Source organism: Myotis nattereri (genome assembly GCF_964212035.1).
Source record: "Myotis nattereri genome assembly, chromosome: 7".
NCBI lineage: Eukaryota > Metazoa > Chordata > Mammalia > Chiroptera > Vespertilionidae > Myotis > Myotis nattereri.
The window spans coordinates 23,415,610-23,559,788 of record NC_138082.1 but is presented as its reverse complement, the minus strand read 5'-3'; positions in this window follow the sequence as shown (position 1 = coordinate 23,559,788).

Sequence of the window (144,179 nt, the reverse complement as noted above, 5' to 3'; positions counted from 1 at the left end):
GCCAACTCTCTTGGGAGAAGCACTGTCCCATCATCTGAGTGCAAAGGTGCATCATAGGACTTAATTCTACTTCCAGTGGGAGATCTGGATCTGATCACAGTAAACTGCTCTCATCCTATTCCACTGTCACCTAGGAATTTAGAATCAGAGCAAAGCACTGCCGACAAGGCAGAGAAAGGCCAACCTCCTAACATTCAGGGAAACTAGCTTCTAAAATAACTGACCAAGGTTCATAAATTATTGAATGCTTTCAAGACAAAAAAAATTAAATTAGTAATTTCTTTTTCCATTCAATGCATTTCAAAACTGACTCTAAAGATATTGACTTGGCTTATATATGTGTTTTCTTCTCAAGGGAAGGATTGAAACTGTAAGATGCAGAGGCATAAATTTGATTCTAACTCAAAATGCAGTTGTCTGACTCAAAGATGTAGACAAAATAGGATTTCTCCTCTTCCTTTTTAAGGTAGAGAGGTTTTAGATCAAAGATCAAGTAGCTTTATAGTAAACATTCATCTATTCCTGGCCCTCCCCAAACTTCAGAAAAAATCTGACATAAATCAAATTTGAAAACCAACAGCAATCAAATCCAAAAATACAAAGAGAATAGGACAGAAGACAACAGTGGATGAGAGACTGCAGTAAAAGTTTGGAAGAACAAAAGCAGGTATGGCAGAGGTAACTTTTGTTTTAAGGTAAAACACTTAAAACAGTGTTTTAAGAAAACACTGAAGAAAAGCAGACCATTCAGCCTGCTCAAGAGGTGGGGTTTCAGACAGGGTCTCACAACACAGAGAACAGATGAAAATCTACAGTTGAGTTTGGACATCAGGGATGCTCTTTTGTTCCACCAAGCCAGGTCCCCATCAGAACCGAACAATCTAATTATTGCAGGAAAAAAAACCCTGAGAACCTGGGGATTCAGGTGCACCAAGCACAGAGAGGTGGGACAGAGTGGAGGGTGGGATACTGGCCAAACAGAAGACAAAAAATGAAATTCTATGCTTATGTTGGGAAGCCAGCCAGTGTTGCTGGGGCAGCATTTTTCTCTGGAGAAATGGAAGCACCCCTGGACAAACATCTCCAAGAACTGGCAAATGTGGAATAGGGGATGTGCCTTCATGCCTGATGACCCTGCAGAGGTGGACAAGCTCCACTCAGGCACAGAGAGTTCTCTATACCCATACTTCAAAATGAACAGAAAACCAGGGGGCATCAGACATTGTGACAAGCCTCCGACCTGACATACAGAGACTATATCAAATAGACCTATATATGCAACAAAGCACAGGACATTTCTCAAAGAAGCCAAAATGGTTAGGGAAGCCGAGAAAAACTGCCAAAATAAATGAATATCCCAAGAGAGATAAATATGAACAAACTGATAAGAAAAGAGGCCAATCAGAGAAGAAGTAACAGTTCTTAAAAGTTAAAAATAGACAGAGGAAACTGGTTGATAGAAGAGTTAGAAGTTAAGAAATACTACAAAAATTACAGCAAAAGATATAACATAAACTCAACTCAAGAAATCCAATAATATGTGTTCCAGAGAAAGGAAAAAAAGAAAAAGAACAAATTCTGAGGAAGAAATTATCAAAGAAGTACTTCAATACTTCCCAGAACTGAATGACATGAGTCTTCAAATTGTGGAGACACAGCAAATGACTAAAATGCCTGGCACCAAGGACCATCTCATGAAATTTTAGAAAGCAGGGGACAAGACATTAAAAGAAAAAAAAAAACAAAACAGGTTACATACCAAGTAGTAATGATGAAAATGACTTCTGAGCAGCAACACTGGAATCTGGGATCTGAAAGGAAGTGGGAAAATATATTTGAAATTCACAGAAAAGTACATTTTTTTCAATGTAAGTTTCTACAGCCAGTTTTCTCCTCTATAAAACTTCTCCTCTATCAAACTGTTAGGATGATAAAGTGAGTTAACATTTATAACCTCCCTAGAACAGAGCCTGACACCTAAAGGTGCTCATTGTATTGGTTAAGTGCTTTAAAAAATGGGGTACCCTGTGAGTGAAATCTCTAATGGAAGATAGAAGCCATGTGTTTAAATATGTATGTATTCTAAACCTATTTTGATGGGCACATGATAGATGTTGAAGGATCTGAAGGTCTGTACATAGCACAGACTGCCCCTAAACCCCACACTCTCCTCTCTCCTAGAGAATCCCTCTCAAATGTCTAACTGCAAGGTGACCATGTATCACCAAACAGGGGTGCCTTTAGAGTGAAAGGAAGCTGTTGATAATTATGTCAGGATGACAGAATAAACAATGACTGTCCAAGGAAACCAACATGTGTAAACTGAACTTTTGCTCTTCTCTCTTAAATTTGCTTTTTCTAAAATCTCACCCCATTTTGCTTGTGGAAATCCCATTGTTCCAGTTAGCTAAAGCACAAATGTCATCCCTGACTCACCTCTGTCTAAAGTACCCTACATCTAATCTGTCAGCTAATCTTACCAACTCTACCTTCAAAATATGCCCCAAGTTTCACCATTTCTTACCCTGGAGGTCATATTTCTACAGTAGCATCTTAGCACTTTCTACCAGCCCTGCCCTTTTCCATCTGTTCTCATTCCAGCAGCCAGTGGCTTCTCAGAAATCTAGGCCTGATGTCTTATCTTGTTACTCCATTGTTCATTAACCTCCAAAGGCCCCCATCTCTCAGAGTGAGAATTAAGGCCTTGATGGGCACATGGCCTGCGGGAACCCTAATCAGAGTTTGAATTTGCTGGAAGATCAAGGCCAGTTTTCCATATGCATGCATGCAGACGAGGATGTAACCTGTTTATGTTAATGTAGCACAAGCATCACGAAATGGCACAAGGCCTCTTTTATTTGAGCATGTATATAAGTTGCCACTGACCAGCCAAGTGGGCTGGGCCGCTTTGTGCAGCTGCTTCTGTGGGGCTACTACGAAGACCTACTTTGTCTGATGGCTCCTGCAGTAGCAATGGCTACTAGTTCTACAATAAGGTCTCTCCTGTATGTGCCTACGATGTCTCATGTTTTCTTCGTCTAATACTCAGTGTCCATGTTCTTGGCAGGAGACCTGTGCTCCAACAGTTGGCATAGTCGAGCAGGATCAAGGACCTGTGTTTACACACAGCCCTAAACCATTTGTCCTCATGCACACCCCTATCCTCTCTAGCCACATGGCACTCTGTTTCCTCTCTATGCTTCTTTCTATAACACATCATAGCTCCCCTCCCTAAGGAGCTTTGCATTTTGTGTTTTCTCGACCTGGAATCTTCACCCTCAGATATCTTCATGAGTCACTCTCTTGCCTACAGTCAATTTTTTGTGTATTTTTAAATTCAAGCAGCACATTCTTATTTTGATCATTCTTCCTATTGAAAATTGCATCCCTCATTTCAACGCTTCCTATCCCTCTGACCTGCTTTATTTTTCACCTAAGTATTATCACATCTTCTACAATTTAATATGTATTTTGTTCATTGTTTCTTTCCCCAACAAAATATCAGTTCTATAGGGGCAGTGAAATTTTACTATCTTGTTCACTGCTGGGTACCTATAACTAGAACTGCACCTCATTAAATATTTATTGAATGAATAAAATAAGAATATAAAAATGTTATTTAAAATATGAAGTTAATAGTTAGAGAACCCAGTTAGAAGAGTTGAAGGTGATTGCTGTGGGGCAGGGGAGAGGACTAAGGTTGGGCAATGGATGGCGATTTTTCTCACATGCATTCCAGTATTAGCTAATTAAAAACTGATTGTTAGTTTGCTTTTTTAAAAGTAAATTAACCTCATGAGTAAAGGTGGATTAATTCTTGGCAGCATAAACTTCTGGACTTGTGTCAGCAATGCCAAGATGCTCTTCAATTTCTCCTACTGCTCTGAACGCACTGAGGTGCACAGCCCCACGCACTCACATCAGTAGAGGCAACATAACATATATCTTTTCTGACTTGCCCATCACTGTAGTGTTTCCACCATCCATGAAGCTCTCTGCACCGAAACTTTCAGTATAGCTGCCCAGGGTGTGTAGGTTTGTTGGGGCTGCCATAACAAAGTACCACAGTCACTGTGGCTTAAAGAACAGAAATTATTTTCTCCATAGTCCAAGATAAAAATTTTATCAGGGTTGGTTTCTCCTGAGGCCTCCCGCCTAGGCTTACAGATGACCATATTCTTCCTATGTCTTCACATGGTCTTCCCTCTGTGTTTGTGTCCTAATCTATTCTTGAAAACATACCAGCTGTATTGGATTATGGTCCAGCTATATAGGCCCATATTTTACCACAATGATCTCTTTAAAGGCTCTATCTCCAAATATAGCCACAATCTGATATATTGAGGGGTTAGAACTTCAACATATGAATTTTTGCACCATTACACACAGCAACCCATGGAATGCCTTTCAGGTTCCTACTGAAGAAACATGAAGAGGAGAAAGAGGGGGGCATCATGATTTTGTAGGGATTTTTCTACAGAAAGCCCTTAACCCATCAGAACCCCTTAAAGAAACAGATAATGAATTTGTTGTATTATTCAGGAAATTCTCCCCCAGTGACTTGGAAACACCCTTTTGTTGAGAAATGGTTTAGGAAATAAAGGAAATGTTATTGCTGCAGGAATTTCAACAATATAAGAAAGTTAAATTGAATGTTAAAATGATCAACTCTCCTGGTAATCAGGCAAGCAGTGCACTGAAGAGAAGGCATATCTGAATTGATGGGAACTGTCTGGGAACAACCTTTTTTTTTCTTTCTTTTTTCTCTTTCTTTTTGCAAAGAACCACTGGCAAAACTAACAGTAGGTCTTCAAAATAAAATTTCACAGGGGCCTAGGCATTTAATTCCCCGCCCCTCTCAACACACACACACACACACACACACACACACACACACACACACACACATTTTTAACTCTTTATTTACCCTCAGACCATGCGGTTAGGTGTAGAGTTAGGGAAAACCAGTGAGGAGACAGCCCCTTGCAGAAAACATTGACAGGGATGGGGAATAATGAAAATCAAACATGGCCCAAAAAAATGGTTTTCCAGTATATTGAAAGGGGGATTGAATCCACCAGGGACCAAGAAATCCCCTCATCAAAATCCAATCTTGATTTTTACCTAGGAACTGATTAAAGTCCCACCTGTCACTCAGCCATTTTATCTCCCAGGTTCAGTGGATGAGCAATTTTGCAGCGGTTTGTCAATATGGTGTCAGTCCGCTGAGACCAGAATGTTGTTCATGATGGTAAGAATAAAATAGAGAGCCACTTACCAATGCATTTCATATTGCTATTAGAAGATATTTAAATCATGTGTTAAAAGCCAACAATTTTGAAGAAATTTCAGATTATAACAGCGATGCAGAGATAATTATGACATCTCAGCACGGGCACTTAACAAAACAATCTTATTTTCATAGACCTTAAACAAGGTAAAGCTTGATTTGAAAATCTAAGTAACTTCAAGAGTCCAGAGACAAAATATTAATACATCTTTGTATGCTGAAGTATCATGAGAGCGAAACCAATTTGGAAAGATTCTGTGTGAGCATAGAAATCACTCTGGAAAAAAAACAATGTTTTTTTGTTTTTCATTAGTATTGTACCTTTGAAAATGTTTTTTCATATCTCACTTATTTTATCATAATATTTATATTTTGTTTGTTCTGCTGATACTGATGATCTTGATTTATAAACACAGTGAGAAAAGCTAGACAAGCCAAATACCTGTCCATATTAAAGACATTAAATATGTAAAACCACTGAGTGAAGAAAATAGACACCCTCCAAAAAATGTTGATTAGAGTGTTGGATTCATAAAACAGTGAGGAATATAATGACTTCCCGGTTATCCTCTGTTGATAAGATGTAATCAACTTTTTTTTCTTTTGTCCCCAGTAGGGCATTTATAAATGGTCACCCTATTTTTTAAAAGCTATTATAAAATGAGAAATATTTATAGAACATTCCATTAGGAAAGACATTTATACCCATAACATTAACATTTGTTTTCTTTACATTGCAGAGGGCTCTCGCAAGCCCAATCTCTTCCGTCTGTTCTCAGGATATGGTAGGTACTTCCCAGATGGACCTCTAGGTAATGCTCACTAATTCTATTTGTCAATGCAATAGAGAGGAGTCGTCCAAAAATTGTATCACTTGGCATTCACTAACTTAACTAAATAGCCAGGCTTGAATGTAGAAAAACATATTCTATTTATATGAATTCTCCTCCTTGGGATTTTTATTTTAGAAGAATAAATATAGCTTACTTTTAACTTGAGGACTAGGAAAATAATTCAATATTAATCACAAATATTTAAGTGGCCACTACATGCCAAGTACATTCTAACCTGCACTCTAGACCTATTTTACAGATGAGAAATTGAGTGTAAATACTAGGGATGTTTTGGCTAGACTTAAGAGAAAGCTCAACTACTATGGCTGAAACAAATATATTTTATTTTTCTTCATATAAAAAGCAAGGAAAATGTAATATAGTCTAGAACTGCTGCAATGGTTCAGTAATGTCATCAAGAACCTGTTATCTTTCCATCTCAGCATCCTCAGCTTGTTGGAATATTGCTTCAGGGTTGTTGACTGAATGGTGTTTGCAGGGTCTGGCATCATATTTTTTGTTTGTATCAGAAAAGGCTGTTTGGGAAAACAAACCTTCATGGGTGTTTTAAACAGAAAAGATATTTTACTACAGGGAATTTAGTGCTTATGGAATTGTTGGGAGGGTGTCTGGGGGAATAGAGGTCTGCATAAGTCCTTGCTGATTCTGGGTTTGCAGCTAGCTTTGGGGTTAGGAAGCTCTAGGAACCATAGAAAACACTGACCATGATGCACTGCTCAGCCTCAGTGCAGGCACTTCTTAAAAAAAACAACTGACTGGAACCATTGTAAAATTCTCTTCTCTGCTGAAGTTCATGTATCTGTTCACTGTTGTCAAAGGACCAATAAAATGCCTTCTGTTTCTCATCTACTTTCCAAATTTCATGAGACTACAGACCCTAAACTGAAACCCTTGTGGCAGGGATTCTGAGAAAGGCAACTCCCAGGCTGACAGAGCCTACAGTACAAGAAAGGTATGGAAGGGAGAAAATAGAATTGAGTTAACAATAGACAATCCAACACAAGGATCCAAGGAACAAGAAGGGCAAGCAAGAACCAGCAATGACCTTCATCTCCTTTACCAGGAAAACAAATGTGTTGGTTATATTTCATTGTCTAGAATCAGGTTCCCTTGTGCACTTGGTTGCAAGGGAAGAGGGAGAACATGCATTTAGCTGTTCTTGCTATTCGGTGGATGCAAGGGAGGATCTCATGAGCAAACTCAAAAGATAGATGGAAATTTGAGATGATACAGATATGATTTTTCAAATTAACAAAGAACTTTTACAAATGTAAACAAAAAAGCAAAAATTAGGAGTAAATATAGGAAAATGGGCAAATATAAATGTCCAATTATAGAAAAGAATGTCCACAAAGAGCACAAAAGTACGTGCAAGAAACTCTCAATATTACCCTGGCTGTGGTGCTCAGTGGTTAGAGCATCATTCTGTGCACTGGAGGGTAGTGGGCTCCATTCCTGGTCAAGGGTATGTACCTGGATTTGAGGTTAGATCCCCAGTCCTGGTGAGGTAAGGGCATGTGTGGGAGGCAACCAATAGATACCTCTCTCACATCAGTTCCTCTTTCTCTCTCTCTCTCTCTCTTTCTCTCTCTCTCTCTCTCTCCCTCCCTCCCTCCCTCCCTCCCTCCATCCCTCCCTCCTTCCATTCCACTCTCTCTAAAGATCAACAGAAAAAAATATCCTCAACTGGGGATTAACAAAAAATAAATTAAAAAGCATCAATATCAAATAATTGGAGAGAATTATACATTTAAACTAAGATAAATTATATTGTCATGGGAGTATAGACTTGTGTAGCTATTCTAGGTGGCAACCTGATGGTACTTGGTATAGATTTACACTCTGACTCAGAAAATCTGCTCCCAAGTGGACATTTCCAGGAAAGTATCAAGCATGTCTACAAATGAACAGGTATGAATACGGTTATGACAGCTGTTAATGGTGGTGGAAACTGGAGGCAATGGATAGGTGAAATGTGGTGCATGGACACCATGGTGGATGAGGAAACAGAAGTAACATGGATGAATCCAACCAACATAGTATAAAGTAGACAATAAGTAGAAAACAGAATGACATCTCCAAGGCCACTTGTAAAATCAAAAAATGCATGCAACCAAAATACAATGCATACTTAATGATCACAAGTTAGAACAAGTGTTCATGGTGAGGAAAGTAGAAAAGGGAATGGAGATAAAGAATAAATAAACAAACAGGAAAAGAGTCTTATTTAGACCAATGATAATGTGTCCTAAACTGAGGATGATAGGATTGATTTAACCCTGGGAAACCTAGGTTAATGAAAAGGAGCTAATAGTCAATTGATTTAAAATATACATTGTGTGTGTGTGTTTGTGTGTATTACAAACACTAATACCGCTCCATGCCCTCAGAGAAATGTGATTCTAACGCATAGGTTCTGAGAGTTATCTGTACACAAACCTATCTTGGTTACTATGAATGCTTTCTTAATGAGCCCCCTCCACAAGGGTGTGCCTCCTCTGGAGACCCCTCCAAGGGTTTGGGGGAGACAGAGCAGTACAACGAAAGATCAATGGACCAGGAGCCAGACAACACACACTTTGTGGGTAACATCCTCCTTTTTGTTGGAAATAATTAAGTGGTTCTTCTTATCAGGTCGCGAGTGAAGTATTCAAAACTCCAAGGGCAGCCATCAGTCACAAGGATTTTTCTACAAAGTCTTTTTTAATTTTCCAAGAGTGTGTTAAGAAAGAAATAGTCAGATATTATCTACTTAGGTTTCTCAGCCCTCTGTTTGTGAGGTTTCTTTCTTTTCCTTTCAAAAGCCTAGACAGGGAAGCTTTCCCTAGCCCTCAATTAGGAGGAGCAGAAAGAGAAATCTGTCAAGTCTGTGGACCGGCCTGTTCTCCACTTCTCCGGGGGTCCATGGAAACGAACTCCCTCTTTTATTCCAGGGGTGATTGGCAGTGATGACTTCCAAGGACAACTATTCCCTTCTCAGTTTGGATGCCCAGAGGTGGGTGTCCTCTCTTCTCAAATGGAAATATTCAAGGCAACCAGCATGCATAATTTATCATGACACAGGACAAGATAGAAATGTTTTGCTGAACATGTCCTGCCATTATACCCTCCCCTTCCTGACACCTATGGGGAATCCCTGGAGAATCAGAGACCAATCCTGGTGGCAGTCACTCTCCTGGTAGCAATTTATCAAGCACATCTCTTTCACAACTGAAGGAATGATTGGCGCCTAGAGTAAAGACAACTGGAACAAGATTTTCCAAGGATGTCCTAGCAAATCCCTGCAACTTAGTGCCTGTGTGACTTTGGACAAGCTATTTAACCATTTTTAATGTCTATTTACTCTATGGATCTAAAATATTTCTAAGCACAAATAGCTGTTGTGAGAGTAAACCAAGGCACTTAGGAGGTAAAATCAAGCGACTACAGTATTTTAATCTCCCAAAGCCCTTACTTCTGAGCCACAGGTTACACAGTTAATTGGACTAGTGGGGAAGTGTGTTTCCTTGGTAAAAAAAAAAAAAAAAGGGTGTAAATCCACCCAAATACAAGGATGATAGCCTATTTATAATGTAGCCTCCTTTCAAACAGAGAAACCCACAGCCATTATCATCATTTTCATAGTCAGCTGAAGTCATGTTACATACCAGCATTATATATGCAAATGTACCTAAGTATGTTTGTCATGTTTTGGTACTTTAAAAATTAATCTAAAATTGCATCTTGTTATTGTGTTCTTTAAGTTATTAAATATCTACATAAATATTATTAGGAAGTTGTATGGACACACTCAGAAATTGAAAAGTATGCTCTATTTCATGATCAATTTAATAGCCCTTGGGAGTACTTTTGACCACTAATGCTGTTTTTCCCTATGTGCTACTTTCATAACCTAATTTCTATTTAAGATAAGCCCTCACTGAACTATTTATAGTCATGAGAATGGGCTCTGAGTCCAATGGCCTGGGTTAGAATCATAATTCCAGGCCACACTGTATACTACTAGGCAAGCTGTTCCACCTCTTTGAGCCTCAGGTCCATCGTGTATACAAGTGATTAACACAATGCCTGGCAACTTGTAAGCACTCAATAAATATTAGCTGCTGCTGCTGTCACTACTGCTCCTATTATCATTATCATCACTGTTACTTTGCTATTACTCACTTAATCTCCAGCAATAGTTATAATACTTACATCGCTTAAAACATCTTGGAATCCCTAATCATGTTTCTACATAAGCATGCTGCTTTCCTCTTCCAATTCATTGTCACTAGCTGCTTTTTCCAAGTTCTGTAACTAGGAGACATATTAAAAATCAAAAGAATTGTTTAAGTACTCGGGCCTGGGCACTGAATTGGAAGGTATTGCTGTCACTTAAGAAGAGAATAACAAAGAGCAAAACCCTCCTTGTGTCCTCATTTTCACTTTGATGTGCCACAAATAAAAAATGAGCTGACAGTCCTAAAATATGAAGACACCATATTGTTGTCACTCTGCATCCTGGCACATCTAATCCTCCTCATGCTGCTCGAGCTGTTGAAGGCTTTGAAGTTAGAAAATACCACTGCCTGATCTTCCAGCACTGATAATTAAGACACAGTGTGGCAAATCTAAAGAGACAGGCCATCTAGTATCTACATTCCCTTCCCAAGTAGCAAAGGGAGGGGAGAAGAAGGAGAAGGAGGAGGGGAGCAAGCTTTGAGTTGTAACTCATAAATCAATTGGTTCTACCTTTCGGTAGGAAAAGACCAGCAACTTCTATATTACGACTCAATCTCATCTTGCAGCCCCCAAGCAATTTTTCTTTCTTTTTATGGTTTATGATCTTTGAGTTTCTTTTTCTTAAGACTAATTTTTCTTCTAAGGAAGAGACATGCCCTCTCTTTTTTTAAAATCTTATTATTTGTCTTCCTGTGGGGGGGAAATGGATGTACTTCTATGGCATTCTTCTTTGTCATAAGCAATTGCTGTTGTGTCATAAATTTAAAACAGGTTGTGCTTCTGAAGCTCCATTCAAATCTGAGCAGGGGACATGTGGGATATAAAGGTTTATTAGTATAAATGGATAAATAATGAATGTTGAGTCTCGGGAACCTTGTGTTCCAGCTAGTTGGCTCCAATAACATGTCATAATATATTTTTTAAATTCCACTAGGCAATATCTCCACAAAGATAAATTGATCTGAACTCTAATTGGAAAGGCATAGAAAGCATATTGCCATGTTCATTTCTTTACAATAAATAATTGGGGTCTATGAATTCAACTGTGATTTATTTGTAAGTATATCATAATCATCAAAATGGGTGACAGACTTAAAAAAAAAAAACTCGCTGCTGAATAGATTCAGAATTAAAGCCTGTTAACTCCAAGAAGATCTGTCTGAACATTATCTCAAGTGATATTTGCCTGTTGTTCTCCTTCTGGTCTCTGACCTTTCTCTTCCTACTGCAATATCATTTAAATGAAAAGATTCAGCACAAATTGCATAGTGCTGCAAAAAAGACTCAGAGTGATCTTTTGAGTCAAAGGAAAATCTAACTTGATAAATAAACTTAAATCCCATCTTCCATTTTCAAAGAAGAATTTTTAAGAATGTCAAAATAACAGTTTTCACATTTCAGATTAATCAGATTATGAAACTATCAACCAACAGTTAAAATCATAAGTACATTTAAAAATAAGCATTAAGCATGAATTGGGTAAGTTTAAAAATGACCTAATTGTTTTCATAATTTCTTTGTAGAAGATATAGGATTAGCAAAAGGTAAAGGAGAACTCCTCGGATATAAAATGTGGAATCATTTAGAGTCCTGAGATGCTAGTTGAGCAAAGAGGAAGGATGGGTAGGTATGGGTGGGACAGAAGGGAGAAAAGGAAGCAATGTAGGAATTAACATATTCCCGGGAGTTAATATATATTCAGACAAAAGCCGTGATTTAACATGTGGTCTTACTAGTTTGTGTGTCATGTAATACTTGAATGTGTTTAATCATGACAGGGAGATGATTGAAGAATTCCAGACCTTAAATGGATTCCAGACATTCATTGTCTATATTTCTTCATATTTGGTAAAGGAGAAAATGTCATATATGGCTCTAGGGACACCCCCAAATGAATCAGACAGTGATGGTGGACATGGCCCTCCTATGGAGGTTACTAGAGTGGGTAGGAGATTGGGCCAGGTATAGAAGCTACTTTTCATTTGCTATTACTGCAATCACTATTGTTCACTTAACATGGCTATAACCTTGTATAGCTTTTAACTTATATGTATTTACGTGTGTAGATGTAATTTCATTAGACCTTTAAAGAAATCTCCAAAAATAGTAAATTATAATCAACCCCATTATGAGTGATTTGGGGAAAAAGCACTCATGAGAGAAGCTGTGAAAAAAGAAAAGACTTAGTTTGGTGAAAGGAAAGTATAAAAGAAAGATGAAGAAATTAAGGAGAAATTGTAAAATTTCTTTAACAATCATTTGCATAGCTTTTGGTATGTCCAAGGCAGTCTTAGGCACATTATAAATATTGACTTATTGATGTACATAAGAATCATGTAAGGTAAGTGCTACTAATTACCGCATTTTAAAGATGCAAACCCTGAGACCCAAAGAGGTTAAATAACCTGCTCCAGGGTCTGGCAACCTGGCTAGAGTCCACGGTTCTAACCAGAGATATTTGCTGCCTCTGCAGGTAATGGCTTGGACATTAGAAGGATTAAATGAGGCGATATGAGTCAAGTGTTTAGTACAGCCTTTGGAAAATTGTGTTTAGAAGGACTTAAGTACACAGTAAACCACATGGAGAAGACAGGTGGCAGGCTTTTCTGGTAAAGAACACAAACTATGATATTACACAATAGGAGGGAAGTTACACAAAGTATGATAAGAGACTTTAAAGACCATCCTTCACACAGGAGGTTTCCTGAACGCATTAGCCTCAGTCTGTGTTATTTCTACCCAGACTTTGGCTTTCTGCTGAGCTTGGAACACTTCATACCAATATCAGATTACCTGGGAATTCTTTTTCCTCTTAGTCCCCACTTCATCCTTACTTCAGTCCTCATCTAGAACTAGTTTGCCCAATATCTTAAAATAATTCCACAGCTCAAACTTTAGGAAGTTGCCAGTTGCAAAAATGCAAAGATGAAAAATCTACAGCTTCACCACTCAAGCAATGGACTTCCTAGAAAGTGATGACAGACATATAAATTAGTAATAATAACCATGTCATATATAAGGGCAAAAAAATCAAAGTTTGTCCAAAGAACAGAGAGAACACATAAGAGTAATGTTGCTTTTGTCTTGAGGCAGATTTTCTTTAGAAGAAAAACTTAACCAAGCTTGGAAGGGAAAGAAAATGGGTGTGGAAAGGAGTCTAGATGAAAGACAGTCCAAGCAAATTGCATGAGCTTGCAGAAATGGGGTGTGCTGGAGGACACAGGCATGATTTGTTATTGCTCAAAATTAAGTAGGAGGAGGAGGCTGAGGAAACAGGAAGAGCTAGGAGGCATGAGGAGGTTAGGCAGGTGTCCTGTCACGGAGGCTGTGTGTACCATGGGAAGTCTCATGGGAGAGAGAATAGAAAGGGGTAAGCAGAGCAGATCTGTATTTTCGATCATAACTCTCCCGAAAGCATCGTTGAAAAATTTGAGGCGGAATAAATCAGATGTAGAAGTCTATTTCCAGGTGAGAAATGTTGAGAGCTTGACCTAAGACAGTATTATTAGAAGATGAGGAAAACAGAAGATAAGTTTGCAAGTCAAACAGGAAGACGAATTGAAAGGAATATTGTAGCTGGGACTGACTCAGATTCCTCGCTTAATGGCTCTGTTAGTGGGGTCACTGAAGCAGATAGCAAATGCAGGAGGAAGAAGAGGTTTGGGAAAGGGGGAGGTGATCATAGACTTTTGAACAGGTTAAGTTTAAAGTGCCTTAGAGGCATCCAACTAGAGATGTCTAGTAGGCAGTGAGAGGAAGGAAGATATGAGCATATACTAAGCATTCAAAATTAGTTTCCCTTGATATATGTATGTCTCCTACAGCACCAGTTGTTTTGGATATATTCATCCTATTGAAATACGCAGGACCCCAGTGATTCTTTTCTGTGTTTACCACTGCTCACCCCACAGGCTCCTCCTGATTGGCTTCTGGATCAATCTGTCCAATGGCAGAACATTGAAAGATGGAAGAAATTAGAAGTTGGATTATCAATGTCTTAATTACTCCTTCCAGTGCTGCTATGGACTGGTATCCTTCAACACAGTGTCACAATTTTGGTTAGGTAACTCTTCAACTCTTCAGCAGTTCTCTCTCTCTCTCTCTCTCTTCTCTCTCTCTCTTCCCTTCCCTTCCCTTCCCTTCCCTTCCCTTCCCTTCCCTTCCCTTCCCTTTCTCTCTCTCTCTCTCTCTCTCTCTCTCTCTCTCTCTCTCTCTCTCTCTCGTTCTCTCTTTCTCTTCTTGTCTTTTCAGGCCCAGCTGTGGTAACCCCATTTGCACCCCTTAGGTACCTCAACTATTTCCTTAGTCCTTCTCTATGTTGTGATCACACCGTAATAAAAATTCCCTTTATTAAGCTCTCTTCAAATACTCTACTTGAGTGCATCACCTTTTTCTTGCCAAAACAGACAGCTAAACTTGGTTTTAAGATGTTGCATTCTCCCAGTTTTCCTCCTACATCATCATCCATCCATCCTAATATCCTTTGCTGGCTTCTCCTCATCTTTCCAATATCTAAATTCTAGAGTGCCCTGGGATTCACCTCTCATATTTTTTTTCTTTTCCCTGTGTGCCCTCAGTGTCTGGATGATCTCATCCAGATGACTTTAAATACCATCTATGTGGTAACCACCAAATCCATGTCTCCAGCTCCAACCTTTCCCAACGAGTTCCAAACTTAGCAATTAACTTGAAAGGTTAATGGACAAATCAAAGTTAATTTGTCCAAATCATGAGCCCTCAAAATCCCTTCTACCTGACCATTCCCATCTCATCAGTAGCACTGCCATTCATATAGTTGCTCAGGCTGAAATCTAGGAGTCACCTTCTCCTCTTTGTGCCTACCCTGCAAATAATCCAGTAGCAAGTATTGTTAACTCTACCATCACAATACACCCTGAAACCAACAACTTCTCACTCCTGCACCATGGTTATCTAGGGTACACCGCTTTCATCCCTTTCCTAACTACCTAATGATCTCCTACCAGATCTCCAGGCTTTCATTCTCTTTCCTACTGAAGAGATCTCTTTAAAGCACACATCAGAACATGTCACTCACCCATTCATATTCTTTCAAAGACTTTCTATCTCAAGCTGAATGAAATTCAAACATTTTCCCATAACTTTAAGCTCTCTGTCTCTGGCCTGTGGCCAGCTCTCCAATTAATTTGTTCTTTTATAGCCACTCAGCTTCTCACTATCCAATACAACAGCCACTGGCTATATGGGCCTATTGAACACTTGAACTATGGTTACTGAGATTGAGGAACTAAATTTCTCATTTTATTTAATTTTCATTAATTTAAATTTAAATTGTACAACATGTACTAATTTAATTACCAGAAAACCCTTAGGTATGTTTGAACAACACAAATATATTAATCTTCCTTATCAACTATAAATTTTATAAAGTCAAAACACAAATCAATTATTTCCAATTAAAATTTCTGAATTGAGACATGCTTTAAGTATAAAACATGTACCAGATTTTGAAAAAAAAATTGAGTGAAAAGAATGTAAAATATTGATTACATGTTTAAATGATGAAACAAATAATTAAAATCAGCCCTGCTGGTGTGGCTCAGTGGTTGAGCATCAACCTATAAACCAGGTTGATTCCCAGTGAGGACACATGCCTGGGTAGTGGGCTTTATCCCCAGGAGGGGGGCATGCAGGAGGCAGCCAATCAATGATTCTCCCTCATCATTGATGTTTCTATCTCTCTACCCCCACCCTTCCTCTCCTAAATCAATAAAAAAATATTTTTAAAAAATCAATTTTATTTTCCCTGACCACACTACCTAAAATAACCTCCAGCCTCTCTCTTTTATCCTGCTTTAAAGTTTCTATATAGCTCTCATCACCATCTATTTGCTTATTCTCTGACTCTCATACCAGAAAGTAAAACTCATAGAAGCAGGGAATTCTTTTTTCCCTGTAGAATGCTGTATTCTCAGGGCCTAGAAAGAAAATAATATATACAAGCACCTACTCAATAGTTTTTGATGAATGAATGAAATAAGTCACCTATACTCCACTATGGCATATGGCATAACATGGACAATTATATTTGCATAATCCTTAATTCAGCATTTAAACCTCTCTGCAATATTGGAACATAAATGAGCATGAAACATTTCACTAACAGGAACACAGGACCCTGATATTTCAAAGGTGTATGGAAATCTTCAAAAGAGAACATAATATAGCAAGATAAAACTTTAAGCCTTCTAAAATGTTTTTTTGGCCAAAACCGGTTTGGCTCAGTGGATAGAGCATCGGCCTGAGGTCTGAAAGGTCCCAGGTTCGATTCCGGTCAAGGGCATGTACCTGGGTTGCGGCCACATCCCCAGTAGGAGATGTGCAGGAGGCAGCTGATCGATGTTTCTCTCTCATCGACGTTTCTAACTCTCTATCTCTCTCCCTTCCTCTCTGTAAAAAATCAATAAAAATATATTAAAAAAATAAAAATAAAATGTTTTCTGTGTAGAATGCCTTTAAATTATACCCGGGCTGTTTTTGCAATGCAGGTACAATTAAACACACATGATTTCTTCAATTTTCAAAAGTCAGTAGCAGGTAATTCCAAGAAATAAAATTAGACTACCATAAAAATATTCTAGGCTCTCTCTCCAATGTGAAATATATAGAAGTCATGAGTTGTACGCTTCTGGGAATCACTGTGAATTTTTACTTAGATTTCAAACAGAAATATCACTTCAGGTACTAAGACAATACTCTTTTTTCTAATGTGAACTTGTATATATATTTAGCATAAACACCAGGGAGTTTTCAATTTTTCTCTCAAATAGCATAAATTTGTACTTCCTACACAATAAAGACTGAGCTAACAATAGCACCACTGCAAATGTCAAAGAACATGCTTTCACTCACAGCTTAGGAATTTCAAAACTGAAGGAAAGGTAAACTCATCAATATAGCAAAGTGGAAATAAGATACATCTTTATCTTGCTTTCCAAAAGTTGCATAACTTTCTGTAATTGTAAGGTTATCATCATGGATAAGTTCGGAGGATGTTAGCAGGCTCCAGCAATAAATCTTCAGTGCTGGGAAGTAAGGATGGGGGAGGAGAATTCTCTCTCCAGAAGGTCATAGCAGTGAGGATGTGTGAGGACAGCTGCCAGCCAGCTGATGGCCGGAGTCTCAAATCATCTCTGGATGACTTTACTTTCTTTTTTGTGGATACGGAGTAATGAGTCCAAGTTGGCGGGGGGGGGGGGGGGGGGGCGGGTAGGTGTGGATGGTCACATCAACCATCATTTCCTGCCCCCATTTTGCAGGCATGGTGTTGCTGGGTTGCTTACTTTGCTCATCTGTTTCCTAATTGGCTATGAATTAGTGAAGTGGGTTAAACTTGTGTGAGTAAGAAGAACTATATTTTATGCCAGGTTTGGGGGGAGGGCTATCTTTTCTGCACATTTCTAATCATTAGAGCCTTATACTTGTGAGCTTTGTCTGAAGGCCTGAGTCACATTCAGGCTCTCCACAAAATTAGAGATAGGACTGGTGATAAAGATTAGGTCTTGGTGAATATTAGGTGGGAGTGGTTATCATTGGACCTCTTACCCTAATTTTCAGGCCTGTGGAGTTAAAAAAATCACAGAATATGAGCCTCTGGAAATGGCTTTGCTGAGACTTGCCACAGTGTTCAGCATCGGTAATACTGATTCTGGGTTCAAGCCATGTTGGGCAGAGGCTTCCTGTCTATACAGTAACCTGGATTGTCTCATATCCTCTTTTTTTTTTGTTAGTATTACAAAGGGTATTACATATGTGTCCATTTTATCCCCCCGCCCTAGACAGTCCCCTAGCCTCCCCTATCCCCCAATGTCTTATGTCCACTGGTTATGCTTATATGCATGCATACAAGTCCTTTAGTTGATGCACATTCCAGGGTCTACTCTCAGATGGTGGAAGCATTCAGGAACATGAAGCACATTTAATGTCAAATGCATGCATACACTGAGCTATGCATCAATTTGTAGGATTCTGGCATGCCTCAAATTACAATCCCTTCTTGATAGTCTTTCAAATCAAAAGGTTGTTTATGTGGAAATGAAAAATAGGGAAAAAATAAAAAATATTCAAAAGTGTTTTTGATCCCTCAAGGTTCATTTTCATTTGCTTCTTTCTTTTCTACCTGAAAATTGCTTTATAACCCATTTTTCACAATTACTCTACTTTTGTCCTGTGAAATCCTAAGCTTGGATGTGCACCTTATACATAAACTGATATGATAGTGGTTAAATCTGACAACACTTTCTCTCCCCCAGAAAATATTCATAACTGTTTCCTATGCCAGTGATTCATTTCAATGCTGATATCAAATATCTTTTGCTTTACACCTCCGGCTGTCAAATGCATGTGCTGGTCTTCCTCTAAATTTAAAATCCAGTCAGGGGAATGAAGGAGATAACACCTCTTTTATTACAGTTTGGGAAAACAATAAAAATCATTTTGGATATTGAAATGCCCCACAAAGCACTTGGGTATATTTCACTCTGTGCTAGGAAAATTGCAGACAATATATTCTAAGAAACAGATGTCAACTAAATACATTTAAAACTATGATGCCTCTGTAGTCACAAACAAGTTGGCAAATACTACTAAATTGAATCAGCAAACTACAAATAAATAAGCACAGAGAAAACTAATTGCCTAGAAAAGGATGTTCCACTTGCTTTGTCATTAACTACTTAAAATTCTCTACAAGCGCAGCTTATCTGAAACCAAATTCCAGAATAGCGATCAGGCAAACACAGATACAGAAACCAAGGCTGAGGCTTGTGTTGCTCACGTACTTCAATCAGGGCAGCCAGGACTCAGAGAAATCTCACAGATGCAAAGTAAACTTACCAACGCTATGCCGTTTGTTTGAGAGCTGTCCTTCAATAGTGAGAGGTCTAGTTCAAAGCTGCTCAAACTTTAATGTGTCTATACATCACCTTGAATCTGGATAAAATGTGGATGCTTTCTGTGGGTCTGGGGCAGAGCCTGAGAATCTGCACTTCTAACCAGTTCCCAAACAAGGCCACTGCTGCTGTGGATCTAGGGGCCATATATTAATAGTGGGAGTTCACTTGAATCATATTTTCTCTTGGAAATCAGAAGACCTGAATTATAATTCTCACTCTTCTAGTAATCCACTGTATGGTCATAGGGAAATTATCAGACCTATCAATGCCTCACTAACTAAGAAGAAACCTCACAGAGAGCTAAACATGTTCTATGAACACATTTGGCTGAGCAAGCATGTTGCAGGGCATGGAAGACATCAGAAGAGTAAAGAAATGAGTCTTGCCAAAACCGGTTTGGCTCAGTGGATAGAGCGTCGGCCTGCAGACTGAAAGGTCCCAGGTTCGATTCCGGTCAAGGACATGTACCTGGGTTGCGGGCACATCCCCAGTAGGAGATGTGCAGGAGGCAGCTGATCGATGTTCCTCTCTCATCGATGTTTCTAACTCTCTATCTCTTTCCCTCCCTCTCTGTAAAAAATCAATAAAATATATTAAAAAAAAAAGAAATGAGTCTTAAAGGCTGAGAATCTAAAGTACAACAAACAAACAAACAAACAGGCCCTGTTGGAAGAAGACCCACTAGCAAAAGAATAAGAAACTATGAGTGAAAGAAAAACAGAAATAAAAGAGTCACAAAAAGAGTCATTTGAAGGAAACTCAGACTTTGGAACAGTTTGGAAACTGTTTGAGCTACACTAAGCATTGGAACAGAGAAATAGAGGATGGTGTGAAGGTACTATATTCTTTAATATCTGAAGAATTATGGCCACAGAGATTTCCAAAGAACAGATCTTTGGAGAGAGGTGAACAAAAAGATAATGTAGCATATATTTTAAAAAAATAAGAAAATTTTGGATGAAGTACAACAAAGTATTTAAAGTAGACAATAAAAGAAATAAACCACCTTTCCCCAAAATGCTGGATCAATTTTTAATGAAACTTATTTGTTGTCTTTTTGGCACTTTTTTAAGTACCTGGGACACACAAAAGTAGTACACCTTTCAGTCATTGTTCAGCCATATATTGCCACCAACATGAGATGAATCAAGTTGCCAAGAAGTTCCAAATGCTCTAGGTTAACACTGAAACTCTTGGTATTGGGCTCTCCTAAGAAAGGCCGTCTGCCTTCTTATCCTCAACCCCTCCTTGTGACAGGCACTATCCAGCAGGACTCAGGAGCAGAAAGAATGGAAAACAAACATTTTTAATTTATTTTCTTTATAAGTCACTAATTAATTACACTACCATATCAGCAAAGCTGGAAAATCCCCCCTATGAGGATTAACCATCATTTATTCTGGTAGCAAGCTTGAACTTTTCCAAGGTTGAAACTACTGATGATTAACTTCTGGGAATACCTTTGGTAACTATTTTAGACCTGTGAACTATCACACCTTCTCAATGTCAACCGACACCCGCATCAAGCACAATACCTTTTGAAAAGGCTGTACGATTGCATTGCATTTCAGTTTTGGAAGTGACTATTGTAGCCACCAAATGGTAATACTCTCTCTGAGCCTGCCAAGGGCCATGGTTGACTTTCTTCCAGATAAAGGCACTATCTGCCCAAGAATAACATTCCCTATAAATCATCTGTTGCTGCACAGAGACTGAATCTGAAAGCTAACTGGCAATTCTGACACATCTACAGATAGAAACAAAAGGCATATTTTTAAAAAGTGCCAGTTAGAGCCACAGGATCATTTGCCATAGGATCAGTTGTTGAACAGGGCAGGGGAGATGGAGTATTCCTCACAGATAAAGATTGCAGTCCAGGAATAGTAACAAGGCCATCTAAATTTACCAAGATTCTACTTCCATACTTACAGGCTTTTATCTCTCTGACAACCAAACCCAAGAGGTTTGCCAAAATAGAATTCTAGTGTAGGGGGAAAGAAGCTAAAGAATTATGCATTAATAACACCTTTACCCACAGGCGGAACATATTTTCATCTGCACACATCAGGAACTGGAGATCTTAGGTTATTAAAGGTGAGGGAAGCTAATAGTCTTTGGGATGGCTCTCTTGGGACACCTATTTGCATAATGAAGCTAATACATGGCATCCCAACTCAGCAGTTCTTTGGAATCAGCTACTTGTAGTCGCACATGATATTTTTAATTCACTAACTAAATTACTTTGTGGAAGAATTGTTTGTGGCTAATCTCAAAACTATGTCTACAAATAATTAATGAGTATATTTACCAATGAAGAAGAAGCCTAATTGGTAAAGATGTATGGTTTCATTAATCTGTCTTTTGAAAACTCCCAAATTAATGCATAAAGATTAAAACTCTGCCCTGGCTGGTGTGGCTCAATTGGTTGAGCATTGTTTCATGTACTAAAAGGTCAGAGATTCAATTCTTACTCAGGGCGCATGCCTGGGTTTCTGGCTCTGTACCCAGTAGGGGGTGTGGAGGAGGCAGACGATCAATGTTTCTCACATCTATGTTTTTCTCTCTCCCTATCCCTTCCTCTCTCTCTAAAATCAATAAAAACATGTTTTTAAAAAATGACTTAAACCCCGCTGAAGTCATCTGCATAATTTAAATGCAAGAGGCATTTGTATGCCTTGCTTTGTCTGTCTTGCTTTGGATGCCCAAAGCCAGGACACCTAGATCGGGAGCCACTTCTGCCCAGAGTTCTCCAACATCAAGGGAGAGAAAGACGACATGTTTGTCCATGGTCTTATTTTTATATTTAGTTGTTAGCTATTTGTTAATCTTTATAATGACGGCTACATGTCAGTAAATATTTGTCCAAACCCATAGAATGTACACCACCAGGAGTGAACCCTAAAGTAAACTATGAACTTTTGGGTAATTATGATGTGTCAATGTAGGTTCATCAATGATAGCAGATAGTCACCATTAATAGTAACTGAATTATCAGATCTGCTTGGAGGTCTTGATGCAAAAGCAGTGCTTTGGTTTTCCTAGTGCTTTGCTTTTTCTATGTGTGTTTTTATATAGAAATCAGTGTGTATGTATATCTACATTGACATGTCTCTATAAAGAACACAAATGCATTAGGTATGTATTTGGTATCATTCAATATGTTAGGAGATAAATGTTAAGAAGATCAATAATGACAGCCTCCTTCTCCAAAGATCTCTGCATCTCCCTGACACTCCTTGAAATCCTTATAACACCACTGATTGGTTATTCCATCAGTTGTTAACTAGTGATCAGTTATTTTAACACTACCTGTTACACCTAAATTTAGCTTCTTTTGCTTTCTTGAGTAGCTTTCTAACCCAGCACAACTTATCTTTCAACTCAAAATTATGGAAAGTAGCCATCATATGCCATGTTGAGTTTCAAATGAAGACAATGAAAATCAGTTCAGTCCTGCAAAAAAAGAGAAAAATAATATAGGAACATTAGGAAGTTTTAGGGAGCTGGTCCCAAGACAAGAAAAGGAGAAGAGTGTTTAGAAAAGGGTTAGGAATCTGTTAGAATAAATGTGGTCCATTTAGTGGTGGAGCCTCTTAGAACCCAAAATGAAGAAACTAGATAAGCAGAGATGAAATAGTTGAAAGATCATAATTTTCCTTCCCTTTGAATGTAGGATGAACTTTGTGACTTTCTTCCAATAAATAGAGCAAGGAAAGAGGAAAGTAATAAATTTACAGTGGAAAAGTCATCAGAATTATTTGGCATGTATAGATCAGCTATGATAAGGACAATTCATTCCATATATGAATGTAAAATCTATGTTAAAACACACAGACATGTGTTTTACCACATATATGTGGCAACAGTGTTAAAAACAACAAATTGGGTAATTAGAAGTATGTCTATAATATTAAGAATGAGGAAGGCTTAAATCTAAAAATTGAGATAAATAATATTATTAACAAATAATGCAAAAGTCCTGGACTCTTATTTAAGATCATCTTCTATGTCAAGTTAAATAACTTTCAAATTGAGAAGTGTGGGTAACAACATAGTTTTCAGGGAAATTTAGTTAAAGATTCTAAGAGATAGTAAAAAATATAGCTTGAAATGACTAGAAATTATAAAACTCAAATGTTATCCACTGGGCCAGTTAAAAAAAGAAAACACTTAATTTACCATAAAAGCAAGGTGTTTCAGTAGATAACATAGGGGCAGATAGTCCAACATTTCAAAATAGAAAAATAAAGTTATAAACTAGAAGCTCCATCAAGTTGACCTGTATATTGACCATGGCTATATTCTGGAGTGAAGTTGAAACCAAGGAACCAACATGCACAATAAACTTGTCATGCCACACTAATTTTCATTAAAAGAAAAGAAAAAAGGAATCATAGGCAGGAAGGTCAAGAAAATACCATACAAAGAATACATGGTGATTTAAGTAAGTTTAAAATATGTCAAATGTGGTTTATTTTACCAAGTTTCCCTCTACATCTTTTATAGGAGCACACACACACAAACACACACACACACACACACACACACACGATCAACTGCAGTTAGCATAGCTACACTAAGCATTGTACCTAACGTGTGTTGATTAATGGGTCAGTAACAGAATAGGGTGTGGCAGGACTCTACAACAGTCATCATCTGGTCTGTTGCTTAATTACTACAAGCCCAAAGACATCCTTATCAAGTTTATATAAGATATACATCTAGTGATGAAAACAGTTTCAAAAAAACTTGATAAGCTAAAATTGTGCTGATTTCTGTTCAAGTCCTACACTTGGGCCTCAAGAAAACAACTGCACCAGTGAAGTGCAGAAGAGGTCAGACGTGCCCATGAGATTGTTTTTAAAACTGCTCTGGAATTTTGTTTGAAATTTATTTATGAGCCAATGGAGTGGCATAATTTCCAAGAAAAGCTAATGCCTGTTTATTGTGCAGCAGTTAGAAGTATTCTGTCTAAAACAAAGAAGGCACTGTTCTCTCAGGCACACTCCTTAATTTAATCCTTGCCACAACAGTAAGAGAAAGACTTTGATTGACTGAAGCTTATCTAGAACAGTGAGACCAGAATTGTGGAGACACTAGGAAGTGGGTTATAGGAGTAATTATTGGAGAAAAGAAAGACAACTGGGGACAGCATAATAATTATTTTCAAATATTTGAAATTATATTTTAATGAAGGGGGATTGAACCTACTCCACAAAGCCCCAGAAGACAAAAGTCAGATCAATAGGTTGAAAATTTGAATAGGTGAAATTGAGCTCAGTGCAAGAGAGAACTTTCTAGTAATTATAGATTTTTAATAAAAAAAATGAAATATCAGTATCACCAAGGGTATGAAAACATGAATATTTTTATACAATTGAAATGGGAATGAAAATTGGATCATTCTTTCTGGAGAGGCAATTTGTCAATGGATTTAAAAAGTCTTAAAAGCCTATATATTTTAATTCAGAAATTCCACTTATAGACATTTACCTACATAATTAGAAATGTTGGGAAAAGTTTATAAAAAATTAGCTGCACCATTTTTGTGGTATACATTTTGAGATAATCTAAATACCCTTTACATTTTTGACACATAGAATGGAATACTAAGCTGTTTTTTAAAAAAACACAGAGTAGAAAATTAGTTGAAAGGAGATCCCAACCTTTCCTTTTTAAACATACAAGAATAGACAGAGAGAGAAAATGAAATTAAGTAGGCCAAAATATTAGCATTGCTACCTGTTAGAGCAAGTATTTTCCTTACTGTTGTTTATTAATCTGTCTAAAATGAAACTATACACATTTTTCAATCAGAAATTGAAGGAAGGCACAGAACATGTATTCTTATATCCCTAGTACCTAACTCATAGGAGGAAGGCTACACAGGTTTTTTTTTTTAATAAATTAATTAAGTCATATTTTATTGAATAAACTCTCTAAAAGAGTTAATAGCTCCCTGTGTGAGCAGAGGCTGAATGGTATTCAGCATAGATAGAGGGCATTCTTATTTTTATTTAGATTAGTGGTTCCCAAAAAGAGGAGTGTGGGAAACCTAAAATGCTCCCCCATTTCATGAAATACAAATTTCCAATTTCTACTCAGATTTACTAGGTAAAAACCTACAGGAGTTGTTAGAATGTGGAGATTATTTTCATGCATCTGGAAAACCAGCCTATGGTCCTGCATCCTGTAGAGGTTACTCAGGGCCTTCTCACTGACTACTCATTGGCCTGCCATACTCAGCTGGTTTCTGAGGAAAGCTTGGTGGTGTGGAGTGAGGAGGAAAACCCACACATAGGAATTAGAATACAGAATTGTTAGCCAGCCTCACAACGTCTCTGCTGGTGACTGAGTGGATGAGTGAAGAGAAGCCTGAGGTACAGACTCAGGTCCCAAAATATAGAGAGCAAGCCAAAAGTGAGTGGGTTCCCCTTGCCTAGCATTCTTTGCGTGAAGACCCCTCTGTCCAGAACCGTAAAGAAGAAGAGAGCTCCCTAACGTTCACCTTAATAATTACGTCAAATAAATGAAAGTTTTACTTGCCTGAATCCCTACCTCTCGTTTTCCAACTGTTATTTACAACAAAATACTGCACAGACTTTGAGCAGACAGGGTATAATTGCTGACTATCAAGTCAACACAATTAAATCTGTTTTCTGTCTTATGTGTGTCCTTTCACTTGTTCTTATAATGAATCATTAATTAATTCATGTCAGGATAGATATTAATTTGTCAGGGACTACATATATCCATATGCTTACTTGTCCCCTGAGATTGTTGCATGAAAATCTTAGATTAGTTTCAAAAGATAGTATACATATTTCTGTGGTGATAAATTAGAATACATTCATCCAATTTATTTTCCATCCTTTTTTTCTTCAGGTAAAACTGATACATAAAAACAGAGTATTTTATTTCTATTAGTTAGCAGAAGTTTATATCCATTTATTTTTAGATGAAGTAAAAATATCTCCAAATACACACACACACACACACACACACACACACACACACACTCACACTGTAGCCTCTCATGATGAAATACATATGAATGCTACTGCTGACACTAAAAACTCCAATTACCCCAGGAATTGAGTGCTGACTGGGTCCTGATTTATTTTAGGCAAATTGGGCACATAATGAGTAAAACAAATACTTTGAGATCAGATTTAAATGAACAAATGTAAAGGCATTCAGGTATAAGTCTGATTTCCATGGTTATTTCTTCAATTGTGGTAAAGTCTTGGCAGCTGCAAACATCAATGAATGAGCTGGCGTGCCAACAATAACAGAGTCCTGCTCAGAATAGATTTATAGAAAATATGGGCAATCTGATCCAAAGCTACCAAATTGGCAAATTTACTAGAAGTAGATGGATAAAATTATACTGTACAAGACAATGATGACAAAAAAATTCTGCCATACAGAAAATGATTGTCTTCGGGGGTATAGGAAAGAAAAATCACTTTATTGCCCATTACGTTTCCAACTGGATATACTGACACATATGTGTTGGGGAAGGTCATCAAGAGATGACTGCAGGTTTGACCTGAGAGCTGAAGGCTCCTCACTCCCTCCCCTGTGCTTGAAATGTGTCTTCTGCTTGCCTTCCCCATGTCCAAAGGTGCCCAAAGCCCCAGCCCTGAGATAGCAATGTGGTGATCAGACCATCTGGGCTGGGTTCATGACTAACTCCAGGTGAGGCCTCTATATAAACTTTTAAGATTTGGTGGGTGGGCCTAGCAAACTACTCATCTGTGGCCTCCAATACAAGCCTCATGAATAAATATCTTTGCTCCTTAGACCTACCACCTTCTAATCTTGAGGGGTCTACCTCTTTCTTCTGTCTCTCCCCGCCCTGTTAACAAAGATCAGTTTTAGATTTCACCTAGAAAGCTTCTGCAGAGGCTGCAAACCAACATGGCCATTGTGTTTAACAACATTTTAACAGTTTAAAATGTTTCCACAAACATCGTCTCATAAAATGCTCACAACAACCCCGTGAAGCTGATGTGCTTACTTTAACAGATGAAGGAATGGGAGCTCTGAGCAACTAAATAACTTCCCTAAAGTCTCACAAGAAAAAATGGTCCAAACAAATGACGGTTCAAACTGCTGAATCTATAGAATAAATATATAAAAATGACCACTCATTAAAAAGGCCAGACTGTACCACAGCCTCTTTCTTTGTGACCAAAATAGACAACTTTCTTCACTGGCAGTGTTTTCCTAATCAGCAATGACCAATTGGTGGCCTGAGGGACGTGGCAAACCACTAGGTGATGGAGGGCACTCCAAGGACCAGACACTCCTGGATAACAAATGCTGACACATACTTCCTCATAGCCCCCTGGTCCTGAATTCATCCACAGCCGGTTCTGAAACACATATAATACTTTCCTTCTCAGGTTTCCAGGAACTCAAGGATGTGCTTTCAACAAAACAAAACAACCTTACACATAAATTATTGGTAGTGTTAAATTCTGCATCTTGCCCCCTTTCTCACCTCTCTCCGTTTCTAGACACATGTGTCTAGGCATAGAAACCAGATTAATTGCAAAAAAATACTTGAAGAATATTTTGCAGTTAAAAAATGCAATTTTGAATTTGAATAGAAGGACCCATTGTATCAGTGGTCCTCAAAATATCAAATAGCTCAAAGACCTAATTGGCGCTTTCCTACTAGTCACAGCACTTCAAAGGTGGACTTTTGGAACCACTGATGTTCAAGTTGTAATATAGTTAAAATATTGACCCTCTCATCGAAACCTCTTATTTTCCCAAGGAAGAATGCCCAGCAACAAGAAGTGACTTTTTATAGGTCATGCAATGAATTAATGTCTGAGCCAAACCTAAAAACAAAAGTCTCCTGACCTGTCTAGGTCTTTGCAGCTATGACTGCATAAGAAGAGGCCTGCTCTTGAAAGCAACAATTCTTAGGATCGGTCAGCTCTAAGCTGCACAGATGTTTCTTCCTTCCTGTGAACAGAGAACAAGAAATATTTTTTCACTTCTTACTTCTGAACTTTCTCAGGGGAAAATAAACTGGTATTATCTTGAGGCCAAAACAAAAAAATCTTCAAGAATTTGAGATAAAACCATATGAACTGCCTAAGTAGCCCCTATGAGATATTGGGGACCAAATTAAAAATAGTAAATGCAAGACTTTGGTCTAAGCATGGAGTGACCTTGAGGTGTGGAAGGGTGTCTCATTTTTAAAGTTTGTATAATAGCACATGACTTCAATAGATGCCATTTATTCCTGAGCAACATCATCCTACCTAACAGGGGGAAGATCTGAGACAGCACAGAATTTTTCCATTTCTTTTATAACCCACCAACCTGAGATCTAGAGTAGATGCTCAATAAATTCTTCTTGCATAAAGGCATAAAATAATATATTCCTCTTTTAGTTTTTAGCCCTCTTTGATGGGCAAAACACTCAAGAAATATGAATTGCCTAAACTTGCTGAAAATATAAACACAAATTTTCATAGAATAATAGCTATATACAATCTCCAGGATTATTTAATTTAATCTCCTTGTATTATATGCAAGGAATAGAAGTCTAGTGCTACAATTGTACACACCCAAGACAGAGCTAGATTAAGTCCTAGTTCACATGCGCTTTCAACACTGCAAGCAGTCTCAGAGTGTCCCAGTTCCGTAAGCCACTATATCACAGAGAGAAGCATTTGAGACCTTACTCATTAGTCCAGTTTTCCAGGCACAAAGCAGAGACCATCAAAACCAACACACTATGCCAGACACCATCATTCTTTTAACTACCATTCAAAATCCACCCACTCACCCAACGCCATCTGCATCTTGCTCTGTGCACTTAGTTTGACCCACTCCCTCTTTATTCCCCTCCCTCTGAAATCCTTCCCCTGTCCCTTGGTCAATTTCAGACTCCTCTCGAGTCTCCACCCTTTCTCAGATTGTTCTTCCCACCTCTTGTCTTAACTAAAACTCAGTTGTCCTCTGACTACTTCTTTGAAGATTTCTCACAATGAAGGAGGCTTTTACATTTCTCATTCATGTGTCAGAGCATCCTTTATAATTCTCATTGCTTCTTCTAGTCTAAGACTACCCCCCTTTCTGCCAAAACCCCTGAACTCTTGAGGCTTACCTGGTGCAAATATATCACCTTGCTCTGTAATTGTTATGATAATCTACCAACCTCCTGGTTACTCTCCTCCTCATTCATAGAAGACTTCAGCCCCTAGCTCCAGTCTTCCTCTATACCTCACTACTTTTCATAGCTTACAAGCATGATGGAATTACCAAATATCATGAGCCTAGATTTACTCCTACCCACGTATGTGTTTTCAGATGTCAAAGAACACAAGTTTTAGCACAGGAAACAATAAACTTGTCCACCTCACTAGTGATGATATGGTAAGTTCTGCAATATAAGAAGTATAAAGCTCTCAAGAAACAAAGCTAGAATTTTTTTTTAATTCTCTCTCATGGAATTGAGAAAGTATATCTGAAAGTGGTTAGACATTTGTGATAGACCTTGAAAGATGAGTATCAGTGACAAGAGGGGCAATGGCAGAAGAGCACGCCAAGCAGAGGAAACAGCACAAGCAAAGTCATGCTATGACGCCGAGGTCGGAAGCAGCAAATAATGAGATATGGCTAAGAAATCAAGTGTGCTGGGGAAAGTGAGAAGAGATGGTAAAGGTGCAGGAGTAGGCCAGATTAGAAAATGTATTTAAATAAGCCAAGAAATATTGAAAGAAATGTCTGAAATAACAAGCCAAGAAATATTGAATGAAGTATATTAAATGCTAAGCCAAGAAATATTGAAGGTTTGAAGAAGAATTATATGGTCAGATCAGCGTTTCTAAACTAATGAGCAGTTTAAAAGTGGTAGAAACCAAGTACATTTAGGTTATAGGCAAGGGAGAGTTTAATGTCACTGCAGCAGCAAATTCTTGGCAGAAGCCGAAGATACAATTTTAAAGAAATGTGTGTTTTTTAAATTGATGGTAATAACATTCTAATTTGGTCAACTTTCAATGCTAGAAATAGAGGGCAAGTTTCTTAGGTTCTTATTAGTGAAAATCAAAAGTTGTGTCTTTTCTGGGGTAATTCCCAGTAGCATTGGGCTGTAGGTTCCCATAACTTACCCCCAATCACCAGAACTCCCTTAGACACTTCAAGGCTCAAATGTAGAATAGACTGGGGATTCCTTAAGCACCAAAGAATTCCTTTGAATTCATCAAGAAAACCTGAATCTGAATAACTTCGTTTATTTTCCACTGAAATGGGAGGTCTGCCTTCTCTCTCAAGACCCAAGTAGACCTCCAGGGTCAATATCAAAGCTCCAAATAATCTTGGAATTTCGTGGTTTGGTTTGAGTATTTGCTTCTCTAAATTACTAATGTGGGATGAAACCAGTTTATTTACAAAATTCTCAATTTTGTGTCAGAGGGGGATTTGTATGGTTTATTGATATTAAAATCAAAGACTTAATTTGATCTAATTTTGTTCTTACTTTTTGTGCCTGAATCCTTACATACAAAAAATACTGACATTTTTATGGTTTGTGCATGAAAATATATGCCCATGAGATCAATAATTCTGATTGAATTGAAATTCTGTCCAAATATTTAATGCTATTTTTTATTTAAATGAAGTGTTCAGTTTGACTAAAAAACAAAATAAACATTTTTTTTAAATATATTTTATTGATTTTTTACAGAGAGGAAGGGAGAGAGATAGAGTTAGAAACATCGATGAGAGAGAAACATCGATCAGCTGCCTCCTGCACATCCCCCACTGGGGATGTGCCCACAACCCAGGTACATGCCCTTGACCGGAATCGAACCTGGGACCCCTCAGTCCTCAGGCCGATGCTCTATCCACTGAGCCAAACTGGCTTTGGCCAAAATAAACATTTTAATTGAACAGGATCCACCTTCATCTTTAATGTTTAGAATTGTTAATCCAGTTTTCTCACATAGATATCCTTCAATGAGTGGAAAATAATAGAGTGTGATTTTGTTGCAACTCATTTTTTAATAGGATTGAAATTTCCTCTCAATTTTTTTTTTAAATATAGACTTCCCTGTTCTCATGGCTTCAGATGTTAATAGTTATTTCCCTGTTAAGAAGTGTATTATGATGCCCCTAAGGGATCTTTGGCATTTGCTGAACTGACCTCATGAATTATTGAGAACTAATTTGTAACTATACAATATAAACATGTAGTTTAGAATTCTAAAAAAACACTTATTTTGTCTTATAAGGCCAAACATGAACTGGAATTTTATTTTTTTAAAATATATTTTATTGATTTTTTACAGAGAGGAAGGGAGAGGGACAGAGAGCCAGAAACATCAATGAGAGAGAAACATCGATCAGCTGCCTCCCGCACACCTCCCACTGGGGACGTGCCCGCAGCCAAGGCACATGCCCTTGACCAGAATTGATCCTGGGATCCCTCAGTCCGCAGGCCAACGCTCCATCCACTGAGCCAAAGTAGCTAGGGCATGAACTGGAATTTTATAAAGAAATTACAAAATGGCTACTAAAGTGATATTTCTACTTTTAGTTAATGACATCACTAATGAGATTAATATTAATTTGAGAAGCATGTTAATATGTATACTACTACAGACATCAATAGTACATATGCAGTATATATGTATGTGGATTTATTTAAGGCAACTTGGATTCAATTAAACCTGGTAAGAAATATGCACATTTCCTCATTTTGGAGCTCTTGAAAAATAATATCTTCAGGATGAGATGCAATTATGTACATCTTGAATTACATTGAATTGAACTTGACATTAGATTATAGAGAAAGCTAATACACAAGTGTATTAAAGTTTCCATAAGGACTTCCCTGCATGCTTACAGATTTCGGGTCTGTCCGTTTGAAAATTTGAACAATTCAGATTTAAAGGCCTTTGGACCTTTATGGTATTTGTCTATGGACAAAATTTAATACATTCCCATGCATACCTGTCTGTGGAAAATACAGAAGTGTGTTCTCCGATCAGGCCATGGGGCAGTTCTCTAGCTGTCACAGTGTGGCATGTCTGACAATCATTGTCTGCCTGAAGTGCCAACTCACGTCTGCTTTATCTCCAATCCATCTGAGTATAAATGGATGTTTGTAAGGCCTTGAGACTCTACAAGTCACCTCAGGCGGAATAATAATTGTTCTTGTAGCAGTAGCTAGGCTATTTCATGGACATATTGGGTTGGCAGGAAAGTGAATCAATTTTAGAAAGAGTGTGCAGCATTAGATAAAGCCCAAGTCCCCATGGTCTTATCTGATACTTTACTTTGTTTTTCAAAAGTGAGGTGCCCAGAGGTATTGGTGCTCTATTTTAAGCAGACCGAGAGTTTAATAGGAAGGTGCTGACAAGCAGCTGGAAGGTCACCAGTAGACACTACTGTGCATCTAACTGAGTTGGAAGTTTACACCTTGCAATTGCATCAAGTGTAAATAGGCTTATTGTTACAGAGAACTCCAGAACAGAATGCCAACCCTGTTATGCATCTATATATAATCAAGAGGTTGGTGGATAGTTATCTAAATCTCTCTTATTATTTTTTTTCTCTCTACTGAGTATAAATACAGTAGATCCTCCAAATAACATCACTCATTCAATATCATTCTGTTATGATGTTGATGAGATGCTGTAGGAACTTGACTCTTGTTTATATCAATTAGTCCGTGGTAAAATTGGTATTTTTATACATTTTGCTTAAAGACATTAAGTGAAGTTTTACTGTATAGTACCCACCCCTGGAATTGAGCACTAAACTGAGAAAATATAGCACAAACTAGAAGTAAAGAGAGATAGTGATTCTCTGAAGCTATATTACAGTAGTGGTCAGCAGCTATGGGAGTTAAGGCTTATGAATAAAACATAAAATGTATGAACTATTTTGTTTCTGAATACATTCCAGGAGGGTCAGGTGAACCAAACAGACCTAGTGAGATAGAGAAAAATGTAAAAGGCCAAGGAGAGACTTATCAAGGATTACCAATGAAAGTTGCATGTAAAACTTATTCCTATTATGTACAAAGAAACTGAATGAGAGGAAATAGAAGCAAAAAAAATGAATAGCAAAACTTAATCTCTCAGTTGGTCTCTATGATTTGATTACCTCTGCTCAATTCTTCCTCCTTATTGTTCTCAAAGTTTGCTTGTGAAACACAGAGCTGAACGTATCACTATTTTGTTTAACATATTCAATGGCTCCCCGTTGCCTCTAAAATTTCATAATTTGGGATTCAAAACCCTCTATTACCTGTGTCCAATCTATTATGCCAACTACATCTCTCATCCTGCCCCTGGGAGAATCAGTCATTCCAACTCTCCTTTATAGATCTGCAATTCCTGGTCAAATCCATCCTCCTTCCAAAAGCCCCCTTTGCTTCTGCTTCAGAGGGAGAAATTCAGGAAAGCAGAGAATGTGTCTTCATTCTGGACAATGTCAATGAGCCTTACTGGATGCAAAACACTGTGTAAAAGATATACCTTTATTGTGTTATTTGTTTATTTTTTTTAATACTTTTTATTGATTTCAGAGAGAGAGGAATGGAGAGATAGAAGATCAGTGATGTGAGAGAATCATTGATCTGCTGCCTCCTGCACACCTCCTGCACACAACTTGGAAATATGCCCAGAGCTGGCATATGTATCGAACTGTGACCTTCTGGTTCATAGGTCAATGCTCAACCACTGAGCCACACCAGCCAGGCTTATTGTCTTATTTAATATTGACAATAAGCAGCTGAGGTAGCCCATTTTATACCTGGGAAACTGCAGCAGTAAAAGTTTGATTAACTTACCCCAGGTCACACAGCTAGTAAAGGATGGGGCTAAGCCAGGTTATCTTAATGCAAGAGCCTGTGCTCCGAAGCTCTTAAGTGAACTAACTATATTACATCTCATCACTTAACCAGCTTTCCACCAACAGGTACAATTTGTATAATGGTCAATAAAATATGGTTAAACCAAAGCCTCACTAGGTAATATAAAGAAAAGAATAAAATGGTATAAAGAGAGAGAAAAGTACATGACCAAGAAATAAAATGAAATATTGACTTCAGAAAGAAGCAATGCAATAAAAGGGAAACACAGTTTTGTCAGTAAATCCATGTTGTTGTGTAGTAGATACTGTCTTATAGGTTAGGAAAGACATCAGAAGGAAGGATAACTTACCACAATGGACTAAAAACTAACAACACTGACTCTGGAAGGTTCTGGGAGGGTGATGAGTGAGGCTTTACACTCACCTGCAGGGAAAATCAAGTTTCAATTTAAGGCTTCAACTGATTACTGAACCTACATCTATTAGGTCTTGAGGGAGCACAGTAGCTCTAAGGATAGTCAATGAAGGGTTGCCAAGCTAAAGACTTACTATGTAAAGTAAAATCAAAGAAGATAGTTAAGTGTGGCAAAAAATACATCAAAACAGTGACAACACCAAGACAAAAAAATTCAAGTGACATGGGCCAAATGAATTGAGAGAAAGAACTCGAAACCTGGCTGGGGACATCGGGTTGGCTCTTGGAGAAGGGACTGGAGTTGAGCAGAACAGGATACATAGAGTTTGAGTAAGTAGAGACCTTTGAGAGAAATTTCTCAATCAATTGTTAAAGAATATGAGCCAGGATCTCTTGGGGATATGTCTGTCACAATATTTTCTGAGCAGTATGCCAAAAAACATGAATCCAGCCAGATGTTCTATGGAAAAAAAGAGTTAGTGGTTAAGTCAGTCTTGGACAGGCTGAACTATTCAAGCCCCTGCTGCAAACTCAGAGCACTCATGAGCATACTGAAGGATCTGAGAAGCCCCACAGTAGTAGCAGTACTACAACTAATAGCGATATAGCAGCAGCAACTTACATTCATTGTGTTCTTACTATGTGCCAGCCATTGTGCTAAGACTTTACATGGACCCATTACATGTAACATTCCTTATGTGATACTAGAGGCCCAATGCACGAAATTCGTGCAAGAGTAGGCCTTCCTTCCCCCCGCTGCCAGCACCGGCTTCCCTCTGGCACCCGGGACCTGGGTTTCCCTCGCAGCCCCGACTTAGTCCAGAAGGTTGTCCTGAAGGACATCAGGTCTAATTAGCATATTATGCTTTTATTATTATAGATGTGTATCACTGCCTCATTTGATAAGTAAAGAAACTGATGCTTAGATAACAAACTAATCATCAATATCATGCAGCTGGATAGTGATAGAATTTAGATTTTAAATCAACGACTCTGACCTCAGAGTATGTACCCATACATACCACACTATTACTGCATCCTACTAAACATTCATACTTAACATTTTTTTATACAAACCTTTTGAACCATAGCCTATCTACCTTGTTCATCAGTGTTTCCTATACTGGTACATTCCCTTTGACCTAATAAAACCTCCTGTTGAAGTCAGCTTTCTGATGAATGCCCTGTAGTGAGAGGTGTCCTGTCTGGCTGCTGTGTTTGACTATGACTTTGGTTTAGTTCTCTTCTTTGATGAAAAGCCTGCCGTCCTGATTTATTTACTAAACAATATCCTGAAAATTAGAAAACTATCATGCTTGAGAAGGACCTGATTTTCACTCACAGAGCAGATCAACGGTCAAAATTATATCATCTTCTGACCCCTTTCCACCAACTTCCTTCTTCATTGACTAAAACAAAATACAAAGTAGCCCTTGGTTGGTGAATTTATTATGACTATCTTTCAACTTCCTGCCAGAAAGCTTCCTGAATTAACTAAAAAAATATCTGTGACATTGTGTTACCACTTTTGGGTAGACATGTTATATTTCATAATTAAGCCATTTTTAAAATATATCTGTTATAACAATACACCTGACCAAGGGAGGTATGCTTTCAAAATGCCTTCCAGAGAATGCTGACTCTTCAGCAATCTAACACCAAGCTGATAATATCGGGCGCTTACAGAGCAAGTGCCTTGTGAATTTCTAGGCATGATAAGTCTGGTTAGAAACATTATCAGCACCCTCCTATGGAGTATGCATTTGGCATTGCCATTGCACGCCTGAAGTTAGCAGTATTTCAGAAAAGGTATTTTTCCAGGACAGGCTGAAGTTCCAGGGCAAGGCAAAGGAAAAGAGGGAATTTCTGTAATAGTTTTGCTTGTGACCCTGCCAGGTAACCTCTGAGGAGAAAACTCAGTGGCAGCCACCCGTAGATGAATGTCTTCAGGGAGGCTGGTCAGGAGGGGACACTGCTCACCAGACAGCAGAGGGGATACCCCAGGTTTCCCCAGCCCTCCACATCTGCTCCAAACTTCTCTTTCCTTTGTTCCTACTCTGTGGGCTCCTTTGATGAGGACTTTAAGGTTTCTGCTGTCCCTGAATCTTGATCTGTTTGGGTAATTTACAAAAACAAATACCCCAATCAAGCTTCGTAATTGATTCCCAATTGATGGAAGGTGCTGCCTTTCTGCATTTGCCCAACAATGTCACTGAAAATAAATAAATCAAGCAGTGAATTTCTCAGGGCCTGCCAAGGAATCATTAACTCAGTGAGCCCTAGGAGTATCTCTCTCCTGTTGACAGCTGGTTTTCTTAAACAAGTTAGTACCTGCCGAGGTGGGTTGGATTTTATCTGATCCACCAGAGCTGATGACTTTAAAAACACCCCAAACAGCTCCACACTTTGATAATTTGTGAACCGCCACCATGTAGTTAAATAGGCGCCCCATGAATAAATAGAAGAATTGCAGCTCTGTACTGGGAGACTGAAATACAACTTGCTAAGCTGCACTCGATTTTTCCCAGGCAGGACACGTGATGTAATTTTTTCCTTTTGATTACATGATGTCAGCGCACACTCCATCGCCTCCTGTATAAACTGACACTTGACAGGCCTATTTCAATGTATTCTGAGTCTGCATCAGCACAGTTACTGTTTCCAAGCTTCTAAGAGCAGCAGAGGAATGGGGGTGAGTTTGGTTTGATTACCAGGCTGAAAGGTTTGAGGGAGCCACAGCGGCTCCCTTTCCATAAGCCCTCCCATCAAAAGTCTCCACTTAATTGCCTTTAGAAATGTCCCACCTTTGGGGAAAGTAACATTGGTTTCAAAAAAAGAAATATGTATTTAACCACTGTGGATCCAAAGCATAACAGATACATACTGATCTCTATAGAGCACATGTCTAAACGTGAAATTGGGAGGGATAAATCTCTGAGAAAGAGAATTCGCTTCTTGTCCAAAGGTTTGAAGGGGCTGTTAAGAAACATAAGCATCCAAATACTATTGGATCCTCATTAGCATTTTTATTCTCGTCTATGGGGAGTGTGTGTGTGTGTGTGTGTGTGTGTGTGTGTGTGTGTGTGTGATAGTGGAAAAGGGGAAAATGGGTTAGGGTAGAAGAGAAGGTACAGTGACTGTGGAAAAGGGGATTTCTTTGCAAAAGAGTCCTATTCTGAGTTAGAATGTTTTGTGACTCTTCTTGGCAATACTTCTTCTCTCCACACAATACCCATGTGCGGTGAGGCCAAGAATTTATAATTATTTCTCAGAGAATATGGCCTGTTTGAAAATCCATGAAATGGACGCTTTGTAAAAAGAATCAGAAAGAGGGTATACTCCAGAACACGTCTCTACAGGAAAGTGAATGTACACCCTTTATGGTTATTTACTACCCCAAGGAATACAAAATTATTTCTCAGTAAGTTGATCTCTTTCCAGGTCAGGACTTTGTTAAGGCCAAAGCAGAGTAAATCATTTTATTCCGGGGATGAGCTGTCAAACCAGAAGGGAGAGCACAACCCATATGGTGGAATTGAGTCTGATTCATCTTCCCAAGAGGTGGAGTGTCACCTTGGCTGGCTGAACAGCTTGCCAGCACAACCACTCAGAGAGCTCAAACCACCTCCAGAAACTCCCCCAGGCAGCAACACTCAAGCACTCTTCAGAGTGGTAGGTGAGCAGAGCGTGAACTTCAGGGCTAGGCACATCTGAGCTTACTGCCACACTCCCTCATTGACTCTGTGATGGTGAACAAGTCAACATCTACAAAATAAGGTTGAAGATACTCCTAGTGCAGCTGGGAAAACTGCATGACACAGCCTTTGATTATCTGAAACACAAGAGTCCAAACATAGAATTGTGTCCCCTAAGATATTCCCATCCAGGACTAATCATGTTTACAAAACAGAGGTTGCTTTATCAGTGGAGGCTCATGATTGGACAACAATTTAAACTTCCTATTAACAACCTTCAGTGCTCTGCAGACAGCAATCTCCTGTTCCTACCATCTCAGGTTCTAGAAAATATATTACACTTGCTTCCGAAAGGCAGCCTTGCCCATGCAAATGGCAGTTTTTTAAATAAATTATCAGAGAAACTATGACAGTCCTCCCTCACTCCCCCCCACCTCCATCCCCCATGACACAAAGTTACCATGATGCTAACAAGGCTTAAACTTTAGGGCCCTTTAACTGCAATGGTCCATTCCAATGCCTCATACCCAGCATAGAATTGAGTATTAATATTCTTCTTCTTAAAGAGGGCCTCCCAACTAGTGTATATTCTAGACCAGGGGTGGGCAAACTTTTTGACTCAAGGGCCACAATGGGTTCTTAAACTGGACCGGAGGGCCAGAACAAAAGCATGGATGGAGTGTTTGTGTGAACTAATATAAATTCAAAGTAAACATCATTACATAAAAGGGTCTAGTCTTTTTTTTTTTTTTTTTAGTTTTATTCATTTCAAACGGGCCGGATCCGGCCCGCAGAGCGTAGTTTGCCTACAACTGTTCTAGACCCTCAAAGAGACAGATCTGCCCTTGGACTCACCATAATGACAGTGTCTTCGTGATCTGACAGCTAAGGAAATAAAAGACCTGAGATCATTGAGAATAAGCTCTGAGCTTCTAAGCTCCAGCCTCAAGTGCAAGCTCCCACTTAGGTTGCATGCTTTACAGAGGCACCATCTCCATTCACCAAGGCACATCTCCCCCCTCTGCCACCGCCCAGACTGCAAAACCTAATTAGAAGAAGCAAACGGGGAATTTTGAAGGTCCACATCTTACCAGTAACTATGACTAAGAAGCTCATATTTTTTTCAGTGTAAGTGGTAGATCACTTTCACTTAAATATAAATATGAAATTTTGTCCAAGACTAAAGCAAACGCTGATAATTACGTAGTTGCAAATTACTGTGCTAAAAAGAAAGGTCTAAATGATCTCCTTCTAGCATTTAATGAACTCAGCTGCTTAACGAACACCCCCAATGCATTGCCTTTCCGCCTTCCACTTTCCCCTCGCTGCAGTGGAATCGTGTCTGTTGAAAAGAAGAGGGATTCCCATGTCATCCTTATGGAACACTATTTATTTGCCAAAAGGAAAAATGGGGGGGGGGGGCGTTGGGGGGGGAGAGACTAAGTTGTCTTTGATCAGCGGGAATTAGTTGTGAAAGCTCAATAAAAATAAAAGCTGCATTTGACTGTTAGTATGTTTAGGACTTCAATGATGCAATCCCCCAAATTTAGAATTTATAAGGTTGCTTTGTTCAGCTCCTTCAGCTCCGTTCCCATGTAAATGTTTGCTCGCAGGGCAAAAACATGAAGCATCTGGATGGAATCTATTCTGGCTGCAGGAAGACGAAATGCCAACATTGTAGAAAAACGGTCCATCTTTAAATTAAATTCAAATCCAAACAGCTTGCACCCTAACCAAAGTCTGTTTCCCTCCATCTTTTTTAACTACATGATTTAAATCATCTGTGCGGTGAGTCCTTTTTTCCCTGGTCCTCGCAATCTTTTGGAATAAATGTGGTGCTTGTTCACATGAGGAATTGATAGTATGTTGCCATTTTCCATGGTCTTGACATTTGGGAACATTTGTAATCAATAAAGGCAAACACAAGCAAACAAATTTGATAAGTGTTTTAAGGAATAAAGATAGAATATTAAAACAGGAATCAAAAGAAGTCCCCTTAGCCCAAATCTAATAAAGTTGTAGCTTGAAATGTTTGACTAGCTATCTGTCATGTCATCCAACCTCCTTCTACATATTCAGGAGAGCTGCTTCTCATTCATGTTTGCCCACATTCCACACACAATGCCATACTCTCCAGGCACAGTGACAAGCCAGCTCACTAGTGTCCATTAATTCCATTTGGCACTTGCAAATGACAACCAGCCAATCCTCACAAAGGCATAACACAGTCAAATGCCAGTCTGTGTGCCACCATCTTTCTTTTATGACAATATTCTTCCATTTCTCCACCAGTAGAAATGCCCATTTCTCCCTTTGCCACATGGTTACACAGGATGACTGATCACAGCTACCAGAATCTGCCATGTCGGACAGTATGTCCTGTCTGAGCTGATTCCCACCCCTCTCTCCACATTAACATGCCTCTATCCAATGTCTGACCTCACAAAGTCATAATCTAAACAGGGCCTCTCACCTTCACTTAGCTTTGCTGATGGAACTAGTTTATCCCAGCTCTGAATCATCACAGAAAAATCCCCACTCATTATCGATAGACTCCAATGAAATATGGTAATACTTTCACATAAAGCTTACTATCTTTTTTCTAATGGAAAATAGTAATAGTACCTTAACTCAAAGAAGAGATTCCAAGATGAAAGTACCAAACTGTGATGGGAAGGCAGGTACCCAGCAGGACCCCTTGAAGCAGAAAATTGTTGGCACCTCTCAGGTCGCACTTCCCAGGAGGCTCCCTCTATCTAAACTTTTCACAGAATGAAGCTATTAGGACTACAAACATATTATAGCATTACCTAATTAGAACAAAATTTTCCAAACACTTTTTCAAAGTATCCATAATTCTGCAGTGGCCAAGGATCTGGAGATTGTTAGAAACAACCTGGGAAGAGGAAGGAGACGAAGAGTTGCAGTGTGAAGCTGAGTCTCATTCTAGAAGGTCCACTTCCACCTTACTTAAACATCGGGATCTAGTTATATTTCTTTTGTAAAGAAGTAGCCTGATAAATGACCTAGATTACCCTACTTAGTACCTAGGTTAATGAAATTCACAAAAAAGAATGAGAGAAAAACCTAATTCCTCTCTCTCTCTCTCTCTCTCTCTCTCTCTCTCTCTCTCTCTCTCTCTCTCTTCTTCAGTATAGATGTATGATTGTATTTATTTTGCACTGACTCCAGAAGGGATCTTACACTGGAGAACCAGTCTTATTTCTCAAAAATCTGAGGGGTAGGGCTTTGGAAACTCTTTATATGCAAGAAATTCATGTTCTTCTGTGGTTCCAGTTAAAGGTGTGTATATTTTTTTTAAAAGCTAGGGATAGGAAAATAGACACATAGACCAATTAAAGCATGTAATATCAAAATTTAATCATGATAGACTTAGAATGATCATCACAAGCTAAGCTCAGAAAGGCAGAAGAAGTACCATTTTAAAATAAATTTTAAAAAAATAATCCTGGCAGAGGTCCTATAAAATTATTGTTGCCCCACAATATCCAAAAAGGTGACAGTAGCTTCCTTTCATGCTCACATAGAGTGAAATATGCAGAATTACTTAGATTGTCCTGTCCTATATTTATCCCCAGGTTACTTATGATGGAAGCTAAATACAGAAACCAAAGAAGGAAGGAAGCCATTTGACAATATTGGTGCCTAAGGTCCCAGGGCCAGATATCATAATTGAATTTTAAAATTACCTTATTTTACATGATCCTTATAAAAAGAGCATCTTAATTCCTCAGTTGTGGAATTTAAGCCTGGAGGTGGATCAGGATTAACTATGCTGGCTGCCTCTGAGGTAGAGAACATGTATTCCACTCCCATTTGTGTGGGTGAAACACACTCTGGAACATGTTTCTTAGTACATTCAGCCTACTTCCCATCCTCACTTCCTTCTTTAAGAAACAGACTCTTTTAGGATATAGTCCCAAATGTGATGAAAATGCAGGCTTGTACCTTATTTCCTAGTATGAGACAACAATTGAAGAAAAATGGAGAAAATGTTTTTAAAAAGTTGTAGCATCTCCAAACAATAAATAAAATACAGTAAATTACCATTGAGCTGGCTTGCAAACCATTACAAAAACAGAAACCAAAAGCCTTTTTGCCGCTTTTGCATTCTTTTTTGAGAAAGAGACAAATGACAAGTAAACAAGTTGCCCTGGGGGATGCATTCAATGTCCAGAGAATGACCCAGACTCTACAGAGACTGGACACCAATCCTTCTGAGTCATCTGGATTCTTTTTTTGTTCTGCAATGAGCTAGTGTTCAGAGTCCTGGACCTTGGCGCCTTCTGAACCTCAGATGCAACACATGCAGAACAAGTGTAGTGTTCATGTTTTAACTGTGTGCAGTCTGGAAGTTCACACAGGTAACTATAACCTTCTGACATGCATATGTTGCTCTCCATCCTGAACTATACCATTGACTGAAGTCAGAGTTCTCTCCTACAGAAAGCTCTGCCTCCTGGTGCTGGGAGCATGGGGAGGTATGTGCCAGGAATCCTTTTTCTTTCTAGAACAAACATCCAGTGGCAGAGAGTAATTGCCCATAGAGAAATCTAGATTTGAAGGTGGGGTGGGGACAGATGCTGGTGAAGCCCTGGGCTCCTTGGGACCATACGTCAACCATCACAACCCCTCCAGTCTCCCTTCTGTGGAGTTCCCTACTGGAGAGTAGGGTTCTTCGATAGTTATTCAACTTTTATTTTTTACTATTTGGGTTTTCCATTCTTTAACATTACATTCTTTATTGTGTGATCATATGAAGGGATTTTCCCAAAAATAACGTATCATTTTAACTTAATTTGGAATTACATTTCATGTCACAGTTTTTCTTCCCTTCATCTCGTTTTTTTCTTTTAATTAAATGGGATTAGTCACTCACACTCACTTAGAATAGAGGTAAGTGACATGGGTATACTTCCAAAAGCTTTTTTCAAGCACATTTAAAAGTTCCTTTTACTAGCCACCATGGGCCACCTTCCCTGGAAAGCACACTCTGAGGCTTGCATCAGGAGGTTTATGGAGTAGTACCCTCAGGAATAGCACTGGCAAGAGGTGAGGGAAGCTGGGACCAGCAGAAGTAAAAGTTGAACTGTGATCCAGCTGCAGGAGACACCTCAGCCATTCCTATGAAGAGCTCTGGCACTGGAATGGCCCTTCAGAATTGTTCCACCTAAGGCAAAGGTCCTGGGTTTTGTGACCTCCCCCAACCCCCATATCAACCAGTTGATGGATGTGGGCTGCCTTCATGGTGGGAGTATATGTAACTTGGACAAAGTGATTACTCTCAAGTGGAAGACAATTCCTGGGGAGGGACTCAGCTATGGGCCAACAGTGTCTAATATCCCTGCCAGCTGGAGAATAAGCCATCAGTCCTGAAGGGGAATCTGGGTGGCACAACACAGTTCTGATACTACATTCTGTACTTTGCAAACCATTTGCATGTTATTGAGAGCTCTTTCTGTCTGAAAATGGCTGTTCCCAGACTGGTTTGGTCTCTTTTCTTAGAGAAACTTACCAGTGGAAGGTTAATGGGACAAAAACTATAGCTCACACCACTGCAGCGGGTACCCTTTCCTCCTCTATAACCCATCCTAGATGCCTCTTATTCTTCATTAGTACTGATTTTTGTCTTGGTAACTTTGGTGGGGTAACCAAGGCTCTCATCCTTGAGAGGACTGAGCTCCTGTTAACATGCCCTTCTCATGCCTGGGCACTTGTCCAAGTACCATCAAAATGGATAAGAGTGTGACAACCAATGCCCCAGTGGGTCAACCAGTGCCAAACAAATTTTCCTCTGCCCTCGGGGTATAACAGAAGTCTCATCTTTATCGGATGATAAGGGTCAGTTAGCCTGGCCAGGTTGGTGACTGTATTCCTTGCCTGCTGGTCTTTTGGCACGAGGATCTCAAAAGTGATTGATTGGCAGCCAGAGTATAAAGTTTAGTGGGACATTCACTGTCCCCTAGTGGAAGCGCTTCTCTGTGGCTCAGGAATTTCAGAGCCTAGAGTTGTGGGAGCCACAGATGACCTCAAGGCATCACTGAGTGTGATGATAGGAAGGCCACTCCTACTTCCACTTTTTGGCACCCCTAGACCAAGTATTCCTTCTTTTTGGGACACAACACCTTATAGTAGTCACAGATTTAGAGTATATATTGCAGCCTGGAGGAGGGCTCCCCTTTCCTGCAGGTAACCATCTCTAATCTGGTACCTCAAAATAACCATAAAAGGCTCATTCCATCACTTTATCAGGACATCAGGTTTGGAGTCATATGGTTTAATAGTGAATTCCATAGCCATGTACATAGGGCCATATATTCTATGGTGTAGAGCAGGTCCCTTGCTCTGATGCAGTTTTCCAAGATTATATATCACATAAGTTCTCAATGGTGCTGGTTGAAGCCCTGTAGTCAGGAAAGGCAAAACCCTACCCAAAATATCAGTCTATTTCTATCAAAATAAATATCTACCATTTCTAGAAGAGATTTAATCTAATCAGATTTCTACCAAGTAGCTAGTTGGTTCCTCAAGGAATAATGCTTCCTCCTCAGATCACTATCTCTTATCTTTCCCTTTCTGGCCCTAGACCAACCAAGCAAGCATTACAAATGTCTTTTCTCACTATACATACCTCTAATATAAAAGATTGGCCAGATCATGTTTTAGTCACAGGCTGGACCAGCTGCAGATACCTGTCCGGACTGCTCTGTGTCAACTTAAAAAATTGGTAGCCCTTTCTGTTACTTGGTCAGTCAATTAGAGCACATAATAACTAATCAATATGGGAGAGTTCTTCAGACTACCAAGTATATCCATGTCGAGTAGCCATTCAGGGACCAAAGGTAAATGGCTCCCTGGTTATGGACCCAGAAGACCTGGGCCAAAACTCCCTTTATTACTTGATCCCCATATGTCCCCACTCTATACAGCCAACTCAGATGTTAATGGCCTCCTATCCTTATTATATTAGAAGAGGCCTGGTGCATAAAATTCATGCATGGGGTGTCCTTCAGCCTGGCCTGCACCCTCTCCAATCTGGGACATCCCTCTTGCAATCTGGGACTGTTGGTTCCTAACCACTCACCTACCTGCCTGACTGATTACCCCTAACCATTCTGCCTGCCTGCTTGATTACTCCTAAACCCCCTGCCTGCCCACTTGATTGCCCCTAACCACCTCTGTCTGCCTGCCTGCCTGCCTGCCTGATGCCCCTAACTGCTCCCCTGCCAGCCTGATTGCCCCTAACTGCTCTCCACTGCCAGCCTGAATGCTCCTAACTGGCTCTGCCTCGGCCCCTGCCACCGTGGCTTTGTCCGGAAGAACATCTGGAAGACCTCTGGTCTATCCAGTCTAATTAGCATATTACCCTTTTATTAGTATAGATGTGTGTAAGTGATTATAGTTGCCTTTGAGGATCCCTTGGAGTAGTCATTACTGAACATACTTGCTATGATTTCACAGGGTCCTTCCTTGTAAGGACTCAATCTCTCCCTCTTTTCAGTGGGTTCTGGTCTACGAACTGGCTTGGTTTTGGAAACTGGTCAAAAGATAATGACTTTTGATTAGAGCACTTGCCTTCTATCTACTACATATAATCCATCCTTATTTTCTTTTGTATTATAGAACAGTTAATACCCTGGGTTGTATTTCACCTGGAAGTTTAATAGGGTAAGAATCTGCTTTCAAGTTCATTCAGAATGTTGCAGAGTTAATTTCCTTGTGGTAAATGGCTGTAGATCCTGGCTTTTTGCTGGCTCTTGGCTGGAGGTCACCCTCAACTTCCAGAGGGATCCCCATAGTTTATTTCCACATGGTTTCCTCAACATGGCTGCGTACTCCATCAAGCCAGCCAGGAGAATTTCTCTGCATTCAGTTGAGAAGTCACATAGCACAATGCAATCACAAAGTGATACATTCCATCACCATCATCATATTCCTTTGGTTAGGAGCAAGTCACAGGCCCTGCATACACTCAGGAAAGGGGGATTGCACAAAGGTGTGGACACCAGGGGTTGGGGCTCACTGGAAGTCACTTAGGGTCTGTCTGCCACATGTGCCATTAGGGGACTGCAAGAATAAGAATGGCAACCAAGACAGAACACAATAGAACTTATAGCCTCTTGGAATAACTTCAGATCAATTAAAAACTGCATTCAGCCCACTGGCTAAAGTTTTGACTGAATGGGTGCATTATCTGTCCACATGGTTTTACTGAAACATAAATATGCAGATGTTTGTACATCCAAGCTAATGCTTGCTGTTTTATTCTTTTCTTTGAAGAATTACAATAATCAAACACATATATATCATCTACTAGAGGGCCGGTGCACAAAAATGTGTGCACTCGGGGGTGGGGGTGGGGTCCCTGAGCCTGGACTGTGCCCTCTTGCAGTCTGGGACCACTCAGGGGATGTCCATCTGCTGGCTTAGGCCCACTCCCCAGGGGATTGGGCCTAAACTGGCAGCCAGACATCCCTCTGGCAGCCCAGGAGCCCTCAGGGGATGTCCACTTGCCAGCAGGGAGCAGGCCTAAGCTGCAGTCGGACATCCTTAGCACTGCTGAGGAGGCAGGAGAGGCTCCTGCCACCACTGCTGTGCTGGCAGCTGGCAGCCTGGCTTGTGGCTGAGCAGAGCTCCCCATGTAGGAGCACACTTACCACCAGGGGGCAGCTCCTGCATTGAGCATCTGCCCCCTGGTGGTCAGTGTGTGTCATAGTGACCAGTCATTCCCAGTCATTCTGCTGTTAGGGTCAATTTGCATATTACCCTTTTATTATATAGGATTATGTGTCAGACATGGTTCTATAACTCAATAACTGTTTTAGAAAAATTTCTGTTATGACCATTTGACAAAAATGAATGAAACACAGAAAAGGTTTAGAGTTAGTGAGTGACAGAGTTGGAATTCAAGCCAGGAGTACACTCTGCCCCTTATTTATTTGATGATATGAAATAGTGAAGGATGGGAGAAACTCTTTGAAAGGTCAAAAAATGTAAAAAGAATAAAAACGTTATCAGAAAGTTGTTGTTCTATCACATCAAAGCCCACTCTCCCCAGTACAACTCTTTACCATCTGGATCATTCAGAGATTTTAATGAATGTTACTAGATCAAATTTTAGAGTGCTATAGTCCATCTGTTATAACTAGGACTGTGGAAATAAAACTTTTGCATTCCGCTAGTCAATAACCGAGACTTATTGTTCAATTCCTATCTCTAAACTACAAGTCATAATCATTGATGTCTCCATGACAACAAATCTAATTTTAAAAAGAGAGATATTGGCAATGCATACACAGATATGTATGCAGTGAATTTCTGACATGTTAATTTACTAATCCTGTGGTACTGTAAGGCCTTGTATTAAATGTAGATGTGTTGGAGGGATAAAAGTGAAGATGGATTCTTTCTGCCCCCAAGGAGTTTATAATCCAGTTGGAAAGGCAGATGTATAACAAATATAATAAAAGACAGAACAAAATAAAGTGCTACTAATAGAGGAATAAGCAATATGTTATGGGAATACAGAGGAACAGGGATGGGCGTTGCAGAATGAGTCAGATGTCAAACTTGCTCCCAGTCCTTACCTAACTGCAGCCTTCTCTGTGATCTGAAAGTGTCAACTTTCAAAAGATCTGATGCCGACTTAGAGAACAAAGGAGAAAGCATAGAGAGGCCATGAAAACTGCTCATTGGCAGTCGTAGCTGGAACCACAGGGAGGAGGGCCAGAGGCAGTACACTCCTCCCACTGGATTTGTTTGTTATCCACCTGTGAGAAAGATTCTTTGAGAAACTGACATCAAGAGACTTTCTTCTTCATGTTGAAAACCGGAGAGAAAGGAGAGGAGACCAGAATTTTAAGGGGAAGGAAATTTAACTAGAGTTCACAAACTTTCCAATTTAATCTAATAAACATAACAGGTTCAGACCTCTGGGATAACTTTTATGATGTTTCCAATAATAAGATTACCATATTTATCTAAATTCAAAGAAATAATCAATTTTCTAATACTCTTTGTCTCTCAAAACTGCAGGAGGCATTTTGAACAATGCTTAATGGCTGTAAGAAACACCTGGAAATCTTGTTACAGTCCAGATTCTGATTCAATAGAGCCGGGTTGGGAGATTCTGAATTTCTATCAAGATCCCAGGAGATGCTATTGCTGCTGAATCATGGAGCATACTTTGAATAGCAGGGATTTAAAGAAAACTTTAAGAGTATACTAAGTACACAAACTGTTCACTATAAAGGTGCAGTTGTGGCCCAGGTTGCAGACTCCAGAATGGATTGGGAAGAAGAGAAGCATTTAGAAAGTAGATCTTCACTGGTGACTTATCATGAAGAAGAACATATTCTGCTCCAATGCAGGACATAAAATACTTGTATACGTGTGTGGCTGCATGCGCGCATGTGTATGTGTATTTGTATTCAGTTTGCCAGCATATTTTAAAGAATTATTCAATTTTATATTTAGTCATTACACCTTCACCATCAGTCCTTTAATATCAAAACCCTAGTTCTTAATTTTAGTTAGCACAGATCCAGATTTAGAGGAATGCGAACCTTAAACATTCAGAGACATGAAAGCATGCAGCAGACTTATGTATTTCAGAGGGAAAGCCAGTGGAGAAGGGTGGACAGGAATAGATTAACCAATGAACTTATATGCATATATGTATAACTCATGGACAGACAATAGTGCAGGGAATGCCTGGGGAGGGGATGGAAGCAGGGTGGAGGGTGTCAATGGGGGGAAAAGGGGGATATCTGTAATACTCTCAACAATAAAGATACATTTTAAATGAATATATATATATATATATATATATATATATATATATATATGCAACAATTTGTATTCTATTTTTCAAAGGTATAATGCTGCCTATCACAGGCAGTCTCTGATTCAGGAATGGTGCTTCTCTGGAAAGCCAGTTGTTTAGAACTCAGAAGAGCACACCTGTTACATAATTATTTTGTCTGGGCAGCTCACAAGTCTGTTCATTCTATAACATGCACCCCATAATAATACAGATTATTAAATCTTTGTTAACAACTTTCTGGTATGACAATGTATGAGAATTCCTCCGCTCTGGGCTGTCCAGAATGTTTCTAAAAGGTATCATGCTTTCAGGCCCCTGGAGACCTCCCAAGACCTCAAGTCCACTGCAAGGATGGGAATGTAACCCCTCCAGCCCCAGATCCATGGCAGCTGCAAACCTAGACTAAGGCAAGGAAGACAACTGGGTAAAGAGTAAAGGGTTGAGGATTTCCCACATCTCCCTCAGAATAGCCTCAGTCCAAACTCAACTCCTCAGGGGTCCTTCTCTTCCTTAAGAAAGTCCTAGAATGGGATCTGTCTCTTCCCCCCTCTTGCCATCTGCTCCTCCCAGCCTGGGCTCCTCTCCTTCTATGGCCAGTGGGAGACAAGACATATTATTCCAGCCTCTCTTCCCATGCCCAGCTTAACTCTAGTTTTGCCTTTTAAAATCTGGTAGTGCTGCTACTTGCAAAGGAAGAGGATTGGAACCAAAAGATTCTTTCCTATACACAGAGGTCTTGGGTAGGCTATATTAAAGAGAAGAGTAAGGTTTGTTCTCATTTTATGGACCTAGCTGTCCCCAGTATATAACCATGGAAGTCAAGGCCAGGTGCTAGGATGGCCAGCGATAGGGGTGCTAGAATATGAGCAGAAAGGTTGAATGGATGAGGTGGGATTAGGAAACCTGCTAAGGAACTAAACCTGTGGATGTGGTCATGATAGCAAAGAAGAGAACTGGACACGGGGACCCTTTTTCTCACTCCTCACCTCTAACCAGTTCTACCACCCAGTTACTTTCCTAGATCCTTGTGGACCAGTATAAGGAAAAGTGGGGGATGGGGGACAAGAGCGGGGTCAAAGGCAGCCCTGCAGGGTGTGAACAATAGGTATTAGAAACAGAGGACAGCCAAAGCAGTAACAGGAGAGAAGAATGAGCGTTTGTGGGACCAGCTAATGCAGGGGGCTTTCACCAGGTGCTCCTCCAGCTTCAGGAAGGTAAATGGCAGTTGTGTAGAAAGTCACATCAGACAGGGTTGGAACAAGAGAATCAGAAGGGCTGGCTCCAACTCCTTCGCTTGAGGTTCAGAACACCCTTGTAAATATTTCTTTTTTCTAATGAGGTACAATATCTTCGATTTTTTTTCTCTTCTTTCCTGGTTTGCTCTACACCTTGTGTTTGCAGCAAAAACAACAGCCTTCTACAAACAATTGCCCCACAAACTAAAGTTCTTGACTCTTGAGCAGGCTTCAACCTGAGGAAACCTTTTGCCAAAAGAAGGAGTATCCAAAGTTTGCTTTTTAAAGAGCCCCATGTCGGAACCCTGGGGAAAGTGCAACCCTTGCAGGCTTGAAAATTCACACCCTAGCCTCATGATCCAACACTGTTGTTTCATTTCCTATACACTCTCTCCCTACTCACTTTAATTAAGGAAAGCAATTCCTCAACTTTTATTAAAAAGATAAACTTGATGTATTTCCCAGAACTATTCTCATTTATCGCAGGCTACTTACTTGTGTAAGTCACATAATCTAGGTGACCTTTTAAGCTGCCACCTTGTTTCCAACACAGCACACGTAGGTATATGGCATAAGCACATGTGTCCGAGACCCAAGGCTCTTTGAGCTTCATTGTGAGACTTTTTTTAAATTGTGTGGCCCGGGCCACCTCCATTCACACATCCTACACAACCCTGTAAATTGGTAGGTTAACTTGTTGTCCACAGGCCATTTGTCTCTGAATATAATCAAGTGTAATTTTTATATCCTCAGGCAACACCAGCCTGGGTGTAAAAATGAGGTTAGTGTTTATCTAACTCTTCCTTGACCTGTTAAAACAGGCCCTCCAATCTCTTCACTCCTCCATACTTTTCTGGGAGTCCTTGGGAAATATATTCTGTGTGGTTCAAACACAGCTCACTCTACCAGTACTTGGCCTCTATTTTTTTTCCTCCTCCAGCTCCATCTTCCTTCATGAATGACCACCAACAAAGCCACCAAGCCCATGAAGTATACCAAAAGTACCTCTGCGCTCCAGGAATATTGGAAATGAGTGCCAAAGTCATGCCAGTACCATTTCACCTGCACCAGCGATGTCTTGACAGCAACAACTCTGGGACTTACTTAATTTGATAGACTGGGAACATTTCCAAGAGGGTGTCTTAGTGGTGCCCTTCCTGCTAGTGATAGCACTTTGGTCCTGAACCTCTCTGGTGCCCAAATCACCAGTACCATAGGGACAATTATAACTGTGGTATTCAAGAGGTTAGCTGTGCCCTCTGACCTCTTTGCCCATCTTGATATCACCTGTGGTCACACAAAGGGGCTCCAAGTAGCACTCCAGTCTCAAGTTCCTTCTCCTTTTTCCATGTATCTCTCTCTTTGCAGGGCTCAGGCACAGATTTATGGCAATATGCAGCCTCAAGATAATTTTAATAGAGACATACCACTTCAATCTTTCATACACTTATTAAGAGCTTACTATCTGTCTGGCCCAGCATCAGGGGCCGGATTTACAGTGGTACATAGCCCAAGCCACTGCCTCCAGAGCTTGTAATCTGGTGGGAACTCAGGTAATAAGGAAGGGAATGTAAAGAGTCTTACAATCAGGGAGGACTAGAGACATGTCAGAGCCAATCTCAGTAGCTAAGAGCAATGCTCTCTGCAGAAGACTGTATAAGACTCAATTCTGGCCCCATCACTCACCAGCTGTGTGGCCTAGGTAATTTACTTAATCTCACCGTATCTCAGTTTTCTCAGCTGAAGAATTATTTTGATAGCAAGGCTGATGAGAGTACCAGATATAGTAGACATGCATAAGAATACTATCTATGGTGATTACCAGATGGAAAGGTAGGGGTGAGAGCAGGTAGAAGAAGGTAAAGGGGGAATAAATGGTGATGGAAGGAAACTTGGCTTTGGGTGGTGAATACAATATACAGATGACGTATTATACAATTGTACACTTGAAATCTATATAATTTTAGTAATCAATGTTGCCCCAATAAACTCAATAAAAAATTTTAAAATAAGTCAGAATAGTGGAATAAGTAGTGACTAAGAAATGAGCAAGAGGGAGGTTTCTGGGTTATGGAATATTCTATACCTTAATCTGGGTAATTGTTAAATTGTGTAATATACTTGGTTTATACATGCTTAAACTATCATCTAGATGTAAAGCTAAGATTTGTTCATTTTACAACATGTATGTTATATTTCACTAAAAAAATAAAAACAAAATGTATGTAGAAAAAATAATAAATAATAATACTATTTTATTAACTTTGTTAAGTGACTTTAATCTGTGTTACTTAGAAATGTGTACACTTTTAATTGCTATTATAAACATATTAACAAGGAATTATTATTGATTGTGTAATTTGCAAAATTCATGTGGTTTTTCTTGTTTACTAGAAATCATGAAGAAAAAAAAACATTATAAAATAAGTATAAAAACCTAGACCCTATTTGAGTAGTGATTAGAAATTCAGGGAGACTCTTACCTTGGAAAAAAATGATATATGTTCCCCAAAAAAACTTAATGCCCTCCATAATTTCTATATGTTAATAAGGTATCTGATAGGTTTGAGATGGTGGATGGAGAATAATTCAATCTGATCTTTTGTTTTGTGTATATCAACACAACTATTTGATTATCTGCTTTTTGGCTGTCCAGACAGCTCTGGTATTATCGAGCAGACCTAAAAGGTCCATGATGACCAAGTAATTATAACTCCTATGACTGCAGAAATACATGCTCTATTGCAACTCATTTACTCCACACCAATGATTTATTACATTTGTATGTATGCACATATAAGTTTTCCCTGACAAGTTGATGCTCAGTAATTAATTTGCCTACATAGCTTTATGTAATAGGATCCAGCCATACTAAATGCGCTCCATTTAATAATAGAAAGTGCTTAAACAGAATTCTGTTCTGAAAAGCCATTTGGTGTGATGGTGAAACATCAGGAAACCAAAGCAGAAATGTAAAGCAGGAAGCCAAAATCTAAAACAGGGCTGCAAATCCCAAAGAGGTAGCTGTTTGAGTTGTGAAGACTTCCCATCCTAAAAGGCAGTGTTCTTGCGTTACATAAAATTGAGTGGTCTTCTGGGAATCCGAAGAGAAAGAAATGAACACTATTTCTTATTCTTTTAGATGGCCTGCAAATTTGTGCATGAAATATTAGAGATCGCTTGGAATGGAGACATTTAAAGTTCTGGGAGTGTTTCTATTTTGAGCCTAGGTTCTCAGAAGTGACATCATCGCTGGTATAGCTCACCTTCAAATAGGGAGCTGGTCGTTAGCATCTCAGCTCATGAGTGAAATTGTTTTTGTTTAATTTGTTTGGAAAGAAAAATTGATTCACTTTTTGTCTTTCAAAATAATATTAGTGATATGCTCTCTTGAGTGGAACATCTCAGAGCAGATCATTTTTCTCCTTTTAATTAATGGCTGCTGAAAATTTTATTATAAGTTGGTTTTGTGTGCTATTTTAAATGACATTTAAGATCGAAAAGAATCAAAGCACTATCTGTATGTGGAACAAACAGTTGTAGGTCTGATACTCAATCTGAATATATCCTCTCATAGTTAAAAACTCTCCAGAAAAGACAGACAGATGCCTGTCTCTTTTTTGCATGGCCTTGCCTGCTCACCACACTCCCTAGATACCTCCTCCTTCCCTCTGCATACAAATCCTCCTCCTACAGGAAGCAGCAGCATGTGCGGAAGATGATGTGCTCTCCCTGCTGCTATTTGGCTTCTATTACACAAGCACTGTCATAACCAATGCAAATGAGTTTGGGAAAAGAGCAACAAATTCCACCTCCCTATTAATGTCTGCCCATCTCCTAGAGAAGTGTTCCATGATTTATGTCTCTTCTCTGCCCTTATTGACCTCCCTTGGTGCTGATTTGCATCCCTTCATATGTTATCTGAAAATATTTGTTTTCTGTGTTCACCGACTTCAATTCACTCTGCACACTCTTCAGAAGGTCACATGCCCCATATCCCATCCATACTGCCGAGCAAGGTGCATCTACACTCATGATATCATGCCACTGTTGTAGGAATTTAAAATCTAGAAAGGGCCCTAGCTGGTTTGGCTCAATGGATAGAGCGTTGGCCTGCAGACTGAAGGGTCCGAGGTTTGATTCCAGTCAAGGGCACATGCCTGTGTTGCAGGCTCGATCCCCAGTAGGGGGCATGCAGGAGGCAGCCAATCAATGATTCTCTCTCAACAGTGATGTTTCTATCTCTCTCTTCTCCCCTCCTCTCTCTGAAATCAATAAAAATATATTTTAAAAAAAAAATCTGGAAAGGTATACAGATTGTTACATTCAATTGCTTCCCCAAAATGCTTTTATAATCAGAAAACAACAAATAATTGGCAAAGATGTTTACTTCAGGAAATGTGAGCCTTAAAAGTATTAAGAGGGTATCATTGTAAAGATATTGGTGAATGTTCAGTCTTTCTACAAGAGGTGGGGAGACAGATCACTTTATCCAGTTCCTGCACCATTACCTATGCCCCATGCAATGAATAGGAGTTACAATTCCATCACTACATTTGGAAGAATAAAAATTGTGTATACTAAAAATATTCAGTCTTTGCACCCAGAAATAGAACACTATGCTTGTATGATTTAAATTCCTCAGTGAAGTGCTATAGTTTTCTTAATAAAACTTGAAAGTTTTTTTTTTAAAAAAAGTTTTCATACTCTTCTTTCTAAAAGATTTTTCTAAGTATTTGTATAATTTTTTTCTCTTGTGAGTGGAATCTGATCTTTTTATTTTCTAGGGTGGTGTATTAGAAAGCTATTACGTTTTTTCTATGAATTTCTTACTCAACTCTAATTAGTGCTAATAACTCCTTACTCAAGCCCACATTTTTGCAAGATGAGAACAAGGATCTTTTATGGAAACAAAAAGTGCAAGAGAAGACAGAAGCAAAGAAAAAAAAGGTCAGAGATGTCTAGTCTGTGTGTGTTTGCGCGCGCATATATGTGTGTGTGTGTGTGTGTGTGTGTGTGATGTGTAGGTGCATGTGTAGATGGAGAAAAGAAAAGATGAATAATGTTTTGAACCCTACCTTCTACATGCCTTCAGATGACTATTTATAGAGTAAGTGTATATTATATAATAAGTTTTTAACCTATGTTTTTTAAAAAAATAAATATAAATTGCCAAGCAGAATTAGAATAGGAATATTACGTACACAAAATCACTAGTTTTATATTTATACAAAATAATGATAAAGGGGACAATATCTCCACATGAAAGGCAAAAGAATGCTGAATTGATCAATCTAGGCCATTAATCCATGAACACTGTCTGGTTCAGTTGACAGAATTGGGATTTTGACATGGTGATATACATCAATTCAGGACTCAAAGGCAAGATAAATTCATATTTTGAATTAAGAAGTTCAACTAAACAAGTCTGTGGGGGAAAATGGGTATTCTGGGACCAAAGGTTACTAGGAAACAGGGTAACGCTCTTTGACATGCCCCAGCAGCAATGGGACATGCAGTGGATATCACTTAGGCCACAGCCCACCCTCCTCCTCTTAGGCCAGCCGTGGGCAAACTACGGCTCACGGGCCGGATCCGGCCCATTTGAAATGAATAAAACTAAAAAAAAAAAAGACCGTACCCTTTTATGTAATGATGTTTACTTTGAATTTATATTAGTTCACACAAACACTCCATCCATGCTTTTGTTCTGGCCCTCCGGTCCAGTTTAAGAACCCATTGTGACCCTCGAGTCAAAAAGTTTGCCCACCCCTGTCTTAGGACATAAATCAAACTGACCTTTCTAAGATGGCTAAGACTGGTAATTTCTTTTTTTAAATATATTTTTATTGATTTCAAAGAGGAAGGGAGAAGGAGAAAGAGATAGAAACATCAATGATGAGAGAGAATCATTGATCGGCTGCCTCCTGCACAACCCCTACTGGGGATCGAGTCTGAAACCCGGACATGTGCTCTGATTGGGAATCCAACTGTGACCTCCTGGTCCATAGGTGGATGCCACTGAGGCCGGCAAAACTGGTAACTTCTTAACATAAAATTATATTCATCTATGTGAACGTTAACACTTAAATAGCAATAGGATTATTTTCAGGTGCTTTACAAAAATTAATGAAGATGGGGTGAAAAGAGAATTATTATAATCAGTCAGGAATTAATTAAGCCACTCTGGTCTGCTCCTTCTTCAGAAGTTTGCAGCCTAATATTGTACAGAGTTCCTAATAAACTCTTGCCTTTAATCCGTTTAAATACCCAACATAGTAAAGAACTATGAGAAACTGTAAACCTCTCAAAATTCAAGCAAAGCATTCGATTCACTGGAAAAAAAAATCCTAATTCTTAGGTTCATTAAAACTGTTCAGTTATGGGCAGTGTGTGTGTGTGTGTGTGTGTGTGTGTGTGTGTGTGTGTGTGTTTTATTAGCTCGAAAAAAAAATTCCCAATGAACTCTTTCAAATTAATTTGCGCATTAATCTGTATAGGGAGCTTTCTTTATTTGATAAAAGAAGGAAGGGAAAAGACATCACTTTGACTTAAAAGTTTTGACTAATTTCTAACTGTGCCTGAGGAGTTTCCACTTTGTCTTCCAATCAGCAAAGGATTTGTGACTCTTTTCAGTGTGACTGAGATTACACAGACAAATTATTTAAGAGCCTGGGGAGATTATCTCTAATTGGCATAAAAAGGACATGGCATTAAAGACAAAATTCTCTGAAGCTCTGACAGTGTTTCCTGCCCAAAGGGTAAGGCAGTTCCCAATGCAGGACTTCTGTGAAATAAATACATCAGCTGTGATAGAAGGTGGCCTTTTGGGGTCTTATGTAGATTTGAGGAACTTAACTTCTCTTGCCTTGTTTCACAGAGCTGTGTCAAACCTGCTGAATGAGAGCAAATAGATTCACCTTGGCAGTCCCTTTTCTTGCTGCCTGCCTTTGTTATAGCTAATTAATTCCCATTGTTTGTGAAATACCAATATCAACACCCACTAAAAGTCAACAGGAAATACTTGCTATTTGCATAATACAGAGACCAGAGACTGAAGACACTTGGGGAGCAGTGGGAGGGGCAAGGAGATGAGGTTCATACTAGCAAATAGGTAGGAATATGTAGCAGCGAATCTCAACAGGTATTTAATAAATGATAATAATCGCAAGACTCTGCATTAGGTCATGGACTGGTATCAAATTTCCTACCATCATTGGGTTTAAAAATCACATACATGGGAAAAATAATATAGATTCATCATAAAACTGAATAAAAATAACATGGAAAAGGCAATAAAAAAATTCTAGAACAAACATCAACAATGTTAGTTAAGCTATTAGAGATCGCCCAAACCATGCCCTATATTTGTAGTTGAGAAAACTCAGGCCTAGAGCGATTAAGCATCTTGCCTGTGGCCACATAAATGGCCAGGTAGTCTGGCCCAGAACTCGAGTCTTATTTTCTTACCAGTATACCACACTGCTTACAGGATACAATGTCAAATAATGATGTAAAAGATAGGTTTACGAGTTCAGGAGAGAGAGAAATTACTGTGTAAATAGCAGGCTCTAAGGGTTTTACTTAAGTTAAAAAAAAAGAGAGAGAGAGAGAGAGAAAGCATGTAAACAGCAACAAAAACCAGGCCTTGAAAGGGAGGTAATATTTCAACTCGCAGGAAGGAAGGGAGTGGACTGGAGGAAGAGCATGAGCTCAGGCTTGGGTGGGGAGACAGAATCATGCTTGGAACATGGGGGACCTAAAGGGCTCAGCTGAAGAGACCCTATGTAAGAGCAGTGGGAGTGGAAAGAGGCAGCATTTTCCCTCTAACATCCCCAAGAACAAACAGGTTTTATAATTCTCTCCAGGATTTAAGGCCGACATCTTCCAATCAGTCGAGTCCCCTCATTAGGCTCTAAACACTATGTTTTTCCTAAACCCTTGCCTTTGCTCATGCAGATCCCTCCAGGACACATTCCTTCAAAGCCAGATGGAAAGCCTGCTTCATTAGAATGTCCCCAATCCTTAGATCCATGTAAAGCTCTGTTTTCTGAACTCTGCTGATTACTGGTTGCAATACTCATGCAATTATGTAGATTGTAAGTTTTGAACAGATTGGTATCAAAACTGCACGTTCCCAGTAATTGTTGCTTTTTGGCCAAACGATGAATGGAAGCCATTCTTCCAAAAGATTATGCACCTGTCATTAAATCCTCATCACTTAACCTTGGGTCTTCACCTGAGCTACAGAATGTTGATGGTGATGATGATAATGAGAAGGCAGAGGACGATGGTGGTAGTGGTAGTGGTGATGGGGATGGTGATGGTGAGATGGTGATGGTGATGATAATGGTGATGGTGATGATAATGGTAGCCAAGCCAGTGTGGCTCAGTGGTTGAGCATCAACCAATGAACCAGGAGGTCACAGTTCGATTCCCAGTTAGGGCACATGACCAGGTTCTGGGCTTATCCCCAGTGAGGGGCGTCCAGGAGGTAGCCAATCAATGATTATCTCTCATCATTGATGTTTCTATCTCTTTCTCTCTCCTCTCCCTTCCTCTCATAATCAATAAAAAATATATAAAAAACAAATCCCAAGCATCATTTAAAAAAAGAGATGGTGATGGTAGTATGGTAGTGGTGATAGTGGTGATGCTGGTGGTAATAACATTAATGACAATAGCATCTCACATTTTTCCAGTACTTTCAGTATGCAAACCAGACACTCTTCAAAGCACTAACATATTACTCCACTTAATACTTGACATAATTTTATGAGACACACACTGATATTATCACCATTTTATAATAGATGAAAATTAGGCACCAAATGCTGATCATACAAAGCCAAAAAATTTCTATGCAGAAAGCTCCCGTTCATGGCGGTAGCATATCAACTAATTTGTATTTTAAATAAATTCAGATTTTTATAAAATAATTGGGGTTAAATATTGCTCTCCTTGTTCAAACAGTTATTCCAAATGTAACATTGTTTCTTTCTGCATGAAAGCAGGCAAAATACTTCAAATTTTAACAACCCATCAGGCAGGGATATCAGCCTTTAACTATAGGAACTTGACTATTGGGTCTGTGTGGAGGGACTTTCTATTAGATGATCACTCTCATCCCTCACCACTATCATCCTCCCCAGCCCCCCTCCCCCCCCTTCTCAGGTAAAGAGAGTGATGTATCTAATCGGAAGGTTTAGGAGAAGAGCCTGGGCATGCATGGCTTGGGAACTTCCTCTTCTTTTTCATAATCTGGTTCCTGAAAACTGTACACACTACTGAGCCCCCCGTAGCAACTAAGATTAACAGCATGCTTGTGACGGGGTGGAAGAACCTATGTCATTTTGAAGTTGGGTATTCAGAAGCACACTGTTGCCACATACCCTAACAAAAGGTCAAGAGCTCTGCTAGAAGTGAAACTAACGTTTTGGTTTCAATACCTCAGCCTCTTATCTTGCTCTGGGTGGTTCTGAAATTGATCAAGGAAGATTGGTGCTACTTATTGGGCTCTCCCAAAACTGCACCATGAACCAGAAGATGTTTCTACATAACACAGGATTTGCAATAAGAACACAAATGTATACTTGAGTACCAAGCTTTAATTCTATGTTTAACATGGAACTTTGTCAAGCAATATTTTATTTAATCTTTGTATGCCAGAGATGAGACTGTCATTGAACCTATTATATTAAAGGCTCTCATAACAATCGTATCATTGAGAAAATAGTTTGGACTTTGACAATGCATCCACACCTGTTTATACCACTTCTTTCTTTTCCATATTTTGTAGCGACATGAAATGACAAACCTAGCACCCAAAAAAAAAAGACTTTTTATTCTCCAATAATGAGAAACTAATGCCATTCTTAAATGCTTCTAAGTTAAGAAGTTACACTAGAATCTATTACAATATTTACATATTATAATAAGATGCTATGTCAACCATACCTACACTTTCACATTTTGAGAGACATTTTTTAAAAAATTTGTTTCTTTCATATAAAGAATTATAGTCCTTGTTCCTTTCATTCAAGAGAGACATTAGTAAAATGTAACAATGTTATGTTTAGGGATTCTTTTAACATTTTTAAGCCCCAGACTGGCAAGAACAAAGAATCCCTTTGCTAACTAATGTATTAAATATGTTGTCTATTTATATAGTAATTGTTTGATGGAAAATTCATCTCTTTTGTTCCTTCTTATCTTTTCTTTCCTCTTGTCCATGCAGTGTATTTATGAATTATGCATGTGAACATAATTAAAAGTAACAATTGGTGAATTGTACTTCATGGACATTGTTCCATGTTTCAAGTCTTATTTAGACTGAACCAAATTTATGCAAAAAGAAGAGCTTATGATTAAATTCATAGCCATCTTTCCTGGGAATTTTTTTAATGTAAAATGCATTGCTTGCTAGAGGCTGTTTTTCTGACCCAAAATCTTTTCTTAGCATGTTTAAGAAATCAGTAGACAATTTAGCAGCAGCCCCCACCCATCCTACAAATGAAGATTTCTTATAGCTGGTTCTTCATCTTCCTTTATTCTCTGTAGCTTGGTTACTCTGCAGATTATGTAGAATCAGCTTCTACAGTGGCTCTTTTATTTGCAATCTAGGAACAGATACAATATGGCAAATGATGGACTGAAATCAATTCTTAGAATGCATTCTTTTGATAATTCTCAGGCGCTCTCATAGATTTTTCATCTTTTGTGTTCTTGGTTATTTTTATGTTCTAAGTGCAAGAATCCCGAAAAAGGTAAAAGGTAGCTGAAACCCTTGGAAAGATATTCTACCCACAGGAATATTTCTTCTGGAAGGGAAAGAAAATGACTGTGAACATTAGCCCTGCTCCAAACTTCTTTCTTCCGCATTTACATTTCTCAAAGTAATCTTTCCTTAGGAAAATTGTTTTTATTAAATGATTCTATTTTTTTAAGCTATGATCCAAATCCCCAGCTTAGTGTAATGAGTATACTTAACTGAAAAATCACTAAAGATGGGAATATTCTGTCAGAACCCATCCCATATTTTACTAGCACATACCTGCATTGTCTTTCTCTTTCTTGACCTAGGACGTTTTTAGCAATTTCTCTCTCTGCACTTACTATTTTCCTGAAACAAAAACCCTCCTATAAAGATACCACACGATAAATTTGTAGGAAGGAATTGACTAGTTCCTTTTACTGTTAACAACAATTTCTAATTCAAAGTCAATTTCTCTGCAATGTGACACTATCATGAGATGCACAGACCTGGAGAAACTGCAGCTTTGCTCTTAGACTCAGAAGAATGTGATGCGCAGGCGCGGCCGCCTGGCCTGCTGTTGTAAAATGTACTTGGATACTAGCTCCTCTTCCTCCCCCTGCTCTTTCCTTCTCCCGCAACTTGAAAAATGTCACGTTTAAAGCTTTGGCTGGCCCACAGTGTCACCCACTTGATCCATCATCATCTTCTCAGCTCATCCTTCTCTCTATTAAAAATAAGATATTTATATTTCTAGATGAAATGGGAGAAACCTGGGCCTGATAAATGACTTCCTGGTGTCACTATTGCCGAGCAGTATATTATTGGAGAGAGGTCAGCCATGATATAGTGTGATTGCCTTCTGTTATGCTGACTGGAAGCGATCACTCATTACCACATACTGTAAAGTTTATTTTTAAAAATTAAACTGCTAATTAAAGAGAAGAATAATGAAGCCAGGAAGCAGGAATAGAAAGGTGGTGACAGATGTCACAAGCTGCAGGTGTTAATGTCTATTGAGGAGATCCAAGGATTCCCTTCAATTACCCATATCTCTGAATAGTTGAGTGAACATAACTGTTATAAATCGGAGGTGAAAGAAACAGTTGTTTGAAATAAGCACTACCCCTATTTACTACAGAGCCCCCTGGGTCCTGGGGAAGGCAGCCCCTTCACAAAGCTGCTGAAGAATTGCCCATTGGAGCCTGGAGTGTGGGAATGTTGAGGCCCTTGAAATGCCCAGCAGTTCAGGAGATGACCATAGGAGATGCCCAGACATAGCACTAAGTACCTCAAATTCTATAGTGAGGAAAGCATTACTATTATATTTAGTCTTTATTCCTGTATCTAAGAGTACGTCTCAGGTGGTGTGAGTATTTCTTTATCATCACCCATCACAGGCTGATCTTCCTTTATAACACAGAGAAGACTATGAACCTTCTAACTACACCTGGATAGAATTTAGGAATATCAGTTTACTTTTCACTTGTTTTTGCAATTCTCTTCTATTTATTGTAAGCAAAATTGGTTTTTTGTTTATGGTAGTCATAGAGCATTGCCTTTTAAAATAAACTAGCTTAAATTTAAACAGTAAATCGATCCAAATAAAATATTATGTAGGTAGTAGTAGAGATGATACCCAGATGAAATAAAATAATTGAAAAAGAAAAGTCATAAAGTGAGTATGTTTTTAAAAATGTTAAGGTTTTTACTATGTTTGCAAAATGCTGGTTTAGCAGGGATTTGTGTCAAAAACACACAAATACTGAAGTAAGTCTTTACTGTGGTGATAAAAAGATCAGAAAATGAAAAAGAGATACTGAAATAAAATCAGTATTAAATCCACAAGAAAAAGTTGCCTGATATTTTAACAACTATGTTTAGGGTGTCTCTTATTAAACATTTCAGGTTCCTATAAGAAATAAGATGTTCAGCAAAATTAAGTAGAAAAGGAGTTAATGTTTAATTCCTTGCCTTTCATGCATTCCATTCAATGTGACTCAAACTGAAACTTACAAAAATAAGTATATTTTGACTGGAAATGGAAGGTCAGGAGTCAGAAATTTATTTTAAGTTCATTTGACCCTTGGTGGAGGGATGTATTATACTGTCTGGTGGAGTTGGCTACAGCCTGCTAACTCTCTGTTCTTTTGCTTTAAAAGACCCTGACTTGGGGAGTAGAATTTCCTCTTTCCTTATGAAGCCATCTCTCTTACTAGACTCTCTAGCCTCCAAGACCTCAGAGGTTGAGCTCATCACTGTATCTCAGAGACTAATTCATGTCTTCCTCAGAGCTGACACTCATAACTATCGAATGAGTGAATGAATTCATAAACAAATGAATTTAAGATCTTTATATAGGGGTCAATCTACTGAGATGTAATAAAAGGAAAGAAAAAAGCACCTCCTGTCCCAGAAAATAGTAACCAAACTACTGAAGTCGACAGTTTGTTTTCCCCACTGTTAACCTTAAGAGAGAAGGTCATACATAATCAGTGCAGTTCAGCCGCCTGCTTTACAATCAGTGCACAAGTTTTGTTCATCTCTCTGTGAAGCTGAAAAGATTATAATGAAAGTGCCTAAAGAAAGAAGGGAGGGACATTGTAAATAGTTTTCTCTGACAACTGGTATCAGCATTTTCTCATAGCCTTGCATTTATTCCGACTAAAACGACCAATGTATCACAATGAATAGAGGAGATCTTTCTGTCTGGAAGTGGCATAAAAATAAAACAATCCTGTACTGATTTTTCTCTCTGGGTATTGTCCTCCTCGCACAATTGCGGGACATTGGCAGAGCTGTTAACACCATTGATAGGAAACAAAGCAAAACTTGGAGAGATTCTACAGCCCGGGGCTTGTGAGTGTCTGGGGTTTACAGCGCAGCTGGACGCCCCTGTCAGACTCCTCTGGCTTCAATATCCTGCCAGCTTCGAGGGCGGCTTTTCTCTCTTCATGAAAGTGCACCTTTTCCTCAAGGTCACACATTTACAGTTTCTTAAAGAGATTCCTACTAGTCCTGGGACTTCTTTCAGTCTGAGGAGCCTCCTAGGTGCTTTGAAGCATGGCTTCCTGCAAGCTGCCCTGCAGCCCCCTGAACTGGAGCTGGAACCTAGAGAGATGGACTGTTTGGAATTGAAACCACTGAGTCTCTCTGCCTTCCCTGTAAGCCCAACAGTGTGCCTCTGAAATGTTCTCAGCAGTTTCCCTGAAAACATCAAAGTTGTGCTTAAATACATCCTAAGCAGACCTGAGGGCAATTAAGTCTAGTCTATGATATAGCACTGGCAAGAGAGCAAGCTTAAAATATTCCCTGGCCTATGCCCTGCATTTGAGTTTTTAATGGGAACATGGTAACTTCTCCCATTCTAGAAGTGATGGGCAAGGTTCCAATCATCCCCCGCTCTCTGCAAACCTCTGCCAGGACGGAGCTTCATTTCCTGATGAATCATCCCAACCTAGGACCCTGGAGGGCCTTGCAGGGCAAATGCACCAAGGCCAAGTTCCCAGGGCCTGCAGTCAGTCACATCACGAAGGAGGAAGTGATGCCCTTGTTCTATAGATGATTTGAGGACACATGTCAGTTGTCTTTATTCTATTTTTCCTTAGTCCCTTGTTTTACACCCTTTGACCCATCATGCAAGGAGATTACAACTTTTAAGATCTGTGATGTCTTTTCAAAGGAGCCTGTGTAAGAAAACTCTCACGGGCATGGTAAACCAAACTGAAGGTGAACTGACTGAAATACCCATGAAAAATGACCCAATAGAGAAAGGATTCCAATTAGAGGCATCATAGTGTTCTGAGAAGAGCACAGGCATGGACCTCAAATAGATTTAGGTTTGATTTCAAGCTTTTCCCACTTTAGCTAAACCACAGACGTTGACTGCACCTTTATTTTCTCATTTGCAAGTGGGAGGAAGGAACATGTTTCAGGAAGATGGGGCATAATGTCCATAAGGTATCTCGTGTATAAACAACTATGTTCAAGGTGCTAAATCAGTCTTTCATCTGTGAGAAAGAGTATTATGGGAAGAGGTATATTTTGTCCTACTCTGTTTCAAAATTTATTCTGCTCAATTCTGCCTTTAGTATATAAGGTTCTATTCATGGTTGGCAAACTGCGGCTCGTGAGCCACATGCGGCTCTTTGGCCCCTTGAGTGTGGCTCTTCCTAAGCCTTAGGAGTACCCTAATTAAGTTAATAACAATGTACCTACCTATATAGTTTAAGTTTAAAAAATGTGGCTCTCAAAAGAAATTTCAATTGTTGTACTGTTGATATTTGGTTCTGTTGACTAATGAGTTTGCCGACCACTGTTCTAGCTGTTCAATTAACTCCACTGAAATTAAATGTCATGAGAGCAGGTCACTATTTTTCTAATTGCTGTGTTACCAACTATTAGAATATTAACACGTGGTGATAGCTCAATACATAGTTGTTGCTAGATCCAGTTAATACTCAGCATTTTGAGCAATAGTAAGAACACAAATACTATTCTTTCTTCTAGAATCAGCTCTTGATTTATACCTTCTCAGAATAACCTAGTCTCACATTTGAGATCACTTATCTTTTTTAGGTTGTGTCCAGTATCTCCAAATAGACTGGAGTCTCTTAACAGCAAGAATACTTCTTGAGTTTGAGTTTGACCTGGGATATGAGAGAGAGAGAGAGAGAGAGAGAGAGAGAGAGAGAGAGAGAGAGAGAGAAGAAGAAGAAGAAGAAGAAGAAGAAGAAGAAGAAGAAGAAGAAGAAGAAGAAGAAGGAAAGAAAAGAAAAGAAAAGAAAAGAAAAGAAAAGAAAAGAGAGGAGAGGAGAGGAGAGGAGAGGAGAGGAGGAGAGGAGAGAGAGAGAGAGAGAGAGAGAGAGAGAGAGAGAGAGAGAGAGAGAGAAGAGAAGAGAAGAGAAGAGAAGAGAAGAGAAGAGAAGAGAAGAGAAGAGAAGAGAAGAGAAGAGAAAGAAAGAAAGAATACCTCCTAGCTCAGCACTTCAGTCATAGCCATATATGTTAATATTGACCCTGGCAATACATCTTGAGAGAAACTGGTGTGGCTTTGGTAGAGACCTCCTCCAAGTCTCATTTCTGTCAAAGCACTTGGTTGTTCTTACCTACCATTAATCATGGCCTATATGTTTTCACTCTACTTATTGGGTGCTATATTTTATGAAATTTCTAATGCAGTCAATACACAGACTTCACAAGACTTTCTAATTGATATTTCTTTAAAAAGGCAAATAATAAGATACTTTTTTAACCTTCTATTCAGTTTTTTAGAATACCTAGCAGTATTTTCATTTTTTGCAAGTTGTATCAATCACCCTTGATACTCCTGAAGAAGCAACAGTGCTTCTGAAACTCAACTTCGATCTTTTTTACTTCATTGGGAGGCCTCTTCCTACAGATGGTTGTTTTAAGTGTACATTCTATCACAATTTGTCTTTCTTCTAATGTTGCAGAGTAAAGTGGTAATGATCAATCACTTAGAGATGAATCTTCCTTTTTCCTCCTTGACTGGATATGAGGAAACAGCCATGAGCATGCATCAAACATTGACTGTAGAGATAAGAACTGTATTCTGGTGGGGGAGCGGGGGGAGAATAGTTTTTCAATGTTATGCTCATGACATATTTAGGACTTCTATTTTACCATTATTTGGCTGCACAAATCCCATTCTAAAACATGCTCAGAATATCAAGGAATTATTTTATGTATCTATCACATAAGTATATCTAGATATTCTATTCATGCCCATTTTCCTGTGGCTTTTGAAATAATATTTTGTGTGGAGAAGCCAGCATTTCTAACATCTTTCTTCCCACAGAGATGAATACAAAGCCAGAGGAATCTTGTCAGAATCTCCTCAGCTTTTTTCCACATATTTCCTTCTTACCCTAGCCCTTGTCACATCTCATTCAAGGGGAAACACTGCCATTCATCAGGGACATGTAGAAAACACAGTAAGGACATTGCCTGGCATGGAAAACTCTGCTGGGTGGAGTAAAGAGATCATTGTTCTTATTTTCCTCAAGAAGGGTTCTCTTTCTTCTCCTGTGGCTAGAATAGAAAATCTTCTGCTGTTTTTCACCTTAATATAGCACACGTCCAATTCACAAAAATCCAAGTGGGACTAGGACAGGATAACAAGTGAGAAGGACCCACTAACATAGGTCTTTGAAGTGAGTATCAGGAAACTGGTAAACTTTTTCCAAGAGTCAAAAACTCAGAGTGAAGAGTGGTAACCTTCAAATAAAGTCTGTAAACAACTTCTACATATATAAAAACAGGCTTATTAAAACAAAAAAACAGCAATTGTGAACTATAATGTGTGTCATTGGTCAGTGGAAACTAAATATTAATGGATTTACTAGAAGGTCAATGAAACAAGTCTATTACAAATCCTATATAATAAAGAGCTAATATGCTAATTAGGCCAGACAGCAGAAGGACCTTCCGGAATGACCTTCCTAAACGACCAGTGGGCTGGGGGTGGGACCTCGAGGCAGCCAGGGCCTCGAGGGCCAAATTTCGTGCATCGGGCCTCTAGTACATAAATAATATACTCTAGGACAGTGGTTCTCAACCTTCCTAATGCTGCCACCCTTTAATACAGTTCCTCATGTTGTGGTAAGCCCCAATTTCAGTGTTACAAATTGAACATAATTAAAGCATAGTGATTAATCACAAAAACAATATGTAATTATATATGTGTTTTCCAATGGTCTTAGGTGACCCCTGTGAAAGGGTTGTTCGACCCCCAAAGGGGTCGCGACCCACAGGTTGAGAACCGCTGTTCTAGGAGCTATCAATTTGAATAGACAGTATGGGCAGGAGAGAACCCACTAAATGTTATTTGGGGTCTCACGCTTCTCTCTGCCCAGTTTCTGCACTTGCTAATGCTTTATCTCTAAAAATTTCCCAGCTCTCTATTGTTTTTCTTGCCTTCAGAATCCTAGATACGCAGAGCTCATGGTAGAAGTATGAAGATTCTATGACCCATGTATCCCCAGTGATTGTCTTGGCTTTGTCTGCAAATTACTCGCTCTACTTTCAATACTTTAGAAACCACACAAACTGCTATCCATGTGTTTAAAAACATTAAGTAAGGGCAATTGTGGAGAGAATGAAATATAAGGAACATTCTTGTACAATTACAACCACAGTGGTTTTATCTATTCTTTGTTACAAATTGTTTCTTAACCACATCTCTGATTCTCAGACCTAATGGATTAGAGCCAACCCAAGATTCTTAATGTGCAATCCTTGGCCTAAATCACCTGTCTCCCACTGCCTGGGCTTGTTTTTATCATGCTCACTAGCCAGTTCTGGCCAATTCTCCTTCCCAGGGGAAGGCAAGGCTCTAAGCGTAGTGTCCATTGCTAACACAGAGGTCAAACTTCTGGGTTCCCATGCAAACCTGATAGCGTCCTCCCTCATGTGTATTTGTTCTTGGTTACCTGTTAGAAACTGTCCCTCTTACCTGTTCTCAGCCTGTCAGATCATCCTGCCTTCCTCCAGCAACTAGTTTTTTTTTACTACTAGCAAACATAATTTTCTCATTTCTTGTCTGACCCTGACCTTTAGTTTAATATATACTAATCACTCCTGGTTCATATCTACCAGCTCATCCGCCCCCAAATGAGGGATGTTCTGATGTACCCATGGACTTTTTTTTCCTTGTTTTATATGTTAAAGTCCATTCTCTCTGTACAATCACTTTGGAAAACTATTTGGCAGTATGTACAAAGCTAAATATATACATGTATTAGGACTCACCCTTTCAATTCTCAGGTATAGACTTAGAATTGCTCACAAATGTTCAGCAAAAGAAATAAGAAATGATGTTTATAGTTACACTGTTGGTATTATTCAAAAAACAGGAAACAAACTCAATGTCTCCCTACAATAGAATGAATAAATTGAGATATGTTCATTTGAATAAAATTATTATATAGAAAAGATGATGCACAAACTAAAATTACACACAATGTAGAGAAATCTCACAAACAATATTGAGTGAAAGAAACCTGACATAAAAAGAAAAATACATGTAGTTTGATTCTATTTTATTATGTGTAAAAATGGGCAGTCCTAAGCAATGTTGTTGGAAGTCAGGCTGGTGATTACTTTTGAAGAAGGAGATTGGCGAAACCCTTCCAGGATTCCGGTAAATTCTATTTTTTCTTGGCCTAAGTGCTGGTTACATAGGTGTGTTTATTTTAGAAATATTCACTGAGCTGAGCTGTGTTCTTATGAATTGTGTACTTTTCACTACTATTGTATACTTTAATGAATTACTTGAATGAATTTATGCAAATTAGTGATGTGCTTACATAAATTATTATTAATTTATTACTACATCAGATATATTAGAACCATGATATATTAATTATCATCAAGGAAAGAAGGTTGAGGGTCAGAGGGGTTGAGGCATATTTTCTAAATGTCACCTATTAATTTGGTTTTGTAGAAATCAACCCTGGAATCCAGATCCTGGGGATAATTTTAAAAATGACATTTTAAAGGATGACAATGTATTTGGTGGTAAAATTAGAATAGAAACCAGATACCATGACTCAGTCTGGTATTCTTTGACCACACAACATTCTTTTGAATAAGAAAACATATTGAAGTTCTCCATAAAAATAGTTTAGGCTTTTCAACTCAATTTATTATTCTTCTACTAGATATGTAAAAATTCAAACATTTTTGTATAATGAAAAGCTCCTGGTTATAACACTTCTGGACTGTAAGTATTCCAGTACCCCAAGATTCTAGGCTGCCTACAGAAATATGTGGTCAATCCTGGTTGAAAAATTCATGGTTTCCATCCAGTCCCTGCTCCTTCCATATACAACATCTTCCTCACTCTCCATTCACTATCCACATTAACTATATTGATCTCCTAAACAGATCTATACATTCAGTACAATTAATATCTGTATACATTAAGGTACCAAGCAACATTTCCATTGTTCTAGCAATAATATTGGATTTGCCCCTCACCATCCAAACTCTCTTTTTAAGCTTTCTAATAACTAGAATATTATTAATTTGCATGACTGATGTTAGGAATCAGTAAAATGATTCCATCACAAGACCTTGCTTCCTATCCCAAGAGTTCTAATAAACAGATAAATTTATATCACTTTACATATAGACTTGGGGGGTAGTCTGTGGAAGAGATAAAGATGAATAGTCTTTATCAACACTTAATATGCTAAAATGGTCCTACTGACCTCACCCTAAAGCCTTAATTTTTATCTATAAAATTTTGAACAAGTTACTTAATATCTCTAAGCCTCAAGTTTTTGGTTGGGAAATGGGAATAATAATATCAACACCATTTTTTCTTGAAAATTTTCAATTAAAAACTATATAAAACAATTGAACCATGCCCGGGAAAGAGTGAGAATCAGTCAAGGTTAGGTATTACTATTACTATAATTCTTATCCTTGCTCTTAAAACTAACTCCACTGTCTTGGCTATTGGTTTATTGACTGTCTTATAGCAGGTTCTCTGTGAAGCAGACTCAGAGCTAAGGACTTAAATGCATGTGTTTTATTAAGGGGCTAGTCTTAGGAGAAACCAACACAGGATTTAGGGGAACATGCTAAGACAGGGAAAGAAATCAAGAAATTGTGTTATGTCAGGTGAAGGACAGCTCAGCCTGATCCAAGAAGCAGCTATGGAATGTGAAGTGTACCTCAGATTTTGGCCCATCTCAAGGCCAAGTTGCTGGGCTTTTTGTACTTATGCACCTGTTTGTCATTGGTTAAGGGGCAGGAGAGGATGAGTAACTGCCCCTAGAAGGTATAACTTCTGAGAACTTTGGGATCTCCATTTTTGTGAAGCAATTCCAGAAGCCCAAGGCAACCCTCTGAAGGTTTTAATGGAAAAGCAGAAGTCCAGAAAACTGCAAAGGAGATTTGAGGAGCTCTGGGCAGGCTGATAACAGTGCCTGCTACAACTTCCTACAACTAAATTTGTACAATATGTTGCCAATTTGCCATGCTTAGTATTTGCCTATTTTAATCTCTCAACCAACTGACCATATTGTGATTGGCTTGAGACCAAGATGTGTCTTCCAGTCCCCATAAGAATGGCTCCCATGCTCCTTTCTATGTTGAAAACCCCTGGATCAACCTAACCTTGAAAATCTACATGTATTACCACAGCCAGATTCTGTTCCTGTTTCTCTCCCAACTGGCAAGAGGAAAACTTGCATCACATCTCTCTTAATTTTGAAGGACAGAATTCTTAGAATTATCCAGAACTCATCCTGAGAGTCAATTTATTTATTTTTAATTGTGTATATAACTATTTTTTACTTCTAACTATATCTGTGGCTTAGTTTGAGAACATGAGCAGTTACAGGAATAAAATTATTGAGAACTAAATACCACTATTTGTAGAACCAGGGAAATAACTTGTGAACCAAATAAATACAGTAGGAGAAAAGATGCAATATCAAATTTGGCACATACAAACAGTGATAAATGAATCAAACTTATGTAAAAAGATCAACTCTCCTCTTCATAATTTATGTCAATATTTTACATATAATAAAATCCACTCTAAGCAAAGAACTGATAAAGCAATAAAGCCGTCAGATGCAATACACAGACTGTTTGACGGGACTATCTAGAAACACTCCCATTCAGAGGCAGATATCCTGTTATGCTCAGCTACATGCAGAAAACATTTATCTATTGTGTGATAAACCTGACACGTTCTAAATCAGCTGCCTCAGAAGGCTCTCTGGAAATGCACTTCTACAAAGGCTGATATTTAATTATATTACCCTGAGTGTGCGATATAATTGCACCTATTATGTGATAGGGGAAAAATGAGAATAGAAATTAACTCCTATCAAACAACAAAGTGATTATCCATAATTGAAGATAAGGTAGGACATTTCCATTGTATTCTATGACTGCACTTATTCATCCATACTTCTTTTGCTCCTTCTACATCTACATGACCTAAAAGGAATGTCAACCCAGCAGCAAAAATGATATCCACAGGTGAAACTTGCTGACATCTGAAAACATACACTAGTATAAGCTCCAAATAAAATCAAGATGTTATCTTTCTCCTCATTCGGGCTTTTCCTCCCTTTTCTGTTTTGTTTTGTTTTGTTTTGTTTTTTATTACCTCTACCCCAACAGTTGCCCAAGCTATAACACCTGGAATTATTCTTAACTATCTTCTGCTCCCTTACATCTTTTGGGACATCAATCTTCTCAATTCTATGTCCTAAATGCCTATTAGTTCTGAGTCCTTTTTCTCATTCTCCAGATCCATTAATGCTTAGGTTCTGAACATTTATTTCTTGCTATGCTTGCTGTATTTGCCTCCTGCCAGGTCTTACCAACCCCAGCCTTGAGGCTCCCCAGGCTACTGCCAGGACACTGATGTCAAGGTAGTCTTCCATAATATAGAGCTAGTCATGTCACTTTCCTACCTTAAAAACAGCCTAAGTTCAACAACAGAGAGTTCAGAAAAGAAGCCAAACATAAAAGAACATTCTCAAGGATTCCACTTACAGAAAGTTAAAAAGCATAGGTAGTGTTTAGGGAACCACACTTGGGTGGTGTATTAGTGTACTATTACTGCTGTAACAAATTACCAGAAATGTAATGGCTGAAAACAAAACAAGTGCATTATCTTATAGTTCTGGAGATCAGAAGTCTGAAATGGATTTTTTCAGAGCTAAAATTAAGGTATCACAGAGCTGTGTGTCTTCTGAAGTCTCTAGAGGAGAATCCACTTTTTGCATTTTCCAGTTTTTAGAAACCACCTGAATTCCTTTGACTGTGGCCCCCTCCCAGCAATCAGATCACTCCGACCTCTGCTTCTGTCCTCACATTTCATTCTCTGATTCTTCTGCCTCCCTCTTTCACTTATAAGGATACTTGTGATTATGTTGGACCCATTCAAATAATCCAGGATAATCTTAACCTCTCAAGATCTTTATCTTAATCACACCAGCAAAGTCCCTTTTGCCAAGTAAGGTAACCTGTTCACTAGTTCTGGGGATTAGGACAGGGATATCCAAACTGGGATTGGGAGTGGGGTTTTGGGGCGGGCATTATTCTGCTACTACAGGTGGCAAAACCATAAAGAAGCCTAAGGAAGTGATGGCCATGAGAGTCAAAACAGTTTATCTATGTGGAAGAAAAGAAACGAGATTAGAAAGAAGCATGCAGAGACAGGCTTGTAGGGGGCTAGAAATTTTCTGTTTCCTGAACCAAGTAATGGTTATGTGGGTATTCACTTTAAAAGAATATTTTAAGCCATATGTTTACATTTTTTTGCATTTTTAATATAGTTGTTTATTTCACATAAAAATAGATTTTAAAAACTTGCCTAAAGGTCTCTATTATATTATTCAAGACTAGAGGCCCAGTGCATGAATTCGTGCACATGTGGGGTCCCTCGGGGTGGCCTGCAGGGATCAGGCCCCAGCTCCTGCCCCCAGCCTCGCAGTCCCACAGCCCCACCTGGCACCCCGCCATGGCCTGGTGCTGCCCCCTCACCTGCTCCACCATCCCACCTGTGGGAGGATCAGTTGGGGTTGGGGCCCCCACCCAGCTCCCTCAGTGGTTGGGAGCTGAGCAGTGGCCCTACCCTCCACTGCCTCTGCTGCTCACAGTCTGCTGGGTGATTGGTGGGGTGATCGGGCCTCCACTCACACCCGCTTTGGCCTGGCACCACCCGCTCACCTGCTCCACCATCCCTCCACAGTCCCACTCTCCCTGGGGCCCATCAGGGCCGACAGCACCTCCACTGCTGCCCGCTGCCAGCACTGCATCACCTACCAAATTCTGCACCGCCCCCTCGTGGTCAGTGCACGTCATAGCAAGTGGTCAAACTCCCGGTCGAACAATTTGCACATTAGGCTTTTATTATATAGGATAACTGGTTCTCATAAGATGAACCCAGCTTTTTTTGCCAACCTCATTTCTTGGGATTCCTTGCCCCTCCCCAGGTCCTCCTCACCTCTCCCTACTCAAATTCTATGTTCCATCTTCACTGACCATAAAATGTTCTTTTATACCTTTGTGTCTTTGCACATGAAATACTCTCTGCTAGGTCTGCTTTTACCCTTTTTGCTTGGTGAATATTATCATATTTCTTAAACCCAAATAAAATCCCACATCCCATGTATGCAAAGCTGCCCCTGACTCCGCCAACCCCCTCCCTTCCAAAGAGAGTCAGCTGGTCCACCCCCTGTGACACCACTTCATTTTGTCCACAATCCATCATAACGCCATGTTCTGTTGTGAACTGATATTTATGTCTCTATCTTCTCAGCAAATCTCCAAGCAATTTTAGGACATCACTTTGGTAGCAAAGTGCTTGGCATACATCCTGTACTTAATAAATATGCCTTTTTTAAAAAGTGCAATCCATTCCACAGGATGAAAAAGGCTAGAGCATGGGGTTAAGGCAATGGAGGTTGAGAAAAAGGAGAAAAGCCAGTTTCACACAATCATATTCTCGGCTCCCTAAGTTGGGTGAAAGAAATTGCAGTTTTGAAAACAGGCTTAAATCCAATGAGCACAGGCACTTCATATATAGTTGATTCTCATGATAGTTAGGTTCTATAAAGTTGTTGGAAATAATGAATCTTTGTTCCTAGCATGAGAAGCTGGGGCCATATGGAAGGACCAGATAGCCAGAAAAATATAATAGAGACTTTTAGGCAGGTTTTAAAATTTTAAATGTGAACTAACACCTATATTAAAAATGCATAAGATAATGCTAACCAATTGTTCCTAGGGGAAATTCAGAGGTAGGGACCTGTGAACCTCTGCTAACATTTCCATCAAAAAGTCAATACATAGCCCTAACCGGTTTGGCTCAGTGGATAGAGTGTCAGCCTGCAGTCTAAAGGGTCCCAGGTTCGATTCCAGTCAAGGGCATGTACCTTGGTTGTGGGCACATCCCCAATGGGGGGTGTGCAGGAGGCAGCTGATCGGTGTTTCTCTCTCACTGATGTTTCTAACTATCTCTCTCCCTTCCTCTCTGTAAAAAAATCAATAAAATATATTTTTTAAAAAATCAATACATAACCTTGTTTTAGGCATGTTTCTGTTTAAATATACATAACTTAATTATATGTTGTTGATTCGTTAACCTTGAACTCATGGTCAACAGCACTATAACTCAACCCCAAACAAAGCTCATCCAACACACATATTTCCTCCATAAGATACAGCATATCCTCCTTGTGCTTAGGACACCTAGCATGTCAGCACTATGTTCAGGCGCTATTTCAAACAGCAAAGTCATCAACAAAAGCGCAAAAATGAGAAAAACATGGCACTAAATATGCCTTGAAAGGATACTTGTTTATAGTGGGAGAGCTGAAACAAGAAGACAGAGCATCTCCTCACCTTGTTCATATCTACTGGGAATAAACACATCTGGTGACTGAAATATTTTGCTGCTTTGTGTATGCCCATGTCCACAAATGACCACTAATCTGCGGCTGAGTATTCATTTGGGGATTACAAATAAATTTTAGCGAGTAGAAAAATTCCCAAATACAGAATCCACAAAAAAATGAGAATCAACTATCCATTATTTTAATTTCAGTATCATCCCACTTTCCAAGCATAGAAATCAAGATTTACAATACTGATGAGCCTAAGGTCACGAGGCTGATATGCAAGAGGCAAGATTTAAACCTCTGAAGCTCTGCCTGAGACTAAGGCTTGTGCTCTGCCCCCTACAGGCTAGCTATAGACCTGCAAAGTAGCTTTTGGAGTGAGTCAAAGGGAATGACTACAGGTTTGGGAACAAGTTTTCTATGGTTTCTTTTGCTGTCATTCTCTGACATCTTAGCATATTTACTGGTAGCTTGTCTTGCCTCTTAACAGAATTTAACTTTGTTAATTTTTAGCTTGCTTTCATGTCATTAATAATTTAAAGGAACTACTTTTTCTTACACATTGCAAGATGTTCCAAAATGATAAATTTAACTAAAATACTCACAAACACTCTAACACCTGAGAGTTTATTAATCATTCTTCATTATTAATTAATAAAAATTCAGTTAAGATTTATTGTTCTCATACAATGGAGTCAAGACAGCCTCTTCAATAAATGGTGTTGGGAAAATTGAACAGATACATGCAAAAAAATGAAACTAGACCACCAACTTACCATACACAAAAATAAACTCAAAATGGATAAAGGACTTAAACATAACATGGGAAACCATAAAAATACTAGAGGAATCCACAGGCAGCAAAATCTCAGACATATGCCGAAGCAATTTCTTCACTGATACTGCTCCTAGGGCAATGGAAACTAAAGAGAAAATAAACAAATGGGACTACATCAAAATAAAAAGCTTTTGCACAGCAAAGGAAACCATCAACAAAACAACAAGAAAGCTCACTGCATGGGAGAACATATTTGCAAATGTTACAAATATAAGGGTTTAATCTCCAACATTTACAGGGAACTCATAAAACTTAACAAAAGGAAGATAACCCAATCAAAAATGGGCAACGGACCTGAATAGATACTTTTCGAAAGAAGACAGAAGAAAGGCCAAACGACATATGAAAACATGTTCAAAGTCACTAATCATCTGAGAGATGCAAATCAAAACGACAATGAGGTACCATCTCACACCTGTCAGAATGGCTATTATCAACAGATCAACAAACGACAAGTGCTGGCGAGGATGTGGAGAAAAAGGAACCCTCATGCACTGCTGGTAGGAATGCAGACTGGTGCAGCCACTGTGGAGAACAGTATGGTGTTTCCTCAAAAAACTAAAAATGGAACTCCGATTTGACCCAGTGATCCCACTTCTAGGAATATATCCCAAGAAACTATAAATACCAATTAGAAAGGATATATACACTCCTATGTTCATAGCAGCACAATTCACCACAGCTAAGATCTGGAAACAGCCTAAGTGCCCATCAGCAGATGAGTAGATTAAAAAGCTGTGGTACATCTACACAATGGAATACTACACTGCAGTAAAAAAGAAGGAGTTCTTACCATTTGCAACAGCATGGATGGAACTGGAGAGCATTATGCTAAGTGAAATAAGCCAGTCAAAGATAAATACCACATGATCTCACTCATTTATGGAATATAATGAACAACATAAACTGATGAACAAAAACAGATCTAGAGACAGAGAAGCGTCAATCAGGCCATCAAACCTCAGAGGGAAGGTAGGGGAGGGTGGGGGTAAGGGGGGTAGATCAACCAAAGGACTTATATGCAAGCATATAGGCCTAACCAATGGACACAGACAACAGGGAGGTGAGGGCATGAGTAAGGGGAATAGGGGATAACGTGGGGATAAGGACACATATGTAATAACTTAATCAATAAAAAAATTTAAAAAAAGATTTATTGTTCTTCTTCAGAATAGTTTATTGACTTTACTGACCTTGGGTCTTTAAAAATTATAAGAGTAATAGAGCTTCTTTTAGCTCATCTCGCATTTCCAGGAGTACAGGAGCCCCAGATAAGGGAGAAAGCTGGTACACAGATACCATCTGTGTGGCTTGCCAGTCCATGGGACATGAAAGTCTGCAGTGTTCTTCTATGTGCAGATTTCCAGCTATGCCCTATTTTCCATTTAGCCACAATCTACGGGGATTAAGCAATTTCATTATTGATTTACCATGCAAAAAAATGTTTTCCATAATATATTTTCTAGTGTAGGTGTTCATCCTAAGCAAAGTGTTCTTAGATAGTCATTTTATGAAATGTAACAGCCTTAAGCCAACATACCCACAGATCATAACTTCTGTCTAAGTATAGTCATTTAACCAGAAGATCCTGGTTTGGACTCAATGTTCAATAAATATTATTCTGTCAACCTCTCTTTACTAATGTTCTCTTTAATGCAATTATGATCATGATATTCATAAGATCAAATTCTAGAATTTCATATAAGGGCAACCAATAATTTTGTAATGCCTACTAAGAACAAGGTTGTTCCACAATGTTGATATAAAGTTGAATGTTGATCAAGTCAAATCTATCCTCAAACCCCTCCCATGTTCAATCTTGGTCCCTGCTGTTACTTCTTACAGAATTGAAATGCAAAGGGAAATAAATATTTAACAGCTAGAGAAGTGTTATGCTTAAATCCTTTACTTCTTGAACAAGATTTTCCTTCTATAACTCTCAAATTACATTGATATATTGATCATTAGCTACTCCTCAACTTATGTGTTTTTCAAAATAAGATAGCAGGTCAACATTTTATTTCATTATTGTTAGAATGAAAACCAAATGGCTTCATTTTTTATACTTGAGACTTACCAGGTGAAATTCTCCCTTCCCTCTCTGATTGATTCAAGAATTCCACAGCAATCTTAAATTGTTCTGGTGAGTCAGTATCTGAGGTGTTTTTTTTTTTTTAAATTTGATTACAATTCTAAAAATGACAAACAGCTTTTTACTCTGGATGCTATTGGAGGTTAAGAAAATATTTATGTAATCAGCAATGAGCACAGAGAATCCAAGAAGTCATTAGTGACAAGTTATTTTATGTGAGGCATTGCAGGCGGGTCAGATTCAGAGCTTAAGCAAAAGTATTTTCCTGTAACTTTTCTCCAAATGAGCACATTAAGGTCAGTGAAAGAACAATGCTTTCGCCATAATTCATAGTTTTCTGAAAGCTAAATGATCTCTTAAAAAAATTCTTGGCCTCAAGATGTGATAAAAGTGGAAGGGATATGAATACCTACCATGCAGTAATGAATTGTAAATGGCTTAGCAATCCACCTCCAGTGCTCACAGATCCTGTCCCAAAAAGCATCTATTCCTACATCTGAGCCATCCAACAATAGCTCCTTCTGCTGGTATCTGAATTCCACATCAAATTGAAAAATTATTCTGGTTATTTAAAAAAAAAAAAGCCTTTCCTACATGATTTGGGTACATTTCTTTGTTGTTTACTGTAGCTAATTTAAAATTCATTCTAACATATCAAACAGTATGCTATAGATCAAAATAAATACATTATATTAGTCAGGCTGCTCCATTAGCTTTACATTTTAAGAAAAATTATTGAACGCTGCAGTCCTTTTCCTCCTTCCCAGTAGAAGTGGCTCAGATTGTGCTCTGAATAGAGAAAACAGACCCTTCCAGCTCCTCAGATACATTGTCTGTCACTCTCACCTCAGAGTCCCACTCCACCAAGGACACATTCGGGTGATCAAATCCAAACTGGAGAGGTGAAACTCCGCAGCGGTCTAGAACTTCAACTTCTAGGCTCATTATAAATAATAATAATAATAATAATAATAATAATAATAATAATAATAATAAAGCAATTAGGGGCCTTTAGTCAGGAGCCCTGGGTTTTCATTCTGGGACTGTTATGGCTTCAGGTTTTAGTTCTTCACCTCTGTCACCCTCTCCGATTACTGTCATGATGAAATGACGTTACCTTGAGAGGTTTTCACGTGTAGCCCAATTATATCTGGATCTCAGGAAGCAGGGCCCGGGGACAACCTTAGATAAAGCTCCCTGAGTGATGCAGGGTCAGGACCAATGAGTTAAAGTCACTGTTCTCTCTTGGAGAAGTTCAATGGACAAATCCACAGCTACACCACCTGATGTGGTTCAGTGGGGAGCTCTTCCCAACTCACTCACCAGGCCCTTCAGGAGAAAGTGCACCTTGGGAACAACGGCTGAGTCTGTGGAACCTGCAAGTGGTTCATATGCCCAGCAAATACCCCTGGGGCCCAGATAAGATACGGGCCAAATGGGGACCCTTGAAAGTATGGACAAGGTAGATTAGGCTGTACAGAGCCTCCTGGTTCTACAATGACTCCGTATAGCAACAACCGAAGCACGGATGAGGGACAGGGTTCCACTAGTGAACTGATCATATACTCTGGCTATTTCTCAACTTGGCATTTGGGAGCAGATCTACATCCTTTGAACTAAGCAAATCCCATGATGCTTAGTCAACGAAGGGGTTGGGACTGGGATGAGGAGAGGTAAGGAGAGACTCAAGAGAGATACTGGACTTCCTGCTCATTTACCATTCTTCAAATGTGTTACATAGTACATTATTATGTATTACATAATTGCAAATCATTTTTTATAAATATGTAATATACAATCTGAAAAAAGTTATTCAAAAAGTTGACTCTAGATCAGCCGTGGGCAAACTACGGCCCGCGGGCCGGATCCGGCCCGTTTGAAATGAATAAAACTAAAAAAAAAAAAAAAAACGTACCCTTTTATGTAATGATGTTTACTTTGAATTTATATTAGTTCACACAAACACTCCATCCATGCTTTTGTTCCGGCCCTCCGGTCCAGTTTAAGAACCCATTGTGGGTTCTTAAACTGCTCTAGATGCTTCTATGCCTAAAGGATGCAAATAACATCTCTGTAGATCTTCCATTTAGCAAAACATGCTGTTGGGCCTCTTGGTTATGGAAAACAAAGGCTGAAAGCAGCAGCTGGATGATAAATAGGTGAAACTAAAAGAAGTCGCTCTACATTGCGTTCCACATTGTGACTGCATTAGGATTTACTTATCTGTTCCCTACAACGGACATTTTTGCTGTTTCAAAGTGTTTGCTCTTGCAAATACGTATACATATGCAATATTTAGATATAAATATAAAAATGTTCATTACAAATACATATCAGATAGTTAGAGAGATAGACAAATGCATGCATATGTAAATAGGTAGATAGGTAAATGCATGCATATATGTTAGTATTTCTGTAGAATAGATCCCAGGCATTGAGATTTCAGTACTTCTTAACTGTAATAGGCATATGAATAATCACTAGGGAGCTTGTTAAAATACAGATTCTGATCCAGCAGGTCCAGGATGTGGCCTGAAATTCTGCATTTCTACCAAGTTCTTAATATGCCCATGCTCCTGGTTCATGGACCACTTTTTGACTAGCAAGTTTAGAGGATGTGTACTTTATTCTATTTTTAAAGTTTTGAAAAAAAGAGGGGAAGGTAAAAAGTTAAAAGTAGCAGAAAAAAAGAGAACAAAATTTTTTAATTTTATACATTTAGTTAGTATTGTTGGAATTTGTTTTCAACTTTAGTAATTAAAAAATATACATTTAACACAAGCAATAAGATAATTTTAATACTTAGCAAGTAAATAAAAATATTATTTTTCTCTTCTCAGTAATAAACAGGAGGGTTTCTCCCATCCTCTCCAATGGAAATGAGTTTTCCAATATTACTGCAAATTTTCTAAAGAGATTCTTATTTTACTATTTACTTGCTTCTACTTTAAACTGACCTTTTTCTGTTTTTTGGTTTTTTTCCAACAACCTGCCTAGTGACCCTACCCTGCATTCAGCCAGGTGCCTTTAAAACCCCCACAGCCTCCCCCTCTGTGTAAAGTGCAAAAATTTCAGAGTATTTATTTTAAAATTGTTTGGCATTTTATTGGTTAAAACTCAGAAGAGTGAACATTTCATAGTTTATAAATTATAAACTAGAACAAAGATATTTACTGAAACTATAAATCTCACTTTTTGATCCTTTGCAAAGACAACACACAACATTTGGGGGGCAGGGCTGAGAATCAGAATAATTTTCCTGGTTACAAAGACCCACTTATCGAGGCAAAAAGCAGAATAAATTTGTCATTGCAAGTAGAGTAGAGGGCAAATGCTAAGGGTGCATATGTGCACGTGTCTGTGTGTGTGTCTTAAAAGCATCTTGCAGGTGTCTTTAAACCTAAAGTAATCAGGGCAGGATTTACCTATTCTTTCTCCTCAGGCTTTCTTAACACTGTGTAACATGCTGGTATCAGAACCCAGAGAGGGATGTCCCAGCACTGGCCAGTCATGAGCCATTATGATGATACAACAAATAAATCGAGAATGACTTCTAATTCAGTGGAATTGGTGAGACATTCTCAAGTATTCATTTACCATTTGCTCCCATGTTTTGCTCTTGTTTTACCCTCTCATTCAGACTATGCTCATTCTGGCAATATGAACACAGTTGGACAATTATTCCATAAAGTAATTATACATAGCAACCTTTCCAGATTCTCTAGGAGACTCTGAAATTGCAAATTGGGTTTCAACCAAAGATGTCCTATGCTGGAGTAGCTGCAATAAACTGAAACCATTAGGACTATTTGCAAACTAAGTGGATGTGTCCTTGTTAAAATTTGATGTTTATTTTTAATATGGTTGCCTGCCCTTCTCTATTTGAACAGCTCATTACACCTTAAATATAAACCACATGCGCACTAGAGCATTTATGTAATTTTCTGGGGCAAAGAATTTGGGCTGCGATCCAACACTAAAATATATTACTTTAATATTTATTTGCATCTGTTTGGTATTGTCATGATCCATACAAGACTGGATCATTTTACTTTCCTTTAAAAAATAAAAAAGGAAAGAAAATTCTCTGTTCACAGACTACTTTTAGTCAAGTGGATTCGAAAAGCTTAATTTGAGATTCAGTTCCTCTTTGCAGATATTAGTATCATAAGCATTGATGAGGAATAACATAATGAAAGATGAGTTCTGAACAATACTATGGCTGATTTGGTAAAGCTATGTTTTTAGCTTAAACAATAGGATGTTTGATCAAATCAACCACAGAGAAGGAAATGGTATTGCAGAAGATGAGTTTCTAATTGAGCTAGACAATGAACCCTGCATCAGAAACAGCTGCAAAAAAATGGATCCCACTGCATTTTTACATGTTAATATGCTGAATTTCCACATTAGACAGTCACAATTTGAGTCCTAGCACATCCAGGTGCCTTTACATCTGTGTAGTATATTTAGAAAGAAAGAAAGATCAAGTGGAAAATATGTTATTTCTGGGATTTTCCTTATCAATTTCATTATTATTATGAGCTATGCAAATGAAGACAGCCTTTTTAGCAAGGACATTATGTATAAGGTTAGATGGCACAGTTCCTCCCTTTCCAGGCAAAAGGACATGCTCCCTGTTCTATGGTAAATATCTACATATAACTTTAGGTAGTATGTTGAAAGAAGCCAGGCAACAAGTGTCATTTCTCTGCAGAAGGTACATGTACTAAGCAAGGTAATCTGGGAACAAACAAACCTCAAAGCTCAGTGATTCCATGATGCAAATGTTCATATGTCGCTGTGATGTGTTTCTCCTGAATTTATATGTTGAAGTCCCCAGTGTGATGTAGACCCTTGGGGAGGTAATTGGTTCATGGAGGTAGAGTGCTCATGAATGGTATTAGTACTCTTATAAGAAGAGATATATCTTAGGGCCAGGTGAGGATACAGCAAGAAAACAGCCATATGCAAACAATAAAGTGGGCCCTCACTAGATATGCAGGCACCTTGATCTTGAACTTACAAGCCTCCAGAACTGTGAAAAATAAATGTTTGTTGTTTAAGTCACAAGCCTATGGTATTTGTTATATCAGCCCAAGCTGACTAAGGCAGTTGCCGAAATTATGTATCCAACATAGGTCAGCAGGAGACTTTGTTTCACATTCACCAAAAGCCCCAAGTTTGAGGACACTCTACCATCTTATAACATCACCATGTTGACACAGGACATTCAGGACTGACATATCAAGGAAAAAAGAGCACGAAGAACTCACACCCACCCTCAGTTCCTTAAATCTATAGTGACGTGGACCACTTTCACTAGCAGGTCATTGGCCAGAACTGGTTATCTTGCTCACACCTAATAAGGGAGATAAGGGAGGGAAGCAATCAAATATTTGGTGAACATTATTGTCACTGCCATAGCGCTTTTTTCATCTGTGGGCTAAAAAGCCCAAATCAATTATCTCCTTCAACAGGATATATTGTGTTGGGAGTCAATGTCATCTCTTTACGCATTAGCAAATATTGTGTATCTTATTAAATTCAGTTTTTAATTTTCTATGAAACTATTGCAATTTAAAAAGAAACCCTGATGTGAATTTACATATCATTCACAAAAATTAATTATTTTTCTAATAGCTACCTCTCCTGGATTTTATGGGACTTTTTTTTTCAAATTCCTTTTAAATATATATATGTATACAGTGAGACTCATGATAGAGAAAGAGAAAAACCATAAAATTAATGAAAGCATTGACAAGTCCTATGAATGGACTCCAAGGACACAAAACTTATTATGAGCCCTTTATAACATGAAATAATATGTGCATTGATACCAACTCTCATTTTGGAAATAACTAATTGAACTCATTCTCCTTACATAGAGCTGAAAAGAAGTTTTAAATGAGCATTTATCAGTGGGTTTGCTGGAAATGGATCAACAAACCCCCAAGGCGAGTTTGCTACACAATGATCTCAGGAAAGACCTGATCTCCAAGGGACACTTGAGAAATTCTAGGACGAAATGGGGTAAAGAGGGAAACCATGTGCCTGTCTGAACTGTGCCTATGGAAGGAACATGGGAAATAGGCCAGGATAACTGGAAGTATTAGCTAGGGCTCAAAAATGTTCCTTAAATTACAAAAAAAAAAAATACATTAGACTGATCAGGGAGCTTACATTAAAACATTAAGAATAAAGTGAGGGAAGGAGATGTCAACCTGTAGAACAGTTACATTTATCAAAGCTTAAATACAAATGTCACACTCATATCTACACAGGAAGATAAGGTTAGAATAAGGACTTTATTTGCATGTTACTGCTTAGGCAAATGACTAGCTGTTTTAAGGGAAAGGATTTTCTTGCCTTCAAAAATGTTTTAGTGCCATGGAAAAAATGTAAGTTGTGTTTGAATTTCCATAACCTCTACATTTTATGGCAGGGACCCAGATCCTATTAACAGTTTTCTGTTTCAACACCTGTTATCAAATCATAACATTTTTGTTAACTTGGCAAATGATTCTCTTCCATAATGAAAGTGTAAATGAACTCTGACTTAGAATCATTTTTCTAATTATTTTGTATACTGTGGACACTAATAGCTGCTCAGTTTTCTAACATGACCTAAACACACATTTATCTCAATGCAGTAAATAAAAGGAAGTGGTATATATTCTATCTCTGCTACTACAACATAATCTTTTCAAGTACAAGGTCAACCTTATTCTTCTCTGGAGTAAGTCAGCATGTATTTATGCACCTTAAATAAAGATGGTCCTCAGTAAATGCTTACCAAGTGATATACACCGAGTCCAAAGGGGAATAAGGATTTGTTTGATTTATTATGGCTGCCTTTTGGTTCAAAATCACTTGGTGACAGAGGCCTTTCAAACATTTATATTTGGAAGGAAAAAGAATACCTCGCCCTAGCCGGTTTTGCTCAGTGGATAGAGCATCGGCCTGCGGACTGAAAGGTCCTGGGTTCGGTTCTGGTCAAGGGCATGTACTTTGGTTGCAGGCACATCCCCAGTAAGGGGTGTGCAGGAGGCAACTGATCCGATGTTTCTCTCTCATCGATGTTTCTGACTCTCTACCCTTCTCCTTTCCTCTCTTGCCGGGGTCCAACCCCAGCAGGTCCAGGGGTTCCCAAAGGTGTAGAAGGAGTTGGCGAAGAAGGAATGACACGGAGACAGCGTTCAGTTGATCAGCAGCCTAGCCAGAATCTCCAGCCAAGTTCTGGTCTCGATCTCCAGAGAGGTTCTGCTTAGGATATCCAGCCAGGTTCTGTGTCCATGGTCTCTTGCTAGGTTCTCCAGCCAGGTTCTCCAGGTTCTCCAGCCAGGTTCTGTCCAGGTTCTCCAGCCAGGTTCAGTCACCAGGTTCTAGTCAGGTTCTCTTGCCAATTTCTGTAGTCAGGTTCAGTCCAGGATCTTTTGCCATGTTCTCTCGCTAGGTTCTGTCTCTAGGTTCTGAGGCCAGTTTCTGTCCAGGATCTTTTGCCATGTTCTCTCCAGCGAAGTTCTTCTGTCTCTAGAGAACGTTCTGTGTAGGTTCTGTGCCAATTTCTGTCTCTCTTTGTTCTGTCTTCTTACATCTGTATTTATACCAGTTGATTCCAATCCTATCAATCTCTATTTCAAAGGTTAGGGCATTTCTTATCTCCATTCCAGGGAGTAAAGATTATGTAGCTTAAGCATGATTGTTCATAGTTAAAGTGATTAATTACCCACCTGGCACTTAGTTAAGAGGTTTTATTCCCTCCCTAACTTCAGGGGAAAATCCCTACCTGGGGAAACAACCTTTCTCAGAGACCTTGGTTAAAACACATAGTGCCAAGAAGGTGAGCAAACATATTAAGAACAGTATGCCATATATGCCAGGTCCCTTGAAACAGCAAGCATGGACCGGCTCCCGGCACTCTCTGTAAAAAATCAATAAAATATATTTAAAAAAAAAAAAAAGAAGAATACCTCAAGCCAAAGATCATTAAACAAATTTCTGAATTTTTGGAAGAACCATTACTTAGGGATTTCTCAGTAAAATGGGGTTAGAATGCCTACCTGCCCAGATTAACATGGTCATTAATTATTATTTTTAAAGTTTATAGCTCACAGCTTTTCCATAAAAGAAGATAACATCTAATAAGAGTGTATGTTTTCCTTACCAAAAGGTATAAGCTTACCCATGTAACTCCCTCATCCTTTTAAATACTTGGGCCTCAGTGTGCCCATTTGTAGTTCAGTGAATCAGTCCAAGATCCATCATGGATTTGGCTGCCCCCACAACTCTGACCACTTAAAATGTGGCTAGAGTCACTAAGGAAAGGAACTTTTAATCATTTTAAATTTTAATTAATTTAAATTATACAGTCGCCTGAGGCTAATGGCTATCATTCTCGACAGTATAGATATAGGACATTTCCATCAATAAAGACATTTCCATTGGCCATGATGCTATAGAGAATACACATTCAAAATGCGGGGAACAGATCTTACTTCCTCTCTGCCTGACTATGCTTTCTAAGGCAATAACATTCTCCCATTCTGCTTCATTCTACTCTCCTTAGTCCTTCACTTGAAAATATTTGGAGAAAGTTTTTTGTGTTTTTTATTTAAACATTTATGTTCCTATCAGCCAGCTTAAATTGAATATTGATGTATAACTGAATTTCTGTGAACCTTTCTCCAGTTGCATTCCTCTCCCTCTTTCCCAAGGAGTAACCACCATCTTGACTTGGTGTTTATCATTTCCAGTCATGCTTTTAACTTTTACTATATGTGTATCCATAAACAAAGACAGAACTCTTGGGCCAAAGCCCATAATGTGCCCCTCAGATGACTGGATTTTTAACTGGAAGAGAGTTTACATCCTTATAAAACATGGATGTTTCCCCAAACCAGATGATTTCTGAGACATGTTTCCAAGTAGCCTACCACACCAGGGGTTGTAAAGTCCGTCTCTGGAGGAAACAGCAAAGTTGTATTTACTTGAACTCACATACGAAGATCATTCTGAGGTAGAGCAGAGGAATAGAAAGGCATAGTTTCAAGCATAGAACACCAAAACTGTCTTCACAAGCAAAATAAATCCAAATATCTAAGGAACTCATCTAGTAACAGAGGCAAACCTGCAAAGAGACTCTATCTTTTCTATAGATATTCACACTCTCTAATGATTACCTTCCTCAAGCTCCTGTCCTGCCCCCACCCCAACCCTGTCCTCTCATGAATTCAGTTTTAACCACCTCAAGTGCTCAAGGCCCTTCAGTGGTCTTCCCATATCTGAAAAGCTCTAATAAACACTTCATGTATTCCAAAGGGTTCCTCAGAAGTGCTGAGATAAAATAATGCAAGTGTCCTCTTAAGGAAGTTCTCCCAGGAGATGCTACTAAAGGAGTGAGGAAAACAGGACAGCGACAAGGGAAGAGCCTGATTCCACAGAGGAATTCTGGACAGGAAGTTTCTTCAGAATTGTCCTGATCCTACTTGAAGCTGGAGTCTGACCTTTCAAGGTGGCACTCTTACCCAGCATTGGCTAAGAGCCACCTAGCAGTAGGGTGGGAGGGGAACTAAAGGCCCAGCTTTCTACATATCCAAGGGGGCAAAGTGGCTCCTATACAATGGGATTTGAATCACTGGAAGCAAAAATCCATCAAACCAGAGGAGGGAAGCTCCGAAAGGATAAACATGACCTATGGAGGTCAGGTCAAGCAATGTCCACCACACAACATTTGTTGGAGTTGATGGATCATTGGATTTCAGTAGTGATCAAACCCTTGAGCTAATGGGATGACTTTAGAATTTCAGAAATCAGCATTTTGAGTTGAAAAACCTTTTGATATCTGTACTTCCCAGAAGCCCCTTCTCCTACTCAGACTATGAAAATAGGCTTTAAACAGTTGCTAAGTCTAGCCTCAACTGACAATTCATCACTAATAACCATAATTGCCACAGATTTTTGATAGGTGCCCTTAATCAAATTAAGAAGTTTCACTCCTACTCATAATTCACTTAAGCGTATTTTCCAATTAATATAGCTTGAATCTTATCAAAATGCTTCTTAAAAATTATATGTTGGAATGATCATAAAGTTTTCCTCCTTTAAAATATTGTGTTGTATTACAATAGATTTTGTTGAGGCTGAAACTTCCTTGTATTCATTAGATAAAATCTTCATCATGATGATTTTTTTAAAAATATATTTTATTGATTTTTTACAGAGAGGAAGGGACAGAGATAGAGAGTCAGAAACATCGATGGGAGAGAAACATCGATCAGCTGCCTCCTGCACATCCCCCACTGGGGATGTGCCCGCAGCCCAGGTACATGCCCTTGATCGGAATTGAACCCGGGACCCCTCAGTCCGCACGCCAACGCTCTATCCACTGAGCCAAACCAGTCTCGGCGATCATGATGATTTTTTATATACACTGCTGAGTTTAATTTACCAAATTTTATTATTTTTGCAGCTATCATCTCAATAAGATCAGTCTATTCTCTTTCTTGTATTATTCTTGACTGGTTTTGCGATAAAAGTAAAATTGGTTCTTAAACAAGTTGGGGAATTGTTCTTTTTCTGTTTCCTGAAAGCATGTTTGAAATTAATGCTTTTCTTAATATTTTGGTAAATATCACCTGAAAACTACCTGGGCCTAATGGGTTTGATGGTCTAAAAGTTTTAATCTCAATTTGATATCTTTAATACTTAAATATTTAAGATTTTTATTCCTTCTTTATTCAGTTATGGAAAATTATAGTTTTCCAAGAAATTCTCCACTTGGTTTACATTTTCAAGTTTATTATAGTCATTCTATATTAATTTATGATTCATTTAATTTCTAATTATAATTGTCTTTATTTTCATTATTCTCATCTATTAGTTTAATGTATTTGTTTTATCTTTATTTGTTTTGTTTATTGTTATTCTTATCTATTGTTAATCTTCCAAAGAATCAACTTTGGGTTTTATTGGCATTGCTTTATATTCCTGTGCTCTAATTTATTATTTTTTATTCTTGATTAAAACTTTCATTATTTGTGTTTATTCTGGTTTAGTTTTTCTCCTCTTTTATTTCAAATATAGATCTTTAGCTTTTAGTCTTTCTTCTTCTCTAACATGAGCATGTAATGACACACTTAATCCTCTGAGTGCCACCTTCACTGCAACCCATTCACCTGTATGAGCTGTGTTTTCAGTGCCACTCAGTTCTCAACATTTTCCCATTTTCTGATTTCTAAATTTTAATTTTTGTGTACAAATTACTTGGAAGTGTGTTGTTTTTCTTTTATTTACTAAGTATATAGGAAAGAGGATTGATGTTTCTCTCTCTAGTCCTATATTCACTTCATGTGATCAGAGTAAGTGTTCTATGAAATGATTTTTTTATATTTATGATCTGGTATGTGGTCAATATTCATAAAAGTTCCACTTGTGTTTTTAAAGAAGGTGTATTCTCAAATGTAGAATACAAAGTTTTATACATACTCCCCATTACATCAAGACTAATTAATTGCATTTTATGAAAATACTGTATTTTTTCTAAATGATACTTGCTAAAAATCAGTCCTGAATTTTTAAAAAAATATATTAAAATATCATGTATTCATCAAATTCCACTTATAATTTTACTGACTTTATATACCAACCTCAAGCATCTAAATTGGTTCATATGCTTAACAATTTATTACCTCTAGCAATTTCATAAATATTGTCTTTTCTTTCTTGTGAGTACAACCATATATATATATGTGTGTGTATATATATATATATATATATATATATATATATGTGTGCGCGCATATATATATATTATATACATATAATATATATTAATATATATAATATATATATATATTGCATTTTTTATATTTTATCTAACTTTTCTAAGTGGTTGTACCAAACAGTTTTTTTTTAAGGTTTGCTTTTTATTTGCCATACTTCCAGAAGGAGAATGTAATAGGAAGGAAGGGAAGGGAAAAAGAAATGAAGGAATAAAGAAATGAAGGAAGGAAGGAAGGAAGGAAGGAAGGAAGGAAGGAAGGAAGGAAGGAAGGAAAGGAGGGGGGAGGGAGGGAGGGAGGGAGGGAGGGAGAGAAGGAGGGAGGACATTCTGAAAGATGGATGCATTGTATATATTCTTTTGGGTTCTCATTTCTACAGGTATTTTAAAAATTCCAGTGTCAGCCTATTCTAAGGAGGACATATCTGAGACTAAGGAAGCTCCCCACCCCATATGTCACTTTCCTTTCCTCTTTGCTGGAACAGAGAACCAGGGCTATGTTGGACTGGTGGGGAAACAATTTTTGTTGTACAATAAGAGCAACTAGACTACAGAGAAAGTGTTTTAACATAGCACATGTTGGAGACCATCTCCTGTACCTTCTAACCTAATTAGTTCATACTTGCGGCTTTCAGTTAAAGAACACTTATGAGGCTTCTGCTGTGTTTTTCTTTTCATCTGTGCTAATTACTATACCTACAATCACATAATCACCCTCTTGGGTTGCAAAGAAAAACAAGGGTGTGAGTAGTTAATTGCAAAAGCAAGTGGCCCATTGCTTATGCAATCAGCAGACCTCCAGCATATTAAATTTGGTGCCCAGTTATAGCTCAAATATTACAAGTGGCAGAGGCTCTCCTTTTAAAACTGACTTCACAAGTTCACTTGCAATTTTCTCAAACTCTTCAACCCGTTGCAATTGTTTTTCAAAAGTCACAAACAAACAAAAAAAGAAAAAGATCACTGTCATTGGCCCACTTAATGATTTCATTCCTTCCACTTACCAAGCGGTGACCCCTTTGTGTTTGGATGCAGAAACCATTTTGGTGGTGGCAAGACAACCGGCTTTGGTCTGATTTATAATTCACTGGATTACACAAAGCAAAATGAACCTAAACATAGACTTGCAAGACATGGCCTTATGAGAGGAAGAAGACCTCAAGAAAACAGAGAAAGGAACAGAAAGAACAGAATGAAGGAAGTCAGGGGGATCGCAGAGGCCAATGTTGGTGCTGCCAAAAGTGAGCTGGAGATTGGACAACAGAAGGAGTAAAGATTCTTCAGGAACTTGATCTGTGGTGATTGTGCAGATTTTTCATGAGAGTATTCATAAACTAAGAACTTCTTTTAAAAACGAATTGGTAGTAGATAAAGCTTGTTTTCGGTTGTAATGTTTTAAAGCTATAATGCAATTCAATCACATCTTTCAATCAAATAAGAGCATTTTTTCAGGGTCATTTGCTAAATGTCTCACATGAAATCTAAAAAAAAACAGTAGTTAATTGTAAACCCTGAGCTAATGGTGTTCTTTCGACTCAAGATCTAATGAGGCTCAACCCCTCACAACGGGAAATGATTTAACAACAATATTTATTTAAATGATGAGCCTGGTTCTCTGACCCATATGGTGATGTGCAGCAATGGTGTAAAGTATATATCTTCCAGATGGACATTAAAGCCCCAGCCCCATTCATTCCAGCAGAACTGACACATGGCAGGCAACGTGTGTTTATTTTTTAAACTGAGCCCAATAGTCCTTAGATTGGTTAAATCAGTTTTGATAAGCTATAAAAGAAAGTTTAGAAGATACATCTAGGAAATGATTTTTAAAAGTCAACATACCATGACAGTGTTTAATTGGATTCTAAAAATTAGTGCGATTAGCGAGGAGGAATTGTGATCAGAAAATTTGCATAAAAGCTCAAGCCCTCCTATATGACTTTGAGAAAAGACTAAGCTTCCTGAAGTCTCAGTTTCTCCATCTTCAAAATTAGGCTAGAAATCTATAGCTTGATGTCCCTGAAAGGACAAATGCATTATAAATGCTAAAGTACCAGGAAAAGCAAGCTGTTGTTTTTGTTATTTATGAGGATTCTTTGACACTGAAACAAACCATGTATTGTTATGTGACCATGTCTCAGTTAGATCTGCTATTGCATGTTTATGATGAACTTTTGGCCTATGACTTGCCTTGACTCTTTGGTTAACAATTCCAACAGCCGCATGTGAAGGGTCCTTTTTTGCATGATATGTGGGTGTGTTTTCCTCATATTTTCTGCATATGTTTCAACTGAGTGTCAAAGTCAGCCCTATGGAGTCAGCCATATGGGAATAAGCTGTCATTTTACATGATCCAAGATCTCCTAATCCAACCCCCTTTCTTTTTCTACCCAACTTCAATTTCCAGGTAAAGTTCAGAGTTTTCATTTAAAGTGAAGTGGCTTGCCCAGGGGCAGAAGGTATTAAAAAGCCCAGGAAGGGCCCACTCATTAATCCTGTCTTCTTGTAGGGCTGATCTTTTCTTTGAGCTGGAAGGCATGTTTGATTTCATATTGTCTCCAGCAGTTTCATGAGATCAAGTTTATCTAACATATCCCGAATGATTACAACTGACAGTTCAAATGCTACTTTCAAGAATCAATGTCCAAAATTACTTCATATTAAGATAAAATGCAATATATTTATTCAATCTTTGTCCTTTTCATCTTTACCACCACACACATAAAGCCTTTAAGGCCTAGTATTGGAAACAAAAGTTCCTTAATAAACTAAGTAAGGGATATATATTTTAAGTGGCCACATAAAGAAGTTAACTCTAAAGGGAGAAGCCTTTAATATTTCAGATTCAGGTATCACAGGAAGAAAGATTGTCCTACAATCTCTGGAATCACACCAAATAGAACTAAGAGCTTCTATTTACTGAGCCACGAGGAACTATTGGGTATGAGACAAATCTACCAGCACACTGAATTTTTCATCTCTAGCAAACACTGCTAGTGAAAATGCATATCATATGTTGAGACAGCCTTTGGAAAATCACATGATATGGTATAAAAACAATATGATAAATTAATTTTCATATTCTCACCCCTCTATTCTAGTTGTAGTCTGTAAATATTCGCTTAAAAAGATCCTAGCATGATATAATCCTGTTTTTGTACTTTTTATGAAGTAATCTATAAACTCAGTAGTCCTGTCCCAGCTCTCTGCAAAAAGTCATGCTCTAATAAACTCAAAAGAGTTTATGGCTGTTAATTCTGTGCCTTTGTTTGCCCTTTGATATTTCTGTGGCAATTCTCTTTCTACTTATGAGAAAATTACCCATTTTATTGTATCTACTGCTATATGATCAATTTACAGAATCAGTTCCTAACCAAGGACATCACATTTTAGTTATTTTCTTCAAATCTCACCTATGCTCAACATAATAGAATGGTATGTAAGGAGGCAATAACATTTTCTTTTCTTTTCTTTTTTACTTCCTATGTCATGAAGCAAAAATAGAAGTAAAGAAATATTTACCTTATTGCTTTATGTGTCAGGCTGAATAATATGAGTGCTTGATAAGTTTCAAGGAAGGTAGAGATAAAAAGACATACCATTTCCCCAACTACCCAAGCATTGATCTGAGATAAGAGATGGATCATATGGAGTACAGAAAATGCAGGGCATAACAGGTGGTTCCTCTTTACAGAGAGGGACCAGTTTTGAGGACATGCAATTAACCTGAAGCCCAACACATACCTGCATCAGTGAACAATACAGTCCTACATCTCTGGGAGAACATGTTCTCAGAAGTTGTGGGTCAAGCCATCTAGCATGGTCAGATGAAAACCTGGTTGTTGGCCATGAGAGTCCATGCAGACGGCTACAAGGGATTTCATGAGATCCTATCCAGGACAGATGGGAAACAAATGAGAGAAGAGTGGGCTTCCTATTCTCTGATATAGGGATTTTAGAGAAAATGGCCGAAACATCCAATTACCAGAAGTCTTATTCAGAGGGGATGGGAGAGCTGGACAACTGGGGAGCCAGGTAAATTTGGGTTGGGTTTAAGGATGGCTCCTTTCAGTAGATGAAAAATATAGCTGACTTAAAATTCCTTAAAAATTCTCTTTGAATTATCTCTCACTTTCTCCCAAATCTCACTTTTTCAGCAGCTATTCTAATGATCTTTCGTCCAAAACTCCCCCAGCTCCCCCTCTACTTTCTCTATTCTTCTCTTCCTCGCAAACAAAGAGGTTTAGATTCATCCTGGGGCATCACTTCCATTTCTTATCAAGAAAATTGAGTTTAACTCAGTTTACTCTTTTAACATACTCCATTTACATTCTTGTAAAACACTTATGTGACCTTGAACTTTTTTCGGCAAAATTAAATGCCAACTATTTTCAAAACCTACTATCTCTGAATTAGATTTTGAGGAACTTCAGTTTATTCTGCCATGGTACATCTTTTTAAAGAATCTTTCATTTATTCATTCATTCACTCATGTGCTTTCTCAAAAATTTATTTGATGGATATTAATGAAGTTTTTATTTGCAGAGGAACTGTGTCAGATGTTGAAAAAAAATAACCGAGACACAGTCCCCATCTTCTAAAGGTTACAGTCCTTTGGGGGAAGACAGGAATCTAAATTAATTCCAGCTGAATATAATGTAAACATGTACAGAATCATATGAAAACCTAGGAGAAAAGGCAATGGTTTGACTGAACAAACCGGGAAGGTTTCAAAGCAAAAAGTATACTTCACATGGTTATTGGAAGATAAGTAGAAATTCATAAGGCAGACAAAGGAAGAAATAAAAATAATGCCAAGTTACAATGATCAAGCTTGTATATACCAGAAATTGTGCTGAGCCATTTCTATGGATCATCTTATTTAATCCTCCCAATAGCCCCAGTGAGGTAGATGTTTTTATTATCTTCATCTACCAGATGACAAAACAGGCTCAAAAAGGTGAGTAACTTGCCCAAAGGGAATGTCAGACATGCATACAAGGCACTGCCTTTGGAAAAGCAGGGAGAATTAGGGAAATGATCAGTACTTCACTGTGCTTAGGATGCAATCAGGGATAAATCCTGTGGGAAAAGAGCAGCAATAAAAAAAAATAAGACAAGAATTATATCTGAAAAAAACCTTATCTAGAGTTTGAAATAAATTCATTAAGCAGCATAGACTACTTGAATTTTTTCTCCTCCCCCCTCCCCATAATATTTACAAGAAGAGATAGATGCCCCCACTTCCAGGGTCCTTACCTGCTCCTCTTTGCTCAGCTAATTAATTGCCAACATTGTAAGATGTGAGGGCTGAATCATAGATGCCCTCCCTCTCTGGGGTAGATGTGCTTGACTTAAGCTACAGTAGCTATTACTTGGATAACTCAAGGTTTTTCATGGCTGAAATAGCATAGAATTCCAACAATTAAGAGTCACAAGGATGCCTTCAACCATAAGGAAATTTTCCCACTCTCTAAATCCTATTCAGAAGAAAATTTTGTGGAGTTGGAATTATGGTATAGTGGGTGTTCTAGGAAACTTCCTCACTTATGGACATTGAGACATTTCCAAGAAAGGACAACCACCCAATATCCATTACCCCCAGGGATGGTAGACTCTTCATTGTAGTCAACCAAGGGCCAAGCAAAAGGGGTACTTCATCTTTTGGGTGTGCCTTAGGTTTTGACTTACAAAAGGCTTTTAGTCAGCTTTTACCCCATGTCACATATTTAGATGCTCAAATCCTTAACATAAGGAGAAATTTATGCCAAGAAAATACCATGGACTCTTACCTGTCTACAATAATAAACTGAAAAGATTTAATAAAAACAATTTTCAGTTCATTAAACTGAGCCTTCTGAAGGCTCTCCTTCAAACCAGTGATGGAACTGACGTTCATGCCTCCTTTGATCTGGGTAGTACGAGGAGGAGAAAGCAAGGTTAAAGCAAAGTGAATAAACATTAGCAAACAATTGCACTGTCAGGTAGAAGGTACAATGTGACAAGGGAGTTATAATGTACTCTGAGATTTCAAAGAACAGAGAACAGAACCTCTGTTTGCTGAACATTTTTTTCCAGAACATAGTAATAAGTGAAAAACTGAATGCTATTTAGATATCACTTCTGCTTCCTCTCCACAAATGAAAGGTGTAAAGGTGAAGCAAAGTAAATGAATAATCCACAAATTGAAAAGTGTGGAACTGACTACATTCCTGCTTCCCAGTGTACCTGGACAAATAAATGTATTGTCACATTCACATCACATAGCTCTCTATCTATGAACAATTGTATTTTATTGGTGCCTGTCTCATCAGCTAAAGTAGAGCCCAGCCCAGAGCAACAGCATTTCTGAAAATCCCCATGATTTGGCAAACATACATATTTTTTAATCCCTGTCAGTCATTTCATGCCGGTCATTTTTTCCTCTTCCGCTCTGCTTCCTTCCCTTGAGTCCTTCTCCAAATCACACCACTAATAAGCGGAGAGCCAAGCCAAGACTCAAATTCAATTTTGTCTGACTGAACCTAAATCTCTTAGCCAGATTGGATTCTCATTACCTACTCCCAAGAAAGAATAGATCTTGGTCAAATTAGTGTTTTTCTAACTATAATGATCTGAAAGACATTGACCAAGTTCTTATGAGTTTTTAGGCCTTAACTTGAATATTCTACTGTTCAACTAGAAAAAGGAAGTGGAAGGCCATTTTGTAACCAAAACCATGTCATCCACTCACCCATGTATTTCTTTTATTTTCATTTAATTTGTTTCATTAATTCTTTATTTTTTATTTAACATATTTACTAGTATTATTTATATATGAACCAGACACTGATTGAAGCTGATAAACTGATGGGAAATAAGACAGCCTAACTTCCCATATTTTTTGGAGCCTAGAATGGAACAGAAATCAATGTTTTCCAGAAAGCATCCTTTCCCTAAACCATCCTGTAGATCAGTGGTTCTCAACCTTCCTAATGCCGCGACCCTTTAATACAATTCCTCATGTTGTGGTGACCCCCAACCATAAAATTATTTTCGTTGCTACTTCATAACTGTAATTTTGCTACTGTTATGAACCGTAATGTAAATATCTGATATGCAGGATGTATTTTCATTGTTACAAATTGAACATAATTAAAGCATAGTGATTAATCACAAAAACAATATGTAAATACATATGTGTTTTCTGATGGTCTTAGGCAACCCCTGTGAAAGGGTCATTGGACCCCACAGGGGTCGCGACCCACAGGTTGGTGACCCACAGGTTGAGAACCGCTGCTGTAGATCCTCAGATTCATGTTGCCCCTTGGCTCCAAAATCATCAGTGATTTCACAAAGACAGCATAATTCTTCTCCTTATCTTTCAAGGACCCTGGTGTGATCTTCATCTAACTAGCTATCTGTGAGGCTATTACTGAAATAATCATGTCACTTTATACATGATGCAGTAGAAAGTCCACTAGACAAGCAGAGAAAAGTAGATTTGAATCTCATCTCTGCCAATATTAACCCTGAAAACTTAAATACGTTCATTTCTTTGGGCTCCAGTTACCTCATGTATTAAATTGGGAGATGAAATAGATGTGGATTCAATAATTTTAAGAATTATTCTCTGAATGCTTAATATAGTATATATCTGAATTCCACTAGGCATTTTCTCTATTCCAATATATATTTTATTTAACCTCTCTTTAATAATGAGAAAAGTGAAGACAAATGAATTTGGCTTAAATAAAGTTACCTAGCTACTAATGGCATAGAATTTTGTTTGAACACAGGTGTCTTGACTTCACTTTGAGACCTGACTAGATGACCACAAAGAACTCTTCCAGTTCAAAATTTCAGTTCCTGCTACCTTTGGGGTTTTATCTCCACTCCTCAATTATTCATCAACTCTTTAGCCAAGTTGACTTCCTAAATATGCATTCCTTTGCTAATCTCTAGCCTGGCCGATGTGGCTCAGTGGTTGAGCATCAACCTATGAACCTGGAGGTCATGGTTTGATTCCCAGTCAGTACCAGGTTATGAGCTCAATCCCCAGTAGGAGGCATGCAGGAGGTAGCCAATCAATGACTCACATCATTGATGTTTCTATCTCTCTCTCTCCTTCCCCCTTCCTCTCTGAAATTATAAAAAAAAAAAAAAATCTATTTTTAAAATCTCTATGTTATTGAGCATGATAACCTTGTCTTTTATCCCTTAATACAGATTAGCATCTACTCATATCTTTATCCATGGGATCTAAGATATTTCATATTTAAGCACAAGCTAGATAGCATATAAGAAAATTCGCCATTGCACATCCAAAGGCCTCAGGTGTTTCATATCAAACAATGTGTCAAAGTCCCATTATGGGCAAACATAACAAGAGTCCGAGGGTCTGTATTAGAGGTGAATAGTAATCAGGGGATTTCTCAAATTAACCTGACAAGGATGAAGACATTCTAGGGATAAAACATCAAAGGATTTATACCTGTCCCCACCCCTGGCATCAGAAATCAAAACATCAAAAATATAAAAATTCTGAGCCATGCCAGATGGTTGGGCCACTACCAAGAGGGTTTCTCAGTTGACTTTAAACACATATGCTGAGACCTAACCATTATTTTAACAAATGATGATTGAAAATAAACCAAGACTCTTAAATTGGCAAGGAAGAATTCAATTCCACTGCATCCTATCTCTGGGTTAGTGGGATTCATGCCTGAAAAGTTTCAAATTCCTAGGGATATCGTGGTAGGACAGAAAAAGAAGAGGAAAGAGTTGCCATGTTACCTTTTATGGCTGCTGTATACCTTTAATGGGATTGTGTAAAAGCCTGCCTGTAACAAATGCAGCATCGGAGTGCATCCGCACAGGTTGAGGAGGAAACTAGGAACCAGAGATGGTACTAAGAGCTCCAAAGCTCTTCCTTTCACACTGGAACGGGAAGCCTTAAAAATCTGCTATTTTGTCAAGATCCATTTCAAACATACACTGCTCCATGAAGTGTGCCTTGATTACTCAACCTTAAATAGCTCTGCTCATTCTTACGGTTCCTTTCTTTAATTATTGCTCATTCCTCTGACATATTATGTCTGTCTTTGTCTTTAACCCTAAAGTTCTTGCTATCCTCATGCCTGGGTATTCAGAGGCCTAGTGACATCCAGACCCTTTGCCTCATGGGTTCAAGACACTGGCTTCCTCTGACTTGAATTCCACACATGCTCTGCATGACCTTGCAGGATGATGCCCCCCTATAAAAACTGACTCCCCTTGAAACTTGCCCAGGAGTTCTTTGTATATTTACCACACTTGAACATGTTAGATACAAACATGAATTCAGAGTTAGTCTCTTGTTTCCTGCTTGCTCATAAACACAGAATAGGATACAGGATAGCCAGTTTAGCACTGCTCCTCAGGCTAGCATTCACCACTTGAAGCCAGTACTTCACCAGTGTGTCATAGCATGCATAGGACTCAGTTGCCTTGTCCTTTAAATACAGCTGGTATTGTTCTGCTCATAGTCTTAAAAGGCCAGTGGAGAATCTCTTTTCTCTGTAATAGTCTCAGCTTTGTGCCCATCAGTTACACCATATAAGGGCCTTAGGTCTGAACTCTCGGCACCCACATGGATCAGCTGAAGTTCCCCACAGGGTAGTCCCCCCATAAAAACAACTGCCCATAATCAGAACTTCCAAAAAGTGTCATTCACCAAGGGCAACATATTGTGTGTCTGTCTTAAAGGCTCTCACTCAGATCACAGTAGCTAAGTGCCAACTACATTACTCTAAAAACTCACTTGGGCTAATATAAACCTTAAGTCATCAAAATAAAAAAAAAAACTCTTCCCCCACACTAAGTCTATGGCCCATAAACTATACATCTTGCCCACCAAAAGCCTTGTAACAAGCATGATTTGCACCCCCACTCAAATTTCACTCTTTGTTATAACTTCTCAGTGCCACTGGCCAAGGCAAAACATATTGGAGGTTTTTTAAGTTACTACCTGAAAGCTGCAACCTCACTCCTCCTGTTTGCCACTTAGCAGCAGAAGGCCCATGCAGGACAATGCCACTCAGGGCAAATGCTCAATGCAGAGAGGCAGGCTCCTGGGAAGGGCAGAATCAAGACAGGCATTCTTCCCAAGTTTACAAATCAGTGAGTCCCCCATGTTCACTGATGAGTAGTGAGTTACAGGGTAGAGAGAAACTAGCAGATATACTTGGACATGAAAGAAAATGTCAGGAGTGGGGCCCAACCATTTCTCCCTTCACAATGTCCTATTCATCCCTAGTAGTACCTAGCAAAAAATGCCTCATTTAGTGGATGCTCAAAAAAAAAAAAAATATATATATATATATATACACACACATATATATAGTAATTGGCATGAAACTGAATTAGAAAGAAACCTGGATGCTTTTCCTGCTCTGTTTCACTGTCACCCTAACAGAAAACCTTTGCAAGTGTGAAAGAAGCAAAGTGTCCTGAAGTGTACATTAATTTCTAAATCCCCGTGGTATACAGGGTTAGTTAAGGAATGAGATCTTTTATTGACTCTAAGAGGTTTAATTAGAGAGTCCTTTAAAATTAAGTTCGCAATCAGTCATTTCTCACTCTCTGGCTCAGGACATGCTTTCAACCAGCTGTTTTAACCCGTTTTCCCCATGTGGACTAGTAGGAAATAGCAAAAGAGCCTTTCATTCTGGAAACATCACTGTACTTATTTTCCAGATGGCTGTCCCAAGGCTTAGCCAAGGCCAGGCTTCCCTCATATCTGCATAATTGCACAGTATTGAACTGGAAAGGATGACACAAATCAGCTATAATAATGTTCTCATTACTCAGTTTTAAAAATCAAAGTCTAGCTAAAACAGTGATATTTCCAGGTTCCTTCCACACCTGCAATGGCAAAACCCAGGCTGGAAACTGGGCCATGACCCTGTGAACAGGACTCTCATGGCTGTGATGTCTTCTTCCTAGTTCTTGGACCCAGGGCCAGCATTTTTGTTGTCCTGTTGTAGTGGCTGCAATATCATATACTAGGAAAAATAGACACATGAGCTAAAACAATTATGATTCCACCAAAATTGCCTTCCATGTTTCTCTTAGGGCCAGGGATGGGGAGGTGCAGACATTCTTCATCTAAAGCTGCCTGACCTCTATTTGATTGAAAGCAACATCTGGTCTCCAGGCTTCCAGCGGTGTTTCTCCTATGGAGAGGTAGCCAATTGCAGACAGATGTGACATTTCCTCAACACGCTGTGTTGACATCACTGACATATACCTTATTTGAACAATGGGCAGCCAGGCTTCTCAACACCTTTACACCCAAAACAATTCCAGCCCAAGATGGCAGAGGAGCTATCCTGTGGGTAGACTTTTCCACAGAGAGATGCAGAACATGTCCAGACCCCATGTTTTCTCTGCCCTATATCCTGTTACTTAAGCCCAAACCATTCCCTTTCATACAATAAATGTGAATTGCAGAGCTAAAGTCGCAAAAAGGTATATGGCTTATAGAAAAAAAAAAGAAAAGAAAAGAGTACATCTTAAATTTCAGCCACCCAAAAAGCCCCGCTTCACAGCCATGTGGTGACTTCATTCTTACTCCAGGACACCAGCCTCTCCCTAATTCATTCTCTCCTGCCTACTTCTCTGTTCCCTTACTACCCTATAGTTCATGTGGTACACAGGCAGGTTACCTCCAACTAAAGCGCAATTAGTTAGAAATGGAGACAGGGTTTGAGCCCAGACAGGAACTGAGTCCATGCAAGGAGTCACTGTGCTCCTCAAGGCACAAACCAAAAGTTCTCAGGTCCATATGGTCAGGTTTAGTAGTTGTTTAATTAATTAAAAATTTTAGCTAAAACAGGAAGTCATTCAAAAGAGAAATGCAGACCTACATTTACCTTATGCAGTTATTTTAAGTTAAATGGTACTTTTTAGCAACTCGTTGTTTTCCAGTATTTTAAAATCATTCACTGGCCTCATTGTGGTGATCACTTTGCAATATGTACAAGTATTGAATCATTACATTGTGCACCTGAAACTAATATAATATTATGTCAAATATACCTCAATAAAAAAAGAAAAGAAATAGAACTTGAGTTAGTTCAATTATGTAGCTCATTCTAAAACAATTGATTAAATCATGTCAATGTTGACTATCGTTCAGCCAATTTCTGGTTTTTGCAGAAGTTGAAAATCCTCAGAAGTTTTTACAGAATATAATAAAAATTTATGATACATGTTTTGCTGAAGATATTTTAGTGGACATTTTTTACTGCAGATACATTCACAATTTTTTTAAATTGATCCTAAGGGAACAACAAAAAGAACAGTATTAAAATTTCTGTAATTTATCTTATAAAATTGAATTATTTAGGAATTTATGATCTAATGTTTCAGCCTTTTCCTAACTATTTTAAATATTTGTTGCTTCATGGGAAAGAAATGCTTCAAATTTCAAATTAATAAAAAATGTTCTTCAATAAAAACAAAACTTAAACCTAGTTTTCCAAAATCAAGTCACTTTTGATGGATGCTTATATTTGGTTGAGCCACATAATTATATAGTAAGTTTCAATGGGCATAAAACAGGTTTTTTGTAGAAACACAACTGGCTCTTGGAAAACACAGAAATAAATTTTGAGCATTCAGCAGGCCATAGGTATCATTAAATATGTTTGCAAGAAAGAATGGAAAACATCAGTTAGACCAGTAAGGTGAGTAAATGGGTTAGGTCATGTAGCTGCTGCTATTGCTAATGCTAATATATGATTGTGCTATTAAATATGCTATTATGCGGCAAAACTAAGTGGCACATAAAAATCTCAATTTTAATTCTAAATTAAAATTAATAAAACAAAGGCTTTAATTTTACACTATTGATTTAGATTGAAAATATTACCTTAATTCACCAAAGAAATAGCTCAAAGGAAGAACATAAGAGGCTTAGGAACTGGCTAGTTATAGGAAGAAGAGAGGAGACAAAAGCAATTCTGAGTTTTCATGCTGGGGTGCCTAAGAGAATGAATTACAATGAGGTTGAGAACGATTGATGGAGGTAAGACAGGATTATCAGACTATGTAATGAGTGTTATTAGTTTAAAATTAGCAGAATATCTAAGAATAAATATTTAAAAGGGCTTTGGGATTCAGTGTTGAATCTTGAGATCAAAGTCAAGATCGCTGAGGCTTTAAATTTGGATAAGTTCTCCAAGGAAAAGAGAAGAACAGAGAAACCAGATTTTTGAAAGAACAGTGGAATTATTACAAAGTGTCAACAAGTATAAATTAGGGATGCAGGAGAATGCAGTAAAGGGTGGTCCATTTCTCTGCCATCATGGCAGCTGGCACTCCTTTAGGAGCTTAAAATAAAGCCACTCTCTTTTAACAGTTCTCATGTCAACTATGTCTAGAAATGTCCTTGCTTCTTTCTTCCCTGGAGCCGTCCTTCCATGATTTCTCCAAGACAGCATGTAAGAGACAAGTGCCAGACATGAACATGGCAATATTCTCAGGGACCAACACAAGCTGGTGACTCCTGGGTACCATGTTTTTACAGTCAGTGAAATCTACTAACCCAGCATTGGGCCCATCCCTCTCTAGAAAAAGAGATGAGCTTATAGTCCAAGGATCACTACTACGGTGCAGCAGTAGTGTTCACTTCACCCAGAGGCAAACAAATTCTCCTTTCCCTGCCAAGTTGCACTCCACTTTCAAAGTCTGATCCTTCCCCTGGGCCCAGTGTTCCCGCTGTTATTGTGTTTTAATCCCATGTTCACACATACACACCACACACTTAGCTATGCTATGTACCTAAAATACTTTTCCTAACTTTCCCATCCCATTTCCAGAGCAGAGCGAGTCCCTCGCATCTCAATCCCCAGGTCGATTTCCATTTCTGTCTCAGAATGATGAGTGATTTTCTTTTAGGCAAATCTTAGTTCTATGTTTCCAGTTGTCTGAACTTCTGGCTAGCGAAAAGTAGATCTAATTGCTTAGTGCGAATATGTCAGAATGTGTTATCCTTCCCATTAAAACATTATTGTGGTTTAGTTGTATACATCAGAATTTTGAATAGATAAGGAAAAGCAATGAAGTACGTTCACATTTAATGGTAGAATTGTACACTATTTTTTCATAGAGATTTTCCCAGCAAACTTTAAAGTCCTCTACTTAGTCATCTGCTGTTTAATCCAGCCCTTTTTAGTCTTTGCACTTTCAATTGTTGCACTTTTACTAAGTGAGAAGCCCAGCACTGAAGGAAAAACAAGTGATCCATGTTCCCCTGAGACTGGAGTTTTGGCAAGATTCAATGACCATCCTAAATTCACTGAATGTCAATCAATGTCTCTAATATATCTGTTCAGGGTTATACATATTGGTATCACCAGTGAATCAGACATCATTATTTCCAGATATTAAATTGTAGTGCTGCTTTTTAGTTGTGTTCATTCTTTTTGCTAGATATCAACTCGAAGGGGAAAAAATCACAACTCTTTTTAAAGTGATATTGTTCTCTCTACTCACTTTGGAATATTATAAACTAATTAAAAATAAATAAAAATCATCCATAATCTCACTCCTCTTTGAAGTGGTTGCCATTAACATCTGGTTATATTTACTAATCCCCCCCATTTTAGATATTTAGCTATTTTTGCACAAACTTGTGATATTGTTATGTAACCTGACTTCTTGATGTATATTTTATTGGAAGCATTTCCCACCCTTTCAAAAATTATCAAAATCATTTTCGGTGTCTGCATATTTCTTCCCTATTTGTAAGACACTTAGGTTATTTCAGTTTCCAATATATTATCACTATAATTACCAACTTGAGGATAAATGTTCACTCATACTCAACAGCTTCCCCTCTCAGACTAGTCCCTTGACTTATGTGTAAATCATCTGTACCTTTACCTATAAAATGGAAATAATTATAAGCTTTCACTTTTAGGTGGCTTAGATTATTAAGGAGTTCATATTTGCAAAGTTCTTAGGATAGTACTTGGAACCTATTATGTGCCATAAAATTTTGATGCAGATATGAGTAAATTTTCAGCTCTTATTCTTTTCACAGGTCAATCAAATACTAATGCAATGAACACTTTGTTCTCTGCCCTGTGCCAGGGGTTAGGAGAAAGAAGAAAGGATATACTATAAGAAGCACACATCATCCTTCTCATGTTTAGTGAAGCATTTGGTGATTCTAGACAGGGCACATAGCACATAAAATATATGTATGACTTTATCTCCTCAGAAAGAAATGTTCTTCCTTCTACAAATCAATAGCTAAATAGATGGATGATTAGTTTCTATAATGAGAAGATAAAGTTTTACTCATTAGATCATTGCAGAAAAACCCTTGTCTATTCTCAAAACATATCTTTTTTCACTAAGGATTTTATAAGCCTTTATTATTTATTTCTTATGTATTTATAATTTATGTTATATATCTTTATTGGCAAAATATATTTTTTAAAGTAGGTAAAAAGAAAAAACACCAAAAATCTAATTAGGTATAAATACAAATGTCATTTTGGTGCCTATCTTTTCAGTGCATATTCAGACTATTTTTCCATTTGTGCTCAATAAGTACAGTTTCTATTTAATGCTACACGTATTATTTTATAACCAGCATTTTTATGTAACATAATATAAATATCTTTCCATATTGATAACTATATAGCTATGTTGTTTTGTAGAAATCCATTTTATGAGTACGCCATAACTGACTTAAATGAACCCCGGTTGTTGCAGTTATAAACTTCTCACTATCATAAACAAGACTGTAATAAACATCTTGAGATAAATGTCTCTGTATACTTGTCCAATTCTTTCCCTTAGGCTAAATTCCTCAAGACAGAATTGCTGATCCAATCATACATATATTCCAAGACTTTTGCCAAATTGCTGCCAAGAGCATAAACTTCCATCAGCAGAAGGTGTCTTTTCCTATGTTGTTGTCAACACTGAGCAGTTTCATTCTTGCAATTTCACCAATGTGATAAATAAAATGTAGTATCTTTTATTTACACCTTTGATTACTAATAAAGTTTAAACTTTTAAAAAATGTTATATAGAGAGTCTATGAGTAAAGGGCTGAAAACTAAAGATACTCATAATGTTGTAGTTCTTAAAGTTATTTTGGTTCTGATCTGATGAAAACTGGGCAGGAGCACACATACTAACAAAAGGTTGCTTACAATTTCATACAACCTCTATAAGTCCGTCTGTGAGCTCAAGGATGTCCACAGAGGTGTCTGCCTCAAATTAGAGCTCAATGGGCAACCACATATTCACCACACTTCCACCCTGCTTCACTGGAACATGTCCAGAGAGCGTGTTTTCCAGTAGCAGGGCCCAGAATTAGAACTAATTCCACCAGCAGCTTCTAAAGCTGTGCTATATTTAAACAAAGTCTCAGCATGAGAAAGGGAAGCAAACTAGGAAGCCCCAGCTTCGGTAATGGATGATTTGGGTAGATGAGCTATTTTTCTTCAAGGCATCCGAGGCAGCGAGGTCTAAGAGGGGAGACAGGACACCGGCAAAGGAGCACCGAGGTTGAGTCATTAATCCTCAGATAAGTCACATACAGCTCCAAGAACTATTAGGCCTTATGGATTTTATAAAGCTTATGGGGGAAAATGAATACAAGCGAGCTTGTCTGAGAAAATCTGCTGTAAAATAGCCAATCTCCAAGGACATAAATTAGGGGGTAATTATTAACTTTTCTTAGTGATTTTTCATTTGACAATAGCTTTTATTATAGGTCTCCTGTAAACAGTACCTAAGAAAACTTAAAAATAATACCATTTTTTAAAAATGTGATTTACCACCCACTTATTGTGTAAAATGTCTTGTTCTCCTGAGACTAAGGATGTTCTATGCCAATAAACTACTTGAATGCATCATCTGTGGGCTCCTTGGGAGGCCACAATGTGTGACAGATAGCGGGAGTAACCCACTGTGTTATTACAGAGGCTGTACTCAAAAGGATAATCAATAGATTGGTGTCAACCTGAGGAGCAGAGGGGGAGCATCACTAGTGGATTTTTTTCTTGACTTTGACTTGAAAGTATTGGTATTCCATGTTTCTGCCAGTGACCTGCTGATGGAATAGTTAGCAGAACAGTAAGCTTTGCAGGTGAAACAAATCTAGGATGGCTGGCATTTTGCATTGGAAGATTAAATGCCCTTGTGTATTTGAAAATTGTTTAGGAATAAAGAGAATTGAACATGAAAAGGGTAAATGAAGGAGAGTTTCACTGGACGGAAACATAAGCTACCAACTGAAGACACACAAAGGGGAGAGGACCTACCTGACTTGAAAAAGGAAGGCAACCAAAAAAACATTTTAAAAATCACATTTGAGGATACGATGACCTTCAGTTTTAAAAAGAAACCATTCACTAATTTACTCAGTAATATCAATCAAGCACCTATTCTGGGCCAGTCCCTTTATTGCTGAGAAACGTTAATATAGGCACCATTAACCTGTCTGTCCAACAGATAATTTTTGATAATGGAATGTGTTTTACTAAGAGCTAAAATCCAGAAGCTTTCTTCTCAGTTTTAAGGAAGCATGAAAACTCTAGACCATTGAGGGGAGGGCACAGGACAAACAAGTTCAAAAGCTAAGAGATTGGACGAAACCGGTTTGGCTCAGTGGATAGAGCGTCGGCCTGCGGACTGAGAGGTCCCAGGTTCGATTCCGGTCAAGGGCATGTACCTGGGTTGCGGGCACATCCCCAGTAGGAGATGTGCAGGAGGCAGCTGATCAATGTTTCTTTCCCATCGATGTTTCTAACTCTCTATCCCTCTCCCTTCCTCTCTGTAAAAAATCAATAAAATATATTTAAAAAAACAAAACAAAACAACAACAACCAAAAAAAAAAAAAAAACAAAAGCTAAGAGACTGAAAAGACCAAGGCGGTGGGGTTTTTCAGCCTAAAGCGTGATCTAACAAAGGAGCCAACTCTTTTCATTGACTTAGAATGGGAATTCTTCTAAATGGGCCTGAATACTGCATGTGTATATATACACACACAATGTTGAGGGTAGTTAAAGTTAAAATAGGATTTAGGTGGATAAAATGGGAATCTCCTTTGAAAAACTCTGAAATCATAATAATCCCTGTTGGCTAGGGCCCCCGTTAACTGAAGGATATGGTTCACGGCTTCTTGTAACTTTACTAATTGATTCATCTTCATGGATTCTAATCCATGCATGCTTTTCAGATTCTTAAATTGGAAATTAGCCCATTATCAGACCAAGAGTAAATTATTTTTGGATTTGTTCTATTCTTAGACATGTATCGCCTTACTAGAGGCCCGATGCATGAAAATTCGTGCACTCGGGGGGGGGGGGGGGGTGGGAATCCCTCAGCCTGGCCTGCACCCTCTCATAATCCAGGACTCCTTGGGTAGGATCCCTAGGCCTGGCCTGAGATCAGGGTCTATCAGGGCTTTCCTTCCCCCAGCTGTAGGCAGCTGGCCCCACCCCACCGCTGCCACTGCTTGCCATCTATGCAGCACTTTTCCCCTTTCCCTGCCACCGGTGGCCTCCCTCTGCAGGCCACAGGCTGGGATGCGATGGCTTGGCTGGCCTGGGCCTCCCTCTTTCTTTGCTTGGGGGCAGGGCCAGCCCTGCGAGGGGCTGTCTGCCTATCTGATCACCTCTAACCACTGGTCTGCCTACCTGATCACCTCTAACCACTTTGCCTACCAGACTGATTGCCCCTAACTGCTTGCTTAGGGGGCGGGGACAGCCCACAAGGGGCTGTGGTGGTCTGGTCTCTGATCATTCTGGCTATGACGCTTCTGGCCTTTTATTATATAGGGATGAATTATAGTTTATCTCACCATGTCTACATGATCCCACAACTTGAACTGATATATGGGAAGAGGTCCCCTAAATTGAATTATTACAACTATTTTAGAGTTTGTGGATATTTCCTCATTATATGTGTAGAGCTCTATTCTGTAGATGCTCTTCTTAACCTTTCTAGCATTTATTTCTATTTATTTAGTAATGGTTTTCTAATTTAAAAGGTAATATGTGCCTACTAAGGGTCTGAAAAATTTATTCAGAGAATATAGAAAACTCAGGAAAGCAAAAGGAAAAATATAAGTTGCCCAAACCCTATTATTGCTCGAAGATAACCATTATTCACATTTTTATTTCATCTGGCCTGTAATCTTCTGCATTTATGCTTTCCCTCTCTGACACGCACTTTCAGATGGAGGACATTCCCATAGGCTCACCCAGATTTGGACAACTGGGCTGCAGCATACAAAACATAGCCTTTGGTTTATTCACAATTCCCAGAGTTACTGTAGGAGTAACTGTTTCTTCTCAAATTCTGGCAGGGTAACAATGTAAAATAGTAGGTGGAAATGTGACATAGTATTTATGAGTTTAACATTAGACTTCCTGAGATCAAATCTACCCTGTCTCATTGGTGTGATCATGAGCAAGATAGTTAATAACTAAGTCTGTTTCCTTATAATTAGAATAGCTAGTAGTTTACCTCATGAGCTTATTGTAAGCATTAAATAAATATTCATAAAACATGCCCAGTACAATGTCCTTCACACAGAAGGGACTCAGTGTTAGCACTTGGTTTTCATATTATAATTATTTTTTATTATTATCATCATTATTATTACTATTCCCCAAGTGAGAGCTACTGCTCTGTGTACATATATGTGTGTTGCCTGCTTTGGGGAAGTTAGTGATTACCTATTAATATAAAAATATAAAATGTTTTTCTAAAATATTACCTAATAATTAAAAATTATTCCTTCTATTCCTTTACTATAACCTTTAACACATTCATTCTTTAGTCATTGCTATGTGGGAATTTGTCTTATCTTTGCCAGTATAGTGTGGGTAATCAATGTCATTTCTTTAATTATTACTTTTTTATACCAAGTTCTAAGCACACAGTTAGCCAGGTGGAGAGAGGGAGGGAAGGAGGGAAGGAGGGAAGGAGGGAAGGAGGGAAGGAGGGAAGGAAGAAAGGAAGGAAGGAAGGAAGGAAGGAAGGAAGGAAGGAAGGAAGGAAGGGAGGGAGGGAGGGAGGGAGGGAGGAAGGAAGGAAGGAAGGAAGGAAGGAAAACAAAGTTGAAAAAATTTATCAATTTTCAGGCAATATTTTCTATTGTATCACTTTGAAATATTCTGCCAATCTGGATATACTAGCAAAAGAAAAAAATGCTTCATAAAATTCTTCCCAGGAGAAGAGAAATAAAAGTAAATATGTTTTGTTGTATTTTATAATTAAATTTTAGCTTTTTATGAATGTTCTACATCAATCAATGGTAGTTTGAAATTGTAAATAGCTTCTGATGATCAAAACAAACAGCAAAAATACGCCACAAATTGATACAAATAATTTTCTCTCTAAGGTGTTGATTGAACAAAATGGAACCTCATTGAGATCCAATTAAGAAGAACTCCCCAGGAAGCCATAAATGACCCAATGTGTCTTCTGGGTTTACAAAAATAGCTCATAGAGTGAAGGAGTGTCTGCTGCTTTTACTTTTAAGTTTGCTCAAAGTATTGCTTTAAAATCATCTTAAGAATCTGTTGCATATCAACATAAAGGTTTCCCATATTGGTTAGAGGAAGCAAGGGGAATACAATGAAAATAGGGAGGGAGACTAACACTTCATTTACTCTGCTCATCCCAAGACCTTACTGAGCGCTTTCAAATGCATCTCATTTAATTAAGGACATTTGAAATTGCAATTTGTGGACACTTAAGTAATCCACTGGGCTGTGCTGACAACGAATTGGTCTCATAATGCTGGAATATAAACTTAAGCCCTGAGTTAAGGGAATTCAGCTTTTGTTAAATTAATGAAATATCTTTAGCCTAGCAGGATTTGTTTTTTAATATTTTATTCTGCAATAAATCAAACTCAGTTTCCTCAGGTTCAATCTTCCGGTTTAATTTTCAAGGAAACAAATTAAAAAACTAGTAGCTCCTTTTTTAAAAAAAGAAAGAAAGAAAGAAACAGACCAGGCCCTGATTCACCATGAAACACAGTGCACTTTTAAAGTAGCAGGTGGGACTTCTCTCTCACCACCTGATTTCTCACAGGCAAAGGGACAACTTGTTTACCGTCATCACCAATTTCCATTAGGCACCTAATGGCATGGAGACTTATGCAAAGAGAGTTCCAGACACAGTTTCCTGTACTCCTCACCTTCTTAAATCATGCAAAAATTAGCTTTGTTTGACTACAGATTTGCAGAGGATACTTCTGGTACCTGTTTCCAAGAGCTTATTACCCTGAGAAAATTGTGTTCAATCGCAATTCATAAACACAGACCTTCAAGCTGCCAAAACCTGTCATTCTGGGCTTTATTAGTAGCATTTTTGTTATTGTTATTGTTAAGCATTGCACCTGAGCAAAAACTATTTTCTGGAATCTGAGTTCAATACCACTAACTATGAAATGATCTTTTATCTTTCATTTCAAGTCTCATCTGTATCTCAGTACAAAAGTATGCAAATTTAATGCAAGACTAGGAATGACCTTTCAAGTAAGAAAGTCACCAATCATCTCATGACTGAATAAAAGTGCCCAAGTATAGATTCCAATTTCATTTATTCAACCCTAATTGCTCACTGTGAGCCACTGTGCTGTATGGCGTCTTATTTAGCACTCACAATAACCCTATCAAGTAATTATTATTAATGCCTCTGTAGGTGATGACATTAAATCTTAGGGAGGCTAAGAAACATATCCAGCTGTATAGCTGGTCAGTATTAGTTATGATTGGACCCCATTTCTGATTTAAGTACTTTGCTCTTTCACCACAACTTACTGCTTTCTAACATCCGCCCTACCCCCTCCCCACAACACCACACACACACACACACACACACACACACACACTCCTATAATAGCTGCAACCACTCTCCTCGCCTCCATTTCAATGATTCTCTGCTCTGCTTTAAATATCTGTTTTATCTGCAGGTAAAATATGCTGATTGATTGGCACTCTACCTGACTTACTTAGAGTTTATTTTAACAGAATGATACAATGTTTATCTCCAAAACATCCCTTGGGCAGATTGAAAATTTCAAAGCTATTGGGCCCAAAAATATGACAATCATTAACTGCGGCATCCCAAATGGAGACACGTGCTAATCATTTCCTTTTCTTGTTCAAGTCACTCCAAAAAAGAATCAAACTTCAACTAGAACGAAGAAGAAACCAACTAATGAGCAGTGCTATCTGTTCATTTCCTCGGTGCTTTACGTAGGGTAGAGAAATTACTATCACAGGCTTTGGAAATCCTGGCACCAGCATTATTAGCTTTGAGTGCTGTGAAAGTCACGTAGTCCCACAGCTCTCAGTTTCCTCATCTCTAAAATGTTAACAACAACGGTAGCAATGAATAGTTTTTAATAATAGTGTGGCTCATATAATCATTCAAAGCATAAGTAAAATACATATTTATGAGCTTAGCATAATTAAGGAGAAATGGTAAGCACTAAACAGTCACAAAAATTTATCTTATGGCTTTTTGTCTCCACAATGTGAATAGAAGAACTAAACTTGGGTTCCCATCAATTAAATTATCTAATCAGTGCAGCACTGTCCTCTGATTCTGCCAAGCCATTGCAAGCTTTCCAACAAGTTACCCCAACCAGAAAGAAACACCACCAGTGAAGACCATGACTGTCTTTCCAAGGAATATCCGGGGGAAAGCACCGCGGCAGTTACATGTCTTCCTAAGGGTCAGCTTCAACTATGTTTATGAAAGGTGTGAGATGGAAAAGTTTTGTGTGTTTTACCCCCCATAGAAAAAGACAAAAAAGAAATTTCCATGGAAATGATTTATCTGGCATTTCTATCAAAATACTAGACAATTACATCTGAGATTTTTTTTTTATTCCAAAATAGAAAATTCCATGATAAATAAAAATGAAAAGTGAGGATGTCTTGGTTCTTATCATTGAGTCCCAGTTGCACAGCATTAATCACTGTGATATCTGGTATCTCATTTAGTTCTCTCAATAGTATTCCCACAGTTTCAGCACCACAAGAAATAAAGAAGAAATTCCAACACTGCAGCACCATTTGCCACATACACTTTAGTACCTGTGAGCAGGCATTTAGGAATAAAGGGAAAGACTAGTGTTGGATTCGGAGCTTAGGAGATCATTTCCAGGATCTAACTCAGTACTTTTCCATCCTCAAAATAACATGCTTTAACAGCTATAGCAAGAGGAATTCTGGTTCAAACAGCTTATTCACAACAGCAGAGGGTGTGTGCACCATGTGCACTGGACTCAGCGGGGCTCCCCATAGCCCCAAAAAAGAAACACACCTACAGTCAAGAGATCACAATCCAAAAATGGTTTTCCACATTTCTTATGGGAATCTCTAGGAAGTTCCTTCACAAAACTCATATTATTTTCTCTAAATCCAGGGAAACTTGGCATGTCACCTGATAGGGATGGAAGGTAAGCTACCTAGCACTACATATGTTAAATGCTTTAATTTCATGATGGAATGAACTTCATGTTAATGATTCTAGGAGCCCCATTTTGTGGAGTTTCCTTGCTTCTTGCAATATGGTCAATCACTAGGCCACCAGAGAGTAAACACTTTGATGATTGCCACACATCAACAAGCCACCATGTTTTATGGGACTCTGCTAGGAAGTATGTTTTGGAGTAAGAATGTCTACCAACAGACCAGTAAGAGAAGACCATAAATTTACCTTCATTTATAACATATTACATCAGCACAAAAATATTTCATTAACCAAAATCCCCTGTGCCGTTCCTTTTAAAGTTCTCTAGAGCCAGACAATCTGCTTTTTTATTCTTGAGCCTTTCCCTAAAAAATTCATATCAAAAGTGCTCTGGATGGTACAGAAAACATTTTTGTATGGCCATTTTGGGATTGAATCACATTGGTTAAGACTTTATTGATATGAATTAGATAAAACTTTCCATTTGACCCACAAAAGCTATGCTTTTGGAAAACTAATAAATAGCAAAATTCAAATATAAAATTCTTACAATGTTTTTGTATCTTGATTGCCAAAAAATTACCATTTCTACATCATAATCCCAAACTAAAGAAAGGAAGGGGGAAAAGGAAGGAAGGAAGACAGAGAGGGATGGAGGAAGGAAGGAAGGGAGGGAGGGAGGGAGGGAGGGAGGGAGGGAGGGAGGAAGGAAGGAAGGAAGGAAGGGGAGTTTAAATGTTTAAATAGTGGGTATAAACATGTATTCAAATGTCAATCAAACAATATATACTGTGCTCATTCAATATATATTTAACTGATACTGGAGTAAATGGATAAAAAGCTTCAGATTATTACCAATAATATTTATAGCAGTATAATGCATTAACCAGGCACTGTTTCAAGCATTTTATAAGCATTAACTCATTTAATCTCAGTGTAATCGTAGAATCTTGGGTGCTATTTTTTCTCCACTTTACAGAAAAGAAAACTGAGACACAGAAATTTAAGTAACTTATCCAGGACCACATGACTAGTGAATAGCAGAGGCACGACTTGGACCCAGGCAGTCTAATTCTAGAGCCCATGCTCTCACCACTGTATTTTCTAACTCCAATTGGCTTCAACAATGAAGAAAAGCTTGGGACGTTGAGGGTTGTAATAAGTTCCAAGAGTGATATAATCAGTAATCAATGTTTTTACTTCAAAAGGACCCAAGTTCTTTTTATCTATCTGTCTTGTCATATGTATTGTTGGTTTCATCCTAAGCCAGGTTCCCTTGATTATCTCTGTTATCATTTGAGAAAACTTGGCCCTCGACATTCATTGGAATAGAAGCCTCCAGTCTAGACTAATTGGGACAATTTACAACACACACCCAACCCTAGACCAAAACAGCCACCAGGAGAATGACACAAACTGAGAGTCAGATGTGAAATCTGGGATGCACCAATATTGGAGAGTCAACCCGATTGTCTACTATAGTGTTTTGTTTTAGAAATGGCTGCAGGCTTACAGAGAGATCAAGTTTAACATGCTGTCTTCAGAATAATCATGTCATAATGACTTCATCGTAAACTGTATGAATTGGAACATTTTAGGTTAAGCATTCTTTGATTTTATTAATTCATTATATTTTTGTTAACATTTCTCAGGGTAAAAATATTCCTGTAGAAACATTTTTGTACATTAGAATGTTTTATATAAATCACAATTAAGCTTGCATAATTTTCCATATGGGTGACTTAGAAGGGAAGCATGATGAAATAAGGGGAAACTTAGGCACTGATTTGCTCTTGTGGTATCTTAGGAGCAGATATGTTCCATCATTCCCCTATTATCTGCCCATTTTCGTCCACATGATAAAAGCAGAAATGGACCTTAGGCAGGTCTGACGTGTGGGCCAGCTCAGAGATTTTACACCTGAGAAACTGATCTTTGATTCAGTTGGTCTTACAGAGAACACTCAGGAAAATTCCCACGCTGTTGTTTCTTTACCGTGAGCTGGCACACAGGCAGGCTGTGTCCTCATACCATCAGCAAAGGACATGAGAATACAAATACGCCGCAACAGTGAAGAAGAGGCACTTCTCATCAATGCTACAACTCTGTCTTCCTGCGGTGTTATCAGAAGCTGCTGTGTGTGCTTAGAGAGACCGAGGGACCTGGAAACACTGCATCTGGAAGCACACCTGCTCGTCGCCTGCTTTGGCGATGATCTTCAGTTTCCATATCTTTTGCCACTAAGGAAACATTGTATTCTATAATGTGTCTATTGGCCTTTTGCTATCAATCACACCACTCCCACAGAGGCACTCAGGCAGTTACACAGGAAATTGAGCAAGTGCAGTTTGAGAGGCATTCATTTTCTGTAAAGTTTTTATGTATTGAACCTAGAAATGGCTGAAAGGCAATTTTCTGAGGTGTCCTATATGGTTCTGCTCCTACCCAGGAACACCCTAAAATGATTGAAGGGATCTACTTACATGAAGTGTCTGGTGGGTCGATGAGAATACTTTTGCCTTGGCAGTGAGAATAATTCTCTATTGAGTTGAATTTTTTAGAACCTTACTACTCAAAAGAGTAGGTCATAGACCAGCAGCATCCACTGAAAGCCAGTGTCTGGGGGCCTCTTCCAGAACTACTGATTCAGAATCTGAATTCTGGCAAGATCCTCAAATGGGTTCTATGCACGTTACAGTCTGAGTAACTATCACTGCTTTAAAGGACTGCCCTCTTTGTCTTACATTTTACTTCCTCACATTCCTTCATTAAATAGAAAATTCATATTGGGTCAGTGAGTCAAATACCCATATCTGGAGTCATAACTTCAGAATAATGCAGTAAATGAGACAGACATACACAGCTGATATGCTCTCATAAGTACATGTGCTCCTTCTAAGATTCTAGATAGTCTTACCTTCAGAGCCACTAATATAATACTAATTTAACTAAATGTAACTGTTTCAGCTGAAGTAAAGTGACTTAAGAAGATATCACTGGCATCCTCAAGCACATGAAGGTTGGTCACATGAGAATACTACAAAAGACAGAAATACCATAAAAGATAGATGAGAAAAGACAAATACTATAGAAGACAAACGCCATCAAAAGTGCACACCTCACCCTAACCAGTTTGGCTCAGTGGATAGAGCATCGGCCTGTGGACTCAAGGGTCCCAGGTTCAATTCCGGTCAAGGGCATGTACCTTGGTTGCGGGCACATCCCCAGTGGGGAGTGTGCAGGAGGCAGCTGATCGATGTTTCTCTCTCATTGATGTTTCTAACTCTCTATCCCTCTCCCTTCCTCTCTGTAAAAAATCAATAAAATATATATTTTTTAAAAATGTGCACACCTCAACATTCCAGGGACAGGAGGTATAAATTCCGCAAGAGGACTATCAAGAATAATAGTGAGAAAACCATTCCTGCTTCTGTCCTTGATTCTGGTACCTTGTACTTTGGCAGTAGGAGAAACACCACCATCTACTGATCACTGATTCTACCTTCCATGATAGAACCCCAGTGTGTTTTCTCCTAAATCGATAATTAAACCAATCTTTAGTTGTTCATTCCACCATTCCAGCAGATCAGTTGCTTCTGAGTGGTAGATTATGTAATAAATCATTGATAGTAGAGCTAATCCCCTCAAATCCCTGCCTTAATGAACCTAACTCCACAGGTGACAGGGCCCATGTGGATGCATATCTCCATTCCAATTATGCCTTTGGACAAATAACAACAGGAGGGTTCTTTAACCCATTTGGCCCTATTTCAAGAAAGACTTGGGCCAAAATTTCATTTATTGCTTGTGACCACAAGTCCCTGGTTGACTGGTGGACCTTAGAATTGTTTTGTATCTTCAGAAATTTGTATCAATTCAAAGACAGTGTCTGTTAATCCCCCATTTTCTGAGTATTTTTCTTTTTCCAATATTTTTCTCCTTCTATCACCTTTCCCATAGTCACTCTTTTAAATGGAAGAGTTAGATGTGTATTGGAAAACAATAATATAAACTAACCACACTCTCTGGTCTCCTTTATTTTTTTTTTAACAGTCATCATTATCCAAAATTACAGCATATGTTTATTTTGTTTTCTCTTATATTCTATTTTCTTGATTAATATAATAGAATATAGGAGGACTAAATGTCTTATTATCTCTGTAGCCCAAGCACTTAGAAGAACAGTGCTTGGCCCTTAATAAACAACGAATACTTGTTAAATGAATAAATATTTCTGTTACATGGGTTGACAATGAATACCCAAAGCTTCAAAAATATGTAAAGCCTACAGCCTAGAAATTTAACCTCTGAAAATTTATCTCTAGGAAATACTTAGATATGAGTAAAATTTAGTATTCAAAGAACTCTTCATTGATAGCATAAAATTTGTAAAAATAAAATTACCTAAATATACAATGCGAGATCATTCTCTCATTCAACAAATACTTGTGAGTGATCACTAAATACCAGCTATGGAGCTAGTACAAGAGACACTATAATTAACAAGACCCATATGATTCCTCAAGGAACACAAAGAGATAGATGTCAAGAGACAATTTTACTGAATGTCAGTTTATAGATACTCCACTAATAATAGCAATAAGAATGAGGATACTTTATATTTGCATAGCACTTCTTTCAAAGTAACTCTCCAGCTATTATATTTCTTAAAATTAGGTCATATTAAACTGCACTTGAACTTTATTATTAGATATCTTCTGAGAAGAGAATTGAGAGAGTTTTGGCCCTTTTACATTAATTATGGACATATAAAATGAATTAATCAAATTCTGCTGTATTTGCTATTACTGCCAATGGCGGGGGGAAAGCCACTCTCAGCAGGGTTTAGAGTAGGATGCAGCAGAGAGGATTATGCAAAAACAAAAGTTCTTAAAATGGCTTTAATTTTAAATAAGCCTAAACCCATTGTCTTGATGAAGCATCATTAAGAGTCTATAAGAATACTACCATTTTGCAGATTCAAGTTAATTAGCAAACAGATTTACAGTGAAGTTTCAGGGCCAAGGCTCTGGAAAGGGACTCAGCAAGGTAATCAATATGTTTTTGTAAAATTGACCAAAAAATTATTTTAACCTCAATCAGCTTAGATGGACATCTATTTCCTTCTAACTCACCCTCTTTTGCTTTTTTTTTTTTTGGGGGGGGGGGTTGTGCTAATGTAGCCACAGGCAGGGCTACCTTTAGGATATGCAGGGCTCCCAACAAATATTTTTTGGGTCTCTGCTTATATAAACAATTTTACATAAAAAACATCTTACAGCCGTGACCAGTTTGGCTCAGTGGATAGAGCATCAGCCTGCAAAATGAAGGGTCCCAGGTTCGATTCCAGTCAAGGGCACGTACCTTGGTTGCGGGCACATCCTCAGTAGGGAGTGTGCAGGAGGCAGCTGATCGATGTTTCTCTCTCATTGATGTTTCTAACTCTCTATCTCTTGCCCTTCCTCTCTATAAAAAATCAATAAAACATATTTTAAAAAATAAATAAAAAACATCTTACAAAATGTATGGGTCTGTGTCAGATATAGTTAGAAAAGTTAGAATAAGGACTGGAGATAGCCAATACATAGACCCATACCCACAACTCAAGCCTAAGGGTTAACAGTGAACCATCAGTAGCTCAGGGCTCCAAATTCATTCTGTGTCAGATGTGATTGAGTCACCCAAATCAGTCTGTGAGCACTATTCTGGTGTTCCAATATATCAAGATGCCATGAAAGAAATGCCATACTTGCTAGTGAGTGCAACCCACTCTAAACCCAAGTCCCACAGATCACTGGGGCATCTGGTCAACCCCATACATGAGGCAGAGGGTCAGAGAGCATCCTAAAGATTGGAATAAGGACCAGAGGCCTTGCTAGCCCAGGTCCAGTGTCAGGATGCTTCATTCAGATGGTGCCACCAATCCCAGCCAATCTCAAGAACCAGAGAGAAACTTAGACAATTTTGAGGAAGGGACCCAAAGCACATAACCCACTAAAGCACAGCATCAAGGGGGGGGGGGGGGGTGGCGCTTGTTTACTGGAGTTTAAGGGTAATATTAGCCACAGGTGTTTTAATATGAAGTTCAGAGGATGTTGATTTAGAGGATACATTTGGAGTTTTGTGAAATACATTTATTTGTATTGCCATTGTTTCCACGTGTAATTAAATTATTGCTAGCCTTCCCAATGCAGAAACAGCTTCCAGAAATACTCATACTACCCAGCACTGTGTTACAATGACATTTGCATCAGAAGAATGTGGGTAATGGCAGGAAACAAAGTTTGAAAGTAGGGAGCCAGAAAATAGTCTGTGGAGATTTTTTTTTAAAAATCATAACATCTCACATATGAAAGGAATATAACGGAAATTTTCTCAAATTTAGAAATATTAATTATTTACATAAAACTACCAATAACAAGGTGCAAGACCAAAAAAGCTTCAAAACCATAATACTAATGCTAAAGAAGAGAAGAAATAATCTTTTTCTTTTCTATACAGAAAATGATATAAAGTCATTTTCACATAATGAGATGCCTAAAGAGTTTACGACCCAAGAAAAAGTATTATAAAGATACCTTAGTCAATCTACTAATCCTATCTAATAAAAGAGAAACATGGTAATTAGCGTATGTCCACTACCCTTCCCATTGGCTAATCAGCGAGATATGCAAATTAACTGCCAGCCAAAATGGCAGCCGGCAGCCAGGCAGCTTGAAACTAACATGAGGCTTGCTTGCTTCAGTGATGGAGGAATCCAACGTTCCCCGCCTGCCTTGCCAGCCTCGGAGCTTGCCGTTTGAAACATAGTTACAAATATAGAAGCTAAACAAAACCCCATAAACCTGCTTTCAGCGAGCCGGGATCTCAGAGCTGGAGTTGATACAGTGTTTCGATTATAGAATCCAAACAAACCAGATACCTGCTTTCAGCAGCAGAAGCCTCAGAGCTGGAGTCAGAGCTAAAGCTGGCCCAGAATAAAAAAAAAAGAAAAAGAAAAAAAGGAGCAATTGGGAGCTTCAGTCACCCGCCAGCCTGAAAACAGCCCTCAGCCCCTCACCCAAACTGGCCAGGCACCCCAGTGGGACCCCCACCCTGATCCAGGACACCCTTCAGGGCAAACCAGCCGGCCCTCACCCATGCACCAGGCCTCTATCCTATATAGTAAAATGGTAATATGTCTCCCAGCACCGGGATCAGTGGAGCCGCGAGGCCTCCCAGCACCGGGATCAGCGTGACAGGGGGCAGGGCCACAACCTCCCTATCTGCCCTGCTCTGTTCGTGACAGGGGAAGGCACCCCAACCTCCTGATCAGCCCTGCTCTGTGCCTGATAGGGGGGAGCTCCCCAACCCCCTGATCACCCTGCGGCTCTGTGTGTGACAGTGTGTGGCGCCCCAACCCCCTGATCGGCCCTGCTCTGTGTGTGACAGGGTGCGGCACCCCAACCCCACCCCTTGAGCCCTGCTCTGTATGTGACGGGGTTAGAGCCATAACCTCCCCATCGGCCCTGCCCTGAGTGTGACAGTGGCGGCGCCCCAACCCCCTGATCGGCCCTGCTCTGTGGGTGATAGAGGGCGGCGCCCCAACCCCCTGATCCGCCCTGCTCTGTTTATGACAGGGGGAGCTCCCCAACCCCCTGATCAGCCCTGCTCTGTGGGTGATAGAGGGCGGCACCCCAACCCCCTGATCTGCCCTGCTCTGTGTGTGACAGGGGGAGCTCCTCAACCCCCTGATTGGCCCTGCTCTGTGCGTGACAGGGTACGGAGCCCCAACCCCCCTGATTGGCCCTGCTCTGTGCGTGACAGGGGGTGGCGCTGCAACCTCCCCATCGACCCTGCCTTGAGTGTGACAGGGGGCGGTGCCCCAACCCCCCAGTTGGCCCTACCCTGAGTGTGACTGAGGGTGGCATCGCAACCTCCCAATCCGCCCTGCTCTGTGCATGACAGGGGGCAGCACCCCAACTCCCCAATCAGCCCTGCTCTGAGCCTGACAAGGGGCTGCACCCAGGAATTGGGCCTGCCCTCTGCCACCCGGGACCAGGCCTAAGCCAGCAGGTCGTTATCTCCCGAGGTGTCCCAGACTGTGAGAGGGCACAGGCCGGGCTGAGGGACCCCCCTCCCCACCTAGTGCACAAATTTTTGTGCACCGGGCCTCTAGTAGATCTATAATGTTCCTGGATTTTGCAATTTTTATGGCAGTCAACTTTTAAATTTGCAAGTCACTGTGATTTCATCTCTCATTCTGAATATATATATATATATATATATATATATATATATATATACTTTGTATTTCATTTTTAAGGGCTATTAAAATTGTATGAGCTCAGAAAACCTAGATCTATTCCTCTTTATAGGGCGACATTTTACATAATTCAAAATATCTGACCTGTCAATTGAAATTCATCACTGGCTATAAAAAAAAATACATGTTGATTCATGAGTTTCTCTGCATAGGAACTACAGTATTTACTCCCCAAAAGAAGTTATTCACACTAAGAATCAAATAAATACACATATTCTTATTAAATTAGGCATTCACCAGATGTAAACACGCTCACAAATAATCCCTTACCTCTTCAATCTGACTGTTAGGAGATGGAATCATAGCATGTCTGGAGAAGTTCCTGTTCCTGAAAATTCATTTAATTCCTAAGCAAGGTTGACATTAATTTCATCTTTGTTTTTCTACCAGCTCCTACTTTCATGAGATTCTCTTGGGAGAAGTTCCTAAAGTATTGAGGACTGTGGTGGCCAGCTGTGCAGGGCTGGGCTAAGGGCCAAGGTATAAATATGTGCAAGGTCACCAGGTCAGCAGATCCTGGCAGGGTTCTGCTCAGGCTGCATCCTCCAAGGGGCTGTTCTCTACTCCATCGCTGGGGAACCTGACTCCCACAGCCACATATGATGCGTATGACCCAAAACACACTACAGTGGAATCTGAGCACTTGAGTGTAGGTGGTCACTTTCAATGCAGCAGATGGAAGAGAAGAGCAGCATACCATGGGGAGTATTAGAAAGCCGGAACAGTTTAGAGCTAATCTTATATCATCTGATTGTAAAGCATTTTTCATAGGCTAAGACAGGCGTAAGATAAAGTGCATCCTGCTACAGTCAATATGAAAAGAACGAGTTATGACCAGCAACTTACTCTACATTTAGCTTCCATAATTAACCATTCTCTTATTTTCTGAATTTGTGTTGGCTGGAGCAATTAATGTGAACTATGCTAACAAAAACAAAATCCCAAAGGCTTAACAAAATAAACGTTTATTTCTAACCTATACAAAGTCCAGTACAAATGCTTGTGTGACTCTCCTTGAAGTAGTGACTCAGAAAGCCACTTAAAGAGAAACTGGACTTTCTGTATATTCCAGGACTGCAGGTGGCGTTTATCACTTCTGCCCACATTGCACTGGCCAGAACCCAAACATGTAGACTCACTTAGCTGGAGGAGAGACTGGGAAATATCACTTAACTGTGTGCAAAGAAACGGCAGGAAACGGATTTGGTGCCACTGGTAGTGTCAACATGAACCAGCTGAACCTCGAATTTCATTGTCAGTTCTCTACACACCAACAAACACATTTGCATGCTGGGAAAACCTTAAACATCGCCACTTATTGCTGACAATCACTGATTTGATTTTGTGCTCTAAATTAATATAGAACGGTTATAATTTGATTTGTATGATTCTTCATGTGTTTTAGTAAATCGATTGAACATCTCTTTCCTCTTATTTGGTTTTATGTGGATATTTGCTGCATGGATTAAAGCTGGTAGAATAAATATTTAATATTCAGAAATGTTCTCTCATCAATCCACCATCTCTTCCAGGCTTTCTGGTTAACTCAGTTGATGCATTCTGACCTCTGTCATATTTATTTCAGTCCAACCTCCTTCCCACAAGAATTTTGCAAGGCACTTGCAGTTAATTTGATGAACTAATTTGAACTAAGGACTTAGGTTGGCTAATAATGGCTTCAAATATCATCACCCCTTGTTCAGATTTGCACTGTAACCATTAGTTTTCAATGTTTTCATCAACCCTTCTTCATTTTGAGCATTTCCTCAATTATGTTTCAGTAAGTATCAGCCTCAAGAGATGTTGATGGGATATAAATAGGTAAAATCTCCCTCTCAGCCAAGTTCAACCCTCCTCACATGGCTACACATTGCAGCTCTTCTTCTTATAATACCTAATGCACCTGAGAATGTTACAGGTCCTGGGAAATCCTGCCATTAAGATTTCCGTTTTCTTGGTTTATTCCAGTTTTCCCAAAATCCTTCAGCCATGAAAGGTTTGTGTTTTTTCTTAATTGTTTTTTGGTTTGGGGTTTTATTGTTTATTTTTGTTTTTACACAAGTCATGAAAAATTTCCAATGGAAGAATTTTTAAGCCCAACTGAGGGTCAGTAAGAGCAACAGTTGAGGCCGGGGATTTTCTCATGGCCTCAGCAGCCATCCTCACTCTGTTTGTGGGGCAGCACTGGTTTAAGCTTCCCATCCTTCCAATCCCACGTCTTTGTTGAGCTCTTAATTCCATGTTTTATCAATCAAAATTAACATATTCCCAGCGATAGATTTAAAAAAATATATGAATCGAAACATTCAGTCCCCTCATGGGAATCCCAATTTCTCTCTTTTAAATTAAAGGAAAATCACAGTCAGCATCTCTGTTTTATTTAGTCTTTTCCACATCAAAAAATTTAAATCAGATTTTAAATTTTCCCACTTTGGGCTTTGCACTTAAAGAGAAAAGAACTTTGTTCTCTCAGAGGAAAGGACTTTAGAAAAAATAAATAAACCAAATAAATCCAATAAGCCCCCTGCCAGTAGTTGCCCTTCTTGTCTAGATTTTGCCCACTGGGGGGAGGGGGGAGGGAATAAACTTTCCATTTGAGCCTCCCTTGCTGACAGTCTCTTCTAACTGCATCACAAACTGAACTTTAAAATAAATAAATGGATAAAACCAGCTGCTATGGGATGGGAAATGCAGAGACATGTGAGTAGAACATTCTGAGAAAGGAAACTTCAGCATCAACTTATCTGAAAACATCTAAGGCAGTGTTTTTGGCATGGCCCTAATATAAATGGGGAAATAAGGAGGTATCTTTTTAGCCATAGTGCGTGATGATCACATCAAAATAAAATGTAAAGCTTTGTTTAGATGAGTCACCAAAATCAGACAGAGAAAAGAAAGGTAGAGTAACCCTGAACAATCCTCCTATTCCCCTTTACTACTAAAAAATCTATAAAAATTAACCACCAGGAATGCAAAAGACAACACCAAACTGGTTGTGGGAGGTTTTGAATTGACGAAACATGATGCCTCCAGCCAAATGAGGTTTGAGCATAATACTGAGTTCCTGCCCGCCTCTGTTCACTCAGGTCTGCAGGTATATTTCACCTCTCCAGATGGACTGTAAACACTGGGGTAACTGGGAGCCATTTTTAGATTACCTTACATTTCTCACAATGTTTGGAACACTGCTCTAGAACTGCACAGACGTTCACTGGGGACAAGGTACAGATCTTGGGTCACAGGTCATGAATTCGAGGTCTTCCTTATACTATTTATTAACCATGTAACCTTAAGCAGGTCACAACTTTCCTGAGCCTTGTTTTCTTCCCCTATATAGTGTTAAAACAAAAACCTTCACTGCTTCCATCACAGAGCTGTTAAAAGAATGGGGTATAGTCCCAGGGTGAGAGGTGGGCCGAGGACAGTTGGCATTATGAGATTTCAGGACCTCCTCCTCATTTCAACTCCATCAGCTCTGCTTTTATCTATTTTACATATTGAAATTCCACATAAAATTTTGTTTAAACAAAGAATTGTGGCGCTTAGAAATACATGAAAAACATTTTTGTGTGAGGATGTGCTTGTTAAACTAAGAAGCAGTGTAACCTGTATTTACAGCATTGTATGGAGGTAAAGTTTGCATAAAGGAAATTCTACACATCTCAAGCTAGACTCAATGACTCTTTTTATATATGTACACACATGTGTATGTGTATACCACCCAGGTAAACATAGTAAACACTTCCTTCAGCCAGAACGTTCCCACATCCCACTCTTCATTGCATAGCTTTCTTCCACACATATATTCACCTGCCCCAGGTAACCACTGTTGTGATTTCTATCATCATAGATTTCTTTTGGCTATTTTAGAACTTCATATAAATGGAATCACATATTATAGACTCTTTTGGGAGGCAGCTATGCTCACCACTATACCATCAATGCCTTTATATATTCTTTTGTATCTGGTTTCTTTCCCCCAACATAATACCTAAGAGACTCATTAATGTTATTATATATAATTGAAGTTAATTTTTTTATTGCTGCATAGTTTTCCATCACATGAATATACCACAATATGTTTGTCCGTTCATATGTTGACAATCTCTGGAACTTTTTCCAGTTTGGAGCTACTATGGATAAAGTTATCAATATTTGTGTTTAAGCCACTTAGTGGTCATCTGTTTACATTTCTCTTGGATAAATACTAATGAGTGGAATTGCTAGGTTATAGTGTAGTGCATGCTTGACTTTACAAGAAACTGTCAATCAATTCCCCAATTGGCCTTACCATTATATATTCCCAACTAGGTAAGCAGGAGAGTTTCAGTTGTTCATTAACATTTGATAGTTTCAGTTTTGTTTTGTTTTTTAATTTTAACCATTTTAATAGGTTCAAATCATCACACTGTGGTTTTATCTTTTTAATATATTTTTACTGATTTCAGAAAGGAAGGGAGAGGGCAATAGAAATATCAATGATGAGAGAGAATCATTGGCTGCCTCCTGCACACCCACACAGGGGATCAGGCCTGCAATTTGGGCATATGCCCTGAGTGGGAATCGAATCCTAACATCATGGTTCATAGGTGAACTCTTAACCACAGAACCACATCCCAGGCTATAACACTGTAGTTTTAATTTGCATTTCCTTGATGTTAAATACCTTTTCATATGCATATTCATCATTCTAATATCTTTTCTTAAAGTGTTTATTCAAGTTTTTGCCCTGTTTTTCACATTTGGATGATTTGACTTTTTATCACTGTTTGTAAGGGTGTTTAACATAGTCCAAATAAGATCACTTTGTTAGACAACTGTATTGTGAATATGTGCTTCCTGTCTGTGGCTTTTCACTTTTTAAGTAGTGTCTTTAAGAACAGACAGGCCTTGATGTTTATAAAGTCTCAATTTAAAAATCTTTCCCTATAAAGTTTTTTCAGATATTTTTCTAGAAACTTTACAGAGTTAGTTTTCACATTTAGGGCTAATCTGAAAGTATGTATGTTCATTTGTTAGTTTCTTATTTGATCTTGTAACAAAATTTGGAGTAGGGCATTTTTGACAGTGAAAAGGGGCACCATGCAGAATAATACCAAGACAAGAAGCATAAACCAGGACTGTTTCTGCCAAACGCAGACATACAGTCACTCTACATTTACTAGTTAGTTCTCCTAAATCCAGGCTGAGGATCACCCTTGAATATTTTCCATTAATAGTGACTCAGTTAATGATGGTCTACTTTTGGAGTCATGCCTATGTTTGTTGCAACCATTAAAACAGCATTGAGGTGTCAAAAACAGTTGAAGATGGAGCTTGTCAGGCTCCTGTCTCAGGTGAGAGACAAAGGACATCAGATGTGGTTTAAAAATCAAACTCAGAACTTCATTCTTAAAGACTGACCGTTGAGACTGAACAAAGAATTTTCAACTCTGGTGTTCCATGATTCCTTTGGGGAAGTCTTCTAAAAAGATATATTGTTACTGCTCTAGTTTGCATCACCATTTGGTTTAATTATTATTCGTAATTGGGAAATAATTAGATAAAATGATGATGTAAACCCCAGTGGGAAAAAAGACATCTCTTAAGAACTCTAATGTTTTCCGTCACTTGAAAGGAAGGGGATATGACTTACTGGAGGAAAAAACTAATTAGAAAAGCAGACACATCTTCTCCCTCTCCTCATATTTCAGGCATGCTGGCAAGTGCTCAAAAATGATCAGAGAGTGGCCTATTTCTCAAGGACCCCAGGAGAGCATGATAATTTAAATCATCATCTCAGGAAAGCGCCCTGAGCACTTGTCTGTGCTGCTTTGTGATCTTCAGTCAGGGGAGAGTTTGGCTCTCCAGACTGGCATGGCCACGCAAAATACTGGCTGAAGGAGAGCTGAGGTCACACCCACACCTAAGTGAATCCAGACAAGTTAGGATGCCTGCCAAGAGAAACACATTTGAGCAAAGTGAGGAGACAGAAATGTTTAAAACGATGCTGTCCCCCAGCAAAATGAAAACAAGGCTTTTATCCAGGGACACAAATCGGCTTTCAGAAAAGTTTGACAACACGAGGAGATGAGAGGGGAGTGATTAGAAGCTCAGATGTGGGCCTAGCAACATCAAAACCCTAAGTAAATCTCTCTAAAACCTTCTGTCTGGAATTAGGTCATTTTATTTTAAAAACTTGAATTAACAATAACCAAAAGAAATCAGTGAACGTCTCAAGGAAAAACATTTTAGCCAATTTTATAAAAATGACATCTCAATGATGGGATACTAGTTAAGTATCCCATTTTTGAAAATGTAAATATTTATTAATAAATCACAATGAGGTCATTTGAAGAGGAAAAACAGGAAGGCTTGAAAATAAATAATTAGGATTGCAAATATACTAAAAGGCTCTTAATACTTTCTCCCAGTTCCAGTGAGACTTTTGCTCCTTGACAAGCAGACAAAAAAGAAGTAAATCTGGCTCTCCAAGACTCACTTCTTGGCTATAAACCGGAAAATCTGTCTTAGACCAGCCTCTCCATAGCAGAAAGCTATAACACCAACTCATCTAAGCACAAATATTAATTCCAAATTAATGAGTTCTAAGAACTTCAAGTACAACCTGATCCTGGATACATGACCTTTATTCTTCCCCTTCCCCTCATCTCTTCACTTAGGAAAAAAGTGACTCCCCAGACTGCTTTCAAGGTTAATGGAAATCCTTGGCTATAAGATGTGAGGACTCCAAGTTATTAAAAAATATTTACAGAATTACCACTAAATAAAAGGCCCTTGTGCTTGGTAGTATGACATGTAAGTTGATGAGTGTTGTTGATAAGATGTGCTATTGTGGGGAAAGTTTTTTCTAAGGAGGTGTAATTTTAGTTAAGAATTGGAGGAGATAGGCTGTAAAGAAGAGGGAAAGGAAGCACACTATTAGCAAAGGCACTTAGATGTGCATGCAAGCAACATGCACAAGAGAGTGAGAGAGGAGTCCGGTCAGATCCAGGCACTAGTGTGATGGAGAATAGGGAGTAGGAAGGCAAAGGATCATGGGATCCAGACTGTGGGATGTCTTATATATCACATAGTACATGAGGTTTCACTGAGTGGTGATCACTCCTTAGAAAATCAAACAACTGTCTCATTGCAATGAGCACAGACCCTGTCCTATAAATATGCCTTAGTAGAATAACCATTTCTGTTGGCTTTTTAAATGAAATATTAGAGTGTGCTGAGGGAGGGGAGATTAAAGCCATTGAAAGCTTTATACAAATGTTAAAGAGTCCAATCAAAAGCACTGGACCTGATTCTCCAAATTTATTCAGGCTTATGGATCAGACCAGGGGTCATTTGTAACAAGATGAACAAATGTAAATTCATGCCTCTACTTGATATGATAAAATTGACCTCTATAATGGTCAGTATTTTGATTGATATAACTTTCAAATCCACAATCCATTTCTCTTCTCATCATTAGTATACTGCCAATTGGCTCCAAAAAAAAAACAACACCCTACACTGGTTAATTTTGAGTTTCCAACATGAGGGATGCCACTGAATGTAGAGTTGGAAACAGGTATACAAAATCTACTCTTGAAAAATATATGCTAAGAGCCAGCTCTAGCATATCATTGTACCAACTCTTACTTATTCCATTTTTGAAATGGACCTATTTTATATACTATCTTCCTTGAGCACCTAATTAACTTGCCTGTGTTCCTTTGAGATTTTCTGAATTTCTCCCTTCCTTCCCAGGAAACATCTATAACTCTGGAAATAAGAAGGGCATATTAATCCATTCACTCTCTCCTTTCGCATTTTTACTGGTCACAAGAATGGTGGGAAATGAAAGATGAATCAATTTATATCCATCTTATTCTAAAGTAACAAGTAAAAACCCTTGCTTAGCTAAGAGTTGGTTAATATTATTAGGTACAAAACAGAAAACACTGTGTTGTCTTTTCCATAAAACACCAGATATGAAAAATTTACTCAGAAAGTCTCCTTTTGGAAAAGCTTTTATTCATAAAACTTTTATTTATAATTTTGTTTATGCTATTCTGTATAAAATATTTGAAAAAAATAGTATATTTACAGTTTTTCCCTCTTCAGTAATTCTTTTGTAATTAGTGTCATGAATTCTTTCAAAATCAAGAGAAAAAATATTTTAAGAGTGTTCTGTTCTTCTTTGTTGAAACATGGTTTAGTGTTTATTATCATAATTTTAATTGCTATTGTACCACCTTATGCAATGTATTTTTTACTCAGTGGCCTATTATTTGGCTTACACTCATAATTTGTGCATTAATACCATTCAAGGTTATGCAATAACAATCAGAAATTATGATAATAAACACTGAACCACTTTTCAACAAAACATGACAAAATCATGTGAGGTTTTTAAAAATGTTTTCATTAACAAAAATCTTATGCTTCAGTGACACTTTAATTACCAAGAAATTACCCAAGAAAACATGTAATTATCTCTAATAATTGACAGTTATTCTATATGTAGCACTTTTTAATGTTAAAATAATTGTTAAAATGTGACCTTTTTTTTCCAGACACGTGGCTTAATTGATTGCATTCTGTTTTGAAAATGAAAAGTTAATAAAAATACCACCACTAAAGTACATAAGTAATTTCAGTTCAATTGAGGCATGTTTTAGTGACCTCAAAACAATTTTTTATGGTGATCAGGATTAATGAAATTATCCTGATAAACTTAGGGTAATTATTTCAATTTCTCAATCTGCCCCAACATACTATAACATTCTCTTTCTCAGAAAAGCTTTACCATCATCCCAAAACCTCATGTACGTTGCAAAGAACATTCCCCAAGTGGCTATTTAAAAGATCAAAATCCTTTGCTTATATATGAACATTCATTAAAAGAAAAAGTGAAAGGTCCTCTCTCAAAATCTAAAGCCACTCTTGAGAGAAAATCATTTTGATCCCTTCTAGCTTTAAAATTTCAATATTTTATGGTTCCATAAAGCATTTTCATAACTTTAACTTAGACACATTCTTTAAACAAAAGGAAAAAATCCAATAGTTTAAATGTGTGCAACTCTCTGCTTCCTGTTGTGTTCACTTGACAATTTGAACTAGTGAAAGCTTCATTCAAGAACCAGATACACACAGCTTCTTCCACAAACCTCTGCTTTTTCATTATTTTCCCACTTTCCTCCTGTCTGCCAGGACAACATATCTACCAGATAAGCCTTTGTCATCACACACCGTCTGTTTTGAAACTGGCCAACATGGTGAATTTCTTTTAACAAACAATATAAAACCATGACCCGTGCAACAACTTAGTATCAATATAGTTGAATTTCAACAATAATCAATGCAGATCTCCACAAAATAGAGAACTGAAATTTATTAAGAGCCTGGACATTGTAGGACACAGATATCCTCTGGTATGTGTCTCTCCTCTTTCTAAAATCACCTTAAGGGCCATTCTCCTACTGAAATTTTAGGAGAATGCACACAAGTCTAAAACCACAATGATTAAAGCCTGATTTTTCTGTTATGTGATTTCCAGGAGGGTTAGCATGGGAGGCTATTTTGGGAACTCTGGATGCCTAAAGACTTGGTGAAGCTACTTGAAGGGATGATGGGAAGGGGCAGTGGATAAGGTAAGCAATGGGTCCTTGGTTCCTCAGCTGTGCTTCAACCAGAGCTGTCCTGAATTTATTTGCTGTACACACTTGATTTTAATTTGAAGACAGTTTATTTTCTCTCAGTTTATAGATCAGGAAATGGCATTTTTGCTAGTGCAACTGATTTGCCCTGAGTCAAACATCTGCTCAATGGCAGTGCCAGTTCTAGAGTACAGTCTAAATGACTCTCAGTCCAATGCCCCTTTTTCTAGAAGATGTCCCCATTCTGAGACAGAAAAGTGCCCCAGTGTTTTGACTCATAATCTATGGACTGCTCTTTAGAGTTATCATCATGTTTATTTAGGGAGATAAATTCGTCCATGATCTAAGGCAATGAGCATCACTGAACAAAAATATTGGCCCTGAATCAGGACTCAGCTGAATGTAATATGCAGGAGCACGTCATATAATCCTCTCTCTCTTCATCCAGGCTCCAGACAATTAGTCAGCCATGCCAGTGGGAGACTGTGCCTCCCCATAGGCAATGTCTTGATATAGAGTAGGGCTTACTGCTGCTTACAGGGACTCTCATTGGCTGAAAGCTCAGCGCAACCTCTTCATCACAGGCGCTTTAACAAAGACGACAACAATGTCTCCTGCCTTCAGTTTATATTCTGGTCCAATCTTCTGTGCATGCTGGGTGGCTCCTTTCTTCCAATCCCATTCACTGCAGAATTCATCTCCTTCTACCCCTTGCAGACAGAGAATTTTTTTTTTCAATGCAATGGGAAGCCTGAAAGCCAAATGCTTTGGGAATAATTTTTCCTGTGTTTGTTTTCCACTTGTCTTGATACATTTTAGGTTTGACAGCAAGAAAGGGCTTTCTGTATTTCTATGAGCTAGCAAGGGTCTCATCACTCAACAAATCCCGTGAGTTTTTACATTCTCAGCACTGTGTCCTTCTCCTGACCTTAAACTTTCTCACTGCCTGGAAAGAAAGCTTTTCCTGAGAAATCACAAAGCCCTACAAGCTGAGTCTGACAACGACATAAGCAACGAGCAGGGCAGATTATCGTCAGAGGAAACTGCAACTTCCTCATCAAAAATCATTGGTTTAACATAAAACCCAGGCATTTACTGCAAGCTAACAGACTTGCTCCCTTCCCTCCAGATTATAATTCTTTAGGAACACAGAACAAGCGCAGCACTTACAGAACTAAATGACTTTATTTCTCCTTGCATTCGACATACCCTCTCTCCCTGTTTCTGGCACAGAAGGATGCTCAGCTGCTTTCAACCCCACCTCAGGGAGAGCCCGTGAGCTACAGCAGCAGCACTGTACCTTTTCTGCTACTTCTGGTTGGAATTCCACGTAAGAGACCCGAAGAGGATCACAAAAGGAAAGACATGGGGACCAACACCAACCTGTTCTGAACACCCAGTAGATGGCAAGCTTCTTCTGAGTTGCTGACTGAATATTATCTGCTGATAACTCACTAACAGACCACAGGAAGGGGACTGAACCTGCCAAGTACCGTTTCCTGATCTTTAAAATAGGACCAAAATCTGCGCCTTCTTGCATGAATTGTTGTGACACTTAAGGAATGTCAAATCATTGACCAGAGCTAGCTCAAGCTTGCTGTTCAGTAAATGTCACCAGTTAAAATTAAGTGTCCTTTAATCCTCTTAATGATCCTGTGAAGCAAGTCCCATTCCCATTTCACAGATCAGCAAAATGAGGCACAGACTATGAAGAAGCTTGCGCAAGACCACCTAAGTTTTGCTATTTATGGCACCCTACCTCCCTTATAGGTAGCAACCTCTATATTGAACTTCAGACTCCCATAATTATTTGACATTTGACCATAGAAATAATGTAGTCATGCCTAAACAGACCTTTGGGTTATAGGATCTAACTCTACCCTTGGCAGGAAGAAACAGCTCAGCCCAGAAATCAGAAAGAAACTTAATCCTGATAGAAGATCAACTCTTTCCCCAATCCACCTACAGTTGGCTTTGCCACCCAAGGACTTGGTAGAACAATTGCTCTTCTCTGCCTATGAGATTCCAAAACCCCCCATAAAGGGAGTCACCAGGCTGTAATTGTTTCTCGTTTAATTTTCCACCTAGTGTGAACAGAGTCAAGGTTCAGGCCAGGTACTTCAAATAACACTAAAGTTATTGTTCCAGATATTGTGGTTCAGTTATTTCAGTCAAGCAAGGATAGGCTGCAATCCGTAAGTCCCAAGTTCATTGTAAACAAAAAAACCCATCAAAAACAGAATCTCTCAGGAGAAATCCTTTCCAGGCTTTTATTACTGACTGCAAAGGATACAAATCTTTCAGCTTGCTGAAGCCTTGGTGTCCCCATGCACATTTACAGTGAGGTGATTGTTTTGTTTATATGTACTCTGAAGGCTTATATGTCCTCTGAAGCAAAGCCATTGAAACAGTGGTTGTTAAATATGTTCGTGGATCTCCCAAGCCCTTCAGCATCACCTGGCTTAGTGTCCAGACTCAATGCAGTACCAGAAAGGAAACATGTCACTCTTGGACATTTGAGCTCTTGGCTATCAGATGGACATTTTATCAATTACTCCTTCCATTTTAAAAGCTCTGAGTTAGAAGGCCAGGAACTTTGCTTCCTTCTAGTATCATAAACTCAGCATGGAGACTTGTATTAATGGTCGTACCTTACTGTGCCTCTCTTTAGTCACCTGTAAAGTAGGAATAGTAATTATCCTTCTGATCTCTTGGGATTTGTAGTTGTCAGGGGTCTCCAAAAAAATAGAACTAGTAAGATATATATATATATAGATAGATAGATAGATAGATAGATAGATAGATAGATAGATAGAGAGGTTATTTATTCAGGAATTGGCTCACAAATTATGGAGACTGCCAAGTCTAAAATCTGTGTGTGCACCCAAACCAATTTGGCCCAGTGGATAGAGCGTCAGCCTGTGGACGAAGGGTCCCAGGTTCAATTCCAGTCAAGGGCATAGACCTTGGTTGCAGGCACATCCCCAGTAGAGGGTGTGCAGGAGGCAGCTGATTGATGTTTCTCTCTCATTGATGCTTCTAACTCTCTATCCCTTCCTCTCTGTAAAAAATCAATAAAATATATTAAAAAATAAAAATAGGAAAAATAAAATCTGTGTGTGGGACAAGTTGGCAGTCTGGAAATTCAGGTAAGAGTTGATGTTACAATCCTGAGGCCAGATTTCACAGGGGAGCAGACTGGAAACTCAGTCAGGATTTCTGTGTTGCAGTCTTGCAGCAGAATTGCTTCTTCTTTAGGTAAACTAAGTCATTGTTCTTTAACTGATTGGACGAGGCCCACCAGATTATGGAGACTAAGCTGCTTTACTTAAAGTTCAACTAATTATAAATTAACCATAGCCACAAATACCTTCACAAGTAATATCTAGACTAGTTCATGTTTGACAAACAACTGGGAACCATAATGTAGTCAAGTTGACACATGAAATTAACCAGGACTGTTTTAAATTTAGATGAACTCATACATAGAAAAGGAATTTCAAAGATTTGAAGAGCTGCACAGACATTAGTGTTTTAATAACCATTGTGTTACATGAGGCTTTGAGGAATGTGATATGAATACAACAAAAGGCCTGCCTTCAAACTGCTTGTCATCTAATGGAGATTCTAAGATTAAATACATGGGGAGTAAAATACTACTAGGCTGCCCACAGAAGTGCTGAAGGGATAGGGTGAAGACACAGGAACCTGTTGGCCAAAGGGTCTGAGTAGCCTCTTTGAAATTAACAACACTTCTCCAGAAAGGTCTTTCCAGTCACTCACTCCACTCTCATTCAAACTATGCCCCTCTGTCACTTTCATGACACTACCCTTGTTATACTTTGTAACATATTGTAATATGCATTTAAGTTTTTTTAAGGTTTTTTTATTGATTTTTAGAAAGAGGAAGGGAGAGGGATAGAGATTTAGAAAACTTGATGAGAGAGAGAGGAACATCATCAATTGGCTGCCTCCTGCATGCCCCAAACTGGAGATTGAGTCTGCAACCCTGCCATGTGCCTTGACCGGGAATTGAATCCAAAACCTCTTGGTTCCTGGGTTGATGCTCAACCACTGAGCCACACCTGCCAGGCTACATTGATGTCTTGAAGAGCTAATTCAATTGTAGTATAAAAAGTTCCATGTCTGTCTGGATTTGTCTGCTTGTTTCCTTATGATGTCATTTAACTTGTTCTTCCTGCTCCTGTATATCCTGGAAACTAGAAGTTAGGCCTAAAGGCTTGATTAGGTTCAGGTAAACATGTTTTCTGAGAATGATTGATAGGCAATGCTTCTCACTTCACACATGTTAGCTTGTTCACAATTTGGGATGTCAAGGTTAACCAAACAATGATCACCTGACCTGTCTGTTACATGTTGGTGCATTTCCCCATTTGTATGAGCAGGATCTTATTCAAGCAAATTTTTGAAAATTTATTTATATTTGAAATCCAAGTTAAATTTCTTCCCCTAGAACTTAATACTAGATGTGTCAAAAAGCATAGTTTATTTGTAGAACTTTTTATTCCTTTTCTTTTGGCAGAAGGGGGGATGATTACATGAAGGGGTATTCAATTAGCTTTATAGAAAATGTTGCTGAGCTTAAACTCAAATCTTCATCAATTTTAAAATAAAAGCACCCCCTCAACATATATTTTAGAAGACAGCAAAAATTCATACAAATTTTTGACTGTAGTATTTTTCACTCAGCATTAATTACTTTTCATCCTTCCTGTAAACTGATATTATTTATTAAGAAAAGACACAATTCATCTTCATGATTCATTGTTTCTCCTGCAAAGAACTAATGCATATACAGGATTGAATTTTTTCTCTATTAGGGCTATATAATTGGGTTAAATCAGCACTGCTCAAGTCAGAGTATCTTTGGAAGTGTGTGGTAGTGTGCTGGGGGTACTCAATAAACATGTGATCTCTTTCTGAAGCATCATTTTTTCCTTAATGATAAGTAATTTAAAACATCTTCATATACCAAAATGAACTCACATATATTACAGAATAAAACAAAAATTTCCCACGAATTTAAAGAAAGATCATAAGGTAAGCCACCAGTCAGTTGCCTCTCTACGCCCTACCACCTACCACCCACCACCAGCCCACAGATTATCATTCTCCTCTGAAGTCCTAGATTAATTAAAAGACCTGGATAACTTGCCAGCAAAATTTACTTAACAAAAGCAAACTTCTGAAAAATTTACCTAAGATTTCTAACAGCCAATCTCTCCAATCCCACCCTCCATTAGATATATGTAAGTATTGCCGTTAGGGGAGCCCGCCCATACTTAATAAAACAACTCAGTAAAGGCCACTTACCAGCCTGTGCTTTCACACTCAATGTCTGCTTCGTCCTCTCTCCTACGCCCTATATTTTCCTTAATAAACATTTATAAAGGGCTTACTGTGCACCAGGCATCTTTCCAAGCACTTGGTTAGTGGTAATTTACTTCACATCAGCCTTTTAAAATAGGTACTAATAGGACCACCATGATACAGGTGAGGAGAGGGAAGCACCAAGAGGTGACTGGCCCAACACAGCTATGGACTATTGGATCCAGGATTTTAAATCAGGCAACCTGGCATTCTAACAATACCACTTAGCCCAGGACTTTGCACTTAAGACCTCAAATAATGTGGTTGATAATGTGGCATGACAATCTGGAGTCACCTCTGATCCCTCCTTCAACCTTACATTCAAGCAACCAACACGTTCATTGATGCTGTAAATATTTCTTTTACCTTCTTTCAGCAGATAATATCAGTATTATCATGAAAAGAGTTTTGATCTCATGAACCCCCTGAAAAGGTTGTGGGAATCCCCAGGGGTCCCCGGCCCACACTTTGTGAACCACTGCTTTTGATATTCTCTTTAGAACGCTCTTCCCTTTAATTTCTTATTATTAAAACTTAACCCATCCATCAATGATTAAAGTGTCACTTTTTTTATGACCTCCCTTCATCTTTTGCACTTCTGGGCTAAGTAGTACTTTGTACCTTGACTTACATTTAAGCAACAAATCATTTGGGCAACAATTATTAAGTGATTTTTATAAACGTGGGCTGTGTCTACTAATTCTCTTCTATCTTTTCCCTACCTACTCCCTCTGCTTTAAGATTTACCTCCAGCCCTGTCCTTTTTAAGCTGACAATCAAAGCAAGCCATTAGTGGTAGAATTTTGGGTACACTGGTATGTTGGTAAGAAAATTATTTTTAGCCCTAGCTGGTTTGACTCACTGGATAGAGCGTCAGCCTGGGGACTGAAGGGTCCCAGGTTTGATTCCGGTCAAGGGCATGTACCGTGGTTGCAGGCACATCCCCAGTAGGGGGTGTGCAGGAGGCAGCTGATCGATGCTTCTCTCTCATCAATGTTTCTAACTCTCTATCCCTCTCCCTTCCTCTCTGTAAAAAAATCAATAAAATATATTTAATAAAAAAAAAGAAAATTATTTTTAGACTCAGAGGACATTTTAAATTCCACCCTTAAACCATCTGATTCTGCCATTATTTAAAATCTCTACTATACTGAAACCACACTAAAATAGGTCCAAGTTTCTTTAGTAAGCAGCAAATTAAGAGAAAGTCACATGATAAGTATTTATAAGCATAAATTGAACCACTGTAGCCCCTGTCAAATACACCATGAATATTAATTTGACAATTATGTATTACAACAGTAGTTGAAGAGTCTGGATCCCACATGAGTGGGATGACCCTCGCCCCATGTTTCTGTAATGCAAAGCTTCAAATGAGCATTAAGTATTTCAGCAAGGAGACCCACGTCTAGTACCTCTCTCTGTAGTAATGATGTATGTAATTTTATGCATGACACTGGACATTACTATAACTCAGTTTCTTCCATTCAACTACAATCCTCCTGAAACCAAAAGTCATGCCTTTTTAATCTCTGTCTGGCACATAGTAAGTGCTCCATAATTTTCTGTTGAAAAAAAAAATGGCTCCATCCTTTTCAGTTAGAAGAGTGCAGAGCATAGGGTCCGTATGTCATACCACTCATTAAATATTTGATGCACACATGAATAAACTATTGAACAGTCCTAATCTCTGATTCTACTATGAGAAAGACATTGCCCTAGGCACCATGGTGTCAAAGTAATAGCTAAAATACAATCCCTGCCCTGCAAGAACTCAAAATTTAACCCAATACTAGCTACTAAGACAGCCATAGAGCAAACAAAGCACCCACATTCATGATTCTTTATCTGACTTAAAACACCAAGATATTTGAAATTCCACCTCTGACTGGCAAAATCACTTTTATGTCTGCTTCTCATAGACACATAACTAAAGGCAGGGGCTAATGGGATGTCAAAGCAGTGTCATCACAGCTCCTTAATTGATTTGAAGGTACTTGGGTAACTATTCAAGGCAAAATGATGTTCTCACTGATGGGAGATACAGAATGTACAATTTGCATCTCATCAGAAAAAAAAAAAAAAATCCTTGGTTTCTTCTACAAAGCACTAATGTTCTCAGTACTGCTGAGTGTGCTATTTTGAGAAATAGCCAGCATGCCCTCCGCACAGTTAGAGAGCAAGAGGAAATATTGCCTCCCCGGGTGTCAAATTTCCTTTCTATAATGGAAGGATGTGTGGGACAGCATTTCAAACATACACACAGAGGAAAAAGGAGGCTGACAAGTAAGATGGATGAGTGAGAGGGGAAACATGTGTTGAGGAGGAAGCTGTCAAAAGTAGATCCCGTTTGTGCATCAGAAGTGTCCTAATTAAAAATGCCCATCATAAGAGCCTTTGAGAGGAAAGAACAGAAGGGAGCCCACATCTCTGCAGTACAGCAATCTCAGTTGAATGGCAGGGCTCGGAGCCCCACTGAACTGCGGTATTTACATTGGTGGCTGTATTCTGGCATCCAGGATATTAACTGCTTCTATAACTCAACCCAGGAAATCTGCAACTTCATTAAGGATGCCTTTGCTTTCTAGAGAATATCACAAATTCAGCTGAAACATCAGAGTTGGAGACATTGGGGTATTACTATCCAATTCGGGGCTCAGTTTTTCCAACTTCTCATCAATAATGATTTCCTTTTCCCCATAGTAATCGGAGTCCTGAGCCTTCTATGTTTACAGCGACATTAGTCAATTCCCAGATGCACTAGGCCAAATTAAATAAAGGACTGCAGGGAAATTTATCTATAGAGCATGAATCTTTAATGAGCCTTCATCCCTATAACTCTTACAGTAGAGAGAAACTTACAGAAATGGATTCTAGTCACCCATGAAGGCTGGGTGGACTTGAACACATAAATAAGCATGCCTTATCCGTTTTTGCTTTATGTATAACATAAGGGGGATGGATCAGATAATCATTGAGGCCCTTTCTACTCTGAACTTCAGAGTCTATCGTTCTCAAATTTCCATTTTCCTTACTAGGAAGTGGTTAGGGGCCATTGTTAATATGTGCTGGAGTTTGTGGCAATGGAATGATGGTAGCTGAGAGTGTAGGCTCTCCAATTAAACTATTCAGGTCCAATCTCACCTCTGCCACTTACTAGCTGTGTGAATTTGGTCAAGTTACCTAAGTTTTATGCATCTCCGTTCCTTCATCTGTAATGTGGGGATAATAATAGTACCCTTATCTCAGAGAGTTGCTAAGAATAAACAAAATAATCTATACAAAACACTTGTTATAGAACCTGCTGCATAATGAGCATCCAACAGATGTTTGTTGATATGATGTGTATTGTACCTCTAGTGGTGGGAGAGGAAACTTTCTCTGCAGAATGTACTGCACTGTGGTCAGAAGCAGACCTGCCAAAGTCAAGTGATTTCCAGGGGCATGAAAGAGACCCTATTCCTATAAGACAAGTAAATGTTACTCGCTGATGTCAAAACTTCTTTTATAGTATAAAAAAGAACAATAACATACCAGTTTGAATTCGTAGTCTGTTATAAATAATGTTTACTCATTTTCAACTTATTGACAATAGATTCATTTTTTTAAAAGGGTACTTTATGGAAGAAAGAGAGAAAACACAAGGGTAAGTCAAGAATAGAGCAAGAGAAAACCAAGTGAATAAAAGATCAGCTTCTATTACTTTATATTATTGCTTAGTTTTAATTCCACTTCTATGTCTATTTATGTCAGATTTCATTTGGATCAATATAAGCTCCTTCTTTGAAAAGGTTCACAAGGAATACAAATTTAGATTCTATTTGTGGAATCTATATAAAGCCTATATACATGAACTGGTTGTGCTCCAAATTTTGTTTTAATTAAGATGGTTCCATCCTGAACCCCCTTTCCCCCCCCAAAAAAAAATATTTCCATTAGCAGCCATGTTTGAAGACTTTTTATATATTTCAAGACATTCCTGGTGCTAAATACAATCAAGCCCTTTAGTGTTCCTGAGGGTCTGACTACACCAATAGCCTGCTATAAGCCTGGGAACACTGGGCCAAAATGGTAGTCTCAAGATCTTAAAACTATCCAGAGTGCTATATCAGACACAGATGTCGCTAAAATTTGACATTATCAACCTACACCAAAGATATCAACCAAACTCAAGCCAGAATGCATTCAACAGTCCAGTGAGTTATATAGCCACTACTGCCTCTCATTAAAAATAAAGATAAAATACAACAGAGAAAGGTCAAATAAAGATTACAACTTCATTAGATTAAACAAAAAATACATCCAGCCCAGCTGGTGTATGTAGCTCAGTGTATGAGCATCAACCTGTGAACCAGTCAGGGCACATGCCCAGGTTGTGGGCTCAATCCCCAGTGTGGGGTGTGCAGGAGACAGTCAAGCAATGATTCTGATCATTGATGTTTCTATCTCTCCCTTTCCCTTCCTCTCTGAATTCAATAAAAAGTATTTTTTTAAAAATACATCCACATTAGTATTTTTCAGTTGGCAGGATTAACTCATCTGTCAGATTTAACTATAGTATTTATTTATATATTTTATTGATACAAAAGCATCATAACAACACAACCTAGAATTATACAGCAAACCAGATAAAAGCAAGGGAGGAAGAAAGAAGGAAGAGATGGAAGAAGTAAGGGCAGGAACATAGTTCTAAAATTAATTCAAACTAAAAGTAAACAGTCCAAGAAATAGCAAAACCTAACTACAGTCAGAAGAGCTTTTGTGTGTCTTTGTATGTCAGATTCATTCAGAGGCCATTGTTTGACTTTTCTGTTGTCTTATTGACTAAATCAGGTCAACCACACAGTCAGTCAATTTTTTAAAAAATAAGCTATGACCCCTTTCAGGGATAAAAGGATATGTTTTAGAAAACAATAGTTTTAGTGATGCTGCATGACACAATATATTCAACAAAGTTGTCATTCAGTAATGATACAGTGATTGGTTTAGTTAGCCTAATAATGACAAAAATTAGGCTGATAAATAGTCCAATTACTACTTTTTATATCCAAACCAACATATGAAATCTGCCCCTTAAATGAACTTATGAATTCAAGTGTGTTCATTTTTAATAATCCAAGATAAGAAATATCCAATCCTTTCCAAGGAAAGTTCACTGTTTTTCTTTCAGTTGATAGTAGACTCAAGGACAAGAAATATTAAATGTAACTACTTTCAAAGGGATTGAACTTTATAAGTTCTATTAAATGACATGTAAGAGCAATGAAGAAGAGACTTACTTCCCCTCATGTTATCTGTTGAAGAGTAAATGAGAACCTGCTCTGCTAAAATGATCATTTTTCATCAATGTTTAATCATTTAGGATAGAGAGAATGTATTTCATTAATATTAAATGAACATAAATTCTCTATATCCTGGGGTAGAGAGAAAGAAATTACTGCATTACTTTGAACAGTTTTCATGAAATAGATATTGAAGACTTTTACTACAATTAACAGATTCTTCATCTACATGGAAAGTGCAGGTTATTTGTAAAAGAATAACTCTGAACGGAAGAAATAGCAGAGCCAAAGATGTCAGGTGTTTTCTCTTTTATAAATGTATATAGTACTCAAAAATAGACATCAAAATGTAGTGACTACAGAAAACAAAATAGAGCCCAAGATGATTTTTAAGCAAATCCCTTCAAACTTTCAAGAAATCCTGTTTAAAAGAATAGATATATGGAGGACTACGAAGGAAGAAATCAGAAAAAGGAAGCAAAATGAAATGGAAGAGAAAATGGGGATTAGTAAAATAAGAGTAGAAAATGACAAATTTGGAAGAAAAGAAAAGATCCAACATATACATAATTGTTGGTTGAAATAATTAGAAAATATGAAATGAAAATAATTTCTTTTCAAAGGACTAAAAGGCAAAAATAATATTGCTGAAATATAACTGAATTAAAATCTATAGATTAAAAGACCACATGATGTTCCAAGAAGTGGTGTTTCTGAAAGATCAATGCAGACTTGCCCTGGTTAAGCTACCAGGCTCTTGTGGGCATCGTGTCAAGAACATCAGGTTAACTATGAAAGAAAAAAAAAATTATCAGGCTGACTTCAGGTTTTTCTAGTCACACTTAATGCTAAAAGGCAGTGGTAAATGGTCTACAAAGTCCTGAGAGAAAGGAAAAGTAATTCCATAATTTTATATTTGGCCAAGTTTTCATGAAACTAGAAAGGCCCAAAACATATATCCTCATATAGTCCAAAATTCAGGCGTGATTTAAGTCCTCTCTAACTCCATAATCCATGCAACAAGGTGACAATATTTCCAAAAAGCAAAATTAGTCAGAAACATATATATGCTAAGTCAGATAATGTGCTCCACACACACAAGCTAACTTTCTATAAAACATAAATGGAAATTAATAGAATTACATAAATATTTTTTTCCATGAGAGGACATAGTTTTTAATCCCTAAATGAGCTGTTTTTTCACACAAGTATAATAAAAGGCTTAGTGAGTTTGCAAAGAAAAATCATTGTACTGATTTATACAGCAAACCAGATAAAAGCAAGGGAGGGAGAAAGAAGGGAGAGATGAAAGGAGGACAGGAGCCTAGTTCTAATATTAAATCAAACTAAAAGTAAACAGTCTAAGAAATAGCAAAACCTAGGTACAGTCTGGAGGAGTTTTTGTGTGCCTTTGTATATCAGATTCATTCAAAATAATTTACAATTTTTTCTTTTACTTTCTGTGATATATTTTCACTTTAAATGTGTGTGTTTTCACCTTTGTGGATTTCATTTTGCCTCTAATAAGTCATTACTGCTGCAGTTTGATTAAAGAAAATGATTGTCCTTGAACTCTCTCTGTATTCCAAGGCAGCAGAGCAGGAAGAAACATATGGCACCAGAGCCATAGCAGCACAATTTTAGGCGTCCTCAGGAGCTGTGCAGCCATAGTGGTGATTTGCTATCAACAATTTTGAGACTCTGATTCAGAGTAGTGGATTCATCACCTAAAGATGCAAACCTGTGGGCCAGCCAGGCAGTCTCTCTCGTGTTGAGAGCCAGCCAGCTTTTGAGCACACAGCACCTGCATTTCTCTTTACACGACCACTGCACTCAGGAGAATTTGGACCAACTCAGCAGGCAAGG